Genomic DNA, 128,037 nt, shown 5'->3' with positions numbered 1-128,037 from the left:
TTAGGGGGAAGATGGTATCAGAGACTTATACAAAGTGGTGCAGCTGCATTTGGTTTTTCATTATCTCCAGATTGGGCATTAGATTTTAAGAGCCACCAAATAAAATTGCTCATGAATGTAAATTAAAGCACATCTAATCACAGGTACAAATTGTGCTTTTTAACTGTTCAGAGAGTACAGTTTGGGTTGTATTGATGTCTGAGCATTTCTTGTGCATTTGCCAATAACGCCAGACACAAAAATTTGAAGCCACAGGTTCTAAATGATCACATAACGTTTTCAGACAGGACAGCCATGTTAAACTGTGGTTTAAAATAGGCAATAACTAATTTTTAAGGACCCTGTCTCTTGGTGACATTAGTCACTCCTGAGCCATTGACTCCCTCAAACTCCTTGTCTAAACAGGCAGAAGCTCAGGTGCTTTCTCTTTTCGGCTATGAAATGTAAACATTTTTATGAAGGCAGAAATTGTGGTTAACACGCTACATGCTTGAAAATACATTAAACTTTTCATAACAGCTGAAAGTAGCTTACTGGAAGCACAGGAAAACAGGAGCTCCTCAAAAGACATTAAATACCTAAGAAACATACAAAAGGTATGTTTCTCTATACAGGTTATTTGGCCATGAGGTCTCAGAAGACAAAGCCAAGTAATGCCTCTACACAAATCAGCAGAAAGGCTGTAGTCTAGTAACAGGGACCTCATCTGAGAGATGGGAAAACAGCCTGATTTAGAGAGGGGACAAGTAGTGTCTTTAATATCTTAGGTGAGTGTCCTAATCCATAGGCAATAGGTGATTCTAGGATGGGAGCTTCTCCTTCTGAAGCCACTTGGATTTTGAATCAAAAAGTAAATATGGCATGGAGAAAGGTGGCAAAAGTCTGGCCTTGCAGTTAGCTGATGAGAGTGGTCTTCGAGGGTGTCTGCGCCTCGTGTTTGAACCTCTGGCCTTCTGGACTAAGGATGTAAACTTAAACAAGGCTCTCTTGTAAGCCTCAGGAGTACTTGAGCTGCCATGCTTAGATTTGCCATATCCATCTGGAACATGCTTGTTCTGTCTCATTAATATTGCAATGGGGTACTCGGTTCATCTGCACCTGCATCATCTTTAACAGTCTGTTTTCCCTCCGACCTAGTTACGTGACCTAAAACTTTAATTCTCTAGGTCAAACTCAGATGTCTGGAAAGTCTAAGCATGCTGATCTGAAAAAAAACAAACAACCACCCTTTGCTTTCTGGAAAGTTCATGATTTCATCTGATATGAAATGGAAAAATACTTTCAATCTTCAGAAATTTTAATGGCATGGGAAAATGATTTCTTTACAGTCGTATTGCTGTTGAGGAGAACTGTAACAGAAATACTGAGAGTGGTATGAATGGGAAGTGTCTGCGTGTGGAAGTACTGGGAGACAAGGTTGGAAAAGGACTAAAGGAATGGCTGTGTTGATGGCACCTAGATTAGGGCCATCAGGGCCCTGGCACACATACATGTGCAACTTCTCGGAACACCTATGTTGAGAGACAAAGGACAGTGAATCCTGATTACTCACAGAGGTGGGACAGGATGGACAGACTGATCACTGTCAGTTCCAAAAGAATACAAAAAGCATGTGTGAAACCAGCACATGGTCACCGACCTGCAAAGGATGCAGATGTGAGGAGGACTCCATAGCTGATGTCCTTGTCCTCTGCATCATTGCAAGGAATCCTGGCCAGACTGCCTGAATACATGTGTTTTGGTGCCAGTGTGCAGGACAGACTGCTTGAACGCTTGTACACACATCCCCAGTGCCTGACTGCTCAGCAGGTTGCTTGGATGCACGCATCCTGGTGCTTGTACGTGGTTGTGAGAGTGCATATGTGAATGAATGACATCGGTTCTGTTTCAGGTTTTGATTTTACTATAAAATCACCTTCCCCTCCTGTAGGGTCTGGCATTGAGATTTGCTACACTGTTAATACAGTGTTGCAAAATTTCCTATGCCGAGTATTTCTGAAAATTTAGACCGTATGGCTTTATGGTCTTAAGTGACCTCCTGAATTTATTTTTTGTGTGTTTGTTTGAGTTCACAAAGTGATTGGTATTTAAATAGTTTAAAAGAGAAAGTTAGATCATTGGTCGCATTTACAGCCACTGGTTTAGACAACTCTTAAATAATCCCATGGGTGATGCCAAGTACTGTAGCTATCCAATTGGGTACTAAGAATGAATGCAAATTGAGCCACTGAGATTGTGTGGTTTTAATAAAGCAAAGAAAGATCTGTGGCCACCAAGATGCTGCAGAATACAATTTCCTGAGCAAACAGAGAGACTCGTTGACTACAAAACAAAATTGAGGGGTGCTGTGTGCATCATTGTGGCTTAAATTAATGATGATAGAGACTCTCTTACTCAAACATGGATCATCAGTGTGGGTTTTTCATTATGGACATCGGAGTAAGTGTTGAAGGAAATGCCTACCAAGTGAAAAAACAGATTTGTGATTTTTGTTAGCTTTGCATAGGAGATCTATATATTAGCAGGAAAACAAAGAGCCTGATCTCACTCTTGGATAAAAAGGGATAAAGTTATACATATGTGTGTGTGTGTATATATACGCACCCATATGTATAGGCATCAACAAATATGGCTTTTACTCATTAGAGTTACGAAGATGCCAGTAAGCATAATCATGACTCAGCACATACCTCTCAGTCTGTGTTTGAAAGGATATTATCAGGGCAATGAATAACTGATGAATTTGAACAATCTACAATCTATGCTCTTTTTAATTCTTCATAAAATATGGTTGGTTATTGCACTGTAGTCGTCTTCTGACCTTAAAATGAGGTTTAAAAAGAGAACTGACATACATCATCTCAACCTTTCTGTTTACCTCCCATCGTAACTGCTGATGTCAGATTTGTTAAGGTGGGTAGTAGACAGTCCTCAGAACTAAATACCTGAGCTTGGATTTTGCTTATTACACTGGCTTCTTGTCCACAGACAAGTCCTCTAAGCCAAAGTTTCAAAATCATCAGCCTAACACTGGTATTGCATTGTCACTGGTGCTCAGATACCCCTTTGTGACCTTTGATACAAAATCACAAGCTTTGCCTAAGCAGAGCTCTGATGCTTGCAGAGAGCTCATTCTTGTGCTGCAGGAGAGCTTGGTGGCATTGTTCAATGGCATGCTCTTTCTCCTATCAGCATATGCATAAGGCAGAGAACACATATCAGGATAAAGATCAGAAGATCTAAAATTAGCCATCACCACTAGAGTAACTATTTTGCTGAGACTCTTTTCTCAGATGCCACTGTTAATGGCACCCCTACCTGGATGGCAAGATATAACACATTCCCAGGAGAAACATATACCCCTTCAAAAGTCTGGGGGCTAATCTGTGCCTCAGGTGCTGCTGTCCTGCACCACTGCTCTTACACCAAACCAAAATGACTCAGCACCTCCTGTTGATTTAGAACAGCAAACCCAAACCTTGTGTGGAGTCTAGAGGTGGTACATTTTTCTGCAGTTGCCTCACAGCAGCAGCCAATGGTGAAGACTGGCTGCAGTGTAAGGAAGCTAACAGGCAAGGCTCTGAGGCTTCACTCCTTAAAGTACCATGGGCTCCTTTTATAAACCCTCATCAAGTCATTTAAATGCAGTGTCCAAATCTGCTCATTTCTAAAACAGACCCTGATTCAAAGCTCATTTATCTCAAAATACAGCAAAATATCAGTATGTTTTAGATTCATTACAATTTTTTAAACAAAAGATAAAGTCACTTTAACTATAGACTTTGTGCATGTGTGTGTGTGAAAGGTGTATATGGGCTAAAAACTTTGAGCTTTTGTATGTAAAATTTGAAATAAAACGTTCTTTCAGCAATGTTTTTTTCACTTATCGTAAATTTCTGGCTTTCAGGAAACCTTTTTTCCTATTTTCATTTCAAAAATAAACTTGCATTATAAAATATATATAAAAAGAAAATGCTAAATAGTTGGCATATATCAACCAGCTCATCTAAGAACACTGCAGATTTCACTTGGATATTTCCTGCCTTGAAATCTGTTCTGGCATCATCACACAGAGATAAGTAATCTGCTGAGAGTACCCTCTGCTCCAAGGACCCCTCTGGGCTATGAAGAACTAATTTAGCAGCTCCACATTGGCCTTTCTCCCAGCTCCAGCACACGGGGAAGATCAGGAGCACAGCTGGTAGGCGCTAAGCCCCGGGTAGTCTGGGCTTCACAAGACCTTAAGAGGCACAGCATAAACTACGCTAGCCCTTGGGAGGCTCCGGCTCACAGTGAGAGTTGTTGCGGCCCCTACAGGACTCCAGAGGATGAATCCAAAGGTAACCAGCTAATCTTGCTTCCCTGCCTGCAATCCTTCCCCTCCTGCCTGAAGTGCCGGAACTGAGTGACTGAGCATAAGATCTGTTATGTCCCTCTTCAGCGCTAGGGTATAAAAGACCAATTTTTTTTTTTTTTTTTTTTTCCTCACTGTGAAAGCTGGATATACAAATCAAAACCAGTACCGCTGGCTCTTAAAGATTTCATTGTAAATCACAGCCACTAGCATGTGATTACATGATTACAAAATAAACACTTCTTTTCAAGTTTCCAGCTCTCATAATTACGAAAACTCCAGAACAAGACTTGGAAGCTCAGAATTCAGATGATGATTTCAAGAGCTCTAAGGCTCTTATTTGCTTAAAAAGAAAATTCTTATGAGTTTTAAGCCAATTGTGCCTTTGAAATCTGAGTCATGATTTCTAAATATTTAGGTTTAGCAAACCTGGGAAAAGTACTGATTTTGTAGCACTAAAAATGTTGTGAGTGTAGACCAGAATAAAGTTTTGGTGTATACACTGTTCTTTGAGAAGCATCCTGCATATGGGAGAGGAAGAAGAAACGAATTTTAAAGCAGTGATTTTTACGGCAACTGCCCTTTTTTAAACTGCATTTTGTGAAACATGTTACAACAATAGCAGTTCTCACTGCAAAAGTTGCAACTGTCTTAGGGAGGCACTAAGTCTGAAATGCTATACTTCTATCAAAGTTTGTCAAAGTCTATTATTTTCTTTCATTTTAATAGATGTTCTTTACGGCTCAGTTTTTGCTTGGCTCTCTTCTTCTGTCCTACTACTTCTGTTATGATCTTCTCAGGATCATAACAGAGAGGAGATCACTTCCGTATGAAATAAGGTGGTTCGATAAATTTCGAGTCATAGTTGACCAAAACTATGATCCAGTTTCCCTTCTGTGGGTACATTCACAAACTGCACCCTCAGCACATAAAATGTAAAATTTGTGTTCTTTATCTCGACTTGCTTCAAACTTCAGAGTAAGGGACATCTCTTGACATCACAGAACTGCTCACTGGGCTGTGGTTTTGACAAAGATGAAACTGGAGACATTCTGTAAGTGTTGCCAAACGGACTGTTGCTACCAAAGATACACATTGAGGGTAAGGCCATTGTTTTCTGTCTAGCACTGTGTTATACTGTTATACTTTGAAACACAGGTTTGGTTCTTTTCTTAGTAATAACTGTTTGATCAGATGGGCTTAAATAGTGACAATGCTGGATCAGAGGACTGGATAGTTTGGGATAATTTCAGCAGATGCTAAAGAGCCAAATGGTCAAACACTGCAGTTAAGACATATACTTTTGGAGTGAAGTCTTAGAGAACAAAGCCTGAAAGAGTGAGTGCTCCATTTGCTTTCACAGTTCTCTGTGACAATCATAAAAGTGCTGTGCTGCAGAGAGCATTTACACATGAAATATCTGGTGTTGGTAATTTTTTTTTTTTTTTTTTTTTTTTTGCCAGGCAACTGCATCAAATAATCAGTTTATAATAAGCAGAAGTAAATCTCACATGAGTATCTAACCAGAAATTCTTAAGGACTAGAAGTATAGCCTTAGAGATCAGTCGCTTCTCAGGTTTACGGCTTTCTACCTTACATACAGATATTCACTGGATATACGATCAGCTAGTACGTCGCAAGAAATAAAGACATTCTTGGAATTGACACAGTAACAGACTAACTTTTATTTTCCTGTATATTTTTTTTTTCTGGCATTTACCTTTCAAATTTAGAGTTACCTGCTGCAATTTGCAAGGAAAGAAATTTGCCTACTTACTCTGCTGCTCTCAATTGCTGCCAGTCACTAATGTAAGAATTAGATGAGGACAAACATCTTAGAGTAAAAAACCCTCTCTTTTCTGACAAGAATGGCATTTTCTCCAAACATGCTTTGTTTTGAATCCTTTTAATTGTTTCCAATATTCCAAACCCCAAAATCCTTGAACTACAAACAGAACAAATGAAAGTTTCCAAAAGAACCTTTGGAAGAAATGTGCATTTTTCTTTTCAAGAATATATTTCTACCTCAGTCTAAGAAAAAAAGCAACATCTTTTGAAATTCCAGGATCACCTCCTTCCTGTCATGATAAAGCATGGAACAGAGAATATGTGGGACACCACCTCCCACTCCCCCATCTCACTTTTCCAGTGACTAGAGAGTGCAGGGCTGAAGCCTCCTGTGATTCCTAAAAAAAGGAGCTGATAATTACTTCGAGAACTGCCTGACTGGGGAATTCCTGGTCCTTGACAAAGAGCACTTACATAATGTTCTTGGTACCAGCTCGGTTCTTTGTGGACTCCAGCCCTTGACCTTTGGTCATCCCTTCAGCACCTTCATCTCTATTCTCTTCCTCACTAGTTGACTCCAGTGAAGTTCATCTGTGAGGCCTACAAAGCATGGACTTCATGCAATTCATGCACCTACAGCATCAGTTTTGGGCGCTGAGCCTTGGCAGCCACAAGCAACTTCAAGTCACAGTGTAGTGGCTCTGTCTCTGTTTAGCATTCACCCCGTTGGCCTATATAGCATAGAAGACAAAGCTTAGTTTGGTCACTGAACCAAAGCAGTGTCATCTTACACAGTACCTCTGCACTTTCGCGGACACTAGGAGATACATGTTGATGGTTTATTTGTGTAATAGAATGTGCACAGTACACACAGGAAGTGACATTGCTGAAGTTATGACCACAGGAGCATTGTTCTGATGCACTACCATCATATATACATTTATAAACCAGAAACAAAGATGCTTTATCATTTACTGATGTTTCTCTTTGGTCAAGCTCGACAACCAGATTGAGATCAGGGCCTAGGAATCTGTGTGTTTCCCTGTCAGGAAAAAAAGTCTGCTTACATTCAAGTGAAGCCACCTGCCTTTTGCGAAATTCAAGTGCAAACTCCAGTTTGTAGTTTGTATAGTCGAAGTTAACACAAGTGGCTAACATGGCCCTGAAGTGTCACTCTGTGATATTCACCTTGCCCATCATGTTCTTACAAGTCAGAATGGAGAACAGTGCAAACACTGCAGCGAAAGGAAATAAAGTGAGGAAAACTACCTGGGTTTTTGAAGGAACCCACTGCAGTATTAGGGAAACACTGGAAGGATAATGACTCTTCTGTCCTTTGGTGTGATTAAGCGCATAAACACTCTGGGTTTAAGGGCACATTGGTAACTCAGATGTTCTGCTATTTGAAGCTGTAGGATATATGTCAGTTTAAATCCAGATAGCCAGGGATTAGTATCAAGGCTTATTTTAATACAGAAGCCACACAGGATTAAAAGAAATACTTGCTTTTCTTCTCACACAGGGAGGGTGAAAATAACTCCTAGAGAGCTCAAGATTTATGCATCATTTAAGTCCTGTTCTGATGCTGCTAAGTAGAGCATTGTGATGTGTCTCTGCATAAAGGTGACCTTAACCCAGCGGGAGTACCCAAGGTGTTTATCTGGCCCCTGTCAAGACATGTAAGAGAACTGAAAGTGTTTCTAAAGGCAGACTTTATAGCATTAGCAAGAACCTGATCAAATTCTACAAGAATTTTCCAAGGGGTTTTGGCAAAACTCTCAATCCAAATATTTTGTTTAAATATTTCTTGAACTCTGGTACTTTGTTTCGTAAAAGGTATTTGTATTATTTAAATGTCTTCCACATGACTATTTATAAATCTTGCTTCTAATCTAACTGTTTTAATCAAGTTCTCTCTATTTTAAATTAAACTTCTACACTGGGATTACACACTCGATTGCTGATTTCTATCCTAAATCACTGTCTTTCAACAGTCCTCCAGAATATGACCCAGACTGCAGGAGACTGGCATGCTGGAGCTTTTGCTGCAGCCTGCACACCAGCAGATGTACAGCAGTCTTCACTGGACACACACAGGTTAAACTCCCAGTAAGGTCAATAGCACTGTTCCCCTGTTGTTATTAGTGAAACAAAATTTCTGTCTCAAAGAGCTTAAATTCAGCTATATCAGTCATGATCCCCTAGTCTGACTTCTGCCAAAGGACTGACCAAATAAAATAACCCAGGAATTCCTATTTAAAGCCCATAGCTCTCCTTTGAAAAGAAGTCAGGCTTCTAGGAAGGCACCCTCTCTTGACATAGAGACTATGAACAACAGGGAATTCAGTACACTCAATTCCCAACTATCCTTCACTGTTAAAAACATGCAGCTACAGATGGAACTGTAGCAAGACCTTCAGAAACCCATAATAGCGTAGATCTCTCACTTTTAACTTTTTGGAGTCTTCCTTCCTGCGTTACTGTGGGGTTTATTGCCAGTCTATTGCCTACAGAAAGGTAGGCTCCTCTTAATTTTTTTTTATCCCTTGGGGAAATTTTATTTTGACCATCAATCATGACACCGAATAAAGGCACAGAATCTAGGAGCTCTGGAAGGCTGTAACTCCTGGGACTCCGTGGGAGCAGAAAAAGTACACGCATGGCTATGAATGGTACTGCCTGGCCTTCAAGCTACCTTTCTTCCAGTAACCACTACCCTCTACTTCTGTGGGTCCAGAATACCCAGGGTCTAGGGAAGCACGCAGGAAGGAAGACATCATGTGAGTTCAATCCCCAGCCTTTTGTATCAGCACAGAAAACAGTCACAGACTAGTTCCTAACACAGACAAGAAAGCAGGATTGGTGCATTGCTATGGGTCTGAGGGACAGATAAATGCCACACCTAAATATTCATTGAGGAGTTTTAATGATTTAGCTAAAAATATGGCATCACATTGATCCAGTTCAGCCAGTGCAGCTGTGTGTGTTTGTGTGCATACTCTGTACTAGTCTAGGGGAAACTTCATCAGGATAAGCAAGGTTTAAAGGGACACACAGTTAAACTGGTGTAACATCATCCTTCTAATGAAATGGATACATTTCCTCTATGTAATGAACTGGTTTTGAGACCCCACTGCCTTGTCTGCATCATCATTTACACCTACAAGAAAAGGGTACCTTACGAAATCAGCAGAGAGAATACTTCTTAGCAGATCAAAAGTTCCCAAAGTGACTCTGCAAAATCAAGGCTAATGCCTTAATGTCTTTCCTGGTAGGTTTCTTATTTTTAAAGCAATTCAGGAAATGGCAGGGACTATAGGTCAGTATGATTGATCTCCATAAGCCTCTGAGTATGGTGGTATTGCTTATTTGACATGGTTCTGTTTCCATCTAGGTTTCTTAGCTAAGCAAATTCCTCTGTGTAAATAATCTCATCAAATGACACAGGGCCAAATACTGTCCAGCCTGTACTCTGTACGCATGGTGCCAGCAGTTCCAGGACACTGTATCTGTGGATCCCAGTGAAGTGAAATCCTGTCCAAGAGTCCACATGACTACTACTATCTGACTAAGCACAGCAAAGGTCCTTGCTGCTTCCTCCAGTGTAACAGCACTGGAGTAACTCTGGGAGGCTGAGGTGCACTGGTGACCTACCTACCAGAACAGTAGACTCCTACTCAGCTTAGTAAGCTACAGGTCCCAAAGCATGTTAGACTGAAAGAGAGAGAGAGCACTCAGAGGATGCAGTATTTAATGGATTCACTCCTGAAACATGGCGGGGATCGAGCTCCAGCTGTGACGCACTCATATAATTCACAGACTCTATGATCGCTCTGCAGTTCCCTGTTATGGGAAGCGTCAAGCTATAGAAAACAGAAGGCGGGAGGAGGTGAAAATGGATTGAAGGTCCATTTCATTCTTTCTGCCAGATCCCCTGCCAAACATACTATGTCAGAAAGGTCTAATTCCTGTTCTTTACTCCTTCAAGATTTCCCATCTGTGGCACAGGCTTCATGGAGGAGTATATGCTCCCCAAATAGCTAGTTAGCTGTCAATAAGCAGAGATCATATTTATCTAAGAACTCTCCTTCCCAGGTAGCCCCAACAGCCTGTCCACAATGGCGTGTGAATTCTTGCCTTGCTGTCCCTCTTTATCCTCAGAGTCCAGCACACCTGTATGGTTTGAGGTAAACAGAGGCCGCAATGCCACTGTCCTAGTTTTAGCTGGGACAGTGTTAGCTCTTCTTTTTAGCAGCTAGAAGAGCTCCGTGTTTTGGTTTTACTCAGAGGCTCGCTCTGAGAAGAATGCTGATAGCAAGTTGATGTTTGTGGTTGGACATGAAACTCCAAGGACTTTTCAGTGTGCCGGAGTGCAGAAGCACAGCGGGATAAGGGGGGAGCATAGGTGGGACAAGGGGGACACGATTCCCCTTGCGATTTGTGGTGGAACTTAATATTGAGGGCCAAACTGGCCAATTAGTATTCCATACCATGCAGCGTCATGCCCAGCATAAAAGTGAGGGTCAGCCGGACAGAAGGGCTTTTGCGCTTTGGCTCTTTCACCGCTTTTGCTCTTTTGCGCTTGCTGCGCTTTTGCTCTATTGCCTTTCTCCCTCTCTCTCCCAGCACTCCCACTCTCGGAGTACTCTCTCTCTCTCTCTGCCTCTCTCTATTTCGGGGCCTTGCGTTCGTCCAGGATTGCAGCTTCGGGACGAGACGGGCTTCGCATACGAGGGGGTGGTGAGCATCTACACTGTGTATTAAATCATCTGTATTAAATTGTTCTTATCTCAACCCACGGGTTTCCCGTTTATCCTTTAATTCTCTCCCTCATTCCTGGGGGCGGGGGAGGGTGAGTGACTGGCTGTGTGGGGCGGGGGGGGGGGGGGGGGTCGGCCTAACCCACGACAGCCACTCACAGACACATGCAAAGAACCAGGATCTGTCACAGTCCACTCGGTTGTTAACTGTACTCTGATACCTAAGAGAAACATTATCCCTTGCTTTGTAAAAATAAGCTTATTTGCTCAAGCTTTTTATATGAGGGATGACTCTAATGCTATCTGCTTTAGTTATTCTGCAAGGCAGGAAATCTGCAGTCTCTCACTGAAATTATACCAAGTCCCATATTTGCTGTGTATATGTTATGTAAGAGTTACTATTCTGGGCTATGCTAAATTTAAAAGAGAAATCTATCAGGGACTCCTACCAGCAACTTGGGCATTGAAATGTTCAGGAGGATCTCCTGCTTTGATTAGGCAGATTGTGAGCAGAAAAGCAGAGTTTAGAAGATTAATTTAATTCCTGGCTGAAATCAAAAGAGAAAATTGTAAAGCCCTAGACAAATTGTCAATGATACTGTCATTTAATCTACTCCCAGAGTAAAATTTCAGTTACAGTGACACATAACGTTTGTAAGGGGGCATATCCTGAGGCCCTTCACCAATAAATTAAGTTCTTCACCTAGGCTGGCTGGGGGAGGGTCTGGTGCGTGTTATAAAACCATGGACAGTCTATGCTTAAGCTATGTAGGCTTACTGGAAGCTTGTAAAAATGACCTTTCTTCACTCCTGAATGTTCATGGCTTAGGTGGGGCTCACACAGAGACCTCATACTGCTTTACCTAATAAAAGTGATTTTTAACTACTTTGAGTGGTTAAAAGTGTCGAGTAAATACAACAGAATGCGTTAGATTGTTTGATGCTTCCACCCTAACAGCATTTTACTAAATAACAACAATAATTTGATAACTGCTTAATTTACCGGTACTAAGAAAATTAAGAAAAAAATTAGCTAAACACTGACAGCTAGATTTTCAAGTGTTTACAGGCACCTAAACGTACAGCATAAACCTGTAGAAACCTAGACGTTTTGATGAATGTTTGTAACACTGTGAATACAGACTGTCTCTGAAAACTTTTCATTCAATTATATGGGACAGCAGATTGCATAAAGGCCTAAATAACACTTTTTAGAAAGTTTTAGCAAGAAGGCAGATAAAGTGAGACTCCCCAAGAGATGATGCTGTAACAAACAGGTCAATACTTGAAACCATGACTGATCCCACTTTGCTCAATCTACTCTACTCTAGGCCAGTCTCATTCAGTTCAAATCCAGCTCCAAAGGCTGTATAAGCTCTCCGAAGGCACTGGAGCCTTCTCTCCAGCGTTACCAGAGCTGCTCTGTGTCTGCTGTCTGCCAGTGTGGCCCAGCAGAGGGGAAAGCCCATTCAAAACGGTTCAAATCAGCTTTCTCCACCAGCCTCCAGGGTCACACCACCAACTGCCACCATCATTTGAGGAATGATGGCACTGGTTAACATATTATTTTTCACAAATACTCACTTGCAATTCAGTGTTTTGCCAGAAAAACACATTATCACAGGCCAGGCTCTAGATGAAAAAAGGTGCCTGTGCATTTTAAATCTTGGTGAAAAGCTGGGAGCTGTATTTTCAGCCATATGCCCTTACAAGGAGTTAGGTGTAGGCTCACCCTGAACAGGAATAACATATATATTTATCACCGTGGTATTTTACCTGTTCAGCAACCAGTGTGTTGTAGCGTGAGATGCAGTACTTTGCTGCTGATGTGGTTTCCACTGCGGAGGTGCCTTCTGATACACCGGGAAAGGAGCTGAGGCCCATGGAGACACCTGAAAATCCCCACAGCGGAGTGGCAGCATTCCGCCCTGCTGCAGCTCTCCACTCGGGCGTATGCCCAGCACAGGGACGCATCACACAGGGGCTGCAAGCAGCTGGCCCTTCGCTTGCTGCACCGAGAAGCAGGCAGCCCTACAACCCTTTGAAATGCTTTTATGTCCCTCCATAACAAGACCGGGAGCGGCCCCCTCTCCACCCGCTGGCAGCGCTGCGCCCTTCCCGCCTGTGTCCCGGCACCCGCCCTGAGGCACCACAAGATGGCGCCGTGCGGCGCACGCGGCACCGACATGGCCGCCCCGTCGGAGGCGCTTCGCGGGCGGTGGGAGCTGGGTTGAGCCCGGCGGTGTTGCTGAGCATGCTTGTTTTTCTACGGGCAGGCTTCCTCTCTGCCTCGGAAAGGCCTCCTGACAGCGGTGGCTGAAAGCATTCGGACGTGAAGCCTGGGCCTGTGGCAGAGTTGGGCCAGGACGGGCAGTGCCGCGGCCATGGCGAGGGCTGTGTGGGCCTCGCTGCAGGGGCAGCTCCCCGGGTGTGAAGAGGGGCACATGTTTAGTGACTGCAGCTGCTTTCCAGGTCCCTAAGGAAACTCGAGGCCAAACGCAGCCTCCCACCTGGCCTTGTGCCCTCTGCCTCTCCAGCAGCACCTGTCAGTCGCATACCTGACAAAGTAAGTGACCAGAAACGAGTTGGTTTTCTGCCCAAGAAGCTTAGGAAGGGGAAAAGGACCAAGCCAGCAAAACCAAAATACTCCAGTGATCCCCTGCAGCTCTGCAGAGCCTGTACCCTGAAGGTGGTCTGAACTGTGACGGAGGAGAGGCACTGAGCTTGTTGGGGATGATGCAGGCTCAGTCGCCCAAGGACTAGAAGACCCTTGCTTATGGTCAAGCAATAATACCTAACACACACAGACAGAGCTCTTCTTGTCCCCAGATTTTCTGTTTTCATTTTCTTTAAGAAACTAGACAGTCACATGAAGGTCTTCAGCAAAGTCATGTAACAGGTCAGCAACAAGGTGGGCACAAGCGGCAGGCCACTGAGCCATTGGCTCTTTCAGGAGCACTCATGCTTCAGCTAGGATGATAATAAAAATAATGGTTGCTGTATCTAGTTAGAACTTTTCAAGCAAAGACTTTCCTGGAGATGAAACCCAAATGTGACTGAAACCCTGTGTATCAAAAGCAGAGAAATCCCATCCTGTTCTGATACGCTGTCAACAAGTCTAACTGGGATTTTACCGCTCCAAAGCATTACCACTGCAACTGGTAGATTAGAATAACTGTGCCATGTTTCAATCCAAAGAGAAGATAAGCAACATCAGGCAAAAGAAGATTTAGAGATGAGTAGTTAAACAGAAAATTCTTAAGATTTATCTTTTGAACAACACTGAAGCTGTATTGAAAAGTTTTGGGTCTGTAGTCTACAAATAGCTGCAAAATGCAGATGCATTAGTGACAACACTCTAAAAAAATACAAAAATCTCTGTACTTTTAGAACGTTTTCCATTGAGATAACTCAGCAAGTAATTGCTGTTGTAATTTCATGCATGGCATAGCTTGCCGTGGGGGTCAGTGCCAAAGCTGGGATTTTAATTTAGGAGTTTTAACTCTCAGCCAGCCTCATCTTTGGTCCCCGTGTAACAGTGCTATGATAGAAAATTATCCCTATGGGGCTGATTGCACCTTTGGAAATTTCCAAGGTGGGGTTCCCCTTCATGCTGAAGTGATGTTCAGCTGTCAGGAGAGCATTATCCCGTGTCTTCCTCCCAGGACCCTCCTGGTGCTTGCATGATCCAAAATCTGTGCAAAAAGGAGTGGACAGGGTTAGGAGGATACTCAGTGCTCCTGGAAAATCTCCAGAAAATTATGTATTATTCCAGGCTGTTCCATCCTCCTGTGATATCACCCTGACAGAGCATCCAGACTGGATTCTGGGGCAGTGGCAGGGCAGAGATGACCTCCTAGTTGCTGCAGCATCCTCTCACAGATCCCTGGAGGACATTTGATCTTGCAGAAGCCCCATTGTCTGCAAGGTAATCCTATGAACGGATCATGGAGGCATTTCTTCCCTTTACCGCCCCTCCTGCAGATTTTTTCTCAGGAAGGAATGATCTAAGCTCATGAGACTTAGGATTCAATATTTTTACCATAATAGCAACTGGAAAAAAAGAGTTTTGCTTCACTGACACTTTTAAGCAGATGCTTAATAGTCCGTACAAAGTATATCTCTGTGTCCAAATTCAGGCTTCTCCTTTAAGTAACTTACAAACTAGCCTTCTGGAAATGCCTTCTGCTTATTTAAGTGCCAGTGCTGCCCTTATCCCTGCGGGAGGAGGGGAGAAAGCCGAAATATGAGGTCATGTTCTAGTCATGTGACTGCTGCAGCATCTGTCAACTGTGATACAATTACTAAGCCATAACTGTGCATTTATGACATTCAAACCTGCTCAGCAAAGCCTCTCCTCTGCCTCTGGTGCCTTCACCCTTTCTGTACTTAGGAATCATCTTAAAAGTTATCTAAGCAAATCCATACCATGAATCATGAAGCATACATTTTGGCGGTCGTCTTTTATACAGAATATTGCAATGCACCACAAAAATCACATTCTAATTAAGTCCTTTCCCTGTAAAAAGCTTCAGGGCACTCTCTTGGGTGGAACTGTTTGGAGTGACAAATTTAACCTCTGTGTTTCAGGAGAGCTCTGAGCCTGCTAGGCTGAGCAGGAGTGAATGTGGTCAGTCTCCTGCCTGGAGGAGCTGGAGTTTGAGGCTCTTTTTCCAAACTGTCTGACTGCACGATTCTCACCTCAGCTGTAGTGTGGCTGCATAGAATATGCAATTACTCGATAAAGTAGTATTTTTTTTTCAGTGACTGTTTTATGACTACAAGAATAGCCAGATCGTTTGCAGGTTATGTCAGGAGATGCAGCAGCACACCAGTGTTTTCTCTCTCTGTAGCCTGTCTTCTCTATTGCAGACTCAGAAGCATTGCAAGCACAGTGTGGATAGATTCTCGTTGTTTATGAGTTTCCATTTTTATTTGGTGAGCCGTGGCACAGAAGAATGGATAATGACTGTACACTAGGTAAACCCCCAATTATTAGAACTATATATATATTTAATTGCATAGACTCCAGCAATATCCTAGTGGTTGCAAGTAGTAAATTCACCCAAACTGTACAAGTCCTTATAGATGAGCCCCTGTATGACACAGATTAATCACTTTAAAAAACATATTAGCCAAATGCAGAATTTTTAGGAAAAATATAAGAATATTCATGCCATACCAAAGTTCAGCTAGCCCATCTTATCGTCCAAGGTCAATGCTCAGGGAAGTATTTCTTATCCTAGAATATTATGGCACCTTTTGGCAAAATTGAACTGTTTCCTGAGTCAGAGGTTGCATTTGGATCAAATCATTTAGTAGCCAAGGATGGAATCATCCTCCACAGATCTTCCCAATTTTTTTAAAGTCCATTTGTCCGTTTCTGCTGCCACGACAGTGAGTCCTACAACAGTATTAAGGACTGTGTTAAAGCAATTGTTTTCTGTTTGTTCGAAACCTGCTTCCTGGTGATTTCCTTACATTTCAGTTCACATCAGTTCACATTTATCTCATATATTAAGCACCATAAAACTATTAGTCACATTTGGTGAGTTATAAGCTGATGCATACACATGATTCTCTCCCCACTCAGCAGAGAGTCATGTATATGCAGAGAAAAGTAGAGAGAGAGAGTGAGAGAAAAAAAGTAATCAAGCTATTGAACTGGTGGGAAGAAGGACTAGGATCTTTACTGGCAGCATTTGGGCTGTCTCTGATGCTGGTACTTGTGATGTGGGAGATGAGCTGTACTCTGTAGTTACCCCACAATACCAATCACACACCCCCAAAGGACGAGAAATCCAGTGAGGAGGAAATGCAGAACTTACAAGGCTCTTGTAGCAATTGATCGGAAAGGCTGAACAAAGGAGTAAAAAAAGATCACCAACAATTCCCCTCAAAGCTCTGAGTCCCTTCTGCTTCTGCGGGCCCATTGGAGAGAAACTGAAGATACTCAGCTGAAAGCTCCTTCCCATATTCTCTAGCTCAAAGGAGGATGCTCACCCAGATGGCAGTGAGCTGAAGGTTAGGGCAGGCTAAAGGTCACAGGTAGATGAACATACTAAAGCGTCCGGAGGATATGTTGGCCAATAACACTTCAGGATGGAAACTGAAATTGCTGGGAAATTTGTGAGCCCCGAATAATTTTTACAGAGCCTACAAAAATTGGCAGAGGCTAATTGATTAAGATTATATGCAAGGGAGAGATTTCTGTGAATGCTAGCAAGGGAGAAGTTGAACGGTCCTTGAATACAATTTGCTAGCAAAATCCTTAGTGACTAACACAGCTCTGATACAAGTATCAATAACAGCAAGGATGAGACCATCCTTTGCATAGCCAAATTTTAATCAGCCTCATCCAATGCTTTAGTGTTTTAATTAGAACATGTGGTATGAATGTGATGTTTGCAACCAACGGGGGATGGGAATTATATTACATCCCTTGGCAGAAAATGGGATTGTTTGTCTGTAGGCACTTGATATATGAGAAAATTCAAGAAAAAAAGAACAGCAGAAAACAAGGAAAGGCTTCATATTCACTCCTAGGTATAGTTGCTAACTAGGTGGCATGTAAAATGTAGCATGGAAGCTTAAGTCATCCCTGTAGTATTTAATGAATTAAGAAGTGGCATCGGGCCCATCTTCTTCCCACTTTGGGCTGTTAAGTGCCATGGAGGCTGCACGCTGCGAGTTCCGATTGTGTCAGCTGTGACAGTTTGGTGTGCGCTCTTCTGTCCTCTGCCTTTCTCCTTGTTGCTTCTGACTCTTATCTTGCATTCTGCATCCCTGCAGCAGCTAGGTGTTTCTCAGACTGAAATCTCCTTGAAGAACGCAATGTCTTACAGTAGGCCATAATCCGGCAGAGCCTCCAACTGCAGCAAGGTCTCCAGGAGCTGTATTACTATGAATGCCTTCATTTGTATATCCCTGCTTTGGCATTTGGTAAATAAGCTGTGCCACAAGAGAGATTTCCAGGTGCAAGAAATTTGCCGAGAGCTTCCTTAATAGAAAAAGCATCTGATGCTTGAAAGAGCATAGTAACAAGTTGGCACTGCGTCTAAGCCTTTTATAACAGTTTAATTCACACTCTCTCTCCAAATGTAAATTAATCCAGATTGGGAAATGTTGGAAATCTGAAGCAATGTATGTAATTTGGTACTAGTCTAGGAATGGGGAAAGAAAAATAAAAGAGCATATCCTGCTCAAACCCTTATATGAGCATTAAGCCATTTTTTTAAGCCTTCCAGTCTTGAGGCTAATAGTGCTGCTAAACCCAACAGTCAGAAACTGAGAGTCAGATCCCAAACTTCCATCCCCAGACCTGCTGAAAATTCCTCTAGTGTTTGAAAGTATATGGTTCACCTTTCCACCTTTTCTTCACAATCAGGAGGACAAAAATTTTAAGGAAACCAAACTAAGTTAAGACTTACGAAATTATGACTCCAGAGCATGGATTTTGAGGAAGAATAAACCTCTCTAGGTTCTTGACAAAAACATCGTAAAAAATACAGTAGAAAAATATTATTCTTGCAAAAAAGAGCTTGCTACGCATGTATAGGAAAACACATGCACATATAGGCTGAGTGGCGTTTCGAAATGCGTTCTTCCATTTGCAGATACTCGGTAACACGGTTGCGTTTGTGGTTTTTTTTTTAACAAATTTTTTCCCTCTAATGATGGCTTTTTAAAAAGCAGGCCTCTTTCCATTAAAACGTTCCTAGGCATACCCTAGCAGAGCACAAAGGCTGGCATCCTGCAGCCAGTCAGGCAGGTGGCAGGGTACTTGCATAAAAGCTTTCATTAGCATAAGCACTCCTCTCCTGGTTCTGCTAGTGCTTTTTGCACTTAACTCTTTTCTGTCCTCTTTTGAAAGGATGAGTGGATAAGGCCCCTAACCTGGGAGCAGTCTAGGGGGTGAGTCCATGTTTGTATCGGTGATGCAAATGAAATTGAAGCTGTTTGGTTACTGCAGATTGCCATTTGAGAAATGCATGATGTAGCAAACAGGACTGATTCATCGTGGCTACAAGAGAAGTAAATTAATGAAGATAGCAATAATTTTGCAGTCCTTGTGCTAATGGAGTACAATTCCATGCAGGCACCCAAAGCTGACTTCCACATAACTATGCTACACCCAGCTCTACTGCCAGGAAAGGACTTGAGGTTTTTTAACTCAGTCAAAGGCGTCTATGATTTTGGAATACTCTGTAAGTTCGTTCGTAATTATGCAGTGCTACTATCTTAGGGGGAAGGTGGCCCATGTTGCTTTCCTCTGATGTCTTTACTATATGCACTGTTATTTCTGCAAATGCTTATTTCCCGAGTTCCTGTCTGTCTCTTTGTGTTTCTCATGGTTGATAAGCTACTAGAGATCTACATGCAGGAAGCAGCAACTTCTTTATCTTTTCCAGCTAGAGGACAACACAAAGAGTGCAGTTCCCTGTCTGAAAACATTTAAGTAGAATTTTCTGCTGGCTTTTTGGATAACCTGAAGCAGGATAACCAGTAAGGGAAGTGGGATTTATCTGAAGCCAACTGGCAAATCTAGAACAACTCATCAAGCTTGATGATCAGATTTTTAAAAGGTGGTCACATACCACACAAAGAACCCACTCAGGTACTTCTGAAAATCCATCTGTAAAATGTGACAGTGAGATCTGCTGAGTATTTGGGGATAACTATCTTTTTTTTTCTTTTTTTTTTTTTCCCAGAGAGATAGGAGCTGAGCTCTTTTGAAAACTGGTGCAGTGTTTGTGTCTTCAAACAGTTACATATATGTTTTGAAAAGCTAGTTTCTCTATTTATACCTGCTAAAGAAGCTTGCTCATCCTTAGCTCAGTGTTTTCTGACTGCCATTAAAAACAGAATCCACAAAAGCAATAAAGAAAATAGCAAAATGGTGGTGAACCCCACCACCAGTACAAAAGAGCCAGTCAGCAGGAAAACATTCAAAACCAAACCACCACCACCCCACACAGCAAAAAAACCCTCACCCTACCATTCCTTCATGTGTCTGATCCTTACTAGAAACTTCAGGACTCCAGTAGCTTCACATTTTTATTCTCATCCTGAATCACAGACCAACACATTGCAAAGATGCTCTCTCAAGCCATATTTTCAGGATCAAGGAAAGAGTGAATTTCAGGTCCTTAAAGCATCTTTCCTTCTTACTGACTGACAAAACCCCTTAATTAATGCAGAGTTAGGATTTCCTGGCAGTAGCTGTAGCCCTTATAAAATATCAGCTTCAGCAAAATTCACACTTTTGGAAGCCAGGAAATGCAGAGTTTAGGTCAACATTCAAGCAACCTTTATTTTTCCTTCCTGGGAGCTGGCAATGGGAACAAGGAACGGGCAGTATTTGCTGAGTTGAGTATTGCTGTGTGAAATGGTAGCAGGCTTAGTAAACTATGATGGTAGGAAAGATGGGAGGCCATACCTCTTACATAGGGCCTCAGCCCCACAGTGCTGATCATTTCTGTGGATGTGATCAAAAGAACAACATATATGTATATATATATGCTCTGAGATAACTGCGTGCCTCTTTTCATGACTCAGTTTTGTATGTTGAATCAGCGCTGGGAGACAGAGATGTTTTAGCCACTGGCACTTGTGTGAGGTAAAGTAGGGAAAAATATTCTGTGAGCTTAATAATATATATGTGTGTGTCGTGATTTAACCCAGCTGGCAACTAAATGCCACGCAGCCGCCCACTCACCCTCCCCCACCTCCTGAGCAGTGGAGAAGGGAAGTAAAGGGGAAAGGGAAGGAGGCTCGTGGGATGAAATAAGGACAATATGATAATAATAATATATTAATAATAACAATAATAATAATAATATATACAAACAAGTGATGCACAGTATAATTGCTCACCACTTGGTGACCAAGCCTGTCCTGTCCCAGTAAGCGATCCTGAAAGAGATAAGTCCCAACACCACAATCCCAGATAAGTGAGAGGTCCGAAAAGAGAGAGAGAACTCCAAGAGACCGAGAGTCTGAGCAGAGACTGAGACAGTGCCCCAAAGGAAAGATTCTAAACTTCCCAGCCAACCCTCATCTATATACTGGGCATGACGTTGCATGATATGAACTATTCCATTGGCCAATTTGGCCCTCAATCCTAAATCTAAACTCAAATCATAAGAGGATTGTGGGCCCTTTGTCCCAGCTGTGCTCTCCCCCAGCCTGTTGTTCTCCTGCACACTGGCAAAACATGGGAAGCTGAGAAGTCCTTAATGTCTCAGTACTGACCTTGAACATCAGTGTGTTAATCAACATTCTTCTCATAACAAATCCCATACTAAATCCAAAACACAGTGCTATTCTAGCTAGTAAAAAGAAAAACTAATTCTGTCCCAGGCAAAACCAGGACAATGTGACTAAATATTGTTACCTGGTGAGTACTGGGAAAGATAAAATTTAGTTATTATGGAATTGTTTCTAGGAGATTGTATCAGAGTATGCATGTAAAGGAAGTGTCACTGTAAATACAGCCCACTTTTCCAAAGAGAAGGTGTGCCTGTGCCATAGTAGTAACATACTATGTTCCCTGAAAGACACTCACTGAAAAGGTGAATTATTTCTATTACGGATATATTGAGACATTGCCGTAAAGGTTGGAGTTAATATTGCTTTATTATCCATTTTATTTCCTGGTTTCTCAGAGGTTTGAATTGTGCTGAGCTCATCTTTAGGGAAGCAAGTGAGCAATCTTAACCATACGTTAGCAAATCTTTTCAGCAAAGTAATGTTTTTAATAGGGACATATTTTTTGTACATCTTGGAGGTTCTTTAGGTGCTTGTAGTTACTAGTGAAACAGCAGCACCACTGAAATGAAGTAAAGGGAGCCCTGAGACTCTGAAACCCTGTTCTCTCCTTTGTTATATGGGAGGGAGTTGTCACCACTCACTGAAATATTCGGAAGGTGAAGTTGTCGACAGTGTAATGACAGAATCCTCAGAAATGATGGTTCCACATTGATTACAATAAACACCTAAGAAGAAAATGATGGATCTCTCCTCTTCTTCCTCCCCTCCATTTCCTGAGAAAATAACCCTGCCTGAGAAAATTTCCAGCACGCTCTTCTCTTCCAGCCCTATTAAGCCATTAGCTTTTTAGAAGCTATTAGCACTTAAGGAGTTTGTCGTGCTTCACAGTGAGCCACTTACAGCCCATGCTCCCCTCATTTGCTAGATTCCCCAAGTCTGGATTTCTGTCCTCAGGTCGCTTTTTGAATCCTCTCCAGCATTCTCCATATGCCAAGTTACATGACAAGTTGTTGAAGAGGACAGACAAAGAAGGACTTATCCTTTCCCTCCTAGTGCAGGATGGGCTCAGGACCAAGAGCAGGTCTGAGTGGGCGTACTGTGGGGTTCCCTGCCTTCCCATTCACTTCTCCCATTCTCTGCCATCCACCCCCATTTCCCAGTATGCCATCCATCACCTGTCTTTACCTCCACATGACACTAGACTTTACTTCACTAGGAAGCCAACAACTAGCATGGGTTAAAATATGGCTACATTTTTTTGTGTGAAACATCCTCAAATCAAGAAAGATGTTTGTTTCAGCATTTGGCTTTACAATTGAATCTTACTGGTGTACAGAAGATTAACTAGTTTGGATGCTTGCTTCTCTCTATGAAGCAGATCAGGAAACAGCTTCAAAAAAGCTGATGAAAGTAGTCCAGACTTCATGAAAATTCAAACCCAAAGACTGTATCAAAGATTGGGAAAAATCCAGAGGTCAGCTTCAGGCACAGATTCATTTGTAACAAGTGGAATTAAAAAAGCTCTTTTTTTTCATGTATATATGTTTAAAGCTAGAGGATTTTTTGATTGGTTAGTTGTTTTTTTTGCATGGAGGAAATATTACCAGAATTAACCAATAATAAATAATGATAAGAAACAAGGGAAGTAATTTGCATTGGAATTAGTACAGCTCAGTAAAAATGGGATTTGGAACACATAGGCCTTGCAATGATGACATTTATCCTAGTAAATTAAACAAAGCCAGGTATATTCTTGAATGCTAAGACTCAGTTACAGCACTGCAACATCCCTGGAACATTTTTTGGGGTAGTTTTGGGTGGAGCAACACTAGGACTCTCCCAGGGAACTCACCAATGCCATGCAGGAGTCAGTTTTGACAAGGCACCATTCCCAACAGAGTACGAGACATCAGAGCTGTGGATGTGGCCAGATTGTGCCTGCTGGTCCCAGGGACATGGAATAGGCTCAGGTACAATTCAGTTTAGTTGAAGGGTTATAGCTTGTGGCCTTTTTGGCTCCTCAAAGATTGTTTTCATTTAGCTAAAATGAAAGATTGCTAAAGCTTTAATTTTGTCCTCCAAGTGCCACATCTGGGATAATCACAGGCATGAGCAGCAAACTGAGACACAACATGGCAGTGATCCTGGTGTCCTCTGGAAGTCTACTGTACAGCGAAGTACAAACCAGGAAACCTGTTATCTCATGGATTCATCATGCGATGCCCTTAACTTCCAGTAAGGCCAGTAGAACTGGAGGATGATTTGTAACATAAAAAAGATGTTCCATTTTAAATTTCCAGAGCTAGATGTTTCAGCGGATTAGTTTTGTTCCAAAATACATGGTCTCAGGAAGCAGTCAGTGTTCCCTATGCAAATCCTGCCCCATTTGTGTAACAAGAATACCTTTTCTCCTCTCTGGTAGTGGGCCAAGGTTCAAGATTTTATTTCATTCTACTTTTGGTACACCATGGTACATAACAGCAATGCCAGACTGTACAGTCTTAAGTGCTGGAATGAGTCAGAGGTGTATATTTCTTAGCAACCATAAAAGGACGGTGATGTATGGAGCCACATAGGTGGCATCAACAGAGGATGTTAACGGCTTAGAGGAAATGTTTACTTGTTTAGTCCTCTCTTCAGTGCCTGGTGGTGACTCTAGCTGTACAAAAAGCCCCACCATGATACAGATCTTATTTCCAACAAAATGTCTGGTAAACTGCAAATAATTGTCACCAAGGTGGCCTCAGGAAGAAAAATACTTCTTTTTGACACAGCCCAGTGCTAAATAGCTGAGTAGAGTTTTATTCTGTTCTGGCTCCTTCACTGAATACTGAATAGCACCAAAAGAGCTCTAGCATCGTTTATTTTACAGTTTAATACTGTATCTTGATATCTCAGATTTTTCAAGAAACTGCCAGAAGGTAGATGCCCTAATGTGACCAAGTTTCCAAGGGATTTATTATCTCTGGTGCTTTAAATCCCTGTGTAGAAAACTGCAATTTATGTTGGTCTGAATAAAACACAAACTTAATTTTAGGTGTGGGCCTGGGTCTGTGGACTTCTTATATTTGAAATTAAGTACCCTCTCAGAGGTTAACTGAGTCAGACACTTTTGTTCCTAGTGATGTCGCTTTTTCATTTACTTTACACTGTATTCTAACACTATGCTAACTTAAATTGAAACCATAGTAATTTAGAAATGGAAATGTTTTGCTCTAAAAATATAAAAACTGGATGCTTTGAAGCAGCCATAACATTTTTCTGCCTTTCTTAAAACATTTTCATGGAATTCACATGATTTCAAAACGTATTCACCTCAAAGGAGCTGCCTTTTCAGACAAAAGGGTTTCACTGGTGTACTTTCTTTTACCATCTTTAAAGCTCCCGCACTACAGTTATTAAGAAAAAGCATGTAGGGTAGCGATTGTGATACTTTCCAGTGGCTAGTGCCAAATTTATTTTTAAAACATTGTATCTCATTCTCAGCAACGGGCTCTAGTTTTGGTCCTGGTGCCACTGTTTTGCATTAGTCAACCCAAGACTCCCGTCTCAGTTACATCCATGCAAAAAGGAAGGAAATTATTTAGGGTAGTTAATAATTAAAGTATCACAAGTTGTAATAGCATAACAGAATAAAAGAGACAGTTCGAGAGACCTATGCAGGAGCTTGCCATACAGTGGACCACACTAGGTTGCTCCCTGAAGAGAACAAGTGACATTTCCTCTGCTTGCGACATTCAGCCTCATTCCAAGAAAAAGACCACACAGGTACAGTAAACAGCCAGTGTACTCTCACAATCAGATGACTTGTAGCAGATGACCTAAAATTTGTCAGCCTGTTTTATTCTGATTTTGCATGCCTTTGCTTGGAGACATCACTGTACTCATGAAACACATTATGAGGGAAGAAGCAAGCACACAGTCAGAGCTCTTTAAATTGACAGGGAATTAGTACCAGTGCTCTTGTAAATGAATAAAAAAATTTCGGGGATAGAGTAGAAACTGACATTCAGAAGGAATTGGATCTGCAGCTATTGAATTGCCCGTTCATTTTTGACACACTAGAAAGATGTGATCTGTTTTCTCTATATTAGCTGGGATACATAAACATTCTCTGCATTACATCATCTTGGGAAGAGAAGCAAAACTGTGATGATCAGAATCATAAATTGCAAAAACGGTGCTCTCACCATTTATGACAGCAGTAAATTGTTCTGACTGAAAGCCAGGCTTGCGTTGTGTCCATTCGGGTGTTACCTTCTGCTGCTTAGGGACAGCTCTGCTCGAAAATGAGAGATTGATTGGTCTGAAAGATGATATGCTGCAAACAGGGCATTCGGATGACATTGCCCTTTTCACTGACTTACCTAAAGACTAAACGTTCCTTGTAAATCTAGACCTTTTTTTAGAGAATCGTAAACCATGGCTCCAATCTTCCACAGGCAGGGCTGCCTAAAAAAATGAGTCCTCTGATGGACTTCTGTGGCACTAATTCGAGTGTTTTTCACACATCACTTTGAGCTTTGGCTGGGACTTGGCATTTTTAGGCGTGTTTCCTCAAATACTGGCTATTCCCATGAAGTCATTTCACCCAACGTGAGAAGATGTCCACCTCTGTAGTGAAGTGCATGGCCACTCTCTAGTGGTGCACATCAATCCAGTCACACGTGAGGCACCATGGCTTATCTGGCAGGATGGGCAAGAGGATTTGGTCAGAGTGTAACTCTGATTTGGCTGGACTGTACTCACAACACAGAGTGGCAGCACAGTTGCTGAAAATAACCATATTGTGTAAATTTTGAGGTTAAATTTAGAGACATGTTAATGATTAAGGCGGACAGATTAATCTTTTCAAAATGTGTTGAATTTAGACAATTAACACCTCTTATTCCCTGGTTCCACAGACCAAGCAGGTCTTTTGCTGCTTACTAAGGCCTGGCTCCATCGCTTTCTCTTTTATCTTTCCTGCTGCTAGTAACTCACCTGGAGGACTTTGTGATTCTACTTCATGGTCCCACTCCATGTTCTCACTTGCAGAAGTCTATATATCCCAGAAATTGCTTCCAAGAAATGTTTATCTGCTGTCATCTAGCTGCATGGTCATCTGTGGGGTTTCACTAGGCTTGTGTCCTCATAGGCTTCCTTCCCATCGTTTGTTAGACCTTCTCCTCTACACACTTTCCTGCACTACTGACCTGAACTATTTGGAACAGGCCTTATTTCTAAGGATAATCTACCTGTGTTTCTCCCTCCCAGAGAGTGCTCAGCCTCGTATGTATAGAGAGGTCTTAACAGAAGTCCTACAAAGCAAAATTTTAATTCCTAAAATGAAAAAAAGGACTGTTTAGCACTCATATGTGATGCTAAAGGAACTGTTCAGTGCACAGGCTAGAACTAGTCACGAACTGTCCTTAGAAATTAATTTTTTTTGGTGAAAAATTAGATTGAACTCATTTGCGAAGAACTTCATAGTAAACATCAAGAAATAAAAATACATTTTAAATATCACTAAGAAGATAATGTTCCTTTTAACGTTTCATACTGGTTTATTTTACTACATTATGAAAGAAGTTAGAGAAAAATGGTTAGGTTTAGTGTCTTTATTAAAGATATTTAAAATAGTATTTGTCAAAGGTAGGTAATTAACACATTTTTTACATTTGTATTGCTGAAAAAATTGAAGTGTATTACATGGAGCAGATTGTTAATCTATCTGAGAGAAGGATGTGATTCCTGGTGAGGTATTCGTTGTGCCAAGATACAGCTGAGTTGAGTTCCTCCATTGGGCCACGTCAGTTGACACTAGCAGAGGCTCTAACACATTCTTAGGGAGCTGCTGAAATTCAGAAAAGTTTAAGAGAAGAAGTCAGTTTCCAGGAATCCTCGGTGAGTATATTCTCCTTATTGTTGCACTCCTTTATCGCACTGCTGAGGGTGCTTGTTTGAAAATGACATCAGCAAGGGGCGAAAAATAAGCGGGAGAAACATGCTGTGGATGAAACTGCCTGAGCTCCGACAGTCCTATGCCCCTACGTGTGATTCCATGGAGCCGTATCGGCATGGGGCCTGTGTGAGGTTTTATGTACTCCCACTCCTGCAGCTATGCAGCTCCCCACGGCTGTGTGACCAGCCAGGCTGGTGAGGAGAGCCAAGGGGAGCATTTTCAGTTTACCAGTTCCCTATCTTCATTTTCTCTAAATATTTAGTGCAGACTAATTGGCCATCCATTGTGTGAGAGAGATGGAGGACTGGAGGAGAATCATTTGGCTGAGATTGTGGAAGTTCAAAATGATGATTACAGGATTTCAGAAGCAACGCTAGCAATTAAGCAAGCACGAGGGGGGGGTGGGGGGGTGGGGAGTGTACTTCCCACTGATTGTGCAGACGGTGGCCTGGGTTGCTGTTGCCCAAGGATGCAGGTCTTGGGTGCTACTAAACGTATACATTGGCAAGTACACCAAAAGGGAAGCAGACATCACTTGGGGCGCTGAGTATTTGCATGCTGTCAGCTCCCTCATGGGTACCTGGGAACCTCTAAACCCCAGGTAGCATGAGTCAGATCACTGTAAAGCAGTTTTCCTAGACCTAGTCCCAAAACCCATCCTGAAATAGCTGCTTGTGCAGGACATACCTGCTCATTAGGAAAAGCTGCTCCCTGGGAGACCCGTGCACCAAGTCCTGCATCATCTGCCAGCTGACTTCTTGGTAAATCCAGCTTTCTTTTATAGCTGGCATTTTCCGAAGGGCTGAGGAAATACCTGCTGGGGCAGCCTCTATCTGCTTGTGGGTTTGGGTTGGGTTTGATGCTCTCTGGATAAATCAAGAGATCGTGGCAGAGCAGTCTTGGATGTCCTGCTTTCCCCACTCCGTGGTCTGAAGGCATGAAAGTTTGATTGACTAAGCTGAAAAACTTGCAAAGTAGTAACTTTTCTATTTTGTCCTGATTTGAAAACATGTTTTATTGAACATTCAGATAAGCTTTGTGCAATGTGGGATTTGCATTTATTTTTTCCCTCAAGCATGTCAGATCAAATAGAAACACAAACTATATGACACAGAGGTCTCCTCGTGGTTTGCGCTGTTGCATGCTGCCTTTTGGTGTAATTGGATAGGGCTTATAGCATAAATCTGAAAAAAAAAAAACAACCCAGACTGTTTTCTGTCTGCAAGTGTATTTCACACCATTTGAAAATGCGAAGTTGGAAACAGCTTGCTAGGGTGGAATCCTAGCGTCACTGAATGGTGGGATTTTTGCCATTGACATTAGTGGGAGCGTGACTTCACTCATTTTTCACGCAGTATCTACTCTGTCTACATCTTGTCCTCCGGCCCTTTAGCCTTTCAAACAGGTACTCGAGACTGTTCAAACCACACTTTAGTGTTCTTAAATACACACCCACTCCTGAATTTCAGATCCATAGGCAATAAACTCAGCACGGAAAAAAAAAAATCCTTTCTCGTCTCGTTGATTATTTTCATACTTACCGACTGAGTCACGGGCTAACGCCAGACGGTGCGACCACACTTTCCTTCGTACCTACAGGGCGATGGTGGGGGACACGGCGGTGGGGTCAGCACAGGAGAATTAACGAGCCCCCCGGAGCTTTCGCGGGGCCCCGCAGCGCCCGAGCGACTGGGGGAGCGCCCGGGCTCCCCGGGAAGAGCCGGCTGCTGCCGTGCATGCGTGCGCGGGCGGCGGGGCCGGGGCCAGCGGCCGCTCACGCACACCGGCCCCGGCCCCGGCGCCGCAGCCGCCCGGCCGCCTCGCCCCGCCGCCGGCCCACGCGTGGGGCGCCCCTCCCCGCCCGGCCGCGGGCCGCCCCCCGCCTCCGCCCGGCCCCCGCGCCGCGCCCGGGCGGGCGCTTCCCCTGCGCGGCGCGGCGCGGCCGCGGCCGGGGGAAGGCGGCTCCCGCCGGGCCCAGCGCGGCGGCGGATGGCGGGGGGGCCGCGCCCGGCGGGGGCCGGCGGGGGCGCCCGCTGAGCGGCGGCGGCGGCGGCGGCGGCGGGAGATGCCGGGGGGTCCGGCGCGGCGGGGCGCGCCCGCGGGGCCATGAGGGCGGGCTCCGGCCATGGCCCATGGCAGCGCGGCGGTCATGCTGAAGTGCGTGGTGGTGGGGGACGGCGCCGTGGGCAAGACGTGCCTGCTGATGAGCTACGCCAACGACGCCTTCCCCGAGGAGTACGTGCCCACCGTCTTCGACCACTACGCAGGTGAGCGGGCGGGGGGCCAGGCCGCCGCCGCCGCCCTCTCTCCCTCCGTCCCACGGCCTTACCCTGCCGGGGGGCGGGGGGCGCGTTTCGGCCGGGGTTTGCCCCTCTTCACCCGCTGTGTTTGTTTCTCCCCCCGGCAGTGAGCGTTACCGTCGGGGGCAAGCAGTACCTGCTGGGGCTGTACGACACCGCCGGCCAGGTGAGTGCCGAGCGCTGCCCACCGCCCCGGCCCCGCCGCGCTCCCGGCGGTGAAGTTATTTGCGGGGCTGCGGTCCGGGCTGGGTGATTCGGAGGCGGGCTGGTGGTGATGGCGGGCGTGGGTGTGCGATTGATAAAACCCGGCTTCAAAAGAAAACCATCGATCCAACCTTTATTCCCGAGGGCGGGCGGGCGGAGACGGGCTTTATTTTTAGCGGTGCGTGGCCGGCTCCCGGGGAGCTGCGGCCGGGGCGCCGCGGCATCGCCCGGCCCAGGCATCGCTCCGGGCCGGGCATCGCCCCCCGTCAAACCCCCCGGGCTGGTGACCCTCCCGCCGGCCTTCAGATGAGGGAAACGTGCCTCGTTCAGCACGGAGGGAACTTGCTGGCTCAAAGGCGTCAGGTCGGATGGAGACCCAGACTGCCGCAGCTTGCCTTGTTTGCGCTTGACGGCTCTTAAATAGCTAGAAAAGAGTTGGTCAAGTTAAAGGTGGAAAATAATAAAATGTAACCTCAGCCGCTGCCTTTGAGATACCCTGGGTTTCTTTTGCTGTCCCAGACATTTGATCCATCAAGTGATTCATTTGGTTAAGATTATTACAGCCTGTTGTGAAAGATGCTATGTCAGCGCATATCATAAGTAACTTTAATGGTGGCTAAAATGCGTGATGTTTGGAGGGGTCACTGGTGTAGCAGTTTCTAAAGGGCTGCATTATTCCAGTCACTTCTTGGTTAGCTTAGCTTGCATGGCACCAGCTGCGGGCCCAGCACGCTCTCCTGGGTTAAAGTAGTCCCAGCCCTCCGGAGGTGCCTTGTCAGAAACAAAATAGTTTGTGAAGGGCCTGACCCCGGGAGGTGCGGGTGTCTCCCAAGGAGGCACGGAGAACATATGGAAATGCTGCGTGGGTTTTTGTAAAGTTGTGTATTCCTTACATTAAAACTTCTTCTTGCAATGTGAGCATGTGTTTTGGTCTCACATGACCTCAGACATGCTTCCTTGTTGTAAAGAGCAACTAGTAAGATAATCTCACTGGACTCACATAGACCGAAGCCATATTTTTAAACCATGTTATTCCTATACTTAATTGAACGATTGCTGCCTAAATTAATGTACCTTTTTAGATCTGTGTACAGCCGTAACAGAAGGGAAGCAGCATTTAACTGGTCTTGTATATCTTTGTTAGGCCTGAAATCAGTAATAAAATTAATTCCAGGAGAATCATAGGAAACAGCCGCATTTCCAGAAAGCCGATACTTGAAGGGTGAAACTCTTCCCCAAAAGACTGACTTCATGATTGTCATCTCACTGACGTAAACACAAACCAGTCAAATTTATGGCACCTAAGTGCATTTCTTATTACGGTCATAGTTCTTTTTCTCAGTAGTAATTGGTTCAAAACACAGCTTGTAAAATATTGCTTAAGTATGCTACAAAATGAGGATATAGTCCTCAGGCAAATAAAGCATTTAGTTAATATGCATCTATTTTTTTTTTAATAATGAGTATTGGAAAATGTAAAAGTGACAGTAGCACTACTGTACATATGCATAGCTTATTTGTGGATGCCATCTCAAACTGCTTGTGTTGGCTTGTTGCTATTAATGGGAGCGTGTGTTGTTAGCTCTGTGTAACCTTAACTAAGGTGGTTTTGTGGTATCCTGCTCTGCCTGAATGTGCTGAGTACAAAACCGAGTGACCTTTGGCCTCCTCAGAAGCTGCTAGGGTAAAGTGGCCAGTTTGCAGCACAACAGCAAGCGAAGATATTTCTGTTATACTAAGAAAAATGTTTCAGTGTGAAATTATATATCCAGATGTGTAAAAAGTTGAGGTAAGCTGCTTCTTTTTTTTTTTTTTAATAATTCTGAGAAGCTGAAATCTTAAGCTTGAATTACAGAGCAGTTTCTGATGTACCCAGGACCAGTTCTTGCTGGCCTAATTCAGAGGAGCCTCAGCTCACGTAGGGTGTTTTAATGAGGCTACCTTTACAAAAATATCTGGTCTTGGCAAAACTCCCCTTTTAGTTAGACTGGTGGTGCTATTAAAATCTCTGCCATTATCCCCATCTCACTTCAGCATGTTTGGGGAACTGGTGGCCATCTGGGGTTGCCCACAGATGCCCCATCCCAACATCCAGCACAACTAAGGAGATGCTCATGGGGAATCTGCGTGAAGATGCCAGTCCAGCAATTTCATTCTTTTAGCTGCTTCATCAGAGAGTGTGCTGACAAGCCTGTCTTCCCAGAGCTATGGGATAACAGAAAGCTCACCTTAAAGCTTAAATATATATAGTAAAGAGCAGAAAAGACATGAGTTGATGTTGCCTTCTCTGCATTGAGGAAATGGTGTGCTGCATCTGGTACACACCTGCTGCTTGCACGAACTTCTGATGGCTCAGATTCTTTGCTGCTCCAAGTCAGAATTTCTGTGCCAGCCAGCATGCATCAGTGCTTTTATTTCTAATTCTGCCACCCCCAAATTGTTTTACTGTAAAATACTGGCCTGATAGTATCATTTTATCAAAACTTGGCAGTATGTGATCACTGTGGTATCTAAGCAGCTCACAATCTTCAGTGCGTTTCTACTCCCAGCTGTGAACAGAGTACATAGGTACAATCTACAGATCTCATTTCTAGGGGAAGAGGGGTGAGGGGGTAAATGGAGGTTCCAACAGTGACCCACTCCAAATCCATGCAAGAAGCCTGTAATGGAACAAGAATTAAAGACCTTTTGATGTCTGGCTGGTGCACAGCAGGCTCATCAGCCCGAAATACTGACTTACCAGCTTGTGGGTCTCTTTAACTTGCATGGTTATGTATTTAGCAACTTGTGACAGACATCTCTTTGGCAGAGGAGTTGCAAGCTTTTGAGTTCATGGCATCCAGCACTCATTTCTAGTTTGCTTCTTCACAACTCACACAGGATCACGTGTAGTAACTCTACTGATGACATAATGCCGCATATCTTTGCGAGTTTAAAGTAGGTTGAGAATAATTCTATTAAAATCCCATTTTTTTCCAGGTTATATATAGCAGGGAAAAATGACACTAGTGGTTCACAAACTTCGGCCTATAGGCAGATAGACCTTCCCGCCTTTGTGTGCGTGTGAATTCAGGCAGGCATTTCTCTGGCTGAGAATAGCGAGGCCCTGGTTCAGCAGAAAATAGCCAGTACAGCTGCTGGGCAGTGGAGGCTCTTGGAGCCCGTTTGGGTTTGCAGCTGTGGAGGCAGGCTCCTGTGCCGGGGAGCTGGGTGGGAATTCGGTGCTGGTGGTGTCCAAGAGGGCATTCCTCCAGCAATTCCTCCCAGAGGTGGAGCCGGCAGCTCCTTTTTGCCTTGCTGATGCACAGAGCCATGCACTGAGACTGGGTGGGTTTGTAGTGGGTCCTGGTTTCCCGAGGAAGACGAGAACTCTGTAACTACCTACATCACCTGGAGCTGGGAGCATCAACGCACTGAAGTTTAAACGTGAGGTGCTTGTGATACTGATGCTTGGATGCCTTTGGCTTTGTAGTCACCTCTCTTGCTCTGGGAGACTAATTGCATGTCAGTACTGCTCTTCATTGAGCAGGGGTACGTGGCAAAATCAGCCTGGGAAGAGAAGCATGGCTTCATCAGGGGTCTCTTAACTTCACTGTATTGGAGTGCTTTTGAACTAATGACAAGTGATTATCATTTTGATCTTGCATAATACCAAAAATAATACTGCCAACTTTCATGATATTAAAACTTTTGGAGAAATGTCTGTAAGCACTAACAAAGAGGTATGCTGCGTGTCCCCTTGCCACGTCCCAAATGATCAGGATGAATGGGAGGACACAGGAGTTACCTCTTGTAGATTTCCTTCCATACTGAAGGCTGCTCCTTAAAATGGCAGTCAGGGTCCATCCTCCTCTCCATCCCTTTTGCTGTGGGATTTTCATTCATAGTGTGATCCCTTTTCCTCCAGCATGTGCTGACCACATACAGGTGGAAGCCTTGTTCTGCTCGTGTGTCTTTGCTGTGAAGGACTGTCAGAACCTGGAGGGAGGATGCGGGGGATGCAGGAGCAGAGCCTGTACTGCTCCTGCTGCCCGGGGAGGAGAGATACTGAGGCATAGCATGGCTGTCTGGTGCGGGTTTGGCACCAAGCCAGCATCTGGGCAGCGCAGAGTGGGGTACAGAAGGAGCAGAGTGAATCTTGCCATGGTGCAGTGCCTAATAATAACATTTGTATCCCTCAGCATCACTTACTGTTGTGACACTAGCGTGGCTTGGTTGGACAAAGCTGAGGTAAACTGTATTCCTGGCTTTTCACTTTTATTTCTCTGCTTTAAAGGCCCTAATACATTTAGGACAAGCTGTAGGTCTGATACAATAAAGCTTTCGGTGCCTTCTCAACTGTCACCAGAGCAGCAGCCACAAAATATGCCAAGCACAAGAGCAGAACAAGCTACTTCTTGGTTCCTCTCAGCCCAGATACTGCTGGCTACTCTGGTTGCAGCCGCAGCCATCTTAATTCAGATACACTGATTTTTTTGGTTGTAACGGAGGGAGGCCCTGATGTTGAAAGCAATTTTATATTAAAGTTGGTCGGGCTGCTGAATCGTGTAAAGCTAACTCAAATATTGGCAAGATCAGTGCCCGCGTTAAGGCCAGGTGTAAAAACACATGGTTGTAACTGTGAGTGTGCCGGTAGGAAAGAGAGGAGTGGAGGTGTGGTTATTAAAATGGATGGTAGGAAAGAGAGGAGTGGAGGTGTGGTTATTAAAATGGATGGTCACTAAACGTGCAGTGGCTGCTATAAATAAACCAAGAAACAGCAGTAATCTTTGTACTCCTTGCTGGCTGTTTGACTCGGCTGTGGTAGGTGGCCCTGGTACCACTTCAGTGTCCTACTGAAAGGAGAGTCAGCTGCTGATCATTTTGGCTGGTCTGTTGTGAAATAGAAAGGTCCCTCCTCAGACCACGTTACTCCTTCTGAGTTGCACCTACCACGCAGCCGTAGTGCCAAACGCAAGCCCGGAATGTGCAAGCACGGCCTGGCACAACGCAAAGCCTTTCACCCTTTACTGTAGAGCTGTGAACACCGAAACCTATAGTGTGATTTTGGCAGATCTACAAATGAAATGTTAGCAATTAACATCCTGTCCCCTTTCCGTTCCCCCCTGCGCCTCCCTCCTCCCACATGCATTTTCCCTCACTCCCTTTACGTTGTCCCAGCCGAGCTGGCAGCTGGCACTGGAAGCTGTGAGCTCACTCCCGGCCGGCATGCTGGCCTAGGAATAGAATAGCTCAGCCTCCGCCGAAGCTGCTCCGTGCTTAAGGATGTTGCCAGCCACCGAGATTTAACGGCTCTGCAGCAACAACTGGATATATGCAGGTAAAATAAACACGTGCCTAGACTCTCTCTCTGAAATTTAAGTTTTTCAAGGCAAAAGAAAGAGGTGAAGTGCCTGAGCTTACGATCTCAGTGTTGAGAGTCCTCTAGGCAAGTGTTTAAGCAAAGACAGGCTTTCCCTTTAAAGCGAAAGGGACTCTTGCCTTCAGATCGGCTCTTAAAAATGGCCTTCCAACAATAATAATCCCCGTGCTAAACTTACATTCAGACGCCTCGTTGTGAGCTGTGACTCACGCTTTGAAAGTGTCGTATCTTTCCTAGAAAGATAGGATAGCATTGTTATCGCCAGATGGGGAGTCTCAGGATGGGAGATGCTGCTCTGAGCTCCCAAAAGCATCCGCTAAATATTTGTTGGAAACTCAAGACAGTTATGTTTTATTTTCAGTGTGTCGGAAGCCCCACAGCACTTCTGAATAGCAGCACCGAGTTATGTTAAAATCAAATGTAAGGGATGTGTTTGAAAATGTAGATCCAGAATGTCTTCCCCAAATTAAAAGTTAAATGGCAGATCAAAGTAAAGAACCCAAACCCAACCAACTTTGAGAGGTTCTCTGAAGCTTCAGTTTTTGATATCTTAAAAGCACATTTTCATGAAGACTACTGACCTAGAGAGACTCTTGCTAAATATTATGTGGTCAAGTCAAAATCCCTTTTTCCCGGGTTAAGAGTCAGTAGATATCCTTCAGTTTGTGACCGAGTTCTCTCTGAATTTTACTTATTTATGATTTCTTTGAGGTATGGCGACATCTTTCAATGTTATCCAAACATCACCAGCTAAAAAGGCAACCCTGAACACAGGCAATAATTATTGGTCTTCCAGCACAACGTTATTGCATATCCTCTTTACTTCCTGACTTCATCTTAAGATGAGTTGTGCACCTGTGCTCATTTGAGTATGATATACTCTACAGCTGTACTGCGGGGGGCAAGAGTAAGGGAATGGGACAACTGGGTAAGGTGGCATGAGCTGGCAGAGTTTTTCTGATAGAGAACATAGGAGACTCTGGGATTTTTTGGCAGGTCCATAGTCAGACTTCTTGATTGAAATCGCCTTCGCAAAGAGCTCTTTATATTTTGGTAAATATGAAAAGTATAAAAACTGTGCTGTTTTTCACTTACAGCCTCATTTCTGATTCATCCTCCAAACTACATCTTAAAACAAACTAAATATAATTTAGACTAGAGTACTGCCTCTGTCGCACAGGCGTACAACGCAAAAGGACTTAGAATGTGTGTTAGGGTCTGATCCAAAGCTCTGTGTTAGCAGGCACCCTATTGCTGATTTCAGTAAGCTTTGTTCCAGTTCCTTTATTGAGAACACATGGACAAAGTGGACGTAAAACTTACTTCAGCAATACCGAGGTTTTGTCAGTCCCAGGCATTCAAAATGATGAGTCAGCTATTCCTATCCGCAGACAGGACTGCCTAAAAAAAACCTAAGGAATCAAACCTAAAGGTTTGAGACTTTTTATTTTGCCCTTTGCTGAGAATTTTCTTTAAGCCTTTGGGCTTCATGTATTCAAGATTTCTCTATATCTGTGGGGGACTAGAAATTTATCTTTCATTTAAAGGTGAAAAGGATGTGATTTTTGTTTATGTCATCGTGAGACTCCAGGAACCTGGGCTTTACGAAATAATATAAAGCACACTGATTCCAAATCATGCCGTTTTATTGGGAATTATAAAAACCAACTTTACTGAATGTATGCTTTGGGACAAAGCCCCAGGACTTTTTTTAAAACCTCCAAATTAGCAGTTACATTTCTAACAGAACTGCCCCTCCTTTAATTAGAAAAAATGCAAAATGAGCGCAGAGAGGAGTGGAATTTTGTCTTTTTACCGCTCTGTTCTGTGGTTTTATAAGCAGTCTCCTGGTTTGGACTGGGGACTGGATTATTTGTGTTAAGAAAAATTTGTCTGAATGCTACATGATGCTTTCAGCAGTTCTGAGGAGGTTGTGTCATTTGACATGTTAGCAGCTACTGTCCTCCATCTGTTTTAATCCTGCTCTGTGCTGCATCCGTGTTGTGGCACGTGTGCACTAATTCTTTGTGATGGCTGGCACTCGCTGGCGTGTGTATAAAAATGCAGGTGGCAGCATTATTCTCCAGAGCAAAAGAACATCTATTGGCATCCTAGGTGAGCTTATTGCTTCAGATGAATAAAACAGACTGGCAGTGCCTCAGGCAGCTTGCGCTCTAAGTCAGATGTAGCCATGAATGCTGAAAGATCATCTGTAGGACTTAATGCAAGTTCCTTGCTGGTCTGATTTGCAGTTGGGATGCAGTGGCAGAGTCAAAAAGGGATGGATGCCAGGTGTGATCTGGGCTGCATCTTCAGTTACGGCCAACAGATAGCCTAGCCACGGGCAGTGAGATGGCTTACATATTCCTCACTTAAGAAAGTAAAACTGTCGCAAGTTTTTCAATGGCCTTAACATCTGCTCCAGTGAAATTGTTGAGTGTTTTACTGCGTTCCTCAATGGAAGCTGTTAGCCCTGACAAATCGGGACGTGTCATAAAACAAGGTGCAGAAGGCTCTTAGGAACTCCTTAATTCCAGAAACTCTTTCAACATGATGTGTTTATTCAGTGTGCACGTGATGGCACCTGTACCGTGGCACTTTGTCTTTCAAGAAGTTGTATGATGGGAATTAATCTTGAGGAGTCAGTGTGAAGGCCTAGTCTTCTATCTTAAAAAGCTGTTGCTCAACACTGGACTGAAGAATGTGCTTTTGGGGTTTATTTGTAAAAAGTGAAATGGAATGGGACACCTGTCTGATCAGTCTTTTTTGTCTAGGCAGGACTTACATAGTAAATGAAAAGACATATCTGATATGACATGGATAACTATATTAAACCATCTCTATGCCATAGTCTGTTTTCCCTGCTAGAACAGATTTCTTGATGGCCATATTCTGTAAAAATAAAGTGAAAGAACACATCTTTCCGAAGAGCAGGTTCTGCAGAGGATTTGACCAGATCCTCTGTGCCAGGGTGAGTTTTATTTTTTCCCTTTGATTGCCCAAATCTGAAGGAATGGAAAATCCCGATTGTTCATGGCTGCAGTCACCAAAACTGGGGTGAATTCCTTGGCCAGAGAAAGTGGAAATCCTGTGTGGGAGGAGTGCTGTTCTTAAGGTCACTGACAGCGAGAAAGAAACTGTCAGGAACGCGGCAGAGCCTTGTGATTTCTCATGGGTAAAGACTGAAATGGGCTTGTCCATGGCAGCTGCTCTGCCACTTCTTAGGGGCTCCATAGTGGATAAGCAAGTGGTATAAGGTGTTTAAATGAAATTGTGCTTGCTGGTACTACTTGCAGTCAGTTAAATCCATGTTCTGTTGTTACAGATGCTAAAATATTAAGTCTCACAGAGAAAATTCAGGGACTTTCACTTTTAGAAAACCACAAAGAAGTCAGCAAGTTGAAGTTTCTGTGGTGATAGAGGAGAGAGAGAGGGAGTGTTCTGTTGAGACTGTCTAGGAAAATGTTTAGCATCACCACATGGCAGGAATGGCAAGACGTAGGATTTGAACAGTATTAATCTCACATTTAGTCTCACATTAAGACTGGGATCAATTCTGATCACTTCAAGGCAATTTTGTGTATAGTTAAAGGAATATTCTGTCCTGCTTGCCTTTAATGCTCTAAAATCCATCTAACTAGGCTCCATCTTCCAGCTACTTATTTCTCTATATATGGAGAAGCTTTTCAGACATGTAAGCAGCTGCACAGTCCTCAAATATGCCAGAAGGAAAGTTTTGTCAAAAAAAAATAAAGGTAATTCACAAACCCTGGGCTTTTTCAATGTATAATTCATACCTCCTTTGAACAGTCCTCCTCACAGGAATTTAGAGATGGACTTAGATCAGCTTACTTCATTTTTAGAATACAAAGGAAGAGCACTTATCCTGTATTCTTGCAGCCTTTTCTATAAATTAAAAATAGATGCTGGGCCCAAATCGGCAGCTTTTTGCACTCCCTGGGAAACCTGTGCGAACAAGCCACAACAGGACAATTCTGCTTTCTTTAGCAATGCAAGCTCTATCCCCAGAAGCCTGTGAAGAGACAGAGGGTCTGTAGTACACTTTTCCCCTGCAGCCAGGGAATAATCGCCATGTCTTGTTTTGAGTCTTCAGAAGCTTGTGGCTACAGATGTAGGTGACTGAAAAATCAAACGTAGTGATGAGTGGAATAGGGCTTGGATTGCAGAACTGGACAAGCAGTTGTTTTATGGCATTGCTGCGTCAGTCCAAATTGCCGCTTGCCAAATGGTCCTGCATTAGCGGTGCCTTGCGAGTGGCAGTGCCAGGAAGCCAGCGTCCTGGGGACGCTCCACTCTCCTTCCCTGCAAAGGGTTATGATGTTATACAGCCCAGACTGAAAATATTTGGAGTGTTTCTAGCCAGGGAAGCAATTTGTGCTTGGCATAGGGCAGTACAGACCACTTTCCTCTCTCTTGGTAGGCACTTGCTCTTGGAGGCTTTGCCTGGTGTTTACGGCAAAGCTGCAGATCAGCCTTTAATTCCAAATAATCTGAGGGAGACGGTAGGATGCGTCCACTGGGGTAACTATGAGCTGCTACTAAGGCCCCAGGGCACGTTAGATACAACAGTTATTATGGTTCACTCGTTATGTTTTCTGAAATATTACAGGGGGCGGTCCGAAATGGAAATTTATTTTCAGGGAGGAAAACTATGAAAAATGCATACTTGAAGGATAGCTTTGAGATGCACTTCAAAAATTAAAGCACGGTGATTCATACTGAGAGAGGACTTTCGACTGTCGTTACCAAGCCCCACTGTGAAATGAGTTACAACTTGGACTTTTAGCTGGAGTTTTGCTCTGCAGAAACCGGCTGGTTTCGTATGTGTGCCTCACTGAAACCCTTTGAGCAGCAGCAGTCATTACCCTTCACTGCATGAAGGTTGGATTCCTCCTGCAACTCTGCTTGATGTCTATTTTTGGCTTCCCCTCTAAAAACAGATGGCTGGGAGTGAGAACCTCCTCTTGCGATTGCTGTTGTAAGCTATGAAAGCAACAGATGGTTGCTAACACAGAGATCATAAACTTAGAGTTGTCGAGCTCATTTTTCTTCCAGAGTGGTGCAAGCTTTATTTTACTCTGCCCTCCCCACCGCCACTTCTCAGAATAAAAAAGAAATAGGCTTATCTTTTTGTTTATAAGAGTATATCAGTATAACTGGAGATGTATAGCTGAAATTTCTTTCCTAAGCTGCAAAACATATAAAATAATTAACTACTTTAGTTCCATCAGAGTACAAAACACTGGGCCTGAATTAAAACGTAAGCATGACACACCTTGCTCAGGGTCCCTGCCACTGATGTTACTGACATACCAGAATTTGATTTCTCCTGTTTTCTCAAAGATGCTAGCTCTCATATTTGCAAGCAAAAAACCCAAACAGATCTAGGTTAATGTCTTACTCACTGCCTGTAACAGCAGATCTTAGAGGTGTAAATTTCCCCAGAGGTGGTCTTGGTCATGGGAAGGTATTGACAGCCAGGGTGTCCTCTAATTGACTTTCATCTCTCCAAATTGGATGGAGGGACTCTAATACCGTTCCAGAGGTGAAAGAGGCCTGTGGTCTCACAGTACTGAGGGAAGGGTAAGGATCTCTGTCCTCATCACTTAACTTGGGCAGGGAGGAGTGCGATACAATAAATCAAGGGAGCTACAAGGGCTCTGGTACTATGGGATCTCAGTATGCCTTCACCTCTTACATCAGTTTTCTAACATATACAAAGAAATAATGCTTTTTGTGGGTCTAGAAGGTTGTCCAGAAATTATTAGACTTCACTTTGTCTTATTGTTTATTTTTTAAAAAATATCCCACTGCATATAAGCTATATACATCAAAGGCTTTTGGAGTTCTTTGCAAAGACTAATGCATTATTAAGTTAGCAAACCCCTATGGGGCACCCTAACAGATGGGAAGATGCACGTAGGGAGAGGATAATAATTTGCTCAGGGCTACACATTGTGTTGGTGGCAGAGTAAGGAATGTAGTTTGTGTGTTTTTAACTATGTCTCTCAGTTGATACCCGTGGAATTGGGCAAAAGTATTAGTTCAGAATCAATTGTACAACTTGAAATACGGCACTGCATTGTGTTTTTAGTCTGAGCAAACCCTTGACACAAAGAAGACTACAATGCTGCAGAATTGCAATACCATTCTTCAGTCTGCATACAAAAGTTCTTCAAGACCTCTTTTTCAAGCAAGTAAATGTCGGGAAAAGAAATAGACAAATTTTCCACATGTTAAAACAAATCCAGCTGAACATCCAAAATACAGTGAAAATCAGTGATTCGATATTCAAGTACAAGGCAGCAGAAAATCTCAGAGAGGCAGATTATCAGGTACTATAACAGAAAAAGAGACCTAAAGGAGAGATTTTAAGGAGCTAAGCTAAAGGCAATGCTAGACCTACCTGCAGAATATCAAAACTAGGGCAAAGTGAAAATTTAAAAGTATGTATTTCCATTCTCCTCTCTTAAAACAAAAAACTCAAACAGTGCTTCTCAGTCTGTAGTTGAGAAGCCAAGTCGAGTTATTAGTTCCTCTATCTCATCTCCTTTCCCATGTCTGTTCCCTATTGGCAGCTGTTCTGGGTCACCACAGAGACGCTAGGTAAATGATGGAAGGTCCTGTTGAAATGTCGTATCTTTTATAGGGATCACAGCTCCATATAACATTAATTAAGCCAACATACTTGCATCCAACTTGTTTAAAGTTATTACAACTCTCATGTTTTCAGCACGTGTTTCTATCTGCATTCATCTGCTTCAGCAAACAGCAAACAATTGTGTTTGAAAGTCCATAGTATGATGGAGAATGAGCCATTTCACTACAGCCTGAAGTTTTTGAGACTTGTACTGCATATTTTGATCCTTAGTGGCTTTCTTGCCCATCTTATTAATATTCTTAAAATATTTCAGTTAAATTCTTTAAATATTTTTAATGCCTAAATACACACCCACTGCCTCCCCCAATTAGATTGGAAGTCTAATTGCTGTACAGCGTGGTGTGTACATGCACTCAAACTGGAATTTATGTTGACTGGCTAGTATAATTAGATTTTGCCATTGCATTTAATTTTAGAATAAACCACATTTATTTCCCTTACACTAGATTCAGGAAATAAATTACAGTTGAAGCAATCAGATTTTTCCAGGCTTCTCTAATATTCAGTCTAAAGTCATTTGGTATTTCAGATTCTACTACCAAGTGCAGCAGTTATGTAGACTCAATACATCAGAGAAAGTTTTCAGGTTTGATCGTTAATTTTGAGAGGCTGTTGGGGTGCAGAAGGAGTCTCTGAGCACAGATGGTCATCTGGGTGCTGGTAACATTTAAGCCAAGGTGTCTCTTAGGAGGACCTAGGACCGGACTAATCATGTGGTAGGAGGCTTTATTAGAATTACACCCGCCATTATTAGTATCAATACAAACCTAATTCTTGTAGCATAGACAAGGTTTAAAGAAGAGTCTGACAGCACTGACTTGTGTCAAGCAGCAGGATTGGTGGATATAGACAAATTCTCTGTTAATTTAAGTAAGCATAAACGCAGCAAAGTCACTGTAATAAATACCACGAACATCTTTGGCTGTGGTACATGATGTATCCAATCACACTGTACTTGCCCTCATTGTAACTTTTTAATTACACAGGATGGACCCACAGCTTGCCCAGTGTAGATGAGACAGAGTATAAACCAAAAGGCATATAAATAGATGCAGGGGCAGGAAAGGAGTTCAGCAACGCACACGCCTTAAAATGCGGTAACGTTGCTCGCTCCCAGATGAGTGCTTACGAATACATGGGAAGTAAGGTGCAGTACCAAGATGTGGCTAAATGTACAAGGATTTGTATCCAATGGGACTTAAACTAAATATGAAAGTTTTGAAGTAAACCATGCAAACGTAACTTGGCTTTGAGATCAGAAAATGGTTAGTATTTGCTATAAATAAAAGGTCTGTCTGTAATTTGAAATGGATTAACTAAGAGGTATTTTAAGGTCAGTGCACTAACAGTAATTTCTGGTGACAATGAAATGTTTTCTTCATTCCAATATTTAATACAGATGGTATTCTAATTATTGGAACCCAGGTGGGAGGTTTTTAGAAAATGTTAAAGTGTACTGAAGGCAACTCTTTGGTAGTAGGAATAAATTATGACTTTAAACTAGATTTATTTTTTTTAAAGAAAACTTTTTCAGTAATACCTTGAATATGATTTAGTAGAGCTGAATTTGAAAGCCACTGACAGATCTGCCTGATTGTTCTTGCGTGCAGATTTTGTACTCCAGGGACCAGTGTAATTTGCAGTTGGGAAGCTTCTTTCAGAATTTTGATCTCCACCCTAGAAAACAGAGTGGCAACCCTGAGGAGGATCTAACTACATTCAGTTGTAGAAGTGAAACGTAAAATACATGCTTAAAAAAAGAACTGAATGTTAAATAGTTTCAAGTTGCTGTTGTGATTTTTTTTTAAAAGTTATTTCTGCCTTCTGTGACGAACATCCACAGATGTGGAAAAGACATGGTTACTAGTTTTTTCTTTTGAAACAGGATAGGAGCCTGACACTAGCAGGGAGACAAGTGATCTTCAAAAAGGCCTGTCAAATGTTGTAGTTTCACAGTAGTGTCAGTTATCATAGTTGTGAAATTGGGAGCCCATGTTTACAGCTAAGCATGCTCTAGCTTATTGACAAAACCGACTCTACAGAGTATACAAGTCTGGCAGTAGAGCATACAATCGAAATGGCACATGAGAATAATGATTACAAATAAGAATATTGTGTAAATAGACACTGAAGAGTATTGGCCACTTGGCCTCCTTGCTAGTGCAGAACCTCCACTAGTGCTTGTTTTCGTCTTTTCTCCGTTTCACATGAGGGTAACAGCCCTCTTCCCGTAGCTGTTGACTTCCAAGTGAAAAGATGGGTCCAAGAGAAACTGTTCTGAGGAAGTTCTCACATGTCTTCTGAAATTCTAGTGACACCACCTTTAAAACTTAACAATTAATCAATTCAGGGCTTTTTTGAGGCTGCAACTGTAGATTAATAATCTGGTAATGCGACAGCTGTCAAGGAAACAAAAATTTAATTTTCTGGTTCATTTCAAACATGGAGTTGAATTACATTTCCGTCTCTACATTTAATGAAGAAATCGTTCCAATACTTGTGAGATTTAATTAAGATGGGGAGCTTGCATGGGGAAGAGGGAGGCTGGTATAGAAGCTATAGTAAAATGATGTTTATTGTGGGAGAGAAGGCATAAAACCAGCATTCTTTGCTGTGTCTGCAATGCCTGGGCTCAGTCTTAGTTATCTGTTGTGGTTTGTTTGTTTGTTTGTTTTGCTTTTTTGTTTGTTTGTTTTTTAAAAAGCTTGAGGTAGGAATGGTAGGGCATTGGTTCACTGCCATAGACCAAAGGAAGCCTTGCAGAGAGAAGCTGGGGCATGCTCCCTCTTGCTCTTAGCTAAGAAATATGGCAAAATCCACTTTCTTTCTCTCTTTGCTAGAGGGACTCTTGTTTTACAGTAGGGACAATGCTCCTAGGTTCCTCTGTTGCCAGTGTATTGTATGCCCTGGCAGTAGGACTTGTGGCTTTAAATGCTATGGCTCTAAATAACCCAAATAATCTTTTCACACTGTACCACCCTCTCCCTCCCACCATTACTGTTCCCCAATTCCGTTCTTGATCTTTAATTTTTGTTCCTTCCCCACTCTGTGCTGGGCTTGCTTACAGAAAGCAGAGTCTGGACAAAAGAGGTCCCTTCTGATCCTTACTTTGTCTGTCCTGAACATTAGCAACAGGACAGTAAGGTTTGTAAAAGACAGAAATAAAATTCGAAGGAGGGACTTAAATTATCACCTTTACATATGATCCAAAAGAGAACATTTAATTTAAGTGTGTTAAATAGCCTTAATCTAGCCGAGCTTTGTATAACCTGGATGGCTCCATAGCAGTCACATCTGCTTGCTTCTCTTTGGTCGAACAAATGACAACCTTTGATATGCAAGTATGCTTGAATCATAAGCTTTTCTTTTTTTAATTTAAGTGAAAACTTTTTAAAGGGTAGTCTTCTGTGTAATCTTGTACAGACGTTAAGTTTCTATCAGTATTAACACAAAGGGTATTTCTATATCTATATTCACATGTAATTACCTCATATGGAGATTTTGCTCTAACAGCCACACTAACTTGGGATAGTTGTAAACGTTCAGACAGTTTGCTTCAACAAAATTCCTAAAACATGAATAGTTTCTGACTATAACTGTTAAAATTAACAAAATACAAGCAACAATTTAATACTGCAGGTAACAGAATTTTTCTTTCTCAGGAAGACTATGATCGTCTGAGACCTTTATCTTATCCTATGACCGATGTCTTCCTTATCTGCTTCTCAGTGGTAAACCCTGCTTCATTTCAAAATGTGAAGGAAGAGTGGGTACCGGAGTTGAAGGAATATGCACCTAATGTTCCCTTTTTACTAGTAGGAACACAGGTATATCTGCTTCTGTTCTACTTTACGTAAACAATTTAGGTCATTGTATGGTGCCTATTCTTTGGGCTGGAAGTTCACCCCTGACAGGGCTCGAGCAGAGTCCCCTCTGGCTTTGGAGGAACAACCCTAACAAGTGGCAGAAGAACCTAGATCTGTGGTGTTCTCTAATGAGCCACCTCCATTTTGTTAAAATGTATGCATTGTAAACAGGGTGGCAAGATTGGCTGCATCTCTCCGTGTGACTGTGTAAAATGGGACTTACAGAATAAAACTGTCTGTGCATGCCGGTGTTACTGGAATTACTTGGATCTGCAACTATTAGTCATCCAATATTTGCTGAAACAAAGGAGCAAGGGGAAAAGTGATACAATTTCCTCTTGCTTCTTGTGGGCAGTGGACTGGGCTTCAATTACAAAGTGACACACATGTTGCTGTTATGTTTGGGTTAATCTTTCTGCCACTGCTGTATATACTTTCTGATATTCTGAGATGATCACATCTAATTGAATAGCTGAATTACAGGATAAATGTTTGTTCCTTCTGGATTAAAGGCAGTAGTTCACATCTTAAATTTCCAAGGCTTTTGGATCAGGAAGGGTCCACGATCTGAATCATGACATGACTCTGGTTTTATACATGTAATACTCCATTAAATAAAGAATTCTGCTTTAAAAAGAGGGTATCGTGTAGCCTGCTGACTTTTATTTAGAAAAAGTATTCCAACACGACTGCAATCTTTCTTGCTAGATTGATCTTCGTGATGACCCAAAAACTCTGGCAAGACTGAATGATATGAAAGAGAAGCCCATATCTGTGGAGCAAGGACAGAAGTTAGCGAAAGAGGTAAACTGAATACTCCTAAATGAAACCAAGTAGCAAAGAAGCAAAAAAACCTATTTCCGATTGACATTTTCTTCCTCTACCACTTTGCCCACTTCTTTTACCAGTCAACGTAAGAAACCCTATGACTGGTTACCAGTTAACAATATTTACTTACATTGTTGAATGCTGCTAACAAGCAGATCTGTGTAAGAGCACTTCACTGTTAATAATAGTAATGACTTTCTGTGTAGACACGTAAAAACTACATAAGCATTAGTCAATTAAAATCACAGAGTGGTTGGGGTTGGAAGGGGCCTCCCCTGCTCAAGTAAAATGCTGGAAGCATCTTTAAGAAATTATTTGAGAATGCTATACTACCATTTAAACATACTGCACAGATAATGCTTACCAGGGCACTCGTTAGTCTTATTTTTAAAACAAATTGGTCATGTAATTCTGAAATTCTTTTTTGCTGTTTAGTTATCAAAAATACCTTAGGACCCCACTGTCAATCTGAAGAGCTTATTTAATAAGCTTCCTTCATAAACCAAACCAAGTTAAATGCATTCCAGATCTTTGGCCAAAAGAGAAATCTTATTTTCTCCTACAGGGGGAAGCACATTCAGATAACTTTCCTAGATCACAGCCAAACATTGTGGTGTCACTACAGAAGAAGAAAAAAAAAAAAAAAGCAGAAGTGCATGGATAGAACTGAACATTTGAAATATATTGCTCTTGAATTAACTTCTTTTCTTGACAGATAGGAGCCTACTGCTATGTGGAGTGTTCAGCTTTAACACAGAAAGGACTGAAGACCGTTTTTGATGAAGCTATTATAGCCATTCTAACTCCAAAGAAACACACAGTGAAGAAGAGAATAGGCTCAAGATGCATAAACTGCTGTTTGATCACGTGAGATACATTTGACAATGGCCAGGCTTACTGTGAAATTCTACTGAATTTAAATACAATGCATTAAGTACACAGCGAACTTGTTGCAGGTTTGAAGGCTAAAACTATGATTCTGCCTTCTACAACCAGTGAAATCCAGAAGAATAAAATCAAACTCAACGCACTTGTAATAAGAAGCCACCGCACCTGTTACAAATATTTTATTCAGACTGGAAGGTACAATCTCTCAGGGTTACATAGTCTAGAGGAAGCAAAAACTGCACCAAGTTGATTGAAACGGCATCTATGTGATTTTATTGAGTGGAGATGCTTGGCCTGAAATACTCTAAATGAATTTGGATAGTCTTCTGCTTTGACTATACATATACATATATATATATATATATCTCCCTTATAAAAACAACTACTTTTGCACAGTCTGTATGGAATCTGCACAAAGAAATACCTTGTCTCTCTTCGCTCCAGTTATCTGCTTTTGTATGTAAGCTGCTTCCGGTTCCAGTGTATCCACAGAGGTGCAATAATCAGACCAGCCGTATAGCCAAAGGTAGCTCCCAGGGAACAGGAAATGGGCCAGACCTGAGGGGAGAACACAAGGTAAAAGCAGACAATGAGGAAAACGTTTGTGGTTTTTTGTACTTCGTGAGCACAAATTCTCAGTGTAATCTAGGTACTGAAAGACAGTATAGTCTTATATTCTACTTTAAAGCTTGACATGCTTTCCTAAAAATGCCAAAAGTGTAACAATCATCTTCATGAACACTAAATGCTGTTGTACAGTTTTTAATTAATATGCATTAAAATTTAACCAGGCTTCTGGCTACTGCAGACTTTAGTTTGATATTCACAAAACTATGTAGAAAATTTACCAGTATTTATATCCCCTGATGTGTTCAGCTAACCTAACCTCCTGTTCTGCTGCACCCATTTGGAAACCTACAGGTTTCTTAGCGGTTTCACCTTCCAATCTCTCATGGTGTTACGAAACTTTTAGAGATGTGTATAAATGAACTCATATTCAAATAAGGCTGGACACTGAGATGGATACAGGGTTTTTCTTTCTTTTGATCTTGAAAAGTAGGCAAAGGGATTAATTTCCCTGTGGTTAGCATTAGGAAGGGAACACAGATTTGGAAACTGGACATCTTGCATCCAGTTCAGCAAATATGTAGTAAACCAGTTATGTTAAAGAGAGCTTTAATTATAAACTCTATTTCCTAGTATAAGAACAGGAAACCGACTCAACACAGCTGACTCACTTGCACAAACCATCTAGTACTGAGGCAAAGTAGTAATGGGATTCCCCCTCAGCCCCTCTTCTTTTTTTTTTTTTTTTTTTTTTTAATTGGTATTGATTTACAGAGAGGAGTGGCCAAAACAAAACTTAATCAGTTTGTCCTCAGATGTAGCTTATATTACCAGTCAGCTACATACTGCATTTCATGAAAGTCTCAACTTAAGTTGGTGACTAAAAATATTTATTGTAGAATAAACTGAATTCCCATCCCTTTTCAAAATTCCCCTTTGCATATTTTCTTTTTGCAAGGAGAACTTTGCATTTCCTGCTGTACAGTGTATGTTCCTGAAGCAAGTACAGACTGCACTCTCCTATTTTTTTTAATTTTTAAATTAAGGGGGATATTTCCACCTTCTAAAGTACTTGAGACTGAGAAATGCACTAGACATTAAAGCAAATATCCACATCTCAGTGTCCAGCCTTCTTTTCTACTTCATTTTGACTTGCATTTCATGAATATCAAATGAACTTACTTTTAATGGTACTGGTTCCTCTTTTCATTCATTTTCCTAGCTCTCATTCTTCTCTTTAGTTCATCATCACTTATATCACAATATATTTATTCACATCCTTTGATCATGGGAATTTTAACTAGGAATGAAAGTAACGTATTTTGTCCTCTGCTGTTTCGTCTTCACAGTCTCCTCAGCTGTTTCATCTTCACATTCCTTAGCATTTGCAGTTTTACATGATTATTTGGAGGTCTTAAGGAGTGTAGCAAAGATGACTATAAACAAGGTGCCTTAGGTACTCTTTATTGACCTTGTTTTATTCTTCCATTTCTGGACATTCTGTCTCTGCTACTTGTTTCTGTTGCTAAATATTTTAGCTGTTGCCTCTCAAACCAAAGACTTGCTTGTTTTCATTCATTTAACAGCAGTATTGTAGATCTTCTATAAAAAGCCTTGAGATGCTTTGGTGTGGTAAGATATTATGTATATTTAAAACTCACATGAGTTTGTGGCCTTGGCTAAACTTAACGCTTCAGGTAGATCTTTTCAACTTTTAAAAGAAATGTAATCAAGTTATTTCTAGCATTTTGCAGGCTATTACACATGTCTAAAGGACAAAACAGTAAGTCCCTGCAACCTCAGCTGCTCACTCAGTAACATTCAGCTGGAACAGGAGTAAGACTTTTTTATCCACTGATGAAGTCAAATACCACTCTTAATATCCACAAAACTACGGACAGAGGCTTTATAACTCAGTGGTCTTTTTACATCAGATTCTCAGAGTGATCAATGATCCTTCATTAAATTTTACCTACATTAGGTGAATCTGTAGTTGCCTATTTGCTTTTTGGAAGTATAGGTACATGTTGGATTCTGAATTTTTTATGTTCCCTTAACTAGACAGTCAATATCCCTGATGACCTATCGACCCTGTATCTTTTGGTATTTTGCGTATAGCGGGCGATTGTTGGTACGATTAAAAGGATCTCTGATGATTGTTGTAGCTTCTTTTACCTGACTGAACTGCAACTCAGAACATGGGTTTTCAATAGTTATGTAACTTTTAATATTAATCATGCCTCTGTCTGCCTTCTAAAACATTTATTTTTTGCTTTGCTTTTTGAAAAGCAGTGTTACCTCACAAAAGTTTCACGCTGTCTCACTTAACGCATGAGTGTCTGACCTTTAAAATCCAACCCTCACCAATGGCAGCTGGCAAAGATAGGGGGCAAAGGGAAGAAACCATATAACACTCTCATCTCACTGACTATGAGACAGAAAAGAAACACCACTCCACCCCTTCTAGTGGCATAGAACAGAAAGGTACTAGGCCAGGTACTCATTCTTATTATGCTGGTCAGATGGCCCAAAGTAGTTCTGAAGGCAGTCTGATTGGCCTTTTGAAAACTCCCTAAGCCCAAGAGTTAAAAGCCTGGAGTTAAGAGCATTGCTGTCCTTATGCTATTTTCTCTAGCCCTCAAGGCAGGGCGAAAAAAACCCAACAAACAGGTAATGCTACTAGTTCTGCACCTTTTATTCTTGACTGCTGGCCTTTAGGCTACATATAGCCAGATGCACCCATGGGTGTATCTAAAGCAGCAAATTATCAAAGACAGATTAAGATGTGGCTCTTAAGCACATCAGCTGCATTAGAATACCAGCCCTTGCGTATGCTTTTTGTCCATCTATGAAAGTGGGTTGCTTTATTTTGCATTAGCTGCTGGCTTCGTTTTTCTGAGACCCCATTACTTTCTGCTGGACCGTTTTAAATGAATTAGACTAGCTTGATTGGTCTGCTTTTGCCCTGTCTTTCATATTAGCTCTTAAACTCAGTTTAGCTTGGTACAAGCTGCCCCTAAGTAATAAAAATCTAAGCAGCTAATATCCGCCTGCCTAAGAGATTCCATTCCGCTTGTTTAAAGTATGTAACTTGTAATACACCCCTCTCATTCCCTGAGAACAATTCAGCTCAGTTTCTTTTACTTTATGCTTCCTTCTGCTGTGAGGAAGCTGACATATCCTACCTCAGTACTGATGCCATGTCTAGGCTGCATCAGCAGCAGGGGAATAAGATGTTTGGCAATGTCACCTAACTGCACTTCTTTTGAGGGGGAAGGAGGTTAATCTGGAGAGAAAACTATGGGGAGCGCAGCAGACAGGACAGAACATTCTTCAGGAAACTATCATGAAATGCCTTGTTTGTCCCAGCAGCTGGGAAGCATCAGCTACCATCCCCACAGCCTGATACAAGAACACTCAGTTTACATATCAAATGCATGTGGAAAAGGGCAATTGTAACAACCTCTGTACAATTACTAGGAATCTCAACAGCAGCTTGGCAAAACCAAATCTCCACCTACATGCTTAACAAGCAAAAAAATGCATTTTAAGGGACAGAGCATGAGCCAGTGGTTAATGCAAAACGATCCTGACTTCTGCTATTTGTTTAAATTTTTTTTTGCCCTTTTTTTTTTATCATCTGGCAGCAGTGATAAGACTTAACAGATTTCTTCGGGCTAGCTGAATAGACACTGCAGAACTGCAAGCTTTCTAGTACATATTAGAATTTGTTTTAAGAATAAGGACTCAAAATAGGAATTGCCAGCCTTTAAGGACACAAATGAGCTAGCTTCCTCAGCACTCTTTAGAACACCTATAAACTGATGTGAGAATGCTTAGCATATTGCATGGAAAGCAGAGCATGTTGCAGGATCCCAACAAGGTATCTAGCTCTGCCATACTATGCACGTAGCTAATTAAACCAGAATGCTGACTGCATGACAGTTTTGTCATCTATTACAAGTCTGTAACTTGCATCCCATGCAATGGCAACTATGTGGACATTGATAAGGACTTAAAGGCCAGACTATTATAGGCCAGAGCAGCAACACCCTAATAAAGTTTTTAAAGATACTATAAAGTAAGCTGCTGACTGCTGAAACTTTAATTATATAAATACAAATACAGTGGGGCAATTTACTGTTGTACTTACTTTTTTTTTTTCAGTAAGCTGGTCTCATCCTATGTATGAGTGCTTTTCTCATATTCCTAAACTCGATTTTTGTATGCTTACTATTTCAAAAGATCTATTTCTGACTGTCAATTAGAAAGCTATGTAATAATTTTTGTTTCATTTAAAAATTGAATAAATGAGCACAATTACTTTCCCTCCCTGTTTCTAACATGCCTTAAATTCCTGATTGTTTAGTCTGTACTGTCTTAAAAAATTCAGTACATGACTTTAATCTATTTTGGTTGCATGCACATGTTAACTAAAAGTGTCTTATCACAGTGTACAGAATGTGTGTGTTGAAAAGCACACGCTGAGGAGAAGAAAGTGTGAGGGTTTTTTTCAGGCTGTCATTTGTAACTAGAAGTTGGTTTTGTGGATTTGCATTCTAAAGTTATAGCAAGCATAACTGCCTTCGATCTCATCATTAAGGTTTACATTAAGAAAACATATCATTAAATAAACTGATAACCCCACTAAAGCAGAACAAGCTTCTACCTCTCTTTTAAAAAAAACTCAAACACTGGATATTATCTCTCCTACTCACATAAAGCTGCTTCTTTTACAACAAAACTTTCACAGTAGGTAGTAGATCCAAATCCATAAAGAAGAATGAAACTTTCTGAGCTATGTTAAGAATAACAAAGTAGTGTGAAAGTTTATAGTCCTATTTCAGCTTACTAGAGTAACCACCAAGAACTGTACCCAAAATTCTCCAGATTGTTCTTCAGGTTACAAATGTTTCAAAAGTATCTAGGCTAATATTTATGGTCATATTGGCTAAATTATACGGCAGTCAATCAACTCATGGGAGTTATATCAGCACTACCTATTATGTTTGCGATATCCAGTATAAACCAGCAATACATCAATTTCACTTTTATCTAATGATATGAAAACACTGTAGGCAGAATACTGTTTCAAAGTCACTTTTTATCTTTAGTTACAGATACTAGAGATCAAAATTATCCTACAGAAAAACCCCACGTAGATGGGCAGGCATGCACATAGTAGATGCAGGAACATGTTTTAAAAGTCTGATATCAAAACATGCAATAAACCCAAGAACTTCACCGTTTCCAAAATTCAGTTGTTGTCAATGACAAATGGAGTGTCTAGAATACTAGTTCCACTGCATACAAAGTGTGCTGATAAGCTTTTGGTCTTTAATCATACTATCTTGTTCTGCAACTAAGTTACCTCAGGCTGAGAAAAGAAAGGACGTGTCACGTCGTGTCTAGTAACACCTAAACAATCCCCTTCTGTCTCAGTGGTGTTAAGCGTTAAGGTGCCACTTCTCAGATGACACATGACGCTAGGATCCTAATCCCATGCATTTATTAAAAGTACACCATCAACTTGAAATAGGCAATCTGAAAAAATTGTAAAAAAAAATTGTAACAAAAAATGTAACAAAAAAAGTAACAAAAAATTGTAAAAACTGTAACAAAGGAAGTTTTTTGCTATTTTTTTGCTAGAACTGTCCTAACGAACCATAACCCTTACATGCCCACTGCACATCACAGGGCTAGAGGCAAGTAGAGATGGATGTACAACTCGAAACCTTTTGAACATCGTCTAGAATAGCCTTATTTAAATGATCATAATTAAGTGTTGGAAACTTTTAAAAATTGTTTAAGAACCAGATAGTAATCTCAAAACATTGGCAAAATTATTCTACCAGTCTGACATTTGTAATAAACATGTCTTGCAGAGTAAGTCTTGAAAAGTTTTTGGTTTTCTTTTTTTGAAATACAGAGATGTAACTACTGTAGGGACTAACTTGCATTCCTGTAAGGTAACTGTCTTTACCTTTGTCTGAGATAGGCTTAATCCTGCAGACCTATAACCAGGAACAACCACAGAGTAGGCCTCCCTGACCAACTGTTTTGATTTTTTCTGAAACTAGCAGAGAGGCAATAGGCATGGCCAAATTATGTTGAAAAGTTATTTTAAGAACAACAGCAGAATGACGAAAAACAATGAATCATCAGGATACCAACTGACGTACAGCAATATATTTTATACTTATAACAGAAATGCTTTATATATTTTCCATTTCCATCTGAAATATTATTCAATGTCATTTTATTTCCGAAACAATGTTCTGCTCCTATTAAGTAACACTTACTTAGTGTAAAAGTTATTGTATGCTAAAAAAATGCGTTTTACATTATTATTTTTAAATGTAGACAGGCCCACTAATCTGAGCATCCCCTGTATGCAATATTTTTCAAACATAAACATGAAAAATAAAGTGAAGATTTTCTGAGACATCTGTATTTATCTCAGTTTTGTTGCATGTCACAAGAGCTATGCATAAAGAAGCAATATGTTTTCTTTGGTTTATGAATAACTTGGGATGACGTAGCATTTTGGTTTTAGCCATTAGCATATGATTTGGAACTCCTGATGATGAATTTCATACCAAGTTTACTCCACAGAATTCTGAAGTACTTTGAAGTAAAAACTAATTGTAGTGAAGGATATACCAGGCATATTTACCTGATTTTCTCATCAGGTAAGGTATAAGTAATGGTACTACAAACTTCTAGCTTCTACTTGATAGCTACTACTGTATCTAAACCATGATGTAAAGGGATGACTACCATATAATTTTTCAGTCTTCTGTTAAGATTGCAGGAAAAGATGTTAGTCCCAGTACAGACAGCTAAGGACTGAGAAACAGATTAACAAAACTTGAACCTAATGGTGCCGTCATTGCTTTTTCTTTTAAGGCCACAAAAAGCAAAGTGACATCAGGAAAACTGCTGTTATGTATCAGTGTGGCAATTCAGACAACAGGTACCTTACAGAAAAGTGCAGGCAGCTTTATTCGATATTCTACAGGAATTCCAGCATCCTCAGTACTTCCTTTCTTTCCTTCAACCTCTTGTTTGCTTCAGGTGAGTGACTACAGGCCATTCTCGTTTGAAGCCATTTCTATGAACAAAACTGACTTCACAGAAGTGGCTCCACTCTCTGAACTGGACTACAGTCAATGTAAAAATAGACTGCAGACACTGTGAAATTGTCTACAGTTTAAAGTGTAGGCACTCAATTTGATAAAGTGCTAAATCCTGATCAAGTGGAAAAATATATGAATTAAAGACACAGTGCTTAACTTTTTGCGTGAACCTCAGGCTATATTAGATTGTTCTGACAGAGCTAAATCAATAGCAATAGCATTTTTCATTCCAAACTCATAGTGCATTCCTGCACCTGCTGGATGTCAAATGTTTTTGCCAACTTTCGACATTTCAGGGCTACAAACAGAGCACAAGGGCGGCAGCAGCAACGCTTCGGTTTGCTTTATCACATATTTCTCAACTATTGTTGACTCATCCAATTCTTGTAGTACCAATTTTGCCTTGTCTACAACACTCCTTAAATAATGCACTGTCTGAAGCTAAAGGTACAAATGCAGCTGTGTTTCCATAACACGCTGTTACACCACAAACACTAAACATAACCAATAGAGACATCAGAACCAGATTTTGCAACAAGTAGGCTTAAAGGCCTTAACACTGCTCTTGAAAATGACAATACCACTTTAGTCTTGCCCATACAATAAGATTTAAACCACATTTTCTGTTATAGAGCAGAACCATTTCCACTACAGATTTTTTTTTTTAATTTTTTTACATTAAATAGCCCAAAATAGAAAAAAGAAAACAATCACTAATGAAACCTGTTATCTCAAAAGCTGATCATGAATCCAAAGACTAAGCTATTGCTTTTGAGTCCCTTTTTGGATCTGAGAAGGGTAAATCCAAAATTGTAATCCTCCAGCTCTCTGCTTTTAGGCTAATACGAGAAACAGCTGATGACAAAAGCATGACAGCATAATGCTTTATTCATGCAGATGCCTAGAAGTAATTTGGTTCTGACTGGGCTCTGATTACTTTTAAGCCTCCATTAAGATCTACATTATGTTTTTCAGACCTTGCTCGAGAGTTAACCTGTAGGTGTTCCTGTAGGCATACCAGCTGGATTAAGTTCTACACAAAACACTGTCAGTCCATGCCTTTTGGGGAGATTTAAAAAAATTACTATTTTTTTATATATTTTTAAAATAATCTCATCCTGCAACTGCATTATGTACAAGTATTTTTTATGTTCAGTAAGTCAGTGATTAGATCAGTCACGAGACAGGCAACCTGTACTAAATATTTTCTTCCCAAATTAAGCAGATGCACTATAAACAGCATAATCCTTTATGAGGGTCTGCCTTCTTTCCCCTGTGTTAGGCTGAAGACAACACAAGAAAGCTCCTCTCCTCTTTCATTGCTACAGTGAAAGAATCTATTATGAGTTTCTGTAATGACCTGACATCAGGCAGCAAAGGAATACTCTTGCAAAAAAGGGTTTCCTTGTTAGCGCCCAGTGAACTCCTGAAGAACAAAAGAAACGTCTCTTGGCTCTGAAGATTTCTGAGACACCAACGCAGAGCTACTACAGGCAACTCAATATGTGTGTTGTTGAATCAATGCTACTCAGTGCGGATAGAAAGACAAGACTCAACGTCAGCTGTTGCAGGAAGTTCAGTGTCTCCAGAGAACCTGATTCATACGTATCTCAGCTTGGCTGAGCTGGAAGCAGTGCTTCCTCGGCGACGATTGAAAATGCCTGGCTAGGATGCTTTCTTGTCTTTTCTAATGTGCCTTGGTGACGAATATTTAAAAGATCTCTTTCACAAACATGTTAAATTAACGATAGGTGATTGCACACTTACATATTAGTATGTATTACACATATTACATACTTACTAATCTTATTCTATATTACATATAAGATACGATACCTACCTATTAGTGTATATTAGTTGTGAACAAGGATCTCTAACAAGCTACTTTAAAGAGGTTCACTTCTGCCTTGAAGATTTGTTACCATTTTGGTGCTTCACTGTGTTGTTCTGCTGAGATAGTTTGACTTTAAAAACTACATTATACTTCAAAAAAGAGCTTCTGTCATTTACCCTTATACAGCTGATCTCAAAAAATTAGCATTTAAAACTGCAGTTTTAAGACCACTGAAGTGGCAGCCTGCAGGACTGATAAGCAAACTCGTCTATGGCTGCTCTTGAATTCTTCACATGATGATTAAAGTAATGATCAAGCAGCTCAGACCCAAAATGGAAAGCAAGATTTCTTCACCAACCTCACTATTTTAAACCCTACAAGGCAAAACGTGGAGAAGTGAGGATAGGGAAAAATGAGGGGAACTTCAGGGAAAGAACAAAGAACACAGCAGCAAATGCTCTGGATTTAGGCACAGGAAAATTGCTTTGATGCAGGAATTGGTCAAGTCAGAAACTACCCCGCCAACTTTGGTATCAGGAGTTTATCACAAAAGAGGGTGGAGATGGTGGAGGAAAAGGGAAATGCAGACATACATTTTCTGCTGCTGCCTGATTTGTTTAGGGAGCATTCATGCCCAGAAACAGCTAGTAATAAGTTATGGTATCTGAGGATTATGCCAATGCTTTGCTGTTCTGAGGAGTCAGATGGTATCTTTTTAGATATCTAAGTATAGATTCTAGAGCTTAACTTTTGTCAGTCATCTTTGGCTTTTATTGACTTGGAAGAGTTTTCAAACAGAAAAAGCTGCTAAACCATTACCAAATGTATGTCTTCTACTAGGAAGATGGGAGAACAGACAAATAAAGTAAAAAATTAACTGTACTTCATCTATTAGTTTCTTTGGTTAATCAGAACCTACTGACTTAAGTTTTCCTTATATGATTGGTGCATAAAAGGTAAATTTTTTATACACAGCATATTAGCAAAGTCTGAGATTTTGTACATGTGTGCACACACATACATGTATCTGCATTTGCCTAAGAGAGAGAGAGTAGCCATATGTGTGGGTGGGATTCATTTGTCTAAACATGGATGTCCAGTGCCATTTTAGGTATCCTACTATTCTGTCTAGTCTCCAGCTACTGCTCTGTAGGGCAATGGGTCTCCTTTAGGTCCTGTGCCATATCTAACAGTCCCACATGAGTTTCTTGGATGCATCAGATGACACTCAGTATTACATTTAGGCTACTGAATATGATACAAAACACATGTCCACGGACTTACTCTAATCCTAAATGCTGATCACTGTTTTCTTGCACACAACTGTTTTCATCCCAGAGGACCAAGTTTTATATAAGAAAATGCAACCCTTAAAAGCAGCTCACTTACACCAAGCAAGGAGGACCCAGTGAGCATTTTGGATTTTTGTTCACATTTGTCAAAAAAGCATGGAAATGGTCAACATGCCATTATATGCTATATAAATGCAAGTTTTCATTAACACAGACGGATTCAAAACACAAATAACACAGTGAGGACACTGTGATAAATCTTGACTGCATGCATAGGTATAAAATAAAACCTGCAAGACGTGACATGCCATTTTAAAATCCTAGCTAAGCAAGAAAAAAGTGCTTGCCTCTCGTGGGAACAGGAAGGCAAACAAGACTTCACAAAAAGACAGGAGATTGCATTTCAATGAATCCCTTGACTTTTGGCTTACTTTCACGTCCATCAACAGATAACTAGTGCCAACACATACCTATGTCAGATTGACGGTGAAACATCTTGCAAGAGTAAAAGCAAGTGTTTTTAGGGAAGACCACCTGATTTATTTTTACTTAAAGTATTAACCTACTCCTCTACTATTATTTTTTAAATAGAAATTCTAATACCTCGTTACACTGTTGTAAAGAAAGGCTGGTGGCATAAAACACCAGTAGCTGTTGGCTACTTATGGAGGAGAAATTTCTATTGCAGCTGTAAGCCACAATCTCTCTACAATATGAGAAAAAGAGTTGTCTGTTACAGTGATTTCTGAAAGAAACCTTTGAAACCACCTGCTTAAGAACAGGCCTGGAGGATACTACTCAGCTGGGAGTGTATGAGTACGGCAACCTGAGGAAAGAAGATATCCACTGAGGACATTTAGGAAAAAAGCATTACTAGTGTCATCATTTTATGGCAATTGCAGACTTCGGTTATGTTTAATGAAATCCGTTCTCCATGCCAACAAAAAAATTAAGAAAATAGCACAGACATTTGAATTTATAAGGACAGAATCTGCAATGCCAGCTTCACGTTTTTTGTTGTGCAACTACAAAGCTAATGCTTGCCTGCCTTTGAAATCAGAAGGTAAGTTTTTAGTACAGTGCTTTGGCCACACCATTTCCACAAATCAATCCAAATCCATTTAAAATGCATTCTGTTAAGTGCTTTTATGGAAGATAGAGGGGAACTAAAACACCAGGAAAGCATCTTTCCTTCCCTACCCATAAACCATAAAAGCTACCAGACTGAAAGCAGAGAAACTTGGAGCCATCTTCATCATTTCATGTTTCTCCTCCTGCGTGTCTAGCTGCTTCTTATCAAAATACTTACAGCTCTACTCCAGGATAAAATTTGCATGCAACAGACACTCATAAATCTATTAAAAATTTTGCACTTTACATCCTTACACTGTAAGCACAGATGCTTCCAATGACTTTTAAAATGTTTGGTATAACCCTATAGGAACAGCGTATGAGTAAGTCCAATATACCTGTACAGTTTCAGAGCAATTTTGTGTAGTGTACACACCCAGAAAATTAAGAGTTTTGTATTTATTATAAAGGTGTACATACTAACCTGCCAAGGCCGATCCCAATCAAGAGGAATAGGAAATGCTCCAAACCAAGCTCCAAGTATACTGCAAATGGTAGTAATCTGTAGACTGCTTTCCCAGATGGACATAGCTCTGTAAAAACAGCGTGTCACAAGATTTCAACAGCAGCAGAAGTTACCATGTCAGAACGTTAGATCTGATTTCTCCCAGGATTGTTGAGACTACAGATATAAAAATCCATGTATTTGATAAATAGCATGCAGGTTTCTCCTAAAAGATACAAACTATATGTAAAATTTAAGTTGCATATTTTAGCTATGATCATAGTCTTTCTATATCACATATTTAGGAGATTTCCCTCCCCGCCTCCCCTGCCCCTTGAGATGTTTACTGCAAAAGCTGATTTATTTTACCTGGAAATACTCCTAACTGAGCTTGAAACACTACTTGACTGATGAAATGAAAATATCACAAGGATATGGTGTGCATTGCAGGGAAAAGCAGACATGAAAGGGTAGCATGGGATTGTATAGAAAAGTGCAATAACAGTCACAAAGTACTCTATGGTGTAAACATGTTATTATTTGATGACAACAACAATTTGAAATTTAAAATGGAAGTCCACTATGTGAATATTCCAAAGCAAATTTCCATCAACTGAAAAGAAACATTACAAGTAAGTGTAATCTGCATGTTGCAGCCCTTCAGCAACATTGCATACACTGGCTGCAGGACAGATTTATGGCATGTTAAAGAACTCTGGCATGGCCAATCATGGCACACACATCATTTCATAAGAGATGTTAATGACTTCAGTTCTCAGTTTACAGACTTCTACCACTAGTGACTTCCAAAGTTTTGGAAAAGATGAGTTTCCATTTAATAGGTAAGCGCTTACTGTTCATCATCAGTCTACCAAGTGATTGCTTTGCTTTTCTAAAGCCAGGAACATTTGAGGGCTTGGTACCAATTAGGAAACAAGAACAGCAGAAGTTCAGAACACAGGCACAGTTCTGAGACTGGAGAACTGGGTTGAAATCCCTGTTCCTAATCAGTAAGTTAGAGATCTGAATCTTGAGTTTGCTAAATCTCGGAGTATAAACACAAACCTACCTTTAGCTAAAAGAAGAAAAAAGATGTGCATTTTCATGGCTAGAAGACTAGATTTATAGTAAACTCTGAACTTCACGTGTGCTGTTTAGGTTGCATAACATGAAAGCTTTAACCCTACACTTTCTTTTGAAGAGTCTAAAACTTCTGACTTTGACCACACCTAACTCTCTGCTGCATTTGCTATTGATCAAACAGTTCACAAGTGTAAAGCAAACATTTTTCATTGTTTGCAAAATAAGGGTCATGCAGATTATAATATTTACGGTGCAACATTGACATTCAGAGCAGAACTGTTTCTTCGACAATAACCCCATACCTTTAATTTACAACACTCCATTTCAATTCACAATCCTACCAGCTTGAGATTTTTTTTTTTAAGGGAAAAGTCCCGAACTAACTATAAAACTGTTTAGGAGTCTGCCCATAGGAATTCTTGTAAAGTATTTTCAGAAGCGGAATAACTGAGCGGAGAGCTGTTGGACAGCACGGGGAAGAGAGCATTCACTACAGCCTTACAGCGGTGAAAGAGCCAGCGGAATGTAACAAGGGCTGACTGAGGTGCATTTATCCCCCACAAGACATCGTATCTGGTAAATCTACACACATACTGCTGCACCATATGGAGATATCAGACTGAGTCCAGAAGTAAAACAACGGAATTAGCAAGGCACAGCGCCCAAGGGAAGAACAGCCATTGGTAGTTTGGCAACCATTTGAGCTGTTAATTAATTCAACCACTCTGCAGCATGGACACTGGCTACTCAAATACTACGTGATTTGTCCTCCAACATTATCTCGCAGGAACAATGCTCTGATTATTTTCTTTTCTGGATGGAATGTCACCTATTGGGATTTTTGCAGATTTTTTTTTTAATCCATAAACCCATCACATATTTGCATGAGGCTAACAACTGCAGCAACGTTTATAAACTTTGAGTTTATAGGTTTCTTTATTTTTTAACTATGAAAAAAATAAAACCATTCTTGCAGGCAAAACTAGCGATATTTAAGATGATAAACAATCACTAGTGGCACAAGGGCTTTTAAAAGCCTTAAGTAATTATTTAACCCCTTTAAATAACACAATCCATTAAGTGCTGGTTTAAATAGTTTGAATTAAGAGGTTAGTTAACATAAAAGATTCTACTAAGACAGCTCCTGTATAGACAAGATCTGGAGTTCTGCACTGTAGCAGGACTGAAATATGAAGCAGCACACCACTTTGATGATGCCCACCTTTAGAAAGGACATTTCCAAGTCTCCAAGAGTATGTGGTTCACAAACAAGTGATGAAATAGATGAAAACTGGATGGAGCCCTAAAGTTATGGTTTTATACTATTTTTTTACAAGCACCAAATAAAACCTATTTCCTATTCAGGTGACGCCTTGTAATTGCTATTGTACCAGAAATTTCATCACAATTACTCAGACTGTTTATAGCCTCCAAATGGAGTAATAAAAATTAGCAACTGAAAGCTGATTTCTTAAAGGCTTTTATGTAGGCGGCTATTTCAGCCAACAGTTAACTGAAAATGCTTCCACTAGTGCAAATAACCCTTTCCATAACTTTTATTTTCCTCTAACTGCTTACAGCGGCATATGATCAGGGTCATGACATTGGTCACAACACTAGGTAGCAGAATACAGAGTCTAGAGATGGCTGGCGTGAGCCCACCCCTTCCCAAATGTAGAATGAGTGAAGAGAGCCCTATTTACATTCTACTTAGAAATGAACTTTTTGTGATGTAGAATGCGCAAGCTTACTTTTCTCACGCATTCCATGTGGATATAGACTACAAATACGCGGCTAAGAACAAATTGTTAAAATTTCTTAAAATAAAAGTAATTTAAAAATATTTGGTCCATCATATTGACATTTGCAATTCAAAAGTGTACTCGGATTGAAAACGTGGAGCATGTGCAATTTTCCAACAATTGTGTTTCATGCAATTTTTTCTTGTATTCAAGAAAAACCCCAACCAAACAACACCTCCCTGCCATCCTGCCAACAACCCAAACTTTAATACCAAAAATAAACCTGCGGTTTCGCAGATTACATATTATCATGAGGTGGTGCATATAATCCACCTCCCAGAGGCATGGACACTTAAAGAATGATCTTGTAGTAACTTTATTAGAAGTGATTTTACTAGAGGTGACTGCTTCCAAGTGCTGCAATCAGAAACAGAAAAAGCTAAGCATCTCTGCAGAAAAAACATCCTCAAAATATTTATGTCAGACTGACTCAATTGTACCATAGCTATTACGGTGTAATAGATTACATACAAGATGCTTGAATATAACTTTATGAATAGTCCTGTGACAGGATACTATGTATACCAGTATTTTCACACTAGCCCATCTAAACCAGCAGAAAGCTATCCAGAGCAATAGCTAGATCATTAACATCTACTACTGGTTTGCACTTGACGTATCATGATAAACTTTCTTCTAGTACATGTCATTTTCTGTCTTTCTGTAAAGACAACAGCACAAGCACGTTTTGATCTTATAAATATCGCACAGGCAAATAAAAGTAACAAAAATAAATGCCAGTGGTTACTTAAGTCTAAATTATTTTTAAAACAAATTCCTTTTTCACACTAAGTTATACTCTTAACCAGTCTTTCCAGCTTGCTGTCCCAGTGCAATTCAATTCACTGAACTCTTCCTTCAAGGCAAACAGCTCAGTTGATCTTTCCTAACCATCCTTTTCCTCCATTCAACCAGTCCCATCTCATTCCACACAGTTAAGTTAAAGACAACCTTTTAATACATCATGTCTACACTCAGCTCATGCCTAAGCGCAAGACCTTCCAACTCATTCATGAGGTGAAATGAAAAAACATAGAATTACTTTTAAAAGAGCAGCTTGCTACAATCCATAAAAAAGTGTGCTACAATATTTCTTTGTAGTCTATTTTCATTCAAAGGCTAGTCTAAATAAACATCATTATTAAATAGACATTTTATTCAGATAATGTCACATGGCTCACTAGTAAGAAGTATGTACAAGTTGTCACAGCAAAAATGTTAAAACAAGACAACCCTGTTTCCCATGCAATAATTGTGCTGAAATAACATTAAGATCTAGACTAGGAAAGAAAGAAAGAAAGAGACAAGCATTTAAAATCTAACTTGGCACAAACATCTGTCTGACAAACATCTGTGTAAAACATCTGTTTGAAATCTGAATTCAACTATTATTTCCAGTTTCAAAACCTCCAAAGATGACTAAGTGAATCAACAATGATTTGTTTTGACTAAATAACTCCACGTTTTTATTAAGTTCTTGCAAGGTGTCATTTCTATTACTCTATTCACCCCTTCCAATGAAAATAAAAAAAACAAAACAAGTATAACTGACTTCAGTAAGGATTTAAGATATTTTTCAGTAAGCGGAGAACTGAGATAAACCAAAAGTCAATATCTGAAACTACTCTAAGAAGTCTACTTTTGTCCTCCTTTACAGAATTTTAAATCAAAAGTAATTCCACAGGTCAGCAGTGTAACACAACTTTTTACTTTCTTTTGAGACGAGACTTCACCCTTATGAACTATTAAAAGGAAACGAATGCTAACATCTTATTAAACCTCAAGCATATGTGGGCTTCTTTATGTTTCAGCATCCCAGTCTTCCAAAAATGCTGTTATACAGCGAGTGAAAAAGGCAGAAGAGAGAGAATACTTCTGAAAAATACATTATTCTTGATACACGCTAATGTCATGGCTGTCACTGAGATGAAAATGAGGTAAAAATGTTTGTTTTACTTTAAACATACTCTTGAAAAAAATTAATGCTTGGAAAATCTTGACACTGAAACAACTCTGTTTGAAATTTGACAAAGAGTATGAGTAAAGATTACCTACTTAAGACCACAGTTAATTATATATAATTTTCACCATTATATTCAAGTTCACAGAATGTTAGGAATTGGAAGGGACCTCAAAGGATCATCTAGTCCAATCCCCCTGCTGGAGCAGGACCACCTAGATCAGATCACACAAGAACGCATTCAGGCGGGTTTTGAATATCTCCAGAGAAGGAGACTCCACAACCTCTCTGGGCAGCCTGTTCCAGTGTTCTGGTACCCTTACTGGGAAGAAGTTCTTCCTCATGTTTAAGCAGAACCTCCTATGTTCCAGCTTATATCCATTTCCCCTTGTCCTATCATTGGATGCCACTGAGAAGAGCCTGGCTCCATCCTCATGACAGTCACCCTTTACATATTTATAAACATTAATGAGGTCCCCCCTCAGTCTCCTCCAAGCTAAAGAGACCCAGCTCCCTCAGCCTTTCCTCATAAGGGAGATGCTCCACTCCCTTAATCATCTTTGTGGCCCTGCGCTGGACTCTCTCAAGCAGCTCCTTGTCCTTCTTGAACTGAGGGGCCCAGAACTGGACACAATATTCCAGATGTGGCCTCACCAGGGCAGAGTAGAGGGGGAGGAGAACCTCTCTCGACCTACTAACCACACCCCTTCTCATACACCCCAGGATGCCATCGGCCTTCTTGGCCACAAGGGCACATTGCTGGCTCATGGTCATCCTGCTGTCCACCAGGACCCCCAGGTCCCTTTCCCCTGTGCTGCTCCCGAACAGTTCAGTCCCCAACTTGTACTGGTACATGGGGTTGTTCTTACCCAGATGCAAGACTCTGCACTTGCAGTGTAAAATACTGTTAAAATAGTGTTTGTTTTGCCTTGTTATTCCTGCTTTAAAAGTTGTGTTTACAAAGGTGCTATTGGATCATGTGCAAGATTTTCCCTTTACAGCTCAGTCTCAGGTCTCCTCTTTATTTGGCAACCATCATACTGGACTGCACAATGGTTTTACACCAGTAAAATGCGCGTTTGAAATTCCACTTCCTTCAAAGACGTATAAAGTGAGATTTAGTGTCTGGACACCAAAAATAAAAAGCAGGTTTTCTGAATCAATGTGTTCAAAATAAATAGTAACTTTCTTTGTCAGAAAAGCTTCTCTAAGCTTATAATTACAAATATAAAAAAACACCCTTAATTCTGGAAGTTTTCCTTTCTTTACAAAGAATTCCATGACATATTGTTTACATCAACTCTGTCCATTTCCATTCTGGGTAAAATCAGAAACTTTAGAATAAGACTTACCCATTTTTACTAAACACCCGTATCCATGCTTGTATGTTTGGTCCCAGCACACACAAGCATTGTAAAGTAGTAAAGGTAGACAGCAGAACTGCAAACAAAAACGTCTCAGTCACCGACCTACAAAGAAGGAATATTACAAAATTAAGTGAGGTAGTTATCAACTTTCTAAGACTTCCAAGATTTAGGAGAAAACCCGATCCTCTAAGTCAACATGCGAAAGCATGCATGCTTTCTTAAACCTCAAGTAGAAGAATAAAGTATTTTCTTCTTACTCTGTAGAATAATAAAGATGGAAAGAATTCTGGCATCTGTTTGTTATCTCAACGAAGACTGAAATGCAGTCCTTATGTTAAATGCCTGATACCTGTAACATTTTAAGAAACACAGGTATACTTCATATAGAACATTAATTCTGAATTGAGGTATGCTTGGGTATTTACTTCATTGTTCTATTTATTTTTCTAGTCTGGTGTTACGGAAGCAACCGTGAAACCAAACTATGTGGTGCCATTGTTTCTCAGCAGCTTAATATCTCTTTCAGAAATCAGGCTGCTTTGTGCCTCTCATTTTTTTCCTTTCTTTTTTAATCAATTCTAAAAATTAAAACACTAATATCGAAAGCATGAAAGATATGCAAGATGTGTGTTTTAGAATCTTATGGGGAAAATTACTAAATGAAACATGGAAAAATGTTTGTACCCATATATTTAACATAAATATTAATGTAAAAGGAGTTGTTTGTAACTATCTTGAACAACACATCTCCAAATATACAGAAATTGTAAGAGCCAGCTTCTAAAACAAAACAAAACCAAACCACAAAAAATGCCACCCTTCTTCCCCAGCGAGAAGCTTATCCTTTAACTTCCAAGGAAATATACAAGTACTTATACCAATCTCTGCAAGGAGAACTGCCCCTTAAAATATTTAAAGAAAGACAGGGTCTTCTGACTTACTCTATGAGAGGTGCTCCATAAAGAACAATAATCGCATGAAATAGTATGCAAGACATGAAAAAGTATATACAGCATTTTAGAAATCTGGATATCTAAAAAAGAGCAATAAAATATCAGAATAATGTTTCAAAAGAAAAGAACATAAGTAACATACATAGTCTATATCTTATCAATAGTGTTGTACTCTATTTCTTTAATCTCAGCTACAGAACAGTATGATAATAGCATGGCATATTTCAAAACAGTTTTCCCTATGTTTAATGCTTCAAACAATTCATTAAAAATTATCACACTCCACCTAAATTTTCTTCATACACCCTACTATAGTAAGGCAAACATACAACAAAAACCAAAACAGGAAATGTCAAGATAAACAGAGATTGTTTTATTGGATACTTTTACATTTCTGTTTTACATCTGAGTGTTACTTCCATTCACTAAAAGCCATCTTTCACAGAAAGTGAAAAAAATATTTAAAAGCAAGAAAGTATGTCATATGAAAAAAAAGCACCACAAGACATTCAGAATCGAGCGTAATACTTGAAATTACATGAAATAAAAAACACTACATTTTTAACTTGGCATCTTAAATTCTAAATTCATTTCAGAAACGTCCACGACTTTTTATAAATCTGCAGAACACAATTTTCTATGAATTTAAACAACAGTTTCGGGTTACTCACTATATCATATAGAAGCATAGCCACTTGACAAACCATTCTGACCAGGTCACCAGTAGAAATCCACAATTTCACTTGAACACTTTTTTTGATATTTATTCCTTATGCTAGGCTGGGATGAAACCTCACCTAGAATATGAAGCCTGCTTCATTTTTAAATCACAGATGGTTAAAATACTTGTTTTCTATAATGATTTTGCCTATTTCACATCCCCCTCAGTCAGCAAAACTAGACAGAAGCTTTGCATAGAAAGATACTGCTTTCAGGGATGTCTACTTAAATGTTTAAGAATCACCACATCAGAGCACTAAATCTTATCTGACTCAGCAAGTTGCCAGCGTATTTCACCACTCCTGAACAAGCTGTGTGCTGCTCCAAACTCCCTCTGTTCAAGCTGATTTCATTGGGATTCACACCTGTAGTGCTCTCCCATGACAAATTGTAACTACGAGAATTCAGATTCAGATTTTCCTGCATGCAAACTTTGTTATTCAAGATGTAACCATTTTAATACTTTTCCGCATAATTAAAAAAAAAAAATCCACTTCGTTTAAATTGTAGTGAACTATTCGCTCTTCTGTTTCTCAAATTCTAAAAACTATTTCTCTTCCTTTAAGTTTATTAGAAACTCGTAACTATGTAAGAGAAAAGTGTCTCTTCACAACGCTGAAGGCCGGGCCTGGACTATGAAGCTGCTTCTGTGCCCATTCAATTTTGCCAATTTTTGTCGCTATGCAAATTGTTGGAAGACCAATGGCTGGGGCTACAAGCAACAATACCTTGACGGGAAACGGGAAAGGCACTGAATCGCTCACCTGTACGGGTTATTTACGGGTAGGGAAAGTTTAACATCACGGAAACACTGCAGAACTTATTTCAAAAGCTGTTACACTCGGCTCATTCGTGGAAAACAAGAATTCACCACCAAAAGCTGTAACTCCTTTCTTTCTCATTTGATTATTTCAGCAAAAGAGCTCACTTCCCCTCTGAATTGTCTGGTAGCAATTTAAGAACAAAAAAAACTTACCTTGTGAGCAAACGAACTTCTCTTAGGAGCCAGATTTGGTTTAAGGACTAAGTGCAAGATTATACTAAGGGTACTAACGCACACAGAGCAAACACACAGCCACGCGAGGTGCGTTCCCAAAACCGTGAATCCCTCCCAGAAGAAAGGTGGAACAAGCGCCGTCAGAATAACCGAGAAAACGCGGAGGAGGTTGGCAGCTACGAGCCTCCTGATTTCTGCTTCTTTCATCGTGCTCCTCCACGAACCGGCCACCTGCGAGGGAGCAAGCCGCACCCCGTCACCGACGCGGCGGCTGAGTGTGTCACGACAGGGTGAGATTTCTCCCTGTCACGACACACAGGGCAGAGCTGCGAGCTCGGTTTGGGGCTGGGCATTACTATTCGGGGCAGAAGGACGTCACCCTTCCAAAAGCCAACCCCAAACCCACGGACACAGCAGCACCGCGCTGGGCGAACCGAGCGCTCGCACCGGCACCGGCACCGTTCGCGTCCCGGAACCCCGCCGGGGGGAACCTCCCCGGACCCTCTTCCCGCGCCCAGGCCCGGCTCTTCCTCACCGCTCCCGCCTCGGCGGAGCGGCCCCCTGACAGGCCCCGTTTAGCGGCACCTGTGCCCGGTGGAGAGTGGGGAGGGGGGGGACGGGGAGGGGGAGGCGGTGAAGAGCCGCTTCGCCTCTTACCGCAGCGCCGCCGCCGCGCGCGCGGGGTCGCCCGGCGACGGAAACCGGCGGCGCCCGCGCGTCAGTTCCGGGGAGATCCCGGAAGTGGCCTTTTGTTTTCGTGAGGGCCGCCATGGTGTGCGAGAAGTGTGAGTGTCGGCGGAGCAAAGGCGGGGAGGGAGGCCTTCTACCCGCGCCGTGCTGTCGGGGTCACCGGACATCCCCTGAGCTCAGCAGCAGCTCCTGGGCTGTAGGTGGCGGTTCCGGGAACGTCTCGGAGCTGTCGTTCTCCCTCAGGCAGCGCTCGTTGTGCGCCTGAAGGCAGCGTAGTTTCAGCTTTTTTCCTTTGTAACGTTTCTTTGTGCAGGTGAGAAGAAACTCGGTACGGTAATCACTCCCGATACGTGGAAGGATGGTGCAAGAAACACCACAGGTAATCTCGGGGAGGTTTAACGCTTGTTTTTCAGGTATCTGAAAGCTAGTTGGGCACCTGAGCGATCACAAGGATGAAATCTGAAATGGTTAATCAGGTTAATTTTTAATTCCTGTGGTTTCCCTCACCTGCTAATTTAATGCGTTGGGAGTTTATTTACCCTGACCTCTTCAGTATTGAGCTTTTCTGTTGTTTTGTGGTTTTTTTTTTTCGTTCTTGTATGAAATGACCATACATAAGCAGAGCATAGCATAAAGTATGACGTTGTCCTGTGCTTTGATGCAGTGCCATAAGTTTTATCTCTTTTTGTGACTTTATTTGCACACGTGTAAAGGATGTAAACGAAGCTTTTTTTTAAGCACGCTTGCAACTGGGAAATTTATTGGTTTATGGCTTTATTCTTTTTGTAGAAAGCGGTGGCCGCAAGTTAAATGAAAACAAGGCATTGACCTCAAAGAAGGCGAGGTTAGTTTTTAATACTGATTTGGCAAAAAGAGTTGGTTTGCTGTAACTGAGGCCTGTTTCCTGCATATCTGGATAACTGCTCAAAAATTGTTCAAAATAATGCTTAAAAAAAAAATACTATGTTGTGACAATTTTGATGTTTGATTAGTTGGTAAAAGTATGTTTATACATATTTCCTGGGTGCTTTCTGCTGAATTATAGAGCACGGGCAACTATTTTACTCCAGTTCTCACTGAAATTGCTAAGATTTGAGGCTTTTGTTAGGAGAGGAGCTGGGAAAGCTTATTTTCTGTGCTAAGATTACTGATACAATCTCTTGAGCATGTCCTTAATATCTGGGGGATGTTCTGTGGTGCAAGAGGGCAAGGCGCTGCTGGAAGGTGTTTAAGTTCAAAATAGTCTAGTATCTTAACAAAAAGTCATGGTTTCAGTTCTGCTTTTGTTAAGTTTTTGTCCATAATACAAGAAATCTCTCTTAATGGGGAAAGTGGGAGCTTTTCTGTAGACTTTGTGCAACCTATTAGAAATAATCCTTGTATGTCTCTTTTCTAAATTACAGTTTTTGCTGGAGTTTCTGTCTGTGCCCTCTGGCTTGGACTTTTTAGCATGAGGCAGAGGAAATACTTTATTTCAAGATGTAGAAATAAAATACTTTTTCTTTTTCCCAGGTTTGATCCTTATGGGAAGAACAAATTTGCAATATGTCGGATTTGTAAGAGTTCTGTCCATCAGCCAGGGTCTCACTATTGTCAAGGATGTGCCTATAAAAAAGGTGAGTTTTGCTGAGAACCAAATTACCCCAGTTTGATTTGAAATTAGAGAGCAAGTGGAACTCTTGAATTTCATCTTAGCCTTCTCTTTGTAAGGTGAAACAGATTTAATCTATTTGCTGACTTCAACTACTAATAGGAAGGCGTAGAGAACATAGAGTCGGACTCTTCTGAGGTGCACAGTAATAGAATAAGAGACAATGTACACAAGTCAAAATGAGGCAAATTCTAATTACACACAGGAAAGCAATCTTCACTGTGAGGCTGGTCAAATATTTTAATAACAGGGACCCACAGGGTTTGTGGAGTCGCTACAGGAGGTATTCAGAGCTTGACTTGAAAAGGCCTTAGCCGGCCTCATCCAGGTTGGCCATATTTTGAGTGGGGCAAGGGCAGGACTAGAGACTGCTGGAGATCCTTTCTAACGTAAGTCATTCTGTGATTCTGCTTCTTTTAGAATGTTTCTGGTATCTAAAGCAGTAGAATTGGAAGAATAACTGTAAGCTTAATCTTGGCAATTGCTTAGAAAAATGTCATCTAGCAAGTTTGATTTTTTTTTTTTTTTTTAAAAATTAGATTTTCGTAAAACTCAATTGCTTATCACGATCCCTTTTCTGCTCCCTTCTCCTCTCTCCCCTTTTTATAATAGCTAAATCTAAAACATTAAATAGTGGACTCAAAAAGAAAGAACACAACCCAACATCCAAAAAAAAAAAAACCAACCCAAAAAAAACCCTGCAATGCAAAACCCAAACACCCCAGACCCGTCCACTCCCCAAAAACCCACAAAACAACTAAAAATCTAACTTCTGATATTGGTAAAGTGATAGGCTAGCTTAACAAAAGTGGAATACCTGGGGTATTCTGTACTTATCTGTGAATGACTGCACTGAAATTCTGCATATACCTGGAAGCTTTCTACCACTCATAATTAAGTCTTCACTATTGTTAAAAACTGTTCAAAAATTCCTGAGGCTGGGGGGGGGGGGGGGGGGGGGCGAATTTCAAGCAAACTTGTTGGAGAGCCTTAGAGATACCAAGACTTACTAGTCTTGTGATTTTGAGTAGGTAGGCAAAAGGCCTCAAACTTGTAATTTTTAGAGGAGATAAATAGCAACATGAACTCAGTTACATGATTAATACCGAGGAATCCACATAGCACGCTGACGTGGGATGAACCAATTGTTAGACGTAGAGCTACAGCTAACCAGTAATAAGTTTTGTTTATGAAATTACTTTGAGTGTTCTATAAATGTGTACTGTGTCACCGAGTGGTTTAGCAGCCTGCTGTAGGAGGGTTGCCTTTTCTGGTTGCTAGATGCTCACCAGATGGCTGCCTGAATCGCATATGGTAGAACCTTGTTCTCCTTCTTAAACTTATGGCTGGTTTGAGCAGGCATCAGGATTTCATCTGCTTGTGTATCCTTCCACGTGGAATCTGTTTTCTTCACAAAATTCAGAACTCTTAAGAGCTTTAGGTTCTATTTCTGACCATCAAAGACATGGTTGTGGCATGTTTGTTGAAGCAAATGCGGTCATTTGCAGGCTTAATTCTTCAACTGTTGTATATCTCTGAAGTTAAGAGGCAATCTGAAGTTAATTACTTCTCAATTTAGACCTGAAGTGAACAGCCTGTGGGCTGGATTTTGCTCTCCAAAGTAAATCATGCGGCATGTTCCCTGCTGTTCTCTTCCCTAATGGGCTCTTAGATATGTGCCCAGTCATACGGTGTCAATACAAGAAAGCACACGATTTTGGAGAGAGTTAAGAGGAATAGTTGCCACTTGACTCTTTTTTTTTTTTTTTTTTTGTCTTGTAAAACGAGATGTGGCCCTACCAGACAAAAGATTTAGTGCCTTTCCACTTTAGAAGAAGAGGGAAACATTGAGACAACCTGCCTCTCTGCCTCTGCAGAGCCTCCTTGTGCTTTTTGCTGCTCTGTTCTGACGTACCACTGTTTGGGATTAGGTCTAAGTCCTCAGGGACATCAGTGGTCATCTTTGCTTCAACTCTCAAGTATTCTTGGTGTCCATTGTTTCTCACTTCTGTTACTCTATAAATAGCTTAATTCCATGAAACCATATTCTTCTCAGCTTTCTCAATTGCCTGAAGCTCCCCACCTGTTAATTTTCTGTTTAGCAGTCAGTTTGTTGGTGACTATATTTTCTTAGCCTAGCTACTTTCTGTCCGTCTCAGGTCTCGGTTTGGCTACAGGGCTTACAAAGTTCAATAATATGCTATTTTTACCTGTTTGCCAGATGGGAGCCTTTCCTGGCTCTCTTCCAGTATTCCAGCAAGTTACAGAGGCTTCAGGCAGTGTTGTGAATCAGAGTGCTCTCAAAATAGAGTTGATTTTTTTTTTTTTAAGTGGTGGTATTACACATATGCTGCAAATACTAACTTGTATTGGAAGTCATATTATTACTTCTGAATTTGCAGTATGTGGTGAGAAGATGCACAGATAGGTTGTCAATGAGAGCTCATTTAAACGATTTTTTGAAAATGATCTTTACAAAAACATAGCAACTATGTTTTTGAAGAAACACTTTAATGATTTTAAAGTAATATACGCACTTTTTGTGTGCTTATAGGCATCTGCTCAATGTGTGGCAAGAAGGTCTTGGATACGAAGAACTACAAGCAAACTTCTGTCTAATTGTATTGACTATTCTTTTTATGAACTTTAACTTCTGTGTCTTTGTACAGTAACTTTTCTCTAAAATCCTTTGTGAATATTACTTTTTGGAAGATAATACATTTGCTTGGAATGAGATGAGAGGTAAAGACAGCCTGACTGTTTGCCTAGAAATGTACATAATATTTGATTTTTGTTGGTTTAGCACTAATGTTAACTGTTTTAATTAAAGGTAATGGTTCGCAGTAACTGATACAGTTCAAAGTGAATGATCCTAGTGGATAGGTTGAAACTATGTTACCATCCTAAAAGAACTTTGAGATTAACGCACTTATTCTTTTGCTGTATCCTGAGTCCTCTGCTTCTCCGATAGTAATATTTTATAAACGTATAAAATATGAGATTGTATCACCTCATTAAAGTAGTATCTTCATTTAGTTCTATGGTTATAGGTATTTATAATTACTCTCACCCCAAACTATTACGTTCTCCTCTCTAAGTATTGCTCTTCAGATTTTAATGCAATTGTCTGGTTGAATTTTGTTTCTGCCTACAGTAGGGTTGGTTAAATCATGAATTGTTAAACTGCTGAAATCTAGGGTTTTACTCTGCCAGTTCTTACTTTGGCAGTAACTGGTTAGCTGTTCCCTTGTTAGCCTCTAAGGAGGCCTTACATAAGGCCTCTGATGGCCCGTGGCAATAAAATAACGAGCATCAATTTCTAATGCCAGGTCTGTGTCTCGTCATTTTCTAAGTTAGTCTGGCTTTTAAAAACTTGGTTTGAAACTGGCTTTTTTAATTCTGTGATGTAATTGCTCATATACATGTCAAAGTTGAAAGATGAAAACAGGCTGCCTTCTCTTCAGCATTTATTTGACATAAGACTTGAAGTGAGACTCTCTGAACACGTGAGGCTGAGTGTGGCTCTGCATTTCTTTTGTCCTTTGCTTAGTTTCTACATAAGAAAGCAATTTCTGTTTTGGAGAGTGATGTGTTCACTGTGTATGCATTTTAAGGGAAAAGAATGGTAGTCTTGGTGTAAAACCCTCATGGTGGGGTTTTAAGCAGATCTGTTTGAGTGCATACTCCTCCCAGCAATCTCCCCTGGACAATCTCTTATGCTTTTGTAACTTTCAATTGTAACAGAAAAACTATCAATAGGAGTTTCCCTATGAATAGATAACTCTGGTTTAGGTTTCCTTTTGTTCTCCTATCTATTACTAATACAACTGCATGACTAATGAAGACTGAAAACTTGATGTTTTTTTCTATGTATTATGGGAGAAAATAAAGAATACTGAGGATAGTTATTTTCTCTGCTCTTAACTCCTGCCATGCTGTGGTTGCACTGTAAGTAGCCCTCTAAAAGGTGTTGCCTGGTATTTCCTGTCACCCTTAACTATCCATTATTGAGCATATGTCACCAAAGTTTCTTGTTCCAAATGTGTTGGCATCCTGCAGTTGCTAAACTGGTAATTCATTTAAGCATTTTATGTTTACGAAGAAGCTTTCTCGGGATAGCTGAATGAGCTGGGTCCCCCAAAAGAAGAGAGAAATGGTGCTGCTTTTCATTTTAAAAGCTTCACCTACCTTAACAATTGAATGGAAATATGTGGATTAGCTAGCTGGTGATAGCTGGCAGCCTGCAAAGTTATTTCCACTTGTTTTCAAACATATCAATGAAGTCTAATATTAATGTACATCTCTGTGGCACATCCTTTGTATGGATGAGAAGAAAATGTCTGTAATTGGCTTCAAGTTTTGCAGCAAGCGCTTGTCAGCAGAGCGTGTGGCAATTTCAGTTGGCAGATTCTCCGACAGTCTCTGAACTCTTCACCATTTATGGGCGTGTTCTATAAGATCCATTTTTGCTATTCTATGAATAAAACTTTTTTCGTTTTCCTAAAAATTGCCAGTATCTCTATTTCAAAAGCATAATTTTGTAATTCTTGAATTCGTGGTATGAATTGAATGTTTATTGCACTCTGTAAGTATTGGCACTCAATGAACTCTTACTTAATTTTGTAACTGATTTAAGAACAACAGGGATTTAAATGATGTGATCCGTTGTTCATAATTATTTTGTGAATAGAGATTTTATGCACCTGTATGCTATTACTCAATAGCTGCTTTTGCATGTTAGAATGTAATTTTGTTGGAAAAGGAGGACAGGTTTTGTTTCGGTGTTTTTTTAATAGTGGATACAAACAGTGATTTGTTGTTCCAGTGGTTTGTACGTGCTTGGGTTCTTCCATCTGTAGCTCTCAAACCTCCTTAGCCTCGTGAGAGGCTCAATTCCTGAGATCTGTAAAATTTGCTGATGTGACAGTCAACTTTCTGAAAGTCTATTTTCCAGGCATTGTTTTGGAGGCCCATTGCTTTAAATTTAGATCACAAGCCCTCTCCTGCACCTCTGAGATGTACCACAGTAGAATGCAATCTTGGCAAAGAAGCACTTAAAGTTAGCTTTTAAACTTACATACACCTTCAGAATAATTGAATTGTCATAAAAGCATTTTTGTTGATACTAAAAATGTCTTGTTAGCATAGTATGCCTTTCCTGAGACATTATGCAGTGAAAACCAAAAGAAAATCTGTAATGGAAAGTTGCCATTTTTGTTTAATGTACTGAAAAGAACACATTAATGTTCCCAGATGATCAAACTGTCCTCTAAATCACAGGTTACATAAGAGATTTGTGCTGCCAAATTTAGTAGGATTAGAATTTTCCTTGGTACTGCTGAATTCCTGTACTGTCCTTGCTGTTCTGTGTGTCTATTGGCCGGAGCTATTAGTCAGCTAAGTATAAGCAATGTTTTGATGCACGTTATTGAGAGAAAAGAACCGATTAGCTATAAAAATGCTACTGTGCCTGTAGCAGCTGCTCAGATGAAAAGTGAACATTGTTTTGCTTTGTGGTTCAACCCCGTTCTTTCTGCTGCAGAAGCTGGAGAAAGGACCATCCAGGTTGGTCATTTGGCAATACTGTTCTAAGGCATTAGGATTGTTTTAATTGTTTACTTGTAGAAACACCGTGGGTTGTTTTCCATTCTTAGGTTTATTCTGTTCCTTCATTATCAGGAGGACAGCAAGAAAGACTTTGTCCTACATACAGAGATGTCACTGACCACTTTGTCTTCAGTTTTTCTTAAGAGTGACCCACACTTGCACCAAAGTCTCTCATCTAGCAAAATAAGAGACGTGCAGGTCTCAGATGGTGAGTCTGTTGCACCTACAATGCTTGCTCTGGTATTGCTCTTATCATCAGCCCATCTCCCCGCACTGCCTCAGATTGCACAAATACTCCAGTTCTTTACTTACTGAGTGTCACTCTACTCAGAGGCACTTAGGCCAGGACCCTCTGCCAATCCCACCATCATAAATGCTGGGCAAGAATGACTGGTGCCTTTGTATTATCAGTGGACATAAGAGGTATGTGCAAAAATTAAAAACCAATAGACTGAATTAAGCAGCTGCTCAAAGTAGTGCAATGAACTGTGTTGCTGCATTTTCCTAATACAATGCTGTAAGTTTCCCAGACTCAGAAAAAATCTCCAGCATGAGACATTCATTAGTCACTGAAAGGCAGTAAGCCAAGAGCAAGAGCTGTGGATTTTTCACATCTAGTATGGCAAAACTTAGTTTGTGATAGGGCCACTACACTGAGAATCAGATTTTGGGGCTAAAAAAGTCTTTAAAGACTCCTGCAGACAAGTCATTCTTTTCCCTGGATTAAAACAGGGCTTCTTCATCTCTTCTAAGTATGTATGGCCTAAAGGTGGGCCCCTTTCTGTCATTTGCTTTGGATGCTTGAGAATGCAAGAGCAATTTTTGGAATGTTGCTGCCCAGTCATTGACTTACCAGTTGTTTAACAGAATTTTCTGCACAGTGAGCACTGGTTCAGCATGGGATCATGCAGGTACCTCTTTTGCTTACAGTGTCTTACCAGACAACGGGTTTAGGAAAAAAAAGAAACGTGGCAAGGTGCAAAATGGAATACTGATGACACGAAAATACCCTGAATATAATGAGAGAATGAACACATTAGTACTTCACAACTGAGGTTTGCTATTAAGCAAAAATATTTTTGCTTTCTCCATCAGCAGAACTGGTCAGACAATCTGATAAGGCACAATGACAACCCTTACAGATAACAGAGCCAAATGTTTCTTTTAGTGAGAATTATAAATGTGCCTTGTGTGAAGACCAGTTGATTTTGAACTACTTGTCTTCTTCCCAGACTTATGCTGTTTTATGGAAGAAGTTATCATCTGAAATTCATTGGAAACTGATTTTTCATCAACTTTTATTGGTAGGGGCCATAGTTCACTTTGCAGAACTTGCATGAGGTATACAGGTGTTCCTCATGTCTGGCCAACACCTGCAGAAAATGTGAGTTCTGTGTTGACGAGGAGGCCTTACTTCACTCACTTAAGGGCAACAGGAATAGTTGTATTGAAGCGACCTGGAAGAATTTGTTTGAAATCTTGCCAAGAAACTGAAGAAAGACCTGAGTGGAATATTCTCCGTGTGGTTATTGCTGGTGAAGATCACTTTCTCACATGGTTCACAAAGTTACTTCTGACGTTTTTTTGCCTTGCTGCTGTTCATTTGCGATAAATAGCAAGCACATTTTTCAGGCACCACTGAATCGATGGCCAAACAACTACCTAATTAAGCAGACATTTCCAGATTGGCTTTCTAGTAGAAAACCTCTGTAATTACTTTCTGTCTCTCTCTTTGCACTGGAAGATGCAGACTGAACTTAGCGATGTTAGCGATTCATTAAGCATAAGCACTTCCAGCAACTGCACTTACTATATGCTCGTCTGCCAAGTGATATTGGGAAAACAAATGTTGAGGGTTTTTTTTCCCTGCCTCATCATGGTTATGATGATTAAATATCAATATTGTTAACTATTTCAGGTCACGTGCAAACACACAGAATTCATAGTTGCCATTGTCGACTGGCTAATTGGTCTCACCACAGGCATCTTTATATATATCTTCTTCAATCCAGTCTTCAGGAAATCATTCCTTGCTGTTAATTTTGTTACTCCTTTTGCTGCCATAGAAGGTAAAGATTTTAAATTTATACAGCTCTCAGATTGTGTCATGGGCTGTTCTAATATGTTTATTATGGTTCAGTAACACATTAGTGCACCTGAGACTGTGTGAGATGAAAGGCATGACTCTTGGAGTTGGCATCTAGACCAGTCCAATTATCATCTTTTATTGATTAAAATATTTAAATGCTAATTGGATTAAGCAAAGACTTTACTCTGCTGTTTAGATCTGTCTTTCTGTGGAAGGCTTTTGAAAAAGTGATGGCATGACATTTCACTGATGAATAGCTTCCTTTTATGGCTTCTGAAATCATTGTTTCCTAAAGGATGGGAAGTAAGGAAAAGTGATATAAGGGAACAGTTATTCTGCTGATTTTTAGAATTGTTTATTTTATTTTGTTTTGTTTTATTTTCAGGTAGTGCAGTGTTGATGGTTACACTGAGGAAAAAATAGACAACTAGGTATTATGGTACATGAGGCAAAAAAGCCCCAGTTTTTAAAGACTATTACATACATTCATTCTAAAGAGAAAACTTTAAATTATTCATCTTAATAAAAAAAAATTCATCTAAATTAAAAAAACCCACAAATATTAAGGATATAGACTAGCTTGCAATTTTCATGCCTTTTTATTCTATAAAAGATTTCTGAATATTGGAATGTTTTTTCAGAAGCAGCTGGATGCCAGGGACAGTTTTTTTTAAAGGTTAAGTTTATTTAAGCAAATAATTAAACTTTCAAATCCTTTCCAATATAAGACTGTATTTGGCAAGGTCATGAAGATTGTTTGGAGGTGAATATGTAGGTTAGCCAGGCTTTGACAAGTGTGCCTGTTACATGCTAGCTGCGAAATGCAATTTTATAAAACCTGCGCCACCATAAAGTGCCATATGCTCTGGCTTTGTTCCTGCCTTTATATTCATAATGAAAAATCAATGCTTAGATTGAGCAGGGAAATTGTATTACTAGCAACAGTAAGTGTGGAGCACAAGCGCACACTTCTGTCACTGAGCACTCGGCAAACATTAGTTTTCCCTCACAATGCCCCGCACGGTAGATAAATAAGAATCATTCAGCTGATTTGTCCAAGGCTGCTGAGGAAGTTGGTGTCAGGTCAGAGTTGGAGCTAATTTAAAAAAAAAACTGTGGTGCATAGGAGGTGGCTTGTCTCTGTGTGTCTTTTGTGTGTGTAATACTTTTGATTCCTGCATGACCAGGGCAGGCTAAGACAAGAGTTTGACACAAGAACTCCTTTAATGAAGGAATTAGTTAATTTGGAAAGCAATTAGAGCATAGTTTTCATATGGGATTTTTTTATTCCCCTCAAGGTCCATTCAAACAGTTTTCTGTAACATTTTGTCTGTGTATGTGTATGCAGGTTTCACCACCAGTACTTAATACTTCGGGCTATACAGATATTTTATTTGTGTAAACACTTTGTGTATGTCGTGGGTTAGGCCGATCCGGCAACTAAACCCACGCAGCTCTCCCAGTCCAGTAAAATGGAGAGGAGAGAAAAATATAATAAAAGAGCTGAGGATCGAGACAGGAACAGAGGAGCACCCACCAACCACGGTCCCGGGCAAAAGAAGCTGTTTTCTTAATGCAAAGCTATTTATTAACAGCTACCTACAAAAAGAAAAGCAAACAAAAACGGTTACTTGAGAGGATAACAAGAAAACAAGGCCAGGTCTTAAAAACAACACCACTCCCCCCCTTTGCCTCTTCTTCCCGGCTCTACCTCCTCCCCCCAGTGGCGCAGGGGGCAGGGAATGGGGGAGTGCAGGTCAGTTCATTCCAAGTTGTTACTGCTGCTTCTCTTAAAGGAAAAGGAGTCCTTACACCATTGTCCCTTGCTCCAGTGGATCCCCTACTCACGGCGAAAGCGTGAATCCTGCCCGCTGGGAGGCAAATCCTTACCCCATCGGATTTGCCCAAGTGCGGGCTTTACCAGTCCTGGACCTTTAAGGAGCTGTAGCCACTCGCTCTGGCGTGGGTCATCAACAAACTTTAAATGCGCTCTGGCGTGGGGCGTCATATCGACCTTAAATGCGCCTCCGTACAGACTTTAAATGCGTAAATGCAAAATGCGTAAATGCACCTCGATCTGTGCCCAGGATTCACAATAGTCTCAGGCTCAGGCATCTCTTTTAACAAAGCACCTCCCCATCGACGGGGGTCATCCCACGGACTCTAGATGCGTACCGTACTCAGCCTCTGGCATCTCTTCTCGACGTGGGTCCTCCACGGGCTGCGAGTGGGTCTCTGCTTGCTCCCCTGAGGACTTGTTACAAGGGGCCGCTCGCAAGGGGGACTCAGCCGCGGGACATGTTGTTCCGTCCCATCTTCACTGACCTCTTATCTGTGTGGCCGTTTCTCTTAGATTTCAGTCCTTTCTGGGTGAACTCGGCCCGGTGGGTGCCCCGGCAGCGGGGCTCTCCCCGAGTTCCCCAAGCGGCTCCGCCGCCGCCATCCTCGACGGGGCGGGCACCGGCACGGAGCGGGCACAGGCCCGGCCCGGCCCGGCCGGGAGCGGGGGCCGTGCTCCCCTCCCTTCTCCTTGCTCCTGGGCACCGGCACACCTCTCCGCTTCCTTTGTCCGACATAAATAGGGCAATTCGCAGAGGCGCCGATTGGCTCAAGCCCCGAGGGGGATGGGAGTCCGGTGTGATGGGCAGCTTCTGCCACCCAGACCTCCCCCCCAACTTCAAACCATAACAGTGTAATTGTTCAACTTTCAGTGTTCAAGTTAGACAGGAAATGTGGTATTTATTGAGCATTTAATACGTAAAACTATCAGTTTAACTTGTGATTATTTGGACACCTATGAGTTATGATATATTATCCCAATTCTACCACCTGTGAGTTATGATATATTATCCCAATTCTGCCAGAGATTAAGGCATATCCAGGTTGTTGTAGGACAACGTTTTCTTAAGAAGATGGGTCAACAGGATTACAGTGCATTGAGAAACACACAACTATATTTCTAAGTACATTTGCAAGTGAAAAATATTATATTTATAAAATTGGGGAAACTAAGAATGCTGAAGAAAAGCAGCTATTTAAAATAAATAGATAATCTAACAGAAAAAAAAAACATCTATAGAAGGTAAACTTTGGATTCAGATGCAGGTTAGCAGTCAGATTTTGCCACTCTTCTTGATGTAGAAAGATATCTTTTTCTTCATTCTCCAATTATTGCTCCTAGTTTGGTTCAGAGGTGCAAATATTTAAAGGTAGTTAAGGACCTAATTCCTCAAATTGATTTCATTGAGAACAGGTGCTCACATCAAGCTATGTAGTAAGGTACAAAATGTGGCACATTAATGACGATATATAAAAAAATGCCACTTGTTCTATCTGATTTACTGTTACTGCAGGCTTATTTCCAATAAAGCTTTAATAAAAATTCAGCTTGCCACTAGCTGATAAATAACAATACAATAGCAGCTGATCGTTTTCCTATGTATAAGGATCTAGAAAGTCTGATCCCAGAGATCTTAAGAAACAGCATCATGTTATCTTGTTTGTTCTGTATTCCCTTCAGAAAGTGGTGAACAGGAGTGCTGAGCTGGAATTTCCAGCTAGTGATAAATAAATTGCCTTCACAAGAGGAATGAGGCAGCCTGTTAACTGACTTGAGCATTTTCTATATATAGAAACAGGCTGATAGTGCAGTACTTAATATGTACATTGCGTGGTATATCATTGCACAATACAGTATATCATTTATCCCTTTTCCAATCTGTCCTAGGAAATTGCTTTAGGTTAAGGAAAAGGATTAAAAATGTTTTTGAGAGCTAAACAAATATGGCTTTGTCCTCTTTGAATCCTGCAGAAGGCTTCGTAATATTTCTATGTATTTGAGAGCCCTAATTTCAGGATGTAGAAGCATTCATGCAGAGGAAAGGGGCAGTTCTGTAGGAGAATGGATCTCCCCAGCCACTTATCCATATTTCATTGTAGTCCATTTAACCAAATTTCCGCTAGTGACTTCTAGTAATGGGCACATAATTGGTGTACTGTTTTTCCAGTGGCCTATGACTTCCAAAGGGCAGCTTACCAGGCAGCAGTTTCTGAAGCGTGGTGGCATGCTTATCTTGCCATGCCAGCTGGGAATTTTAGCTTGCACCCTAATTCTGTTAGCCAGAAAGGATACAGGACAGTGCAGAAGCAGATTACATCAATTCTGTATCTTCTGACTGTTCATAAGGGGAATGCTGGCTGGGGAGGCCTGTTTTTTTGATCAAAGCATCTTTTGGAAAGTAACCCATAGAATCCTTTGAAATGAGACAAAATCCTCAGGAGCAAGGATTAGAGATCTGGATCCTCAAAGGTGTGTGGTCATCCAGCTCTTACTGAAATCTGGGTAATGCCTGAGTGTCTTTGGGGATATGTAGTTAAGTTTGTCTTCTGTAGGTTTTGTTAGTAGTTAGGATGAGTTGATTTGGTTTTGATTTCTTGTGTGGGGATGAGTAGATCATTTTAGATTCTGGCTAGTGAAATGTTACAGTGGCATTATGCTGCAAACAGTGAGAGAACACCTTGTTTGGGTGGTTTTTTTTTTTGAGTAGCTATGAATTAAATACTTTTAGCAAGAATTTTAGGAGACTGCAAGGCACTAACGAGAAGTGAGAACGAAGCTGTGAAATAGCTGTTTCTCTTGTACAGATTCTCCAAACATAACACAAACATACCACATATAGAAATCTATGTCTAGCGATTGTTTTTACTGTTAATGTTCTCAAACTGTGATTTGGGATCTGTTTCCATTTAATTCTTGATCAGCAGGAGAAAATTCTTCCTTGGATTTTGGATTTTTTTGCAAGACTGCAAGAACGACTCTGGTGACTGTCCTGCTGTATGTCAACACTGAGCAATACCATGTATATGCGTCTACAAAGTGATATGTTAAAAGTTCAACCTTAGTTTAGTATTCTAAAATATTGTTAGTCTGAAAAAAACTTCAGAGGAGTATCATTCTTAACTTCCGAGAACAACTCCGAAATGAACTGCCATTTTGAGTAGTCGATATTTAAACATGCTTCACTTAATCAGAAAACTTGTATATTACCCACTGTGTATTCCTCTTGCTTACAAAAATCATCCGCCTTTTATCTCTAGAATGGAATTAATTGTGGAAGTCTGACTGAATACATGTTCCTTTTCTTGATTTTGCAGATTTAATACCTAGCAACCTTTAAGTGTTAAGACATTAACACAGCTTAGGTAGCTTCTCACTCAGATTGTTGCTTTTTGAAGATCTCATCCTTCAGCCCCCAACAACACACAGGCTTTCGTGCAGGAAAGCTGCAGTGCCCATCTTAAGGCTGAAGATCCCATTGCACATGAGTTGGCCTAACAATGAAGCACTGGAACACACATGTCTCTTGTGAAGCTAGCTGCAAATGACTTCACCAAGGTCATGGTATCTGTGTCATTAGCAAAATCAGCTTCGGGAGCTGGCTCAAAATCTCCCCTTAAATCTCCCAAAAGGGAGATGACAGTGATACACTAGGACTGACTTTTTAATAGCAGGCACTATGATTAAATACCTGGAATTATTTTACTTCTGCAACTGTGGCGCCCCAGCAGGTTTCAGAGCTTCAGCGACTGTAAAAGCAATCTGTTTCATAAGCTGCTCTTAAACTAGAGGAAGAAAAGTAGGATCTTGAAAACCCTGCTGCTACTGCCAGTAGTTGTGAAGTAACATTGAGATGGTCCTAGTGCACTCCAGGTACACACCATCAAGTTCTAACACCACGTAACTAAATGAGGTCTTGTGCTAGAAGCATTTCATCAATGCTTTGGAAAGCCAGTAGGTGTAGTGCTAATGAGGAGTACTGCTCTGACAGCTCTAAAGCTCTCAGTATTTAAAAAGGGGTTATCCTGACTGAGTGAATATAAAATGATTGTATACCACTATATGTAATCTGATTAAAAATTCTCTCTCAAATTTTTTTTTTTTAAATACTCAGCTGCTATTGCAGTTTAGATTATGTGACTGTTATGGCAGTTCTGGGGTTGTCATGGGTTAGGCCGATCCGGCAACTAAACCTCACTCAGCTCTCCCACTCCAGTAAAACGGAGAGGAGAAAAATATAATAAAAGAGCTGAGGGTTGAGACAGGAACAGAGGAGCACCCACCAACCACGGTCCTGGGCAAAAGAGGTTGTTTTCTTAAAGCAAAACAGTTTATTAACAGCTACCTAAAAAGAGAAAAGCAAACAAAAACTGTTACTTGAGAGGATAACAAGAAAACAAGGCCAGATCTTAAAAACGACACCACTCCCCCCTTTTTGCCTTTTCTTCCCGGCTCTACCTCCTCCCCCCAGCGGCACAGGGGGTCAGGGAATGGGGGAGTGCAGGTCAGTTCATTCCATGTTGTTACTGCTGCTTCTCTTAAAGGAGACGGAGTCCTTACACCATTGTCCCTTGCTCCAGTGGATCCCCTACTCACGGTGAAAGCGTGAATCCTACCTGCTAGGAGGCAAATCCTTATAGAATCATAGAATCATAGAATGGTTAGGGCTGGAAGGGACCTTCAAAGGTCATCTAGTCCAACCCCCCTGCAAGGAACAGGGATGTCTCCAACTAGATCAGGTTGCTCAGGGCCTCGTCCAAATCCTTACCCCTTTCGGATTGCCCCAAGTGTGGGCTTTACCAGTCCTGGACTTTTAAGGAGCTGTAGCCACTTGCTGTGGCGTGGGTCATCATACAGACTTTAAATACGCTCTGGCGTGGGGCGTCATATCGACCTTAAATGCACCTCCATACAGACTTAGAATGCATAAATGTGTAAATGTGCCTAGACTTAGATGTGTAAATGCATAAATGTGTAAATGCGCCTCGACGTGTGCCCATGATTCACAATAGTCTTCGGGCTCAGGCATCTCCTTTAAACAAAACACCCCCCCATCGGCAGGGGTTGTCCCACGGACTCTAGATGCGTACCGTACTCAGCCTCTGGCATCTCTTCTCTAATTGGATCCTCCACGGGCTGCGAGTGGGTCTCTGCTTGCTTCCCCCGAGGACTGGTTGCAAAGGGGCTGCTTGCAAGGGGGACTCAGCTGTGGCACACGTTGTTCCATTCCATCTTCACTGACCTGGTGTCTGCATGGCCGTTTGTCTCAGATCTCAGTCTTTTCTGGGTGAACTCGGCCCAGTGGGCACCCCGGGAGCGGAGCTCTCCCCGAGTTCCCCAAGCGGCTCTGTTGGGGCCATTCCCAGCAGATGACCCGTGCCCGGCCCGGGCACCGGGGAGTGGGAGCCGTGCCCCCCTCCCTTCTCCTTGCCCCTGGGCAAAGGCGCACACTTTTCCGGTTCCTTTGTCCCGACGTAAATTCGCAGAGGTACCGATTGGCTCAAGCCCCGAGGGGGATGGGACTCTGGTCTGATGGGCAGCTTCTGCCACTCGGACCTCCCCCCCCACTTCAAACCATGACAGGGGTGCATTCAAAGAAGGCATTAGGGATTCCTGGTCCTGTTAGCATAAGCCAGTGAAGTACATGCCTTATATTCTGTGGTTCAGCTATGGTTGAACTCATTTGCTCCTCCCCTCCAGCTCAGTCTTTGTCAGGCCAGAGTTACACCAGCACCCACTTATTTTAATCAAGGTAGTTTATAAATGTAGTTACAATCTTCTGAGGTCAACATATGAGACCCTCTGCTTTTTCTGTGAGACATCTATCAGCCAAAACAAAGAGATCATATTTTGCCCGTGTGATCTACTTCCAGGGCATTATTAGCCTTGCTATCACAATTATAAAGCAACCTGCAATATCACAGCGTGTTTGTTGCAGTTCAGAGTACAGTAGGAATATAGTAGGATTACTGGCAAACATTATTTTTGGCTCTTTGTTATGTGGATGATTTTTTCAAACGTAGGGAGTATGCTCATTTTTTGATAGCCTCAGCTCCTTCAACAGAAAGGAGAGCTCCTCACTTGTTAGAAATCTTTTTTTTTTTTTTCTGTCCAGGAAGAGGCACTAGTGTGAAAGTTACAGGTATCCCTGATTTGCATACAAAACTAATCTGGCAAACCCAGCAGATGACCAGCAGGCCCATCAGCAGCTGCCAGTAAAATATGTACGCTTGGTGGCTAGATCTTAACTACCCTTCATACAGACCTTACCTTCCTGCCAAGTCCCTCCCCACTGAGAAGTCTGGGCAATAGGAAAATATTTGCAGCATGCCCATGAGGCTATTTTGGTTCAGGGTGAGGTGCCAACTCCTCAATTAAGTACTGCTCACAGAGAACGCCCTCCTGCCAATTTCGTTCTGCTTATAGATGATGGCAAGTGTTTTGTGTGCAAGCTTTCAAGAAGTCTGATTGGAAACGGTGTCAGAAAATACTCTATTTCCATGGCATGAAACAGTCCTGCCATGAAAAATCTGCAAATAACTATATAAACTATAATAAAATCATATTACGTAAACCCTCATTTCCTACTTAAAAAAATACTATTTTGAGATCACTGCCATAATCTTTGTTACTAGTGTAAACAAACCACAGACAATCCAGCATTGACACTGTCCCTGTTGGCTGTAAAAGACCCTTGCCGCCCATGAGAAGGGAAAAGTATTCCGAGAATTTGGGATGGAGATGGAGTTTCACCTGTGTACCTTGCAGCTGCTTCCTGGAGGTCTTTCTACTTCAGGTTGGGAGGCACTGCAGAGCTATCTGCCAGAATTTCTATGGCTCAAAGGAGGCACAGCACTACCACAGTATCAAGACTTCAGTCCTAGCTGTAAATCTGTCCCTTGAGTGGTTTGTCACCAGTCAGTCTCGGTTCTGAAAATAAGACTTGCTGCTTGGACTTTAGCTACAGCATTCCACAGATTTGCTTGTCTGTATGCAACTAGTTACCTTGCAAGCTTGCTTAGTGCAACCACTTTCTTCCTAAGCATCATCTGATGCATACCTGCAAAGTCATCCTAGAAGGAAAGGTGAAATATAAATAAAGTAAGGACTGAAGAGGATTTCTGTGCCAAGTCTACAGGGCTGCCCATGATCACAGCAGCGTAAGCACATATCAGAAATTGTAAACACTGAGCTCTTGAGCTGTGGTCTTCAAGCCTGCATGTCTTCCTGTTAATATCAATAGGAAGTTCAGTACTGCATCTGAAATTCTGAAAAGGTCATCAGTAAGTCAGACACACAAAGCATAGTAGTTGTAGAGGTAAACTGTGCACATGTAGAGGTGCTTTACAGCTGAGATGCTAAGAAGCTAGAAATTCAGTTTTCTCCAGTTCCAGAATAAAATTACCTTTAAGGTTGTGAAGGATGGAATGCCCAGGAACAGTCATTCAGTTCATGAAGATAAGGTAACATTGTAAATGGAAATTTTATTTTGACAAGCCTTTTTAATTCTATAGCTAGGAATTTAACCTGATTTTAATAAACGCTGCTTTAATATTCTGAATGTTTGTATTATATTTGAATTCCAATTTGCACCTAAGTGTAGCTTAACACTAATCAGGAATCAAAAAGAAATCAACACTAAGAAATATCAGTTGCCTTTTTCTAGCATCATAAAATATAAATGTTAAAAATCTGAATAAATATAAGTCATGTTAAATAAGTGCTTGTGTATGTAGAGAACGTGTCTTACTGATTAACTGAAAGAAGACCCAATTTAATATAGAGGCTACATTATGCTGCAAATGAACACTAGATTGCTAATCAATGAGAATCTAACTTTTTTTTTTTGGCAAATAATAAAAACATGGGAATGGAAAATTATAAACTGCTCAAGTCAGGAATTTCCATTTGCCAAATTAAATCATGATTAAAACTGTGATTCAAATTATTAATCAGTCTACTTTGAGGCACAGTTTATGCATGTCTGGATCACAAGTAGGACTTTTGGTAAGGAGGAAGGCAGGCATGTATATTTTTACACATTCCAAATGATTCAAGCTGCCAAGGATTTGCATGGAGTAAGTACCAGGGCCATAAATAGAGAATACTTTAGCTAAGCAGTGCTTGTATAGACAAAGTGTATGGCTGAAGGAAAAAAAAAGGAAGTTCTACTGGAGAGAAAAAAACCATCTGGTTTGTCATTCTAGCAAATGAATACAGCAGGAGTTTCAGTTGTGGAAGGATCTCAAGATTAAGCCAGGGAATGTAAAATTTGGATTGTTTGACTTTGGGTAGAGATATTTCCTTGGTGTATCTTGCATAGTGTTTACATGAGCAATACTCCTGCTATAGTCAGTCACTTCAGTCGGAATTCTGAATGTCTAAAGGAGAACAGCAGCTTTACCCCTTACTAGACCATCAGCTTTTGCCTATCTAGCTACCAAAGTAAATGTAACTCTACCCTTTTGGTGGGTATCTAGAGTGACCAGCTCTGGACTGCTTTATGCCACAGATAAAACTACTTTCTCATTTCATGCTCCTCAAACTACCTTCCTAAGAAGCTACTGTTTTACATATCCCTTCAAGGATGAGTATTTGCTATTCTGATTTACCTCACTGGGCATTAAGAGCTCACATTTTTTCCTCCTTTATTCTCTTCACTATTATCTCCCGTTTCATTTCCTTTTATTCAACACAACATCCAAGACTCTGAAAAACAGATCTTTTCCATAAAACAGCTGGTGAATAGCTAACTTAGAAAAAAAAGGGTAGTAAGTGGTGCTTATAAAGGGAGAACCTGTCGATATCCTTGATGGTCATCATCTCATCATGACCTTCATCAAGTCAGCATCACTGAGCGTACTTAAAAGGACAGAGATGAGCTTTTACTGGAAAAGAAATATCTGACCTATAGAAAACTCTGCTCTAAAGGGATTTACGGTTGTAATGCAACAAATGAGCCATACAGCCCAAAGAGCCAAAGAGAAATTTGCCAAATGGGAAATGCAGGTGTACACTCCAACTCTTGAAAATGGCTTTAATGAAGAAATCTGCAGTTAACCTATGGGGTTACTTTGAAGACTCAATAGTTCTAAGAGGAGGTGAGGTGGGGGTTTGCATCTAGACCTGCCCTTTCCTCTTTCTATCCATTCAAGAAAGTGAGGATTCTGCTCTGGGTCAAATCTGTGACTCAGGTACATTTCTAGTCTTGAACCATTCACCTGAATCTAAATGTTGCTGAGATTTCACCAAGTTTGAGTTCTGACAAATTTCAGTCCCTATCACAATGTGATAAATTTCTATGATTAACCTTGATTCATTTAACTGTTTGTTTTACTCATTGCAAATCAAGGCACAGTGACATGCCCTTCTAAATGTGAAGTCTTAACAATACTCATAAGATCATTTTCCAGTATTTTGACAAATGACATGGATTTGTTATACAGGAAAAAAATCAAATAAACTCTGAAAAATCAAACTAGAATCCCAAGTTTACAAGTGGTGAGTGTGCTGAGGTGAGGGGATGAGAAGATAGGTCTCCCATGCACACTGCAGCAGTAGAGGAACCTCTTCCCAAACATTTGAATTGCCATGAGAGCAAAATAAAGTTGATGCCTAGAAGCCATTATCGCTGAATGAAATGAGAGTCACAGCAAAAGCACTAGATAAATCATTATTTTCAGTTTTACGAATAAAAGGCTGCAGCCCAGAAAGCAGTGATAAAAAGAATGAGCATTTATTTGAGAGGAAGGAAATTTCCCAGGATTAGAGAAACTGAGCAGAAGAAGATGCAATTTATTTAAGGAGGGTTTTTTTTTTTGGGTAAAGCAGTTTTCACATTTTCCATAATGTACGTTCCTTTGTACATAGTTCTTCCCAGCAGCTTGTCTGCCACATTTTTCATTCAAATCCTTCCCTTAAGTCATCGCTGCAGTACGGCAAAAAAATGCCTTTAACAATTATTAACAATGTTACAGTATTATCAGAGCCTTAAACTTGCCAAAGAACTGAGCGGCTTGTCAGGGGAAAAATAGAGGTAAATGCCAAATGAACTTAGGAAAAGAAATGGAAAGCACAGTCAGTCTAAGTAAAAACGAAGAGCTCTGGAAATCTCTCTTCTCATCACCCACTTAGTGTTCATTTTTTTAAACTGCTCCTAGATATGTTTTCAGTCTCAAGAGCACTGGCCGTGACTACTCTCTGACCCGATTCAGGGAACATTTTGGCACCAGCATCACTTTAGTTGTGTTAGTCCAGGCAACCTCCATGTGAACAGAGATAATACATACATGTAAACACTTTCAAGATCTGTTTTTTGGTTTTAGTATGAAGTTATCGTACATAATTGAAGGGGACGCATCTTAAAAGGTAGCTCTGGAATACATTCTCAGAATGGAAGCTAAACAATATTACGTATGTTGATGTTTGTTCTTATTTTCATTTCATTAATGAGAAATACATTTGTAATTACTTGCTGATTTTTCTCTTTACATGGAGGTAGCTTTTTTAGTTGGTCTTTAAATAGTGACTCATAAAGGACCCCTACTAAAAGGCTTATCCTTGACATACTTTCAATGAAAGAAAGAATAGGAGGACTTTATAATCTACTGCTGTGTGACTATCCAGAATTAAAAAGGTAACAATAGCAATGGTAGAACTAATGTGTGCAATGAATTTCCAAAGGAAAATTAAGATTTTAAAGCATACAAATGTAATCTCTTGGAGTAAAATCCAGATTATTTATCATCCATGTTATTAAAAATGGAGAAAAAGAAGTAAAAACCCTGGGCAGTTTAGGAAAACAGGACCTTTTAAAAAAGAAACAAGATTTTTCCATCAAAAAGATTCTTTACGCATCTGATGTGGCAGACCCACGAGTTAAAATAGGTCATTATAGCAAGAGGATATCTCATTAAGTAAAAATGATTTCTCAAGAAGTAGGAATACGGTGCTGTTCAGAAAAGAGAAAACCAGCCAGCCCCTGGCTGCATCCTTTGTATCAGAAACAGCTGGTTTTCCTGGCCTTGGGAGGCACATGCTAAAATCTTACGGCTGAGAGCTGTAAGATATATTTCATGTACTGCAGGAGACAATGGGTAGAGAAGCTCCTGAAGCTCCATAGCTGGGAAATGATAGTTACTGCCCAAGGGCCCTCCTGCCCCATCGCAGGAGCCTTCCTCTGCAGCCCTTCTAGAACAGGACGTCCTTAAGTTTAGGACCTCCTGACAGGGAAAAGGACATCTGTGTACAGCAACTTGATTAACAAGAGAGCAGGTAGAAAAGAATCCCATTGTCACAACTTTTTCCTAGTTGACTGGTATTGAAATTTATCTCCTTTGGGGAAAGGCTGTCTTTACACAACTCTCAAAATCTTTCATCAGAAGGTGCAGATCTGAGTGAAACCTGTCTCTGTTTACAGCAATTTGAGCCAGGAAAATCCGAACACCCTTGATCTGAAGAACTAAGTTCCCATCACAGATAACACTTTCTGCTAATACTGTCTAGGATGGAGATACTAGGAAGAGGCAAATCTAGGGCAGGCATACTCATACAGCAGTGGGAGAGCAAAACACAGTGAGGTAAGAGCAGTACGGTGCCCACATGGGCTTGCCCACAACTGAGAAAGGACCGTGCTGCCCCATAGGTGCCTTTGCCTGAAGCACAACTTGCCATTCCCGGGACACCCCTGCCTCCCCCAGTCACCTCCCAGTCCGTTAGCGAGATTGTGAGGGCTTTCAGCCCAGTATTTCCCAGCACGTGGCAGTATGGCATGACATGTCACAGCTGGGTATGACCTGTCCTGCTATGGGACATGCCAGCCCGTCGTGGGATGACACAGGGTGGCATGGCATGAGCCAGGCCATTATGGCCCAGCACAGCATGGCACAGCTGCCCATCCCTTGGCTCAGCTGCACACTGCCTGGCACCCACAGACCCCATGCTTCCTTCGTCCAGTCCTGGACCAGCTCTCCTTCCCTCCATCCTGCATCCAAGAGAAGCTGCCTTTGAGCAATGCTAAACAGCCTGTTTTCCTAGAGTCTTGATGCATGTATCTTGCCACTCCAACCATCCAGGTTTTCCCTAATGACACATTTGCACTTTCAAAGATAACTGTAATGCAAGCAGAACTGATGGGAGGCTCCCAGTACCAGTGTGAGCTGTGCACACAGCAGGAAGTACAAGGCAGGTTTGCCCTATTACATACGCAGAGGAAAACTATGAGGCTCCATGCTGGCCAAATGAGAACAAGGTAAAATCTGTTCATATTTATTAATATGAGACAACATCTTTATGTATAGCAGTGGCTGTTCTGGATGAAACAGTAGATAATCTGCAATTGCTCTCTTATTTTGCCATTCACCTGATGTATGACATTATTGATTTGCCTTCTACTCAAGCAATTAGCTGAAGTTAATCTCTGAACCATTGGCAATGGTCTCATAGATATCTACAAGGTCTGGAAAAGGTAAACGGTACCCATTGAGCTCCAAAGGAAGTCAGAAATTATAAACTCATCAGCCTAACTTCATGCCCTGGGGATTTTTGGCATAAAACACTGAAAAATGAATATGTGAGTGCTGAGATAAGACACTGATAAGCATCTGCCCACAACCCTCCCCCCTCCAAACCTTTCATTAGATGAACCAGTCTAATTTTCTTCTTTATCAGGATAACTAGCCTAGCAAGGAAGGGAGAAATTGTAGCTGTATATATAGAAAATAACCACCTATGTAGCAGTACAGCCAAAAAGTATGTGGGAACAAAAGTATTTTACAAACTACTGATGAGTCAACTAAATACTGTCATTCTGGGATGAATGAACAAGGCTGTCATATTTTAAACAAGGGAAGTAATTATTCTGCTCTACTTGATCCTTCTAAAGACTCAGATGGAAAACTGTGTCCTAATGACAGGTTTTAGAAAACACAGCTTAAAGCAAAGCTTAAGGAATTTGTTTGTTCACTTAAAAAAGAGGTTACGAGTAGAGATTTTAATAATTTTCCAGTGCGTGAATGGATGTTATAAAGATGCAGTGTTCAGCTGTTCTTCGTCCTTACAGCAGTAATGTATTTCATACATTAAACATATATCTTCTTTGCTGCAAATTGGCCTGATTTGTTTTCATCGTTTGATTGTATGAAGTGCTAAAATATGTTGTATAGGGATGCTGTATAATTGCTTTCATTGCAGCTTTTCAAGAAAATGGACAAATACCTTCATGGTTAGTCTAAACATGCTTTAGCTAGCTTTAATGCATGGAGTTGGATTATACTGTCCCCTGAAGTCCTTTCTGGCTCTGCAGTCTTAACATTTCAACAGTTCTGTTCTAGTTCATCTCTTAGACAGAAACCTCTTTGAGGCAGGGTATGTCGCTGTTGTGCTTGTGCAGTGTCTGAAACAATGATGTCCTGTATAGTACATCTATCTGCATAATCATCTAGAGAGTAGTCAACTCTTAATGCTGCAGATTACAAAAGCTAATGCCAGGACAAGTAATACACTGGAAAAGAGAAGGTAAATATACCTAAGATGATTATCTAAGTAAGGTATGTATTCATGTTTGTTTGTTTATATTTTCTGGTATGCATGTATACAGATATAGGTCCTCCCTACATTATGATACCTTAATCTGTATACCATTTTTTTCTGGCATGTGATGTTTTATCATTGTTTGGATAACATAATACTATTAATGTTTTTACAAAGGTCTAGTTTTAATTGCTTGACATGCTGTGGAAAAGAAGATTGTTCTAATTCTTCCAGAATTTTCCTACAACCTTTGATCCACCACATACGATTAAAGCTGGGTACAGGAAATTTTCATGTCTCTTACAACTTACAAAATAAGAATAGTATTATTCGACAGTGTGGAACTTCCACCAGCTTTCACAATTCTCCATAAAAAGCAAACCTAAACCCCTAACCAACTAACTATAAGCACCCTTAGTCCTACAGGAAGGTCCTTCTACAGGAGGACCCCTTCCCAGCCCCCAAACAGCTTCCTGCTTACTGCACTCAGCTGAGGTGAAGGGTACTTGGGTAGAGATGCCTGTTTTACTGAAATCAGACCAGCACATTGAAGCTCCCTGACTGTATTTTAAAAGAGCCTGGTTGCCACCTCCAGCTGGGCTTCACCTTATGAATAAGAATGTAAACAAGTGCTTAGAGCAGAGCAGTTGGGGAAGACCTATGGAGAACCTACCAGCCCACGGCAAGAAGAGCAATCCATCAAGAAGTCATGTCTAGCTGTTAAAGTAAGCATAGCCTACTAAGCTTGCTGACTTGGGGATTTTGGCTTTATGAATCTGGATTACCAGATACTGGTTTGTTTTAGAAAAGTTTTCTTTGTTACCGGTTACTATTTCTGCTAAATCCCCACTTTGGTCACAGAATTAAGCAGAGGCTTGGGTGTTTCCAAGCTCAGAAATGAAAGGAGTTGCAAAAGTCAGACGAAGAGCTAGATTCACAAGATAGTTGCACAGGCTATGTAAAATCCTGGGCATACACAGAAAACTGTTGGCATAATCCTTGCCACTCTGACAGGCATGTGAAGCCTGGAGACTGAACAAGGAGAAGCCACAATCAAGAGATGGAAGCTGCTCTGAGAAGCAAATCTCCATCTCCACACAGAAACCCAGCAAAGGCCAGAGCCTGTGCTCATTCAATTGGAGAGGAAGTTTTGCCTGTTTAGAAAGGTGGGATGCATCTGAGTAAATCTAGATATCAACATCTAGATGTCAACAGGGATACAAACATTAGCTAGCTAACCTAGTGTCCCTAATACACTCACTAGACCACTGCGCTACTGTCTTTTTCCCTTTTCTTTTGTGGTGATTCATCACACATCACCTGGAAGTTCAGTGTCTGCTCTGAGCTAATCACCTTGTGTTCTCCTTACCATCAGCGGAGAGAAATATCTATTTCCAGACTCTGATTCATCCCATCTTAGATGTGCATCTTACACATCTTCCCCTGGCATAGCTCCTGCAGGCTGGAAACACACAGTGTGAATGACCCTCTTTATGAGTGAACTTAATGAAGTTCAACAAGGCCAAGTGCAAGGTCCTGCACGTGGGTCAGGGCAATCCCAAGCACAAGTACAGGCTGGGCGGAGAATGGATTGAGAGCAGCCCAGAGGAAAAGGACTTGGGAGTGCTGGTGGATGAGAAGCTCAACATGAGCTGGAAATGTGCACTGGCAGCCCAGAAAGCCAACCGTATCCTGAGCTGCATCAAAAGGAGCGTGGCCAGCAGGTCGAGGGAAGTGATTCTGCCCCTCTACTCTGCTCTCGTGAGACCCCACCTGGAATATTGCATTCAGCTCTGGAGTCCCCAACGCAAGAAGAACATGGAGCTGCTGGAGCGAGTCCAGAGGAGGGCCACAAAGATGATCCGATGGCTGGAGCACCTCTGCTATGAAGACAGGCTGAGAGAGTTGGGGCTGTTCAGCCTGGAGAAGAGAAGGCTCCAGGTTGATCTTATTGCAGCCTTCCAGTACTTAAAGGGGGCCTACAGGAAAGCTGGAGAGGGGCTTTTTACAAGGGCATGTAGTGACAGGACAAGGGGCAATGGCTTTAAACTGAAAGAGGGGAGATTTAGATTGGATATAAAGAAGACATTTTTCCCTCTGAGGGTAGTGAGGCACTGGAACAGGTTGCCTAGAGAAGTTGTGGATGCCCCATCCCTGAAAGTGTTTAAGATCAGGTTGGATGAGGCTTTGGGCAGCCTGGTGTAGTGGAGGGAGTCCCTGCCCATGGCAAGGGGGTTGTAACTAGATGATCTTTGAGGTCCCTTCCAACCCAAACCATTCTATGATTCTAGTCACCCTCTGCCCCTGGCTCAGGAGATGGCTTTGTGCATGGCCAGCAGCTGAAACTCAGACACCGACTGCAGACTCAAATGGGAATCTCAGGGTCTCAGTGGGACCTTCAAACTGAACTTTTATGCTCTCTGTGAATTTAGCTCATTCCCTGCCTGGCTTGAGAAATAAAACCAGATGCCTTTTAGACTGTAGATGGTAGGGTGAGATGTACAGAAAGTGAAAGTAAGTCACGGATGGATATTTAGATAGTACTGCCATACTTTGTGCATGTATCAGTTGTCAGCCAATGAAATCAGCTGGCAGTGGGCTGTAGGAATGGATTTCTAATACATTGACTGTTACCTCTTGTGAACTTCAGAGCTGAAAGTACTAACAAAAATCCCCTGATCACAAAACAGGCAGGTGCCATAAACAAAAATTCCTTTTCCTACTAGCGTTGTATCAAGGTTTTACAGCAAAGGCTAATCTAAAATATTGTATGATGACTTGCAGACTTAGATGTTATTCAGACAGATAAAGAATAATAAGTAACGCACACAAAGTTTCTTGAAATTTCATCTGTGGTCCGTTGATTTGGTAGGAGAGTCTGCATGCCCCTTCTGGATCAGAACGCACTGGAAATTCACAGGTGATACCACAAATTCATTCCTGTGAAAACAGCACGCAGTTTTCGTATGAATAGCAGAGTAGCATAAGATAAATAGGTATGCAGAGCTAATAAAGTACTTACACATTTTATGAGCAGTATATGGTGTAGTTGCTCTTGCAATAGTTTCTGTGCTGAAGAAAGTTGGGTAGAGTGGATGAGCAGCAGATCACATACAGAATTAGATGGGTCTGTCAGTAATCTTTGGTACCAGTAACAGAGCCTTTGAATTTCAAATAGCTGTTCATGTATGCATAAGCATTTGCATATATAAATATTTTCCAAAGCTATATTATGTTCTGTATATGACACAGGCTTCCCTCTAGAAAAAAATAACCTGATGCATCCTTAGATATTTTTGCAGAAGATCTTCTAACATCTCTTCTGGTTTGATTTTATACAAGGATCAAGGCAGACTATAAAGTTGTAGTTTAAACAGCCTTTTTTAATCCATTTGCATATTAGCTCATGGTAAAATTAATTTTGTTGACATGCTACATGACTTTTCCCCTTTTTAAATTTTGACTTTTTGGACAGCCTCTGGCATGATGAGAGTGCTGAGTCTTCTGGAAATGTCATGGCACAGAGAATAATTATCCAGCACAGTGAGACAGAGGCATTAACAATATTAAGCATTTCAAAGTGAATCAGACCTCCAAACTATGAAGCTGATTTAAAAATCATAGCATTTTATCACAAATCATTTTGAGAAGAGGGACTTAGCCTTCTTATTTTTGAGCTTTTAGGATTTATGGTTTTCCACATTTCTCTGTAGTCTTAAAAGCAGTTAACTTACTTTTTTCCTTTTGTTCTTTTTCTTTTCTAAGATGAAAGCTGAGAGTTTCACAGAACTCTGGAAACTTAAATCAACGGATTGCATTTCATTAAATTCATGCAATTGTGAACAGCACTGGGATCTTACCTTCTCTCCAACTCAATAAAGACCCAGAAAGGGCAAAACTATCTGTTTTTTACATTAGATTTTCACTTTCTGGAATAAATCCTGGAATAAATGTAGTTCTGATGTTCAGCTCTAGCTCAGCTTCCACTACAGTAAATGAAACAGCTTCTGCTGATTTCAGTGAGAGCTGGGGCAGACCTTCCTGAGCAATGCTTTTTCACATCTCTGCGTTCAGAAAATCAGTACTTTGTGATAGTTCTTAACACACTTTAAATATGGAGAACCTAATGGAAGAAAAGAACTTGCATGTCAGATCAAATGTGGCGCATGAAAGTGCCTCAGTCAACTTCCTTTGAGGTCAATAGGAACCTTCGATTGACTTCACTGAGCATTGACTCAAGCCAGATAAATCAAAGCCCAGCCATAAATTTAAAATCTGAATGGAATCTAAATAAAACTGATAGCCTCGAGAGAGGTCCTATGTAATAAGCTTTATACATTGCCAATCCTAAATTCAGAGGGCATGTGCACAGCAATACAAAAAATTTAGGCAAAGTGCATCGAATTGTGGGGGGGAATTGCTTTGTTGCTGAAAGCATAAGTAAGTAGATTTAAATATAGCATCCACTCAGACTTAAATTATCAAACATATTTTTAGGCTATATAATGTGTAAAAAATACTAGATGCTTCTTTTAACCAGGTTATTGCTGCAAGAAGTATTTTTCCAAAAGTCTTATGGAAGTAATATCTGCAGCTCTGGCTGCAGTCTGTAACAGCACATTCAATCAGAAATGACTCAGGGCAGGACTTGTGTAATGTCAGTAATAGATGTGTCAAACCAGGGCCTGCGAATACTCTACACAAATGACATTTATTAAAGCTGGATTCTGTTAATGACACTGCATAGGATTGCATTTGGCAAGCAGTACAGACAAAAAATAAAGTAATCGTGCAGTTTGTCTGCTTTGTCCTGCTGTCACTTAGCTATGCTCCCAGCCTCCCTCATTTCATTCCTGACATGCTTTTGTGTTTCGTGTGTCCTTAATTTTGTACGGAGTTACTGGTGATGATAACAGTAATGCCATGTGGTTCCAGTGCAGATGAGGTCTGAGCGACCCTAGTCCACAAAGAAAGAGCAAATGGAAACTGCTGCCACCACAAGCTGAGATACTACTGTGTGTGTGGAGGATAGATGCCAGCATTGCTACTGTCATTTTGCCAAAATGTCTAAGTACCAGTAAAATGTCTACATGTGACCAGAGAAGATGGAAATAGCGTCACTGTTTCTGGGGGATGCTTTATAGAAGCAATGAATAGTTTCAAATTTGAGTCTCTGTTTTTTCTCACATTTCACTTTCTTCAAAGCTTTGTTTTGGACCACGCTGTTTCTGCTAATCCTTTATTGTTCTATGGGAGAGCTGGGAGTTTCAGTTAGTATTGTAAATGTTTATTCGGGTCTACAAGTGTTAATGAAGGTTTTGCAATGACTCATGAGAGCTCAGACCATGATTCATCTAACCTCTACTGAAAATTCTTTCCAGAGCCAGGTCTCCCAGACTGAGAATGCTTTGTCCTACGCTATCACATGCTGTATGCAAGGCTTTGCGATCTGATTCATTCCTGCAGCAGAATCTCTGAGCCTTTTAACTTTAATGGCTTTCAAAGTGATAAGATACAATTTAGCTTTTAGTCTTAATGTAGTTCTTAATGCAGTATTGCTATAATTTCAGTGTATTCCTACTTACTTCTTCCTGCAATTTATCCTCCAGATTACTGTTCCCCTTTCCTTCTTGCCTAGCCATGTCTTACACTCAGAATATGAAGTTCTCCTGTGACTCATATTCCAGGCAAAATGCCATTCATCCTAATAGAGTGAAACAGTATATTTTTCTCATATCAGTTTACAAATCTGTTTTTTGTTCACATCATTTGCTGTACTTTCGAATAAATCTCATTTATGCCTAACATCTTTTATCTGAGGATCTCATCACACTTTACTGTTTAGTAGATTAGACCTTATGACTTCACTATGAAGCACATAAATAGTAAGATTTGTTGGTTTTTCAAATTAAAAAACTCAGATATGGATAACTTATAAAATTTATTAATGGTCATAAACTGGTAAATGAGCCATGATCTGATTCAATATCTCATTATTCCTTACCCTAAGCTTAGCTCCTACTTGCTACATAGATTTTCCTAGGTGAGCATGTGTGTAAACCGCACACTTTTAGAGGTGAAAATTCTGGCATGATCTGTATCACTTAACAAATTTAGTTTGAAGTTGGAAAAGAATGTTTGGAAACACAGTTCTGATACCCATGGCCATTTTAATGCTTTATAATAGTTCTCTCTTGTAGGTTGAAAATACTAATGTGGTCTGTATCACAAAATGGCTTTATTTTTGAAAGCTGCTTGCCAAGTCTAAAGAGCGAGCATCCTCTTTACAGACTGCTTGTAGATCAGCCCACCAGCTCATCCTTTTTGAGCCTGAACATCAAACTGCGAGCAGTAGTTATCTCAGCCATCCCTGATAACTTCTGGAGGAGAACTAGGATGGATCTATTTCCAGCCTTATATTGGGAGTGATGTAATTGGCCTGTGCATTATGTACTATCCAAGCATATCTAGTGGATATGTTGTTATTTTTCGTTTTCTCTTGACTCCATTAAAAGGGTTAAATTAAGACCATTCATTTGATGTTTTGCTTGCTAGTGGGGAAGTTTTGCTTATTGAGCATTGCAGCAGTATCATTTAGCTTGCGGATTCCTGGCTTTGGGCTTGAGTTGATGTTGCGTAGGTGGTTTTGTAAGGACATCTAGAAATTGAAGTTAGCCTTTTGAAGCTAATCAGTCTTTGGCAGATGATCTACAATTACAATGTTAGGAAATGAGACTCTGTCTGTAAAGGAGTGCTTAAGGCAGCACTGCTCAACGTCTGGGCAACAAGGCTGCACTTGGCCATGAATGTGGTACTTACTAGTCTCTAGCTTGTGCTCATCCTCACGTCATGTGAATTGTGGTCATGTCTCAGCTGCACAGCACTGTGTGCTCAGGACTTCCCTGGATTTCAGGGAGTGATGTCACAGCAATTAGCTGCTCAGACAGACATGACTTAAACCTTGAGGTGGGAGATTCTCCAAACAGGGTTTTTAACCAAAGTCCTTATTTCCATTAGATCCCTAATGAATGGGATTCTTCTCCTGTCACTGGCCTTCTCTTTCTTTAAGAATATTTAACCTAACTTTGCAAAATGTCATTGTGTCAAAATGAGATTGAAAATGACCCCATCCTAGGAACCTGGTCTCCCCATGCACTGTAAGAGTGACACAGCGCACTCACTGGGCATGTGAAGTAATGCTAATCTGCAGAGGAAGCTGCACAGGAGGTTATGGACTTACATTTGTTTCATGAGAGAAGCAAAGCAAAGCAAATTCCTGAAATATTTCACTATAAAATGCTTTCGAATTTTTAATAGTAATTGTGAGTCTTCTCTAAACCTCAGTGTCTCCACACTGAATTTAGTGGAGATCAATCACACGAATGTCAAATAGACCCCTTCACTTTTGATTTATAAGTACATTTATGGATGGCATTAGTGCTCTTGGCTACAGAATCAGATCAGAAGCTGAAAGCTCAGCAGACAATCTAAGTTACTTATTGCCAAATCCTTTCCAATGTCACATCTTCACAGGACAGCTCTTCAAGCTTTCACCCAATGTCTGAATATCATCTGCATGCTTTCATCCTAGATCTATGACTTTGTGTTTGATTAGATCTTATATTTGTGTCCAGTTGACCATGCCACCGAGATTATTCTGTATTATTGACCTGCCTTTGTTCTTCACAACTCTTGTAATCTTTGTTGTATCTCTAAACATCATCATCAGTTAGTTATATGTTGTTTTCTCTTCGGCATGTTTATCCTATGCACCCTCCCACCACAGCTTCTGTACACGAGTTTGTTGAGACAGCATAGTTCTGGTAAATGCAAGACATACAAGCAACAGAGACACAGTGCCTTCTGTTTGCTCAGTCTGCTTTATGGTGGGCTACAACACATCATTTCTGTTGCCTGTGGACTGGGCGTCACTCTGTAAGCCTGTAAGCCTACTGGTAAAAGAGTAGGCTTTACCTACTCTTTTATTTATTTACATACATGATGCTGCCACAAAAAAAACACAGAGACACAGCACTGTGTAGGCATCACAGCCTAGTTCCCAGGGAATTTTACATCAAGAGTGGATCCAGCGATCCTTCTTAAAGAAATGGGTCAGAAGGATTTAAGAAATGGTTCTTACTTCTCCACTGAGAAAATAGGCTCTGTCCAGCTACACTGTCATCTGTGAGAGGTTCCTTATGATAATCCTTGTAATCACAGGACTAGGATCTCGCATCTATACTGACAAATAACTACATGAGCTGAGTCCTTCCCCAAGACTCAGATAATTGTACCCTCTTGCATATCCTTAGCAGACAGAAATCCTCTTCTCACAGGACTCCAACTGTGTACAAATAGGAAAATCTGGACTGGGAGAAGAGAACAGCATCAATAACTTGAAACAATAGTATATCAGAATAGAAATGCTAAGCAAGTGTCAAATATTCCTTCTCTTTCTGCCCTTTCTTGCTAGTAATTTAATAACAGTCTTCCTGCAAATTACCAATATCATTATCTCACAGATAATAGTCTCATACAAAGTGCCTCAGGAAAGCATGATACTGGCTTGCAGAATGGCTACAGATTTTTTCTGAAATATTGCTGCAAAGCAGTAGGCAGTGGATCTTATGTATTTCTGATTTAAAGTTATGCTAATTTGTTTCTCATTCCCTAGAGTTTGGCCATATAGTGAGACCAGTAAGACTATCAGATGAGCAAATACGAAATTTTCTATTCAAGAAAGCACTAAATCTAGAAAAAGTTAAAATATTTTTGTCATCTTTGTTATTATGTAGGCACGGATACAGTTTGCGGCCATTTGCATTTTTTAAGCTTGCAATCAGTGTCCATAGCTAAGTTATAAAATAGGCCAAATAGGTTTTTTATATCTAGCAAGAACAATCAAATTTTTAATTAGAAACACCTTTTTGCAAAGTTTGGCTTCATATGCTAAAGCTTAAGCCAACCTGCAAGTGTTAGGGACCAGGCTAAGACCAAGACTAAGGCTCTGACTATCTGCTTGCCAGGGCTTTTATAGGTTTCTTCGAGGCACTTTGTACTGACAGTCACTGCCAGAGAAAAGGTTTCGGAGTAGATTAATCTAGACTTGCCCATGCTGGCAACATCCCTCTATTAAAACTTAATTTCTAAATTGCTGTCCTTTCTGTAGACTCCAGCGCTAAATTACCCGTGAGTTTACTTGAGTTACTATCATCTTGTACAGAATTGTTTTCTGTCACTTTCTAGGTAAGGAGACATTTTAACAGTGGGTTTTGAAGTAATTCACAGAACTACAGAGAGACCAAACTATGCCAATATTGCCACTAAATGGAACATTTTTGTTTCTTTCAGTCAGCTTTTCTTTATGTGTGGACCCTTGGCACCATCTAGTGTTTGAAAATGTAGACCAACCCTAGACTACAGCGCAGAACATCACTACAAAGAGGTTTCAGCCGTAATAAAAGCTAGTGGTGCTCTGAACCATCGCCTAATTAATTTCACACAATTACATTTTTCCAGTTACAACATACAAATATACCAGACCAGGATATGGAAAAGACTTTCCATGCTCGTGATTTCCAGTCCCTTGTCTCTCTCATAATGTTACACTGGAACTAATAGATCAATTCAGTGTCAGAATTGGACATCTGTGTGTCCACTAGTGGCAAATGTACAGCACTTTTCATGGAAATAAGCATGGTGTTAGATAAATCTTCAAGCACAGGTTGGATGGAGAAAATTATTTTCTGGTCCTTTTCTAGATGAGTGGCAGCTTCTGACTCAACCCTACAGCAGCCCTCAGCAGCCCAAATTTAGCTGCTGATTATCTCTCTTTCTAGGGAATGATGTTGACCTTCCAGTTCTTGCATGAAATTTTGCAGAAACAGAACCAAAATTAAGTATATATATATATACACACACTGTATAATTACATGTGCTACTCTGCAAAAATCTACTAGTAAAACTTCTGCCAACAGTTTGCATTTCGTGAATTTGCTACCAAAACATTTGTTTTCATAAGATCAGTAAAGCGTGTATAGTTTTAGCATAGAATTCTACGGCTTCTAAGAAAGCCAAGACAGCATAGTCTCTGATTTCTGGTACCACAGGACCATCACTTGCAGCATCTGAGTGAAAAGATCTGCGTGAAATGCACAGTGTGGTTAGCCAAGTGTGAAAGGGAAAAATTGCTGGGATAGCAAATTACACTTCCTTCTACGTGCCATGAGAAATGTGGTCAGGCAAAAAAAAAAAGCCATCCCTTTGTCAGTTTGTGCCAGGCCGAATGAAAGCCAGGGAGAGGAGATATCATTTTTAACTGATAGCTTTGTCTTGTTCTTGTGACTCCATGAATGTGACCCAGCTGCTGGTTATTGAGGTATTGCCAGGAATGGCTGGGAAAAGACAATCTGCCATAGATAGCCAGAGCTAGAGGCAGAGGCTGTGTGGAAGATGGAGAACAGAGAGGATATTCAGCATATAAACAAAACTTTATGGATTCTCATACATACACTGAATTTGGCTATGCATGGAACGGAAAAGTAATCAGCTGGACTAGAGAGCCTGGCCCATCATTACGGAATGTGATTGCCTTTCCATGGCTGTTGAAGGATTGGACACTTGGCCTAAGGCTGTCCTGGTCACTCCCTCGCTGGTCAACAGAGAGAGGGAGCACATTTGAGAGGTGATTCATGTGTTGTCTCTGAAGACATTTATTTTGGAATGGGGTGAATCCAGAGCTTGGAAGGTAGTTCTTCCTTTCCCAGACTGCAGAGGAGACCAAGAAGGGCTTAGACATGACACCAGTTTTAGATGAGTTAGGTGGAATGAATTCTCTAAGTTGGAGGTAGAAGCAGAACAAGAAGACAACGCATGAAGAAAACCGCACCATTAGTGGTGTGAACTCCCTTCCCTGTTATTTATTCAGCATACTGAGGGTAAAGGTGATAGGCATGACAGTCTTGAGGTCCATGCCCTGAAGTATATAAGCTGACCTGCATTGTGCTCAACATCTCTGTTCCCCACTGCCCTCTGTCCGTGGACTCCATTTACATTTGTTTCAGTCTGTTTTTGTTGTATTAAATGATCTCATGAATGTGAGGATCTACTCATAAAACCAGTGGCAGGATGAAGCCTTTCCCTGGGACTGATTGGACCCAGGTCTTCGTGCAAAATAATTGACAGCGCTTTGCTGGAGCTGTGTCGTCTAGTCTGGTTGTGGCTGGTGGATACAGGCCCTGAGGCTCTCTTTCCTCAGGGCTGTCACAACATGATGTGATCTACACTCTTCTATCCCTCAGAGTCAGCTCAAGACCCGTATGCAGGGTTCGCCACAGTCCTTTCTGCAGAGGAGAACCTGGTTTTATATGGGTCACAAGCTGAGCGTGAGTCAGTTATGTGTCACAATTGCAAAACTGACAAATGGTGTTCTGGGAAGTGTTAATAATGGAGCCGTACATAAGCCAAAGAAGATAATTTTGAGAGTCTGTTTGGCACTGGATTTTTCTTCCCCAGCTGAAATAGAGAGTCCCGTTTTGGGCACTGTGTATTTAAAAGAACGAAAAACTAGAGAGAGCTGAGAGAAGAACAATGGAGATGACAGGCAGTTTAGCAATCCTGAGCTCTGAGAAAGGACAGAAGGAAGTTAGGCTGAAAAAAAAGAGGAAGCTGAGGGAAGGGGAAATACAGCAGTCTGCTGAGTATGTTTTCAGTTGTCATGAAGTTGATTCAACTGTTGGCTATGTCCAATGCAGGTACAAAGTTAAGAAGTAATTACCCTAATTTGTAACAAGAGAAATTTGGATTAGCAATTAGAAAAAAATTCTAGTTAGAAGGGCAATGAAGTAGTGTGAGGAAATGCTGCTTGGAGTCATTGTGGAATCACCTTCATTAGAAGCTGTTAAAAAATAAGCATCTGTCAGGAATAGCTTGATATACATCATTCTGTGCTGGTGCTGGTGAATGGAGTAAATGATACCAGGAAATCCCTTCCAGCTATAGATCTATAAGTCTTGTTAACGCTGTCAAAATTCAGGAAAACCTGTATTTACTTTGCTCAGATGGAGTGACAGACATATATGGCCTTTCCCATCAATTTAATGATATGCCTACCTGTTTTTTTTCCCTAGAGCTTGCATTCCTTGGCGGCCTCTGGATGTGCAAATTGCAGTGGAGGCAGGAAGCCCCTTGTGCCTGACTACCAAGCTCTGAGTACCTACCTTGAGCAAGGACACTGCTGCCTTCTTCCTTGCATTTCTCACTTCCATCCTGGATCACTGCACTCATTCCCATCAGAACAAAGGTAATCTGAACTAATTCAGAAGTGTGCACGTGTACTCTGTATCGTGTCATACACAGATAATGGCATGGCATAGGGGTTTATCAATGAAATGCCTTGTCTCAGTAAAAAGCCAGCAAAAACTGAATGCAGTGAACATATTTAAATGTTTGTATCACGTATATTTTTTAAGGACAGACCAATACAGAATGTAAGGTCCTGTGAAAGATGCATTCCTCACTGAATTGTGCCATGTCCATGTAGGGACCACAGGGGCAGGAGTTTACACTTCATTGTAAAGTGCTTAAGAAGTTCTCCGGCTGGCCAGATATCTGAAAGACAATGATTAATTTTTTCTGTCTGATGCAAAAACAGAAGAGGATGGGGTGAGGGGTGAGGAGTTCCTAACAGTAACTATCCTTTGGTAAGAGAAAGGTGCAATGGAGTCTTAAGAATGAAACATTTCCCATGCCCCCATTTATTTGCTTACACAGCTCCTGCTGGAGGGACCATGCCTCCAACACAGAATATAGATATCAGAATCCAGTATTCAATGGGATCTCATACCTCACTTCCTAAGGTGTTTATAACTGTCAGTCGTCCTGTAGATCTTACAGCTGATACTAAGGAGAAGAGTTTAATGCCATGTTGTGTCTTGAAGGTTGTATATGCCTACACTCTTTAAATAATGACCTTGTCAGATAAGAGCTGAACCAAGGAGGATAACATAGTAGTTAAGCATGCAGTTCTTCCAGTCCTGCTGTATGGTATTTTAAATATTAAGCTGTAATATTTAATAAACCAAATAGACAGGCTTCCAAATTGGCAGGAGAGAGAAATAGTGGAAGAGCTAGAAGTACATCTAGTAGGATACTTCCTTCTCTTTCTGTCATCTGCAAGGAATGTTCCCAAGACAATAAACTCTGAATTCAGTTGGGAAAATGGTAATTGTTTTCTGCTCCTGTCATCAGGAAACTGAAATCAGAGCAAAGTACTTAACTCCTGTTACCACAATTACAGATGCCTGTAGCATTCCCCCCACCCCTCATACCACCAAATTGTTTGGTAAGCGTTTGCATTCAGTTTAATTTAGCACTTTAGGATAGATACGTGAACTGTACAGGCAACCTTAATGTTCATGAGTCAAAAAAATTAATACAGAAGTATTACAAAGTGTTGATTGTAACTGCATGTTGCCTCCTATGCACTTTATTTCAAGTTGTCCACTCTGCAAGATTATGGCTGGCAAAAATTAGGTAGGACCAAGAGCAATGTATTCAAAGTTCAGGAATAATTTTCCAGCTTTAATAGGTCAGATTCTGGCCAATTCCATCAATCATTTAAAGGAAAAAGAGACTCCTTCCTGAGCACCCACTGCTGAACCACTGAGGTACTGGAGTGTTTTCCAGTTCCTTGGGATAAGAGCTACTCAGGCTGGAAATGCAAAGCAAGTCCTTGGTTTCTCCAAGGATGAAACTTTTGTTCTGCTAAGTCAAAAGGAGTTTTGCTACTGTTTTGAATAAAGACAGGAATTCTTCTTGGCAGGAAGTGGCATGGGTGAGAGGCAGTGTTTCCCCCAGCAGTCCCAGAGGAGGGTCAGAGCCTGCCTTGCTGTGGAGCAGGGACTAGAATGACTCCTCCTCCAGGAGGAGACTCCTGGATCTGGATGGGGGCTCTCGTAACCCTCAACTTGGTCTGAAAGGCAAGTGGAGTGGCTGCAGGTCATCCTGTGCATAACCTTCTCATTCCTTTCACTCTGAATGTTAAGTTTAAGGAAGATCTTTAAGTTCCAGCTGCTTCTCCAGGGGTAAAGTGGTTCCTCTACGGTGGATCCTTTAGCTGTTATCCTGTTATCCTAAAACATCCTGCCATGGTATCCATACTGGGAAAAGAAGCCTTCTTTGGAGGCATGTAGTGGCTTGCTGCAGGAGCCTGCCAAAGACTGGCTGAGCAGCTACTTCTCTTTCATTGTTATGACCATGCTAAGCACCAGGCCTACTGGCATGCAACATCACAGGGAAGAAATGAGAATCTCATCTAAGGACTTACTACTCCTGCATCACTGCTTGCACCTCCTAAGTAATCCTGTTCACCTGCAAACCCGTTCTGGTGTTTGCTCAGTGGTATGGTATGTGAGTTACCTCAGTCTCTGGCTCCTATTTGTGTCTTCTGTCATCTTTGCAAGATTTTGTGAACGATTAGTGGGAAAAATGTAAAGGACAGAGAGGCAACTGATCAACACTGGCTCCTGAACAAGGTACAGTCCCTGAAATGTGCATGTGCAAAATTGACAACTCTTCTAAAAATGATTGTTTGCATATACAGACACAGGAGTTGGTGGGCACCACAGTGTATAGATTTTGTCAACTATCCTGTTTAGGTGCAGCTTTGAACGTTAGACACTAGGTGATTCAGTTGCCTAATCAGAAGCATCTAGTGTCTTCTTAGATCCTGACCAGCCTCCAGCTGCTGCTGCGAAAGGGCTCAGATCTGCTGTAAGTCCTTATCATATCTGCCAGCCCAATGCAGATGTCTTGGACAGCCTAGGTCATCTAAAGCGGCATAGATCCCTAGCTCAGATCCATCCTGATCAGTCCCAAGATGTCTGTGTGGGAAAATGGGATATGTTTGAAGTTCGAAGCCTGTAGTTTCTGTACAGAATAAAAGGGTTTCCTTTGTATTAGTTAAATGGATCATTAGGAGAACTATAAGTCCTTCACATTTTTGTGCATGAAAGGAAACTCAGAAGGTCATGAGCTGTCACATGCAATGAAAAACTGTAAGTATGTAGTGAGTCTATAATCCGTATGTACACCACAGTGAAAAGTGCCAGTTTTGATGTCATCTGACTGTTTTCATGCAGTCAAAGGCCGTGGGGTCCTTTGATTAAGAACTGATGAGATTTCAGTGGCACCAAAGACTGTCACTATTTAAACGTGAGTAGACTTTTGTGAAAACTCAAGCCATTGTGTGGTAAGAAGAATGTACTGGTTATATGGTTATAAAATGGAAATAACTTAATCTCAATCATTGCTCTAGAAGCACATAATTTTATTATGTATCTTGCAATAGGAGGATGACATGGAGTTCTTAAATCTAAGTCCTGGAATCATGTTATGTCATGTGTCATGGGAAAGAAAAAAGATCAATTCTAACCTCCTTAAAATGTTAAAAAAACCTCCCTAACTTACGATTTTGAGGTACTACCTCATGAACTTTGAATACTTGTTATTAGCAATACAGAAATAAGACACTGGGCTTTAACTTGTCAGGGTCTTCAGCTTGCTATAGCTATTCAAGCACAGCACAGCAAGACACAGACTCTATGTCTTGCTCCACTGGTCTACACTGGAAACTTCAGTGTTTCCAGTAGCTCCAGACTGGAGTTCAGCAGTAGTGAACCTGGTGTGCCAGCAGTCCCACACACCTCTCTTACTCTGTACTCTATAACTTCTCTAAGCTCGACAAGAATTTCCTATACCAAGAGTGTATCTGTAAAGGCAAGTCATTGCAAGATTTGCTCACCCAGACATCCAGATGGAAGGAAAAGCAGCTGCAGGGAAAGAATTGTGGATGAGGAGAGGGTGGCTGCAATGCCAGGCTTATGTGGGCATGCCCCAGGGCAGCTTGTGGCATTTTGGCAAACACAACTAGACTTCAACAATCTTTCATAGCCCTGTTTGACCCTGTTAGAGGAGCAATCACCCTTCAGTCCTTTCCTGATAGTCCCTGCTTTCCCTTTGGAGTCACTCCTCTACATACCCTAGTCATCTTTGCTGATGACGTCTGGGCATGTGATAGCATGGGCTAGCCCTGGAGAGATTATCTGCTGGCTGGAAATCAGACTTCTTCTCCATGAATCCAGTGCCCATCTAGGGGTGTCTCTTTCCTTGTGGGATCTCCCTCAGAGGGAACTTCCCTTCATGCCACAAGAATCAATGAAAAGACATGCCCTGCCAGAGGGCTTCAGCATGGCTGATGCATGTATGTGTCAGAGTTCTCCACAGACTACAAAGTAGGCAAATGACAGCTGTGCTGAATGCCAACCTTTTGGTCTCAGCAACATCCTGAATGTTTCCTTTCTGCCTGGCTTAGGGCTATGGCTCAATCAATTGTTCTGGCCATTTTGGCCATCAGCATACTGGCTGCTGGCAAGGCAACCTAATTTGCTGGAGCTGTCAGCAGTAGTGCCAGTACTGTGACTACCCTAGAAGTTGATCTGTGACACCCAGCCACTTGGGCTCTGCATGTTCACAGGCAAATCAGTTCACACAGTAACTCAGGCATAGCCTTGACTGGCCAAAGCTACTGCACGTGCAGCAGTCAATTGCAAGAGTGTCTGTTTTTTGTATCTTTTTGTATTGTGTTGGTTTTGTTTGGTTTTGTTTTGTTTTTCAAACTAGCCAGCTAGCAAGACTATCTTGGTTCTCTGCTGTATGGACTAGAAAAATGAGCACAGGTAGGCACCAATTAGCCAAAGGCCTGGTTAGTTCTTTTGCGACTTCTTCTGTGCTTTCCATCAAGGCTTATGTGTCCTGTGTGACATAGGGCATCCGCTGTGCTTGGTGGGTTTTGCCACACTTGTCAAATCTTGTCTTAGGAACACCTAAACTTGGTATCCCCTTGTACTTGCTCTAGCACCTCGCCTCTGGGGTCCCATTCTGTCCTGGTTTCCTTCCTCCAGCCTGAGTGGACTGAGAACCTTCCACCTCAGCTGGCCTTGAAGGAGCAAAAAGCAAAGGATTAGGTGAGACAGAATGCCTTGTAAGGTAATCAAACATTCTTTAAACTATGGTACACGCTATGGCAAGCCTTGTCCTAGAAGAAGATGTAACTCTTGAGAAAAAAAAAAAAATCTGGCTTATTATATATAAGAGCTGAAAAATGTTACCCAGAACTGACCCTCAGGATAGGAACTGAAAGAACAGATGTACTGCTATGCAGTATTTAGAAACACTCTGATGGACATTCTGATGAGCTGTGGACTCCCAGATGAGAAATGAGAGTAGAGGAACCTGGCTGTATCTTGCTCTCTGCCTTCTAGAAGAGGCATTAGACTTGCCCGGGTATACTATCATCTCAGTCCGGTTGCATTGGGGGGACATGCCTGGAATGGTAGTATCTGGAAAGGCTGAGGGTGTAGCTAGATTGATGCATGTGACATGCACACTTCTGGTATGCAGTATCATCAGTTCTGGATAAAACCCCACCATTCAGTGCAAAGCAACCATTCTGTGCCAGACCCGAGTCTGAGTGCATAGTGGCTTCTGCACAGCTTGTGGACAAACAGCAGCTTTGACCTTGAAAGTGGGTTTGAGAGCAAGCTTCGAAACCATGGATGTATCCAGGAAGAGCTAATTCTGCAGCCTTCACTTCTCTGGAAACTTATTCTGTGAGTCACTTAACTGACTTTCACATCCTGATTCACTGATTCACGCAGCAATGTACAGAGGAAAGATGACAGAAGTAGCGAGAGTGGGATTTGTTTACTTGTGCCTCAAGTCACGCATGCTGCATCAAACTAGTGGGGTTCTCCTCTGACTTCAATTTTGGATCTGCAATGAAATTTTGTATGTAAATAAGGTATTGAATGGCTTTCTTATGACCAGACTTATCTTTTTTTTAACACATGTATGCATTTTTTCTCTCTCAAAAAGCTCCTTCTGTCCTGCAGGGAAAAAGGTAAACAGGCCTGGAGAGAGAAGGACCTGTGCAAAATTGTAGGATCTACTGAAGGAACAGAGGAGGAGCAGGAGGACTGAGAGGATAACAGATCATGCAGGGCAGGACAATAGGGAGAAGATTTGGAGACAGGAAGAATTGTTCCCTTCGGAAGTATGTAGACTTCTGCAAACTCAGAGCTTTGTTTTGGTCCCTTTTGAACCAGCATGAAAGACTGACTTTGCTGGAATCTACGGAAAAATTTCAAGGAGGTGAGAGCTAGGCCCCTAGTCTCCTCTTTTTATGGGGCCTTCCTAATTTATCCATAGCTTTGCTCCAGACCCTTAGCTCTCCAAGGTGGAATTTGCTCAATATGACCCTAAAGGCCAGATGTTCAAAGAGCACAAACACACCTGCTCACGTGGGTGCTGCAAAAACTGCCTCAGTGGTCACTGTTACTGCACGACCAAGAGCCTTCAGTTTATTGTGTGGACAGGCAAGGAGAGGAGGGATGGAGCACGCACTGAATCAGCACGTTGCACAAACGGATTGAACAATACCTGGGAGGCGAGCTTCGGGCATGCGCAACAACGGTGCACCTGAAATGTTGCCACTAAGTCATTCTCAAGGATCTGTAGATCTAAAAAGAATTATTAAATTTATATTAATAAATATGTCAGTTAATAAATAATTAATACGTCAGCTAAGCAGACATCGTTAGTTCAAATCACGTCTTGGATTTTTTTTTTTAAATGAAAGGGAAATTATTAAGAACAGAGAAGGTAAACAATTACCTAAACAATGAGCTTTATTGCAAAAATATACAGTGGGCAGAGAGACAATTTCATATGGTGCCATTCTAAATCCTAAAAATCATATTAGAACACTGAAAAGCTGACTTATGTTTAACTGTAATGGAGCTGTAACACTAAGACAAATTTATTTGAAAAAATATTAAAAGTGACAGGATAATTAATGAACTTATAATGCTCTCTACTCTCTTGCAAAGCCCCATATTCTTCTCTGCTGATTTTTCCTCTAGACGAAAAAAAAGTTAGCAATAATAGTGGCTCATATCACCTTACAAAGCTGTAAAATCATATATCATAAGAAACAGGAATCCTTTGCCAATGAAAATACAAAAAGATTTTCGCATTCTCAAATGTCTTAGCTTTTGGCATTTGGAGTAAAACCAATTCTTTTTGAAAAATAAAGCATTATTTTATGGAAAACTTATGTTTCTCAGAAGCCTAGAAATTATAAAAAGAAGCTTTCTTGAAATCATTGCCATTTTAAAAAACAATAATGCAACTCGTATGTTTTCTAAAACAAATTTAGTTTTAGTAAATATCTCTCAAAACGAGTAAATCTTTCTAGCAAGCCAGCATATCATACCAGAATCTGCAATTGTTTCTCAGTGTCTCTCTATTGTAGCATATTGATGAGATCAGTCAATAAGAGTTGAAGAAAATTTCAGAGGTAGAAAAATGTGTTGCGACAGAATGAATGACACATGGGAATCCCACAGCCACAGTGTCAGTGCTGTCACAGTGCTGTGTCAGTACTACTCTGTCAGGAGCAGAAGGTAATTACTACACAAAAATAATACATCTTTTCAGATTCCCTAAATGTAGCAATAGAGGTGTCAGATGGGTTCAAATTACAGATGAATTCTATGGTAAACCTTTACCTTTAAAAGAGTAGAAAGCAAAGTTCACAGATCTTGGGAAATAATAATTTGAAGGTCATTTAGGCCTCTCTAACTCTTCTTCTTGTGCATGGGAACATATTTACTGTTCCTCCTGTGTGAGAGGACTCCCCAAGAACACAGGCTCTTTCTCTGTGCCTCTTCATCTCTTCATTTATTCATAAGCCCTGAAGCCAGAAAGAGTCATCGCAGATCATCTTGTCTTACTCTGCGGTAAGATTTCACAAATCAAGCCCACCACTTCCAGTAGAAGGATACCCAGCCTGGCTTTCGAAATGGCAAATGCCAAGGGGTCCACAAGCCAGCCTTCTCCAATTTCCCTGCAGCCCTCAAGGTAAGCCCAAGAGCTCTGGCTCCCCAAAAGAAGGGAGCTTACCTGTGCGGACTGAGTGACTTGCAGAAGCATAGGAAAGTAGGAGGGATTCCCTCAGAGTCCCTCTTGCTGAAGGAAAGCTCCATTTATTGGGGCAGAATTTCCTTAAGTTGCATGCAGAAGCCCAGAATGAAAACCATAATTCTATACTGTGTGAAAGGATGGCCAAGAAAGTCAAAGAGATTTCAAATTCATTCAAATGTGAAGGGAAGGTGAAAACAAAAATCAGTTGTCTTTATTCATAGTGTGATGAATTTCTGGAGTACTTTGTAAAATGCCCTTAATTATCAATGTAAGTTCAGAGCATGCTGAAAAAAGATATGACCATCTTTGTAACCATTCTGAAAACATAGTCTGAATACTAATAAGAATGAGCATCTTTCTGACAATGAGAGAACTGCACTGCTGGCTACACATTAAAGCAGAAATTTTGGTCTCGTTTGAACTGAGATACCTCAATCAAAACTCCAAAGCAGTCAGCAGAGATCTCTGGATTTACTCCTGTCAAAAAGAGGACAGAGCCTGGTCCTGAATGAGTTTATTGCTCTCTGCTCTGCATGCACAGAAATCATAAAGAGAAGAAGGATTTAGCTGATCTTAATCAAGCACTTCCATAAAAAGGCAAGTCTGTTCTAACACACTTCTTATGGTTGTAATGATAAAAGGGAAGAGGAAAAGGAAAAGGAAAAGAAAAATAGAATGAAACCAATCTTACAGAAAGACAAGTAAGGTTATATAGAAGTCCACATTATTGCTATTAAGTAAAAATAATTTTTAGAATTACTGAGACATGAAACTACATAGTCATGGGAAGGGGAGGAAAAGGCATTCCACTACCAAGGAGTTACAGAGATTTGGGAACACTACTGAACAGCTGTGAAAGTTCGTATCTAAACTCGCTGTCTTACAGTGTCCATTACAAGTATATGGCAAGCATTAGGAGGACAGAAAAGAAGTTCCTTATAAGCATTATTCCTGGTTGTCCAAAAAACTGTGAAATCTCTGCTGTGACACAACCTGTTAACTTTTAGTGTTTGGTACCTTTAAATCAGAATGAGAAGCTAATGCAATCCACCCAGAAACTCAGCTAACAATCTTACAGGAACTCACCACCAAAATTTAAAAAAAAAAAAAATTGAAGGCAGAGGTAAACTGAAACACTGACAAAACTAAATGAGTTCCCAGTAATATGAAAAACGAGAGCCAAAGTGATATTCCAGATGGAGACTATTTGAGTTACAGCAGTGAACTGTGTAAAGCTAAAGGAATGGTTATAAAGAATGAAGGTGAATCTGACTATTAAACAAGGGGATACGAAACGGTGCCACTGGGAGATGGGTGCGTCAGTCAGCAACGCGAAATGGGGTACTCTTCCCAAGAGATTGGCTCCAGAGCTGACAATCCTGCAACACCTCAATTCTTTTCAAAGCAAAACCAGAAACTCTTATTAAATATCAGATCATCCATAATGAGTTATGAAAGCCGACTTGCCCATGCACTATTACTTGACAACAGAGAGAGAGACAGTTATTTCCACAGAAAATAACTCCCTCTATCCTTCCCTTGTTCCATAGGCTGGCGAGCAGAGCTGCTTTGCAGTACTGACTCTGGGAGCCTCCTGCTGTAGTAGGGAAAGCTGATAGAGGACCCCATGCCTCAGGGAGGTGGGTGCTGCAGCACCTTTGCACTGGAGCCCTGAGTCCCTGAAGCTTAGTGACAGTATCCAGTGAGCATTCACAAATCTCCTCTTCACTCTTAAAGGCAATGGGATAAAGGATAAAGAAGATATCTGGGGTGAGAGAGAGAGTTTGAATGGAGCTCCCTGGTGCCATCAAAACTAGCCGTAGTCAAGGGCTCAGGTCCTTAGTAGGGTTTCTGAACTTCTGTGCCCCAGTTGGCCAGACAGTGCAGGTGGGAGGGCCTCCCTGCCACTGGGGAAGCAGCAGCAGCAGGAGGATCCCAGGCACTGATCTGCCATGCTCTAGGGCATCAAGGCATCCAAATATTTCTTAAGGCTGGAAGAGTTCATTATAAATATATTTTATTTCGATGTGATGTTAGGCTACAGATGACATTCACACTTAGAGGCTTCTGCACATCTCAGTTTCCAATTTGCTCTCACCTCTCTTTATCAAAGACCTCTTCCACCCCCCTCTTCTCCAGCTGGATCCTCCACTGCACTCACAGACAGCCTGTGGCAATATTAAATATTTAACCTGGGGAATGGCAAAATCTTTTCCCCGCTGAGGACAGAAAGCCTTCTGAATGCCTTTAACGGGTCACAACTTGACACGTCTTAATATTATCCAATAGTAACCAGAAGAATAAACTATGTGTTGGCAAGCAGCCTGAAATGAAATCAAAAGTCACATAGAAGCTTGACTACTTCCCTCTCTTTTCTTGTTCCCTTCTCTCTCCTTCAACAATTTAAAATCTTACTCTTCCTCAAAGCACCCATTTAGGGCTGAGATTGGAGAGTAACAGCCACAGCCTTCAAACACCTTCCTTTCTCCCATCGTCTAAAGAGATGCACAGTAGCAGTGGGAGGGCCTTGTCCTTCTGGACACAACCGTGCCTTGAACTCCAAAATCTGGGTGTCTGCTATTTCTGCTCCAACCTCCATTTGTCTGTCCCATTGCTGTTGTTTGCTGCTTCTCCCTCAGCTTATTCATCCACTCTTCACTCTACCTGCCCATCCTGGTTTTCACTCTCACCCTCCTCTCTCTGGCCTCATTTGCCACATTCCTACACAGTTGCTCCTTCTCTTCTTCACCTCCTTAAACCGCAGCACCTCCCAGCATAACCCTTTAACAACCCCCACCAATATCTGCTGTATCAGCATGTTTTGACCTCTCCATGCATATGCACACACACACCCATTCTATGACTCTTACATATAAAAAAAGACATGTTTACTATAGAAGTCAATGGTTAGTTATCTTCATTCCTCAAGTTGAGTGGAAAGAGATGATTTATTCATCTTATTCTCCTTATTCAAGGTACCTGTGCTTTGGAAGGGACTTGGAGCAGTGGTTGGTTCCCTATTCTGTTGCTTGATACTGTGTTCAGGATCATCCAGGAGGGAAGGGACAGATTAGACCGGTTCTATCCTGAGAGTAAACACAGCAAAAAGAAAAAACAAAACATGCAAAAGAAAACAGACGAGACCAAAGTCCTTCTGACTGAAATCAAGCCAGGTCAAAGCTTTGGCGGGAGAACTTTATATGCACAATATTGCTTCGTAGGTGGCAAAAATGTGAAGCCAGACATCACTGAATCTTCAGAAGTCACATGTGTCGACATCCTCTGTACAACTCCTAAGGGAAGGAAATATTTCTATTTAAAGCCTCCTGTTTCTATATTGTTTCTTAAGTTGCATTTATTACTGGTTAGATCCACACCTCTTATGTCTAAATCTCTTAACCAGTTTGAAGTATACCAGAGTGGAACATCTATTTGACATTTAAAAGAATGAGATAGTTGTGTACTGTCTTTAGCTGTCATGCTGTCATTCGGCTCATTTTTATGTTTAATACGTTGTGCTCACAAAATGTGTGAAATGTTTTCTAGATACAATGTGAATGTAAGCCTGACCTTGGAAAAAAAGAGTAAAATCGAGATAGTTCACTTGCATATTTGGTACATTTTACTGCTAAGACATACTTAGCACAGTCCTAAAATTGAGACTTTTGTCAGAGCTAGGATAGACTGGAAAGTAAAAGTCATTAAGAATGTCCCTAAATTTAACTGTATCAGTCTTTCCTACAGTTCCTGTGATTTCTTCCAATGGGTGGCAGTCAGATGGTAATTATAAATCATTGCTACCAGTTATTTAACTTGAGCAGTATCCAAGATAGACAGTGAACACCTCTGAAATAGCTTATACAGTCACCTCAAAGACTTCAGGAAGACATTGGGTTTGCTGTTGTTCTGTAGGACTTACATGGCAAAACCTGAAGTGTGTCTTCTCACATCAGGTTTTTTCACTCCTTTGCAATTTGAGAATGTGTTGGGCAGCAGCGGAGACTCTGGAATTATCTTCTGCACACTCAAGAAGATGGTACTATACTGTGTCATTCTCAAATCACATGTGAAATTTTTTCAGGGGCAGCACTAGGAAGTTTTTTAAAAAATGAAAGTTATTGACATTCAAGAGGGGACATACTCCTGCTGAGTGGATTTTAGACAGCTTTTATTGGATCAAATTCTTTTATCTATCACTAACTCACAGAGATCTATTAATATTGTTCGAAGGATCATGTAGGGCACTCGATCTGTGAAAAGTATAGACTAGGTAGGTTTCCCACTTAATTCAGCAAATTCAGGCTGGAGCAATACTAGAACAGCTACAGAAAGTGCTGGATACACAAAAACTGAACAGTGGGCAGTAGGGGCCCTTTCAAAATAAAGGTTAAGAACACATAAATGTATTTTAAACAAAAGTCCTAAACCTGGTGAAATTTGTGCAGATGCATAACATTTTACTTTGTGAGTAGCTCCATGTAAATCAATGAGGCTCTTCATAGCGTTTAAAACTTGACACGTACACAAGCCTTTGCAGGGTGAGGGCCAAAAATTTTTTTGTGAAGAGTGTGACTTGCTTGGAGACATTCCAGAGGGAAAAAACATGTGGAGCTTTCTATAAAATTGTTGGCACCATTCTGCTTATTAAACAGACATGAATTCACTCAAATAAGATAAGGTCTAGACAGTTACATCAGGTATGTGGAAGTTTGTCCTATTCCTAAGTTTTAAAAAAATAGCAATAATGCTCCTAGATTTGTACACCGGGTTAAATTCTTAATATATATTTATTTAGAGTTTTATAATATTACCTCTCTTACCTATTTTACTATCTTACCTATAGTTCTGCTACCAGGCAAAACGTGCTCTGTTAGCTAATAAATTGCTGTTAACTTTCAAGTAGACTGCATGGAAAACAGTTATTATTATTTATTTTATGACCTTAGATATGTCAAAAAGTAAATCTTCCAACCTTACCTCAAGCTAATTCAACACTAAGTATATAAGACAAGAACTTGTTCAATTTGCAGCGTGCGTATTGAAGAGCAATATATTCATTTCAGGAGCACAGTCTAATTTTAGATTGGTATTGAAGGTGCAATGAAAATGTGAATGCTGGGCATGCCAGTAGGACTTTTCAAGAGCAAGACCAGCATAGTTCTTGAACTACAATGATAGTGAGACGAAATAAATCACAGAATAGATTTTACTTACTGGTCTAAGTGGAACCTGTTATATACCTGAAATTATTCACCCCTCAGTTGTTATCGTGGGCATGGCTTCAAACTACTTCAGATAAATGCTTTGACATTATAGCTCTTCAAGAAAATAGAAGCAGTCATTTGGCTCACTGAGTGCCGGACCGCTTCATGGTAGATGTTGCCAACACTTTAAATAAGTGGCCTAGGGAGACACGTCGAACATCTGGCAACAGCAGCTCCTTTTAATCACACAGGCCACAGGTCACATTGTACCACAGCGCACAAAATCAGTCACATTTAGCAAAGCACGTTGACCTGACCACAGGGTGTCTTGAGGTCAGATTTAAAAGCTTCTGCATATGTAGACAGGAACCCAGCAGGATTTTCACGAGTCCCTAAGTGCTTATTTCCCATTGATTTCTCACCAGGACTCTCTTTGTAGTAATGCTTTAAAAATACTTCAGCAATACGGCATTAGGCGTCTCAGGGCACTCTGCTTTGCTTCAGGCTGCAGAAAGGCAGAAGCTGCTGGTTGGGTTACTGGTTTTCAACCTTAGCTACTGTTAGGGCAGCTGTCCCAGGTCTGTACCAAAATCCTTTAGGGCTCCTAGTCTGGGAACACAGGAGACCTGGGTGAGTTAACAGGGACAACTGCTACATGCACAGCTATATTTTAGTTAACAGAATTGCACAGAAAGTCTTGGAAGTCTTTTTCATCTCCTGGGGTGTGGTAATCCCTGTGGATTTTTCAACAGAGATAGCACCCCATATATGCAGGGAAAAAAATAGTTTTCTCAGCATTTGGGCTAGGCTTGGTGCTTCAAAATCATCTTTGCAAGCAAGAATACCTCCCCTCTCCTCGCTGGTGCTCTCCAGCCCCACAGCCAGACTGGCCATGCTGGAAGGCGTCAGGCCCCTTCTCTAGGCATGCTTTCCTTAGCAACTTCTGCATTCCTATTTTTAAAAGTTGCACATTTTTAAGATATGGGAACACATGCTCTTTGTAAGATAACCTCCAGTTCCTTCCCCATTCCACACAGTCACACTGCTAAGAGCCAATTTTGCTGGAAGGTCTGTTACAGAAATGTATATAATCCATATTATGAATTGCCTGAGAAAAAATGGTGAGGTGGGGGGGGGTGGGATGGGGAATATTCTGGAGGAAATTAATTGCATTTTCAAGATTTTATAGTGTTTAGAGCTAGAAGTAATTAATCCAGAGCAATGTCCTTGAAAATGCTATACAGTGAATGCAAGGATCGGCAGAGTAGCACTAGATGGCACTACAGTAATTTTCACTCAAAAAGCGTAAGCCAAGCCCAGGCAAAGATGGACTCGGGTCCAGCTCCAAATAGGCAGCTTGGATTTACCATCTAAAATTTACTGGGGTGGCCTGGGGAGATTCTGAGGAATACAAGACATAGCAGTCTCTCCGAGGTTATAATATATACCCTCGAGTAGGCTGACAATTGATATAATATATGAGATGAAGAGTGTGGAAAGCTACCGGAATGCTTTCATTTCACAAAGTGAGACCACAAAGGCACCTTAAAACCTATTATGTTCTGCTGAACCCAAGGTAAGGATATTCATATTCAGTACATCTAAAACCATCTCGCTCAAAAGCACAGCACAAGTGTTATGTGGCATCTAGGCTACGGGATGGTTCAATGTCTGCAGGTGTAAAATGTCTGCAGGTGTAAACTGGCTGTTGCTTACTACAGTGTTTTGTGCCTAAAAATGAAAATTTGACTTAGCATGCCAAAATCAGCTAGATTTTGGGACTAGCCTCACGGGTTGCATTTCCTATCTCACATAGTTAAATGCTGACTCTTGCAAATTTTGTTCAATATTTCCCACAGCTTTTAGCTAACTTTGAAGCTTGATACATGTCTTGTTCCTAATAACAGACAATATGGCTTGTTGCAATAAGATGATTTGAGAGCCTGCTTTTAGAACTTTGCAGAAGTGTAGTCTTTTATGGGAACAACTGAGTGATTCTGTAGCTTATATTATCAAATACTTACAGGAGAAAATAGAGCTTGTTGAAAAATCATACCCATTCTTGTATACCCATTCTAAATTCAGGTGGTTGTTGCAATTTAAAGGAATTGGTCTATCTCAGATTTGAATTCTAAAACATTGTAGAACCAGATTTATAAATCTTGTAAATCCTTTTAAAGGAAACATCTAAGTACAGAATATTCACAACAGCACCACAAGTTATTTTTATAATATAATAATTATTTTTCTATTATGCATTTCTGTGAGTTATATTTTACCTTCTGTTATGTTCCAGGTTCAAATCCTCAAAGGGTAATTAGTATCTATTTCACTGGAATCAGTGGGAGTTAGATATTTCAGAGATAGGAAACTGACATTTAAGTTTTAAGGAGAGATCAGCATGAATGTTTAAGTTTGTTCAAGTAAATCTTATTCTAGTTATATAGCTGCATACACTTTAGGGATATTGCCAGCTAGAAGGCCATCTACTTGTCAGTTACAAATAAGAAAATCTAATAGTACATTCCTTTACTACAAGAACGGTCTTTATCAATGGAAATAGCCCTACCGGCGACAAAAGGATTGCTTAGAAAAATAAGTGCTGAAACCAGTATTATTTGATCGTAGGTTGTGCTCCCACCTAGCCAGTATGTGCAGGTTAACCTAAATGTGCTTTCAACACAAGAAGGGTGGAGAAGAGGGGTCGTAAGAGTCAGAGAATAAGAACTCAGCATTGCACCATTGCTTCAAACTGCCAACATTTAAGTAGCATCATTTAATAAGAAATTAAGTGCCCCTTGTGCTGGAATTGGACTGTTTGTCCATGCAAGGCTAAACCTGTGGTAAAGATGAGAGACATATGATGTCCAAAAACACTTTAAACTGTCTCTTTTAGTCATAAGCCACTGCTCTTTGAAATGATTCCTGTGTGGTTCTGAGCACATCCTGAGAAAATGTTCTAGTTGTCCTACTTCTTCTAATGTGTACTCTAATAAGGGCTCCTTTAATCTATGCTTTAAATCTCCTTTAATCTGGTCACTGTTTTACACTTTGAGATGTGCCCCTGAGGCCTCAGAAGAGGCTTGAAAATAACCATAACTTGCTGCTTGCTTTCTCAGACATGTCTATGTCTACATTCCTGGAGCCGATGTTGGTCCTGATAGACATGTCCTAAAAGCAGACTCCATCCTAGATGCAAAAGTGGTCTGTGTAGCTGGCAATGAAGCACGGCACTCATGGAAACACTCGCTGGTGAAGTGAAGGTCTGATGAGACACGCAGTTTGTTGTTCAGCCCATTTTGCAACCTGAGTGACTTAACCAAAGTCGATCCCAACAACCCATCTGAAGCGTGGAAGAGCAACTGGAAAAGTTTCCCAAACATTGTGGTATGCCTGTGGGAAATGACAATGCCCCAAAGTTCACTGTTTTCACTGTCACCCCAAGAGTACAGGGTGACACAGATGCGGATGAAACAGTGCCTAGTCTTACTTTGAGCAAGTACAGCCACAGCGGTGGTGTGTTGCTGCCCAGCTGTGCAGGCTTGGGCAGAGGTACATGCTAGACAAAGGTGCTTGGTTCAATGCTAATTACATCACCAAACCACTGTGTGTGTGTAGGTAGGTGTGTGAGGTGGGGGATCAGGGAGTTGTCTTACCTAGCTCTGTTACCTGGGCACCAGGTATCTTGCGTAAACTATTCACCTATGCTCCCTTTGTCTCAACGGCAAGGTAGGTAGGGTGATACATCCTGTTCTCACATAGGAGATGAAGCTTAAAAAATAATTTAGAAAATGAATAGCTACTATTTAGTTAGCAGAACATGTGATAAAAGTATCCCCTCATTTAAAAAATAAGTCAAACTATCATAAAATATTTTCAAAATTGTCAGTTCAAAATTACAGCACACCTAAGACAATTTAATTCCCTTCTAGGTTTAAAATTCACATCTAAAATGTTCTCAACTTCTTTGTCTATTGCAATGAATTTTGACCCTCTCCATTTCCAGCCTAGCCTGTTTCACTCCTCCTTAGGCAGCCTGGTGACCCTGAGCTCCCTGGGGATCACCATACTGATGCTGGCCTTAGTGAGGACACCAGCTCGGCATAGCACACTGCAGCCTGCAACTCCCGGGCTCAAGCGGTCTGGTGGACTTAGCCTCCAGGGGTAGCTGGGACTGCAAGCGTGCACCACTGCACCCAGAAAACAGCATGCCAACAGCATCCTGGGCTGCATTAGGAGGAGCCTTGGTCAAGGGAGGCAATCCTTCCCCTCTACTCAGCCCTGGTAAGGCCACACCTGGAGTACTGTGTCCAGTTCTGGGCTCCCCAGTACAAAAGAGATGTGGACTTACTGGAAGGAGTCCAGCCAGCACAGGGCCACAAAGATGATCAAGGTACTGGAGCCTCCTTTGTAGAGGAAGAGGCTGAGAAAGGTGGGACTGTTCAGCCTAGAGAAAAGGAGGTGCAGGAAGATCTTACCCATGTGTACAAATACCTGATGGGAGGGAATGAAGAAGAGGGACGCTGACTCTTCTCTGTAGTGCCTAGAGACACAACAAGAGGCAATGGGCACAAATGGAAACACATGAAATTCCATCTGAACACAACACTTTTTTACTGTGAAGGTGATCAAACAGAGGCACAGGTTGGCCAGAGAGGTTGTGGAGTCTCCATCCTTGGAGATACTCAAAACTCAACTGGACAGAGTCCTGGGGAACCTGCACTAGCTGACGCTGCTTGAGCAGGGGCTTGGACAAGATGACCTCCAGAGATCCCTTCCAACCTCAACCATTCTGTGACTCTGTGATTCTGTGAATGTGCTTTAAGAAAAGAAAGCTTCAAGTCTTTATTGAGTCGGTACTGTAAGGACAACACCTTTGAATGTCCAATCTGTAGTAAATCCAGGCAGCCCTGATACAGGAAATAAGCACTAATTTTAACATAAACCTGGCTTACCCTTATGTAAATGACACTACATTCAGACGAATTGTATGTTTATTAGTATTCCATCCCTTTCGCTCTCATTTGCCTATAATTTTCATTTGTGCAGCTCTCTTCAATTATGACTTTAGTTGTATTTAGTTTGTATTCTCCCCTCAACAAAAAAATCCAAAACAACAAACCCAAATAAATAAATAAACACACTATGTATTTTCTATGTTTCTTGATGGAGAGTTAAGAAATTTGAGATGTGTTCTCTCTTTTTTTAATACCTTGCTGTTGATTACCAATCTATATTTATATTCATGTACACACACATGCACATGCTGAGACACAAGATCATTTAATTTAAGTCATTCAGGTGTTTGACATTGTATGGACTCTTTCAACACTTTCTTCCATTCTTTAAGTTTAGCTCTTAGCCTTCAGAAATCACATTAGTAGCTACTAACACCAAACATTACTGATTATAATCAGATTTTTATGAGTAAGAAATCTAAATCCTCAATCCTATATCACTGCTCTTCAGCGCTCTGAGAACACAGAGAAAGCTCAAAGCTTTGCTGCAGGTGTGGAACTCTCCAAGTGGAGTGAAGCCACCAACCCGAACATCTCCCAGACCACCTCCTGGTAGGCACTGCCACAGAAGAATATAGCCTGCCCAGATATTCTTGGGGACTGTTCAGCTGCTTCAGTTTATACTGTAATTATGCTTACAGTCAAGTGACCTGGATAATAAAGACGTTTTAAAGCAACTTTGTAGGTTGCTCATACCTGTATTCAAAACTGTGGCCCATGTCTCTTGCATTGATTCCTTATCTGTTTGCACCTAAATTTCATTCTAAAACTCACAAAGATGAAATAACACAACCATGTTCCTGCCGATATTGAGCACCTGAGTTACACATCATTTTCTTTGCCTCTTTCTAAGTATCTCCAGATGAAAAGTGCTATATCAATGCTGAAAACTGATCTTCCATGTTGTGTCACACAAGGAATCGTCTGTGAATCTTGCAGTACAGCGCACAGTCGCAGGGACTGAGCACTGAAAAAACCTGGAATGTATTTGGGTGGTGTTAACCAGGTTTCAACCCAATCTTTTCCTACTGTTGCTGTAGCCTGAGAAACTATGCAAATGCGTTGCTGCTGAAGAAAGGAGGGGAAACAAAACAAGTCCAGGCAACAGAACCGCCAGCTCACATTAGTATTCTGCCACGGTGAAATAAACCAGAGCATTCAGACAAAATAGGGACAAACAAAGGTCTCATAGGGAATATAGCTGCTTGACTAGGAATGGCTGTAATCTCAGCAGTGCCACAAATCCTCTTTGAGAAAATGAATTTTGGAACACTTTAAATTTTTAACTGGTTTTTAGTTTCCATGGAATAGCACTCTGCCTCAGGCCACTCTAATATTAAACATTCCTGGCTTGCCCTGCTGTAACAATCTGTAAAAACTCATCTAGTCAGATGACTTGAGTTTTAATATCAAGTTGCTTTGGAGAACATTCATGGTTGGAAATGCATAATAATATGTTTTATTATTGCTGTAAAAAAAAAAAAAGCTAGAAGAGAAGTGGTTTGCTTTTGCCCATTGGGGAGCTCTGGTTTGTTATTACATTCTATGCAATGATAATTAATGACTCCACAACCAGCACTAAAAAAGTGTTTCCTGGCTAAAATTTTCAAAAGTAACTGATGATTTGAGGTTTCTTTGCTTTTACATGTTCAGTTTGAAATACCTTAAAAAGGGACCTGGTTTTCTGAAAATGTAAAGCACTGACTTTCTGCAAATCGTATACCTTGCTCTTAAAACCTTTAGACCCTGTCATTTTAAGGTCACGGTAGGTGCTGTTTACTGGCAACAAAATAAAAGTATGTCAACTCACAAATTAGTAATAGAGCACCAGAGTGGATTTACAGATCACAAATAAATCCATTTCAAAGGAAAATATTTTAAAACCCTTCCTTGCACCTCCAAGAACAGACTTCTAGACTCTTGGGATGACTGGAAGCTACTTAATGAACAAGCCTGTAAGCAAAAGAGGGCAGACTAGGGACCGGTTCTAGCAGTCGTTTTGTATTACTCAGTAAAAGAAAGATCAAGACCACATCCTACAATCTTGGGTGGTGCTTGGTCATGTCAGAGTCCTTCCGAATGTCACTGCATGCGTTGCGCCTGCCTGAAGCTGTCCTGGAGCCTGGCTGTCCTTTGCCCAGCAGGAGCAATCACAATTCAAACCTGTGCAAAGTGAGGAACCTGCAACTGAATCAGAAAGGTGATGCATCAGCCTTGGTGGCAATGCTCATTCAAGGTGCTCGGCGATGGAAAAAGGAGCATCATAGATGTCCTTATTTCATCCACTCAAATGACTCCAGAAAAATCCAGAAAGGCTTCTGTGTCTTTCCCCCAGCTCAGCTGCACTGGAGCAGGCAGACAAAAGCAAAGGTCTGAAAGAGAAAGCAAGTAACTGCTTCTGAGCTCTTCCTCTGCCACAGCGGTTACACCAGGGTATCCTTATTTCATGCCCCTCTATTTCTAGTCATGTTCAATTAGCCCAGATTAAAAACCTTTGGACCTATGTCTCCCCAGCTTGGTTCCACTCATTTAAGCAGCCTTGCCTTTTCTTCGAAGGGCAGTCGCTGGCCAGGGCAGGTGCGCTGGATATTTAAATGCACATTTCAAAACCATGTTTCTCTTCTGATACCTGAGGTTCTCACATTTTCAAGTGCAAATTTGCTTTCTATTCATGTGGGCAAGATGAAATTTTTGGTCTTGTAAAATTAGCAATTAGTACACTTGCAAACAACCAGATCACTGTGCTGCACCTCATCTTACATGCAAGCAAAACTGTCGGAGGTCAGCAAAGGCAAAGCAGGGTAGCACTTGGTAGCAAGGTGCCCCACTGTGTGGAGCCAGTTGAGCTGCTGATGGGAGTCCCTCAGTTCTTAATACTAAACCTGTCCCATGTTGGGATTAGACACTGGGCAAGGCTCTGCACTTGCTTGAACTTGCTCTACCTTCCCCAGGATTGTCCACTTTCACTTTGCAGAGGTCTCTGTCCCTATCACAAGTCCCTCTTCCCAAATCTTGTGGTTTATCCGGTACATGCTCATCATTATTTTGCTTCAAGGTGCCCTTTGCTGACAGGATTTATCCACAGACACCAAGATTTCCTCAGCAGGATAATGAAAGTGGTTATTGTTTTACTCCAGCTCTCTTTCCTTGCTATTATCTTAGATTTTCCATCACTAATTCTTCTCCTCTGCCTGGCTGAAGAAGAGAGGAGTGTTCATCTAATTCAAGTCTGAAGGGAAGAAGCCTGGAAGTAAGGAGGCAGCATCAAATGATCACACTTACGACGACTGCTCTGACTTTCACAGGCAATCCTCCAGCTGTGTATCACTATGGTCTAGGAGAAGCACCCTAGCATGGGAAAGTCCTACCACTATAGCTGCACCATGTTTCTCACAGACACACAGACTTCGGGGCACAGGGCAGGGATGCTGGGTCTGCAGAGAAGGCTGCTTGCTATGCCAGCTAGAATGGAAAGGGTGTTATTTTGCTTTGCTGCACTACAATTCCATTTTACAACTCCTGACGCACTGAGGTTTGGTATGTGACTGATGCTGCTGCTGGGAACAAGGGGAGAAGAGGTGCCTTGACTAACTTCATCAAACTTTCTGAAGTTCTGTCTGGAATTAAAAAGTTTTATTTAAGGCCTATGCCTGCATTTACTTTCTCAGAATTGCTCTAGGCAGCAGATAGGATAAACCCTGGAGAAATGAGTGGGAGAAAGTGCTCGGAGCTGGAGCTGCAGAGCTTGCTAGGGTCAGGCAATTTTTCATGCAGAACCAGGATCAGTCAGGGACACACTGAGAAGCAACGGTCCGGCGGAGCTGGGCTAG

At 41.2% G+C, this 128,037-nt stretch overlaps 3 protein-coding genes across 9 annotated transcripts; 2 read left to right on the top strand and 1 right to left on the bottom strand.

Moving 5' to 3' along the window:
• Positions 1-29,234: 29,234 nt before the first annotated feature.
• Positions 29,235-47,376, top strand: RHOQ (ras homolog family member Q). Its single transcript, XM_086631689.1, has 5 exons — positions 29,235-29,385; positions 29,526-29,584; positions 45,329-45,493; positions 46,241-46,336; positions 47,076-47,376. The coding sequence occupies exons 1-5, from the start codon at positions 29,244-29,246 to the stop codon at positions 47,229-47,231; spliced, it is 618 nt and encodes a 205-aa protein (XP_086487815.1). The 5' UTR covers positions 29,235-29,243; the 3' UTR covers positions 47,232-47,376.
• On the bottom strand, positions 46,268-69,226 carry PIGF (phosphatidylinositol glycan anchor biosynthesis class F). 3 transcript variants are annotated; one of them, XM_086631687.1, is made up of 7 exons: positions 69,196-69,226; positions 68,518-68,769; positions 66,810-66,901; positions 65,854-65,970; positions 59,636-59,744; positions 47,673-47,806; positions 46,268-46,304 (listed from the first exon to the last, which is right to left on the bottom strand). In XM_086631687.1, exons 2-6 carry the CDS (start codon positions 68,743-68,745, stop codon positions 47,693-47,695), a joined length of 660 nt encoding a protein of 219 aa, XP_086487813.1. In that variant the 5' UTR covers positions 68,746-68,769; positions 69,196-69,226; the 3' UTR covers positions 46,268-46,304; positions 47,673-47,692. The 3 variants fall into 3 exon arrangements, 2 of the variants coding, with proteins under 2 accessions (XP_086487813.1, XP_086487812.1); XR_015223031.1 differs by lacking the exon at positions 46,268-46,304 and adding an exon at positions 53,187-53,359 and having other exon boundaries at positions 47,773-47,806; XM_086631686.1 differs by lacking the exon at positions 46,268-46,304 and having other exon boundaries at positions 47,499-47,806.
• Positions 69,227-69,279: 53 nt separating this feature from the next.
• Positions 69,280-106,554, top strand: CRIPT (CXXC repeat containing interactor of PDZ3 domain). 5 transcript variants are annotated; one of them, XR_015223030.1, is made up of 6 exons: positions 69,280-69,323; positions 69,542-69,607; positions 70,018-70,072; positions 70,741-70,844; positions 76,559-76,694; positions 78,405-79,065. XR_015223030.1 is itself a non-coding variant. In XM_086631684.1 (5 exons), the coding sequence occupies exons 1-5, from the start codon at positions 69,308-69,310 to the stop codon at positions 106,136-106,138; spliced, it is 309 nt and encodes a 102-aa protein (XP_086487810.1). In that variant the 5' UTR covers positions 69,280-69,307; the 3' UTR covers positions 106,139-106,554. The 5 variants fall into 5 exon arrangements, 4 of the variants coding, with proteins under 4 accessions (XP_086487810.1, XP_086487811.1, XP_086487809.1 ...); XM_086631684.1 differs by lacking the exons at positions 76,559-76,694; positions 78,405-79,065 and adding an exon at positions 106,071-106,554; XM_086631685.1 differs by lacking the exons at positions 76,559-76,694; positions 78,405-79,065 and adding an exon at positions 91,832-91,878.
• Positions 106,555-128,037: the final 21,483 nt, after the last annotated feature.

This window comes from Tauraco erythrolophus, chromosome 2 (assembly GCF_009769465.1).
Source record: "Tauraco erythrolophus isolate bTauEry1 chromosome 2, bTauEry1.pri, whole genome shotgun sequence".
Taxonomy (NCBI): domain Eukaryota; kingdom Metazoa; phylum Chordata; class Aves; order Musophagiformes; family Musophagidae; genus Tauraco; species Tauraco erythrolophus.
This window is presented reverse-complemented; position numbering and strand designations above follow the sequence as displayed.

Bases quoted from the DNA above. Each gene is read 5' to 3' on its own strand.
- RHOQ (XM_086631689.1), top strand. From the start codon at position 29,244: ATGGCCCATGGCAGCGCGGCGGTCATGCTGAAGTGCGTGGTGGTGGGG. The intron at 29,386-29,525 runs GTGAGCGGGCGG...TCCCCCCGGCAG, and splicing joins CGTCTTCGACCACTACGCAG to TGAGCGTTACCGTCGGGGGC. The intron at 46,337-47,075 runs GTAAACTGAATA...TTTTCTTGACAG, and splicing joins GACAGAAGTTAGCGAAAGAG to ATAGGAGCCTACTGCTATGT.
- PIGF (XM_086631687.1), bottom strand. From the start codon at position 68,745: ATGAAAGAAGCAGAAATCAGGAGGCTCGTAGCTGCCAACCTCCTCCGC. The intron at 65,971-66,809 runs GTAAGTCAGAAG...CCTTCTTTGTAG, and splicing joins TATGGAGCACCTCTCATAGA to GTCGGTGACTGAGACGTTTT. The intron at 59,745-65,853 runs GTAAGTCTTATT...CTGTTTTTACAG, and splicing joins CGGGTGTTTAGTAAAAATGG to AGCTATGTCCATCTGGGAAA.
- CRIPT (XM_086631683.1), top strand. The intron at 69,608-70,017 runs GTAATCTCGGGG...TTCTTTTTGTAG, and splicing joins TGGTGCAAGAAACACCACAG to AAAGCGGTGGCCGCAAGTTA. The intron at 70,845-76,558 runs GTGAGTTTTGCT...CTTCATTATCAG, and splicing joins AGGATGTGCCTATAAAAAAG to GAGGACAGCAAGAAAGACTT.